We start from the raw sequence: 144,179 nt of genomic DNA on the forward strand, positions 1-144,179 counted from the left end.
GATTTACTGTTTAGCAGGTATAGGAAAGTGGCTATTAGGGCATTCTTGAAGCACAACTACCACAAACATATAAAATAGTTTCTTTTTTTTTTTCTTATTTTCATTGTGGTACATGAATTTTATCTTCAGCATATTTGAATGAATCATCCTCATCTATGTCCATATAAGAACAGAATGTGGCTTTCTGCAAGTTAATGTAGTGAGAAGTAAAAAGGAAAGTCACGATAAGAAAAGGAAATGAATAGATGTTATTTTGCATAATGTCTGCACTAAGTTAAAAGCTAAACCAGGAAGGAAGTTACCACCACTATGCTAGGTGGAAGTGCTTCAGTGACATGTGCTTGCTTTTGAGAAAACCAATAGTCTTCAGATTAGCACTAGGAATAATTACCGTGTTTATTTTGTGTTTGCCTGAATTTTTCAAAATCCATGAAGGTGAGTGATCAGCTTTTAAAATAACATTTTATTCATTCTGGAGTCTGCAATTGAAAAGTTGGCACTGGCAACCAGTGCTTTCCTAAAAGCAGTGGTTAGGATGCTGCACTCATTTGGACTTTGCAAAGGATATAGACTCTTTTTGCTAGACTTTTAACCAACAGAGTTAACTATATGTGGTAATCTCAAAGCAGTTTTTCATTCATTTATGTACACTGCAAAATATTTGGTAACTATTTCCATGCAACTGTATTTTTACTGCCTTCATCATGAAGAAAGTAGTTAAAGTGCTTATGTTCTTTTATAGCAGGTGCTCATGTCTTCAAAAATACATTTTTAGAAGTTTCTTTACTTAAATGTTGTAAAACACTATTTGGTGATGAGATGCTGTCTGTGAAAGAGATGTGCAGTGGTAACCTGACGAAAAGTGGAGCAGAACAGATGTAACTGAGTAAAGAAAATCTTGTAGCATAAATACCAAATACTTCTTTGTAATCCTAAAGGCTGAAACTGGATTTAGGATAAATGCAAAGTATGTAAGTGTGCAAGTTATTAATTCAGTGCTTTTTTAAAAGGCCATGAGTAAATTAATTTTAAAATAGTTTCATCACATCCATTCCTAAGAAAGCTTTTGAATAAATAAATATTATAAGAAAAACCATCCCTTTGACAAAGAGTATATTCTTAGGCATCATAACAGAATTTCTTTATGAAGCACATAATTTTCTGAAAAAATTTAGTATCAAAAGATCTGGTTTGGGTTACTTATACATTTTTTTTATTAACCATAAAGAATGGACATATCAGTAATTAGAACATAATGTAGAGATTTTTATAGTTTATAAATGAACAAACTTGGTAAGCTGTCATAAGTTTTGAATATCATAACATTGATAATTCAGTTTAAGATGTTGGAATAATTAATGTTTTACCTCCATGAAGAAGTAAACAAAGTATTTGTAGCACAGATTATGCAAATAAACAATTACATGACTATTACCAGAAGAAAACATTAACCTTAGTGTCAAACATCAAAGAATAATTACATTTTTCCATTATAATTTTTCTAGATTGCTCTTATTTGCCATGCTTTAGGCTGCAATAGTGTGATCACTGCAATTCTGTCTTAATCGCAGCATGTCTAAAATAAGATTGTGAAGTATATGAGCAGAATAGAATTATAGTTGGAGCAGCACAGATTTATATTTGGAAGATTAGAATTATTGATGCATTTTGGATGTTTTAGAAACTAAATGACTATGTAACAGTCTGTGTAATGATGTCTGAATTACATTAGAAAGCAAATACGTTGAACAATTTATTCAAAATCTCTCAGGATTTTGGGTCTCTGGTTCATCAAAAACCCTCTGTTGAAAACTGGTTTTATTTCAGATTTTGTGACAAACCTAAAATGTACAGAATTTTTTGTAGATGTTTCAAATCACTGGTTACAGTATGAGGCTTCAGCAGACAGAGTTGTTGGAAATCTTTGAGATGTGAAATATAATCACTGGCTCTTCCCCTGTGAGCAGTTCCTAAATGAATGGCAGAAAGCTCCTCATTCCTGGATGTCTTATCCCAGGGGAAATTCCAGCATTTACTTTCATTCTGGAGAGGGAATAAAAATGGAAATTTCTCATTAAACAGAAATTTAGGGGGAAATCAATTTGCAAAAAACTAGCCTTTAAAATTTTTTTCAAAAGAATACAGTTCAGCATTACCAGAAGTGAAAGGTTTCCTTTATATTTCTAAAGCAACCCCCTTGTTCGGTTACGAGCCATTGAACCTTTAAATTACACTGATTTAGAGTAGGAGGTTGTCCTTTTGGAGTCTGATGCTTTCAATCCCAGTCCTATCCCTTGGGTCCTGCTACTTGATGGAGTGTATCTCCTTTAATCTATCATTTGTGTATTCCCCAACTTGTACTATCAGTCTTGTATCTCTATAATATTATGTGGTGACTACAGCTTCCTTAAGGAAGTGATAAAAACTGCAACTGTATACACTGCTGCTCTGATTCAAAACAGAATCCCGCAGATCAAATCCAAAAGAGTCAAGCCCATGCAAAGTGAAATATTTGTGATTTTCTTAGTGGGAAGCAAGTTTTTTACAAAATTTGATCTTCCCTGTGAATAATTTCATTTTAATGGATTTTATATGGAAGAACCACCCTGTAAATAGAGGTTTAATAGAAGAATTTAATAATCACAGAACTTGTTAACATTAAGCATGTGGTTGCAGGTCTTTGAATATAAAAGTTTCCTAGGGTTACTTTGCACAGTTTCATCTCAGAATCTTCTTTACTATTCAGGCTGCCTGTGTTAAAAACCTTTCCACATTTCTAGAGTGATGTTTACGTTTGGAAGGGTGCTTCTCAGTCCTGAAGTAAGGAGCAAGCCTCTTATGGGTATGGCATGGCTCTCTGTCTACCATGCAATCCACTGGGAAAGTGTAGTGTTGTTGCAGCCCTTCTTCAAGTGTTCAACAATCTATATTCCTCCTTAGAAAGGCCACAGTCCTGTGACGTGGAAAAAAAGAAAGATCTTGTTTATGCTAGATTGTAATTTGATTTGCTTTCTCAGTAGAGATCTTCCAAGAGGATGGTAAGAACCACCCCTACCTCGACAACATTCACACCTTTTTCACTCAGATAACATGCCTTTTACGCACCTACAACATGGCTCACAGACAGCTCTGGAGCTGTTCAGACATTTGTGAAGTTCAGAATGGACTTCACAGTGCTGAACATAGATGGCTGTCACAGTCCAGTCATCGGATGCCCAAGTCCACGTACAGATTCCTTGGTGAAAAGGATATGTTAGGGAATTATGATTAGTTGCTCTTGAAAGCTGTAGCAGTGGTTTTAGCCTGGTTGCCCAGATGCCCTGGCTTGCCATGAGAGCAGAGTAAGCATCCAATTTTTGCTCCTGGCTCATCTCCACAGACAAGTGCCTCTTTCAGGTGGAAGAATTTGATCTCAGAAGCCTGCTCCATGACCTGCTGTGTGGGCCAGATTGTAAGCATTTTGAGGAAAATACTTTTTCTTGACTCAGGGAAAGATCAAGGCCTAAATTTTGTCTGATATTTTTTCTTTTTGTATCAAAATGAACTTTTTCTCACCTGTGTGTTTTACATTTCAATTTATTATGTTTTTTAAGGAGTTTATGACTCTCTGATGTAGTGTTAGTAAAGGGAAGATAACTGACTTTGGCACTGGAGTTTGGATTTTATTTCTGTATCCTGTCAGGAATCCCTGACTGAACTGTTTCTGAGGTCAGCCTGCTGCTCTGTGAGCACAGGTGGTCTGTTGAAGTGGTCAGATGGCAGCTGAGCACCGGAGCAACTAAAGGCTGTGTTTTGCTCTCTATACGTAAGGATTTATGAACACATTGCTCCAGTTGCTCATAATGGGAGTTAGATACGAAATTTTCCCTTTATAGAGATGCAAGGGTACTACTAGAATTGGAAACACAGCCACAACACTATAGGTTAGTGCTGCATCAACTCTGGGAAGTGGTTATTCGTAAAGACATATTTAATGTTGGGGTCACACAAATTTTTTATTCTTTATTTTTTTTATGCTGAAAAAGTAGTTCAAAGTTAACACAAGTGAAAATTTGCATGATAAAGCCCTACTATAATGTGGAAGACAGAATCACACTCATTTATATCTCTGTGGTTTTTGCTGCTCTCCAGAACTGCGTTCATGTACTCTAGCTACAGTACTTTGATACTGAAGTTTGGCTATGAATAGCAAACCCAATGGTCATAATTAAAATCCATGTTTGTTGACTGAATATAAGAGAATTTGAGGGGTGTGGCTGGAGGATTCAGCAGCATTTCTGTGTATTTTCACTCTGTGGTTTCAATGTAATTTATAAAGAAAGCTTTCATTTTGGTTATAGCTACTTTACAATATAAGTGCACTAGAGTGTTGCAACTGCACAGTTCCAGGGCTACGCTCCCTCTCTAAACATGCTCTCTCTTCTTTTGAAGAAGTACAAATGTGCTTTCTCTTCTTTGGTCAAACTGGAGCAGCTTTGAAACAGGAGTGTGACTAGATACCATCATAAATTCCAGTTACTATTACAAGAGTTTTAACATAATTCAGCAAATAAAATCCAGCATCTAGACTGCTTTCTCTTACATATGATGCATTCAACATCCTGTCATAACCCTCAAGAAAAAAAAAGTGCATTTCATCGTAAGATGGTTGGGATATCCACTACATAATGCTTCTATGCACATACTTGTCCATGACTATCTGGCTAATACAGTACTCTTTCTTTTACAGTTAACAGTGTAATTGTGTTGTGCATGGATACCTGTTCGTCCAATAACACCACATTTCCACTTTGTACTTTTAACAATTCTTACAAAAGATCAGTGCAACAAAGAAGAGAAAACCAGACTATTTTGCTGAAGGTCATTGTAAATAATTCCAATTTCCAAAATATTCCATATATTTGTCAGTCATCCTGGAGGGAACAACAGTCCCATCCTAAACAGACAGAGTGTGAATCCAAGAGGGATGTGAACATTGATCATCAAGGATCAGGGTCAGTAGCTAAAAAAAGTAAGTAGGATAAGACAAGTACTTAATTTTGAAGCAGCTAATTACAAAATAAAAGACAAGTTTTTTATTTGGTATTTTAAAAAATTTGTATGCTTCTGGTTCTCTATGGTCTTTGCAAGTCTGTGAATAATAGCTTTTCTTTGAATGGCTAGAAAATACAGATTTTTGTGCCAGATTCTCAGTGGCATTCATTCCTGGCTGTCAGTGAAACACGTCAGTAGCAAGTACTTTCTAAAGTACTTAATTTATTTCTAAGGAGTTGTACTTTCTGACAGTTTTTCAAGCTGAATTTGCTTTTAAATGTCATTTTGGAACTCTACATGTAGATTACTGGTATTACGGAGATAGGTTGTGAGCAAGTATCTGGAGAACTAATTTGCTTTTAAATGTCATTTTAGAACTCTACATGTAGATTACTGGTATTATGGCGGTAGGTTGTGAGCAAGTATCTGAAGAACTAATCCAGTAGGTAACTATTCCAATGGCAACTATGTAAGAAATAACCATTTTTGTGTTTGTAGTCTACATTATTCACAACTGTGTAGTACCAGAAATGGCCTTACATGTTTTATAGAAGGCAGCACTGACTAAGGAATGGCACAGCAATACAGAGCAGAGGTAGCAACACCCACATCTTTTCAGAGCAGTAGCAGCACATCTCTTCTGTGCCATATACACTTGCAAATATCTGGAAATCTTTGAGGAAGAAGTAACGTTGTCAGCAACAGGGGCAATAGGCCAAGTCCTGAATATAAGAAATTCAGTTATTTTCCATCTGAGTATTTTTCTTGTTACAAAATAGCTGTCTTAACAAGTATGAAAAATAAAAAGTTATATGTGGACAACCTCTAATCTCAGTTATGCCTGTACAACTCTAACACTTTTGACAATGTCTCACCTGCTTTTTGTAAACATAGCACGAATCTCACAGCTCGTGTGGTTTGAAGTGAAGCAAGGACCTCCTGCAACTGATAGCAGATAGACAATGTGACACTTCAAATCTCTGTCATCATATGGCTTTTACTTGGGTTCTATCTTTTTTCATAGCCTAATTTTTGCCTGTTGCCTTTGACAACTCACAACAAAAACAACAACAACAAAAAAGTGATAGTAAAGCAAAAAGGGGCTATCATTTGCAGGGGAAAATGTATCTTGTACATCCTTGTTCTTAGGATCTGTTCAAAATAACTTTACACAGTATACATTTATCCATCTTTTTTCATAGTCAGTGATGTAGAAACCTGCATGGTTTTGCAAATGAGACAGAGAACTCACTGTTCTCTTTGAGAGTTGTCTCTTGGTCTACCACTTGTATAACAGTTTTTTTTAAATTTTTCTTTCCAAAAGCAAAAGGCTCACTTGAAGTGAAAACAGAAGATGTTACTTATTTTTATAAATATTTTAATTTCACTACGGTTTCCAAGAAAGAAGTGGAGCATAATACTAACTACCTGATGGAAATCCACATCAACAATTCCATAGTTGGAGGAGGAAATTCAGCCGAAGAACAGCTAAATCATTCTTGTCTAGTGGCAATGATGGAAGACCAAAATGACTGTATGAATATTTCACTGCAACTGAAGTCTTATATGGAATGTAAGTTACAAAGCTGAGTCAGAATGGAAATCAAATCTTGCAAAAAATCTCCAGTAGGCAGTTCTCTGCTTTCAGCAACCATCTGAAAATATTTAAATATTTCACAAGAAGATAATACAATTTTGAAAATCCCTTAGTAAAAAACAATCTTTAGTAGAAAACTGATGATTTTTATACTGATTTAAAGCATATTTAGCTGTGGCTTTTTTTTCCCCCCCTAGAAGAAATACAGCAAAGGAAATATCTGTACACTGTTTTTTGCTTAGCAGCAACAGACTCACAAATTGCATGTGACAAAACCTGGAAATATAATTTTCCCTTTCCAATAATGGAATAACCCTGTTGTCTTGGAGGTAAATTTTAAAATGCCTGTTAACTGCAGTGGTAGAAGAACCAGGAGATAGGTTTGACCATTCTTAATGTTGTACTGCAATATCCTACTATATAGCCTTACTATGGTATGCTAAAAAGCTAAATCTTCCACTGAACTAAGCTTAGTTTTCCCAGAGGACAAAGGTCAGCTTTTTGTGTTTCTCTTTGTGCTGCAGGAGGTTTTGTCTGATTGCCTGACCATGGTCAGGGCTTCCATTCTGTCTATATTCAACACTTGTCATTTGGAAATTGCTGAATTATTACATTCATTTGGTTTTGCACAGCACATGCATTTTATGCTGTACCTTTGCTGGAAAAAAAAAAGGGTTTTTAGAGTTGGCTTAATCTATGTTAAACAAGTCCAGGGAAAATCCTAGAGAAGAAAGCGCAGCTTAGGATTGTTTGGGTTTTTTTGCTTTGTTTTCTTTGTTTTTTTTTTTTTAAGTAAGTGTGTCTAGCCATGAGAGGAGCATAATTTGTACCGTACCCTGCTAACTTGTGTCAATACTAGGTGCTAACCACGCTTTGCTAATACTGATTTACCCGGGTAGTAGTTACCTCATATTTGCAACAAAAATCAACAACATGCCTTTTTTTTCTCTTTACTTCAAAACATAGCTAAAGAGGTGCTCAGGGCTGATACTCAAGTCATTACAAGCTGCTACAAGATGGGGTAGAGTGCTCTGTTTAAAAGGAGCCTAGATTACTGTATAAAAGATATTTTTAGTTCTAAATTAGGAGGGAAGAGCCATGGGGTTGTTGGCATTTGCCTCATGAGTTCTCGATGGAGAAGATACAAGGGAAGTCAGAGTAGATTTAATTATACTGTCCTAAGTCAAGGAAAGGGAAACAGTGGTTTGGCTACAGTCTGTAATTTGGATTTTTATGAGTCATAGTAATATAGCTGTTTTTTAAAACAGTTACTTGACAGTGCAAAAGTGTGCATTAACATGCAGCTGCCAAAGAAGTTTGAAGGGCCATTCAAACATCCAGAGAGGAAAGTTCTCCTCATCCTTTCTTTGTCATATATAGTCCTGATTTGTACTAGTTACTGAACTAATTCCCTGTGGAATATGGGTGCATTTCTGCAGCAGCTGCTGTCTGAAAGAGTAGCCTACCTCCTGCATCCAGTCCCATCTGATTCTCCCTCAAGGCAACTTTCATTAAAGGAATTCCCCAGAGGGCTCCTGTTGGGGGAATTTCCTCACTTTTTTATAAGAAAATTTCTATATGTAGAATCTTGCCTTCTCTCATATATGGAGATGAACCAAGAGGTTAAGAATGCCAGTACAGGCCAATGTTGGACCATGGACCAATTCCTTCCATGCTCTATCCAGACAGAGGGCACATGTATTACCCTTGTTCTACCTGAAATATAAATGTTGATCTTTGAAGCATTTTCACTGGCTGAGTTGAAAAGTTTGCATTCATTTAGTCATCTGTATCTATTTCAGCTGTGGGGAGATACATACAGGTGAAAATTAAGCTAAATTCTAGACAGGAAACCTAATATCAAAAAAGAGAGAAGGCTGAAAGAAAAAGGCAAAATCTCTTTTTTCTTGTTGTTTTGTTTTGTTTTGTTTTTATCTGTGGGGATAGGCATAATCCAAAAAGCTACCAAGGTGGAATGTTCTGCTTTTCTCTGCCAGTGATTTGATGCTTAATTTTCTCTCTTGTACATTTTATGGACAGATCCAATGTGTACGACGAAGATCATTTGGCTCACTATGATTTCAGTAGTTTTTGTATTTACTATTTCAATTGTCATCTACAAAATAGTTCAAGAAAGTAAACAAAACTGTAAGTAACGAAATGTTCATCTGCATTGATTTAAATTTCTATGCAAGTAAAAGTATATTAATTTATAATAGCAAAAGTGTTGATTATTACTGTAGCTCAGACATTGATATTTTGATTGTCAAATGGTAAAAGCTTCTTAGAGACTGACTGAAGTACTCAGATGATTGATAGTATCACCTCTCACCTCTTTGGTGGATGCAAAAATTGTGGATGCAAATCCAAGCTTGTTGATGGCAAATTAAATGCGGATTTTTTGATAGATGCTTGGTGGCTCAGTGATATGAACTTCTGGTTTCACACTGATTTCAGTAGATGAAACAACTACTGTTAAACTTTGTGGAAGGTTTTAAGCAGAAATGCCAATGACCAGTATAAGTGAATTGAAATACCCTTTCCTCCCTTAAGATGCTTTATTTAGGTGACAGTCACGAAAAATTACAGGATAGATGTGAGGAGATATACACTCATCTGTCTGTCCTAAAAACTGGCTATTCAAATTAATTGGTGGTGTAATCCCATGCAGGGCAACCAGGGTGTGCCTTTGTAAGCCCAGAGCTGAATTAAGCTCAGATAACATTTCATCGCTTTGCTATTATTTCAGCAAAGAAAACATTGGTGTGATTTCTGAACCATCACTATTGACTATTCCAAGTGATTAGAAATTTGCTATGAGAGAACTTGCCATTAGTTCCCAGACTGAAACAATTGTTTCTACAATATTCCTTCAGCCAAGGCAGACTCTTCCTATGCAATTCTCTTGGGATACAGGCTGAAATCAGTTTTACAGTATTTTTTCTAGCAATATACAATGAACAAAACAAGAATAAAATTGTAGGAGTACCCTGAGCTTGAGACCTTTGAGCAATCAAGGTAAATTCTTCTGCACAAAAACAGCGCAGAAGATTGACCGCTTGTCAGCTGCTGGTCCTTGTTTCTCTTCCCCAGTCAGAGGCAGGTGGTACTGGGAGCATACTCCCTTTCATCACTGTGAAAAGAGTATTACTTAAGCTGTTACCTGAGGGAATAGCTCTTAGGTGCTTTTCACAGCAGATTCCAGAGACTTTCTGCGTGTGTCAGCCCTGAGAGGGCAGAACGCCTCCAGACAGCCAGCATTTACTTGCTATTCCCAGGCAGGTGTCCATTCCCACTGTAGGTCAGAGGTGGTGAAAGGAGACCCTGGGCACAGGGGTTATAGAATGAATAGTAAACCAAATCCATTCCCCTGATCATCCTTGCTGTATGCACAGGCAGTTTTGTAATGAAAGAGCAATTGGAGTCTAGCTTTAATCATAACTGAACAGAAGGAAGAAGAGTACCCATACCCAAAATGTTCCTGTGATTTTTTGCATAATGTAAATATGTTATGCCTTTATTTTTAAAGAATAAGCAAAATAGTTGCTTGAGATGTCAAGTTTGTACCCCTCCGCCCCAAAGAAAGAAACTGCTTGTCAGATAATACATGATATTTTGCTTATTGCTAGAACCAAATTCTGAGACCTACTTTATGTATATAAAAACCCCACAAAGTGTAAATTAGAACTTATAAGTGGGCTATTAAGTGTTCTAATCTAAAGGACTTTTATTTGTAATTTGAAAACTACTTATAAATGTCATGTCTGATTTTCTATGCTTTGTCATAGCATCCTATTTTTAAAGCAGAACTGTAATTAGTGAGGATTAATGATTTACTACTTTTATTCTTAAACATCACATTTTTATTAAATTCAGGGTTTTCAGAATCATCGTGAACACAAGCAGGGAGGAAAAGATGCCCTTTTGAGGCTTCTAATTACTTATTTGCTTTGAGGATACATTTTCTGTTAATTGAGGAAAAGTGGGTTTATGAGTTAAATTTATAATATATAACATCATAACCAACATCATTATGTTATTCATAAAAAGGCAAGCACATAAAAAAGAAAATTTAAGGTTTGTATGTATATATTAAGATGCCGCCTTTCATTGCAAGTCTAGGCACTCTTTTTTTTCAGTGGTGATCAGAGAAGAGAGCAGAACATTACTATGTTCCTAAAACAGCTGTTATGAATTTTTCCAGCCATAATTCAATTAGTAGTTTTTCTCTTAATTTCTGAGCACCACTGAAAGCTGTCAAGAAATGTGGAATTATTAATTTCCTCTTGAGACCTTGCAAGATATTCTGCCAGGTAGACTCTGAGACTCTCCAACTCATTAAGCTATTTTCATGAGTGCCTAAAATAAAATATCCAAATAAACTTGGTGGAGGTTACAATCGATCCATTGCAAAGGCCCTAAACTAGAAATTCATTGTTTTGCCTTTTCCCTTCCAATCTTGTCTCACAAACACTTCCAGAACTTCCATTGACGTTAACTGTTACAGTGTACACTTGGGGCTTCAGCATTTTAGATCTCCACTGGCTATTCGTGAAAAAAATCATGACCTAAATAATTTTAACTGAATGAATTTCTTAGTGTTCTCAAAGGAAAAAGATAAAAATTAATTCTGTTACAGAGAGCTGGAGTGAGCCTGTCACCAGAAGCTGGCTGAGCCCTGGACTGCAGTCACAGCTGAACAGGGCTAACCATAACAGCTGCACAACTGTCTGCAATAAACCCACTGAGAGCACAGTATTTAGAGAGCAGCAGAAGGATGGAAAGACTGAGAGTTTATGAACTGGGTGCTGAGGAACAGCCAGAGGTGCCCTATCCAGCTCTATCTTTTGTCAGTGGTGTGGAGCTTGCTCTCAGGCTGTGCTTTCCAAGATGAACACCCCACACTAGCAAGGAATCTGTCAGCTTCCTAGGATGCCAGTACACTCCATCCTTGATACTCCATTGTCAGCAGTGTGAGTCCAAACCTGTACTGAAACATGTACTTTTTTTGATATCCTTCCAAAATTTGTTCAAGGTACACAGTACCAGATAAAGGCAAGGAATAATTTGAAAGGGATAAACCTGAATGGATTGTCTAGAAAATTCCATTCAGGAAAATACAAATTATCTGGCCCTTGGTTTTCCTCATCACCTTATTCCAACACCTTCCTGATTTTTTTAACACTTTCTAAGGTGTTGAACAGGTGTTAATAATAACAAGCTTTCCTTCTAATCAGGGCTGATGCTAACACCTTTTGTTTAAAGCAGATTATAAACACAGAGTAGCAAGATCAGTTTCTACTATCCTAAGAAGAAAGGGTTCCAGACATGCAAGAAGAACTGTATCTGCTACTAAAATTCATCATTTTCCTGGTAAGTAATATAAAAGTAAAATAAATTTTAATAAATCTTGAGATGTGCAGAGGTCAAAAAAGACATTTTAAGACTCTCTTATCAAGAGATGCTTCAGGTTTGTTTCAAAGCTACCACAAATTTTATCTGGCTTATATTAAGGAAATGCTTTTTTATTATAAAGAAATAATTCTGACAACAGAACTATAAGAAGATTTACATATACCATGTGGGAATTCTTCTGCCAGTCTTCCCAGTGTATTGCATTAATGACAGAATTTTTAAATTTTTGGTCATGTTGTGTGCCAGTTTTGAGGTTTGGCAGCTGAGTGCTTTGTGTGTGTATGAAAAGTATACAGAGATGTACACACGTGTATATATGCTCTATGTGTTTGTGACTCTTGATAAAATTTCCTACCAAAGCATGGAATGAATAGGAATGAGTCCTGTAGCAGGACTCCATAAATGGTTTTGCTGGCATTTCATAGCCTTTTTCTAGGGTGAAATTCCCACAACATGCAATTTTTGAGTTTCAGATAGGTAAAAAATTGTGGTCTTCTGAGAGTGTAGTATGTTTAGCACAGAAAAATTAAATGGTATGGCTCAACTCAAAGTTTGGATTCTAGAAAATTGGATTTGGCAACAACTCTCTGTCTGAGGGGCAATTACCAGCTGTAGCTGTGAGTGTTACTGACATTGCTTAAAGAGTGAAATGCTTTAATAAATGTCATGGATTCTGGTTTTGTGAAGGGAGCTATACCTTTAAAAAAATTAATGTGAACATACAGAATAATAGCTCCAGATGGCAAACTAACCTCCCTTCAAAACAAGAAAAATACAAAACCAGCAAATGAAAAAAATGGTTTTAAATTTAATTAGGCTTAAGTACTTTTCCTTTTGTCTTGTTAGCTCTTTGGGAGTAAGAGGAGACTCAATAATTTATGTCTACAACTCAGTATTTCATGGCATTTCAATTTTACCTAGAAAAGAGTGAATAGCTCCTTGTCTGTCTGAACTCTCCTATGAGTACAATTTAGCTCCTTGCTCTTAAAGCACTGACTACCTCTGAGATACATTTGTGAGCTCGTTATTTTCATTCTGCAGGAAAGGAATTACTTTTCTGACATCTCTTGTCTTGCATAGCTTTACTAATATCGTACCTGTTTTATCACATGTTCACAATGGCATTTTTAATGTATATCCTAGGCATTTTTGATGATGGAGTCTTATGGAAATTCAAATCTAGTTTTACTAGATTTTACTGAAGAGAATAGGAAACCCTTACTGGTCTGTCATTCTCACTTCTAAGTGCCTCCCACGACAATCGATCCATGTAATCCAGAAAGATGCTTAGTTGCATGAACTGCTATAATAGGGTTTGTTTATATAAAATTCTTTGGTTTCACACACTGTAATTTCAGTCAATCCAATCAATTTCACAGTTTATACCAATATAAAGTGGAGTCAAATCCATATGAAGAGTTTATTCTTTCCACAGTTGCTAAGCTTAGGATTTGCTACCATGATAATGGATTATAAATAGCTACAGATGACTTTGTTGACAGCCCTTGACAATATTTTCACTGTAATTAGAGCATAGCTTGCAATCTTTGCAACCATTGAGATCCACTGAAGACAATACAATCACCCTGGAAACACAGTAATGAGTACTTGAGAGAATATGACAGTATATCATATAGATGAAAAGATGTATAGGCACTACTAAAAGGTTATTTGAAGTTAAGAAATTATAAGGGAAGAAAAAGAGGGAAGCCTATACTTTGAGAATGGGAGTGAATTCTTAGGAAGCTCAGTAAATTACTGGCTTAATGTTACTGTGGTGCTACAAAAAGGTAATTTACAGCATGAATGTTAGTTTTGTAAAACTGTTAGTGGCTTTATATCCATGAATCACTGTCATTAAGTCCAGTGACCAGAGGAAAAGGGGGAAAATGTGTAGCACGTTCTCTAGGGAAGGATTAAATTTATGATCTTTCAAATTCACAGTACTGCAAAGGATTAAGCACATATAGTGAGGAGAGGGGAGCTTTATAGCATTCTGGTCATAAATGTTAACTAAACATTGTGAGGCCAAAAAAGAATGCACTAGACTGTGGGTTGTACAAAGCACATTTTCTAGACTTTGGAGCTGGTCCTGCCATTGTATTTATGTATAATAGTCCCTTGAATTGTATGAACTGACAACAAAGAGTTGCCCTTAAATGCATCCACAAGACAAGGGAAAAAAGAGAGGGTACTTTTTTTTTTTGGTGCAAGAAGTAAGTATTCTTTAAGTGGCTGATCTCTATTTTCAGATACAGAGCATTTTCATCAAATAGAACTTGATGGTAATAATGCATAGAAAATAACCCATTGAAGTCACTTCCTTGCTCTACATTTACTACAGAGAATCTTAGTGAGATTCCCACTTAAGAGAATTTTATTGCAAGAATTTCTTTGAAGAGCTTTCTTAAATTGAAGAGGCTTTAGAACAGCTTAATAAATTAATAATGGCAATTAGAAAGCCTGGAATGTATTCCCCACAGAGTTTTAAAAGAATTCATATAGAAACTGCTGAACTGTCATTTGCAGCTTACTGCTTAAAGCAGTCTCAGATGCAGATAAAAGGAAGAAGGTTATACTTACCCTCTTCCTTAGCCCATTTTCCTTAAACCACTTTGGTAACTCTTCCATTACTAGTAACCGACTAAGTGTAGTTATTCTCACATAGCTGCATCCTAAAAAAAGATAAGCCTGGGGACATGGCACAAAATTACTTGTTGGGAGCAGGCCAGTGCGTGTGAACTGTATGCTACATTATATAAAAAAAAAAGAAAAAGGAAGAAGTTGTAGAGGAATCAGATTGCATAAATCAGGACATTTAACACCTGAATCTGCCTAGTAAGGTCTGGAAGATTCATTAATATGGTTAGATGGGTTATACTTAAGTGGGAATTTATATTACTAGAATCCTATCACTAGGAAAAGAAAGACTAAATGGGAATTTATAGAGTAAGAATGACATTCCTTGTTTATTTTTATTCTGTTTTGAAAGTGGCCTAAGATGTGTTGGAAAAAAAGGCGTGCCCTCATTCCTGTGCTAGAACTGGACTATGCAGACAGGGAATCATATTGTTAAAATCATCATGTTATTACTCTACAGTCTTTGTGGGCAGCCTTAGTTCAAGCATAATGCCTTTGATGCCTTAAGAGGCCTCCTAGAAACAGAGACTAGACAGGAGTCAGGGAATAAAAGTAGGTGTTTATTTGAAAGGCCTTCTAAGGTACACCCTGGGGAGCCTGAAGCTATTCTTAAGATGGACCCCAAGATGGACCCCAGGTCACGAGTTCTTCACCCTTTTACAGGTTTGGTTCATTTGCATAGCAGGGTTAATTCTCCAATTAAATCTTCAGTTTTCCCCTCAACTTGCCCCCCCCTTAGCAGCTCTTTGGTTTATACTTTTGGCCTTGGACAGTCTTGGTGTCCTTGGAAAGCAGGGGTGGAGAGGCTTTGTTATGTCTGCCTAGCATGAGAGAGCAGAAATTAACAGGCTACAAGAAACTTCAGAGTCACACACCAAGCAGTACAGAATTTGAAAAATATTAAAGTTAAAACCTAAGGCATCACCTTGATCTACATTGCTCAAGCAGTATACTCATTTTCAGTGATACTCTATTGGCTCATGGAGTCAAAGTTTAGTTCATGACATTTTAGGATACAAATCCAAGATTCCTGGACTCACTTGTCTTGCTCACAGTAACGCAAAGTTAATTCTGGTGGATGTTAATTCTATAACTCTTCCTGAAAGAAGAACATTGCAGGGTCATAGTGACAACCAGGATTCAGAGAGTAAAACCTCAGGCTTCCTGGCCTGCAGTTGTTTCCTGGACTGTTTAGGGTTTGTGACATTCATAGCATTTGATATGAGTGGGCTTGACAGCTGTAATTTGCACAGAAGAAATAACAAGACAAATTTCCTCTCATTTGAATTCCTGTATTGTTTTCTGTGCTATCCTATTAAAATAATAGATCCTTTCCAACAAGAATGGAGGAAATAGGGGAAATTCTACTATCTCTCTGATGTGTTCCTTCAGGTTTGTTGACATGTTGGAAATAGAAGCAAATGCTGGCTCACTAGTGTCAGGGCTGGCATCCCAGTGAGTTCAGACTCACTCCTCCTTGTATTCTGCAATACATTTTCTTTTCAGCAAAGAGAACAGACAAGACACACCTTCTACAGCAGCAAAGCCAAGAAAAGAGAAATTTGTTTAATCTTGGCCAACTGAAACATCACCTGTTTGATTCTGGTCCCTCTCAGTTCCTGACATAGCTGAATAGTTATCTTTGCCTCTGTGACTTTCATGAATAATGCTGGGAAAAGCAAAGCTTCTCATAGTATTCAATATTTAACACAGACTTAAATGTTTCTGAAATGCAACACTTCCAAGAAAATTGTGATGTCGTATTACCACTTTGGGGCTTAAATTTTTTTTTTTCAGATAAAAAGGAGGATAAAATCTGTAGGATGCAGCTAACTTTAGGGAGCTTTTTATAGCCCCTGTATGCTTTCCATAGAGCACTGATGCACAAAGGACTTTTTCTCTGCTGAGTTTGGATGCATACAGAACACTGTTACACAGAGGCACTGAAGGGTATATCAGCATATAGTCCCTTTCTCTCCAGGTTCATCCTGAGGATGAAAAAAGACCCATTGTTATTTTTTTAAAACTACCCCAGTAAAAATAAGACTTTGCTTTTCAGCTGCCAAGATGCAAACTCTACTTTTTACTTGCATTTGTAATGAAAGAAGCCCAAATGATGTAGTCAGTGGAGAATGCACATAGCTAGATATAAGTGGCACAGTTTCTCCTCTTGTTGTCAGCTCAGTAGAAACCCATGTGTAGGTTTACAGAAGTAATGGATAGTCAGGGACAGGAGTTAAAATATTATTTCTGTTCTACAGTAGTTCTTTGAAAAATGCATTGGATAAACAACTCTGCATGTGTTTGCCTGACAATGCTATCTCTGCATTTCCTTATCTGTATTCCACTGAGATACTGTATCAGGATCCGTGTGCTAAAGACATCACCTCACCCCTTTCTGCTTCTGAGGTATGCTGTCTTCTTTGTTGACAGCTGGGTGATACCCAGTAGCTCTCCCTGTGTGTATGACAAGTGAGCTGAGGCCACACCACGTGTGCCTGAGTGGCAATCTGTGCTGCCCTTACATGAAAATGCGTCAGGAAGTTCACACTCTAAATTTCAGTTGTTTCTGCTTAACTGGTCAAAAGTAGGGGTTTGTATATTTTGGGAGACTCTCACATAACCTCAAATTTGCATGCTTTTGGATTTCCACTACAATTTATTCACAAATTTATTTCACACAAATTTATTGGTCTACCTTCAAGCTGCTTCCCAGGTAGACTTAGAATCAACATGTTGTAGTCCTACTGGTATTAAGAGGAAGTTAAACACAAAATGTGGTTAGTACTTTCAGGAGTTCCTGACAAGTATCTGCATCTCTGGGCACTGAAAACCCACTTAAAATTTGTTTGTCTGTCTCTGTTTTGTATTTAGATAGGTCTCAATTATTTTCAAACTTGCATATGCAAGTTCAACAATTTGCAGATATACTTGCTGTTAACAATATGGATAAAAATTATTTTAACTTTCAATAGTGAAAACCAGTAACCAACAGATTCCACGTCCTGCACAGACCACAAAGATACTGCCCGTAATTCCTGAACAAGAGCACTGTCACGGGGACCAGCTGTAGAAGGTAAGTAGACATCTTACAACCCTGATTATTCTGGTTTGCCTCATATATTTAGAATTAATAGTATGCAATATCTGTGCAAAATAAATTACTGCTTCTTCTAGCCAAGTATATGAGACAAAAAGCTGGATAATGTGTTTTGTGAGAGCTAGGTGGCAGAAAAAGAGAATAAATTTTCTTTCTGCTACCAAAAGTAATCTATAATATTATGTGTAGTCTATTAAACCCTGTGTGTCCCTGCAGACCTTGGTGCAAATTCTGACACTTTTTCTGGTGTAAAATATTGTGTCCTAGACTCAGCATTGTGCTGACATTTGTTTCTGACAAGGGCAGAGGAGAAAAGGAATTTGCAAATGATCTCTGAAGAAAATTCCGTCTTTGAAATAAATATCTTGCTTATGAAATTCCCCAAGATAAAAAAATTGATTGCTCTCTTGTACTTACAGCAGTCAGAATGAATGACAAGAAGCTGGTTTCTGTTCAGAACTAAAACTATTCTCCCACTCCTAACTTTCTGCAGCCACTGTGCTGCAGTAATTGTTTCAGGAAGTCCAGATGCAAGGAAACAAATCTGCATAGAAATGTGCAGTAAGTGGTATCTCTTCCTGAAAATACCAGTAATGTCTAGAAACAGAACAGATGCTACTTGAACAAGTAATACAGACTAATATTTCAAGTGCGTAGACAAGGCGATGGCTACTTGCACGTATGGTACTATGGTGTGGTGAATTTTTTAGGTTAAAAGCTTAAGGAGATCGTTCTTTTATATTTCTATTTAAATTGGGTGGAGTTTTATTGGAAACTCAATATCACGTCATGCTATCTTTTTATTGTGTTAAAGAATTGATGTACTGAAGAGCAGTTTGATTTTTGTTCTTCATGTGGAACCATGAAGATGAAATTGTACATTGAGAACAGAGCTAAAGAAAAAAATTTGAACAGCTTTGCAGACAGAAGATGAGGTAATTCCACAATAAATTAATAACTGAGCTAGATAATTTTTTGGTGTTTGAATGAGACTAGCTGGGTTATAGGATAGTATATTATAGTTATTAAAAATACTGACCCCTATTTAAGTGATTGTCATCCATAGACCTTGTGAAGACTTACAAAGATGAGAAGTTGTTGTTACTGTTATTATTTTAAAATGAGGACATCAGGAGACACAAAGAGATAACATCATTTGGGAACTCTGTAACATAACTGAGAGCAGTTCTTAGATCATCTGAGTTCAGCTGTTTGCCATTTGGACTCCATTTCTGACTGAGCAGGTGCTGTCCAGGCCCCACTGGCCCTTCGTTAGGGCAGCTTCTTCCTTTTCTGCAGGGGTTCCTCCCAGCCACTTCAGTACTACACCATTTATTTTTCTGATATCTGTCAGCTGTCTCTCAGGCAAACCTTTATCTTCCCATACCCATGTCTGCCAGGTACCTGCCCACCTTAATTTGATTTTTTACTCTTGGGTTAAAAATAAGACATTTCTAAGATTGTAACAAGATGTGCTGCTAAGCAGGTGCTCTCCTGTATTCAGTGCCTTCACTTACACAGTACTATGGCTGATCATTAGCATGCTTTGTTAATTCTGTTCTTCTTTCCAGGATGTTGCATTCACCTAAAACTCATCTTTTAGAAGCAAGAGGAAAAAGGTCATTGCTCATTCCCATACAAATTTAACTTTTGTGTTGCTAGTGGTGGGGAGTAACTGTTGCGGTGACCTTTTGCTTTTATTACCTTAACTGTTATGACCTAAAGGATAGAAAGAAGAGATGGAACAGCTTTTCAGATTTTTGGTTGTTCTGTGAGATAATATACAAGACCCAGGACATTTTGGGATTAATTAATGCCTTTCCTCAATCTCTGTGTGAGTGACAAAGAAAAAGATTAGGTATCTTGAGAAACCCCAAAAGCCTTGTTCAGTGCTGTGCAGAAGCAGGCTTGCTTTTCCAGATAGTCTTCCTGTCAGAGGGACAGCTGGCAGTGAGGTGAAATCCAGATGTGATATGTGGGAATAATACTGAATACTCTGTAAATTGTAATGGTAAATGACATTGTGTGGAAATATTACTAAAGGATGTGGCTGCAGAGGCAGAAAGTTAGATTTAGATCTTGCCTTTCATCATGTTATGTTTTGAATACATTTCTTAAAGGAATACTGTCTCAGAGCTAAACACTGTGAAAATAATAAAAAGTACTTTCTGCTTTAGTTTTGCTTCACTTCCTGCAAAAACCCCCCTTCTTCTCCCTTCATCTGATAAGGTCAGATCCAGCTCGTTACTGCTTGTGTCTGTGGGTGGCTCAGTTCCAGGAAAGCTTGCTAGCTATGAGTACTCGTGGTTATTGCGGCTAGGGAAGGAGATTGTGATCTGCTTTTTGCATGAATGCTGGGTTTGTCTTTGTGAAGTCTCTAGAATGCTGCTAAAGGGAGCAGCATTCTCAGTGGGGCTTCTCTCAACCGGGAGAAGCTGTGTTACATGTACTGCACATGAAGGCTGAGTACTGAGGCTGAACTAATGCCAAAATGATTGAATTCCCAGAATTGCCAAAGACAGTTCTAGACTACATCAGCTTGATAAAGTGTGGGTTTTTCTCGGAAGGAGGAGGTGGGGTGGATAAGAGAAGTATGTACCAGGGAGCTTCTTGATCATAACCCGTCATCTTTGTATCGCTGACAGCTGCTCCCCTGAAGCCCATGAATTTTAGAGCACTGATACAAGAGCCTCAGATAAGGAAGGGTTCTAGGCAGAGCTAGAAACCTGAGAGAGCTCCACTAGGGATGCTGTTAATGGCTGCCCTTCCCTGCCTCAAACCTGGCTTCTGTCTGGTTTGGTAAGAGTTACCTCAATGCCTGCCCTGAATCAGACAGGCAAAATGAGTTATACTTGTCCTCATCTCCAGCCAGCTGGAGCTGCACTTAGAGAAATCATTAACCACAGCACAGAGTGTTTGATTTCTCTGTCAGGAGACTACCTACACAGCAGCTGTGGTAGGTGTAACAGCAGTTGAAAGGAGGAGGAAAGGTAAAAGTGAGGATCACTCTGATCACGATCATTATTGCTAATGAGCTGGAGAAGGTGTTGACGGCCTCAGCAGTGGCCCTTAACACAACGCATTGAAAGATGAAAGGCTGAAAACCAGTTTTTAGCCACAGTAATGGTCAGGAGAGACCTATTTGCCTATTCTGTGCTTGTTGCTCAAGTCTGCAACAGTGAAATAGACTACTAGTAGATTGAGAGAGATATCAATAATCAATTACACATTGCACTTTTCTTCTGTTTTTCTTTTTATGTCAGAAAAAGACATTTCTTTCTATAAATGTATTTTTAAAGTCCTTTGATTTAAGGCAATACTGTTGATTATAAAATGCAAATATATTGATAAACGTATGACCATACATGTGTTGCCATGTTTATCAATATACTTAGATCCCGTTGTGTGGTGTATCTATCTGTGTGCGCACACAGAAATGCATTGTTATTCACTATCACATTGATAGCTAATTCAGCTAATAAGAAATGCAGCAACTTCTGCACTTGTGCCTTTGCCAAAGGTGATTCTCTTCAGCATAGATCACTTAATGTCTCTGTGTATTTTCACGGTAACTACTACAACTTGAGTACCAAAGGTAAGAATCTTCTGTTTCTGCCATTTTTCATTAAACTACCGTATTAGCAACTGCCCTGGAAAAAAATGAATGAGCCGTGTCCCTCAAGTGTTTTAAGACAGTCGTCTCTTTACCTATGTTGTGGTTTAGGAATGGCATTTTCCAGTTTAGTAGACCCACTAAAACTAGCTGCCCTCCCTTCCAATTGGAAGCGCAAAAGGCAAAGATCATGGTTTGAGATACAAACAATTTAGTGGAAACAGCAATGAGATAAGAAAACAATAACCAAAGGTGTAGACAAGGAAACAATTTACAAGGAAAGCCTGGGACAATACTAACTGGCTTTTCCCCACTGGAAGGAACACCCTTCTCCTTGGAAGCATGAGTCCCTTATCCCCGCTCCTGACAATGATTTGAGGTGGTACGGAATAAGCTGCTAGCCACACCCACACAGCTCCAGGCTCATCCCCTCACAGCTGCTGCGAAATATTAACTCTGTCCTGGCCAGAACCAGGACAACATACGACAGCTGTCAATGTATTTCCTTAGTGCTGTCAGAAGGCTGTAACATTAATTACCCTAATTTTATTTAGATTGGAAACATGAACATTTTATTCAGGGCTAATATTTGCATTCAGAGGCAATGCTGTTCAGGTTAGAGCATGCTAGAATAAGGCTCTGGAGACACAACTTTTCTGTCTCTCCTAATGACACCTCCTTACTAATTTGCAGTGTGGTAAGAAAGAACTGTTTGTCCTCAGCTAAAACAGAGATTGTGCAGTGCTTTTAACAAAGCTCTGCTTGCATCAACTGGTACTTTTAACTTTAAGAACGCTTCTTGCATAAACTATTCTTTTCAGCAGCTGTAAAATGCCATGAGGATTAACACTTCTGAATGTGCTTGATTCAATGGTCATTGCCTAAACAAAGAATAGTGGGGGCAAAGAATAGCTGAAGTAAGAAATGAAACTGGGCAAGTAAGAGCCAAATCACCATACCCATACATAAGATAAAGGTGCTGGAGCATTCAGAAATATGGTTATCTCTGAATGTTGATGGTTATCTCTGAAATCATTTTTGAATAGGGAAGGTTTTGGCTAAACTTCCCCTTGGAGGCTTAAAGAAACCTGCCTCAAGGAGTGACTCTCCCTCAGCGTCCTGCCCTTGTGACAAACCGTCTTTCGCCCGGGTGGGGCCACGTGGAGTCTGGGCAGACTGACTGTGCAGGCCTCTCGCACACCAAAGCTGCACTTCGATCTTATAGTGATTAGGGCAGAATAAAAGCCACGTGTTTATAGCATGAAGAGAAACTTCATGAACCCTTCGTGAACCCTTTCCTGCAGTACCACTGTTCTCTGCCTGTTTAAGGGGAAGCAGCACGGTATTCTCTGAATCAAAGTCAGCATTAATAGATTTCATGAATGACTAGGGTGAGAACTAGTGAGAATTCTGTTTGGAGAAATTAGAGGCAGATACCTGACAGCTCCTGGATGAAATGCTGCCATTTTATGAGGAAAGAAAGAAGAAAAACTCAAGTGTCTTAAAGCCAACTGTTGTGGATGTTTGGTTTTTTTCCTTGAAAGTGCCCAGTGTTATGCTCTGAGCTGATGCTAGACCAAATTCACACAAACTGGTCACTATTACTCAAACATTTTATTTACTGCATCAATCTCTTTGATAATCAATGCCATAAGGACAAGATAAAAGAATCTTTGTATCCTACATCCCATTAATTTTTAAAATAAAACTGGTAGACTTGTCAAAGGCTGCATAAAAGCTAATAAAAGTTCCACATCAGCAACTGCATATGGTTTTTAGTACACTGACTTTTGCCATCTGTCTTTATAAAGAGCTTTGAGATCCGTGAACACATAAGGTGCTTCACATCTCTGTATTTCTTTCTGAGTGACAGTGCAGCTGTACAGTCAAACAAGACAAGTTGGTCTCCAGTGAATATAGAATTTAAGGCATGATCTTATCTTCAGGTGAAGTGGATTATAAAACTGGAACATAAGGTAGATGATAGGTTACTGGAAGGGACAACACATGGTTAGTATGGCTAAAAAGATCAAAACCTCTGTCAAAGAAATTGTAAAATAGAAGAATTTGATGGGTTGCTTTCCACCCCTACAATCTGAGAAATGTGTGGACATGAAACCCTCTTATGAGTACCCTAAGAGTGGCACAAGAGATCAGTAAGTAAGTGTATGAGAAGCTGACTCTTATCCAACAACATTCAGATTATCATCATCATCGTTTTCTAATGAAACACTCCCCTAGGAAATTAGAAATTTGATTGTGCATATTCCAGTCTAACGCCAGGAAATTTCAGTGCAGGCCCACCTAGGGTATTACCTGGGCTTTGGCTCATGCCCCTGCTGCCTTCCTGAAGAGGTCTTTAAATGCCATCATTGCTGAACTTAGCACAAACAGAAAGTGCAACTAAAAATATTCTTTGCCTGTTTTGCTTACATGATTGTGGCTTTACAAAAATGTTTTCATATTTAAAAGAATCTCTCATCTGTCTTCAAGCAAGACACCCACACAAACAACAGAAGATAGAAATTATGCAGAGAAAACAGTGAAACTCATAAGACATGCTAGCAAAGGCATGTAACAAGTGTGCTCAAGAGTGAGAGGAAGATTACAGTTAAGCTGTTTTCATGCAGGTATTTGTGAAGAACAGTAGGTGTGATTTTAAATTGCTGGATCCTTCCAGTTATCCTTTTGACAGTTTTTCTGAAAAGCATAATTTCAGTGCTCTGAAGTGATAGTACTGTGGTTGAAGTTATCATAAAATTTGGTGTGAACCTGCTGAAGGGAGAAGTTCCTACTGGTACTGACCTACTGGCTTTGCCGGTTGGCTGTTTTTGTATGACTTCATTTTTTATACCATAATTCCTGTTGATGACTGTGATTCTATGATTTATGCCCTCATGCAGCTTGAAATTGTTTTCAGAACTGTATGCACTCTATTTTGTATTTATTTTTTAACTATCATGAAAGGTAATTCCCTTTGTTTCTGCTCCCATAAGAGATTCTGGTCTTAATGGTACATTAGAATGACAACTCCTCTCAGCACGGAAGAGCTCACAGAATCAGATTGCTGAGCACATTCCAGGGTACTTTGGCACAATTACTGGGTTCTGCACTAAATGCATGCCAGGATGTGTTTCTCTCCAAAAGAGACACGAAGGGTTTCCAAGGGAAGCACTCCTGTTTGCTGGCAGAACTGGATTGTAAGGGGCACTGTGCAGGCTGTTTAAACCCACCACTCCATTAGCCAGCATCAATTTTTGATGCAGTGTATCCTGCCTACACTTGCCATTTTCTAGCTCACTTCAGCAGCAGCTGCTGCCTCCAGTACGATTTCACAGCCAAGGAACACTTCTGAACCCAGTTCCTATCATGTAAAAGAAAATGTAGACCGATGTTGTAATCGGGCCTGCAGCTATGGGAGCTACCAGAATGGGTGACAAGCTATATTTGCTTTTTCACTCAGTGTGCAAGTTAGAAGTTCAGAAATCCTGTACTTCCACTCCACCTTCCTCTTCCCCTCCCTCATCATTGTATAGCTCCCTAAAAAGTTAAGCTGGAACCTGTGAGCTCTGGGAGCTGCAATCCAAATTCCAAAGTGTCACTGATGATTAGAGAGAAGCATTTCACTTGAGAATGTGGAAAAAGCTGCTTTTATGACATTATTTCCAAATTTGTCCTGCTGTATAGCAGTATAGAATGGGAAACATGGTAGGGCAGAGAAGAGCACGTAAGCCAGGTGGATGTGGTGAATGTTTCTGGCTCTGCCCACCCTTGCTTTACCCCCTTCCCTGGAAGTGGTAAAGACCTGGTGTGCCTCACTCAAGTTCCTGTATCACGCTCTCACAGGGCAGGTACCTGAGCCGCTACTCAGCTGTCGGGCATCAGTCTCAGGTCTTTTTGCTCCAATCTGATGTGCATCATCTATTTTGCCTGCCTTTTAGTTACAATGGTTTTTTCTTTAGTAATAAAGAGGAGAATTCATTAGTGTGAAAGTCAAAATTATGACATTTGAGATAAATTAGGGAAGACCTAATTAACCTACTCTTTTTTTTTTTTTTTTTCTGATATTATTTGCTTTTGTTTCAGGTATCACCATTTGAAATACCAGCATTACTGGATGAAAGAAGACACATCATACACCACAGAAGAAAGCATCCCCATCTGTTGCAGCGGGGATTACTGCAACAAGTATATTTCAAACCAGGAGTCCCGTGGAAACCGAAGTATATATGGGCAGATTCGTGGTAGATGTTTCAGAGATGTTTATTTCTCCAGCCGCATGGCCGGGGCTCTGCTCAGGAACTCCCCGGTCACGGGACCCCAGGGTCCTTGGCCACCCCGGGGAACACAAAACAACCAATGGGGAATGAGACTGACCAGGGGCAGGGAGACCCCGTGTCTGCCCCCCAGGGCCCCTCTCCCAGGGCTCCATGGCAGGGGAGGGACCCCAACACCCATCTCCAGCTTGGGGAGCCATGTTATCCATCTTTTCATGGGAATGCCAATTATGCATTTTAGTTGACAAGCTCCATTTTGTCCATCATATGAATGATAGACAAACATGTTTTGCTGTAGAAACAACTTCGATAGGCGAGTATAGATTTCACATCTATTTTCTCTTCATTCAGGATTCATACATGGTTGTGAGACAATCCTTGTGATAATTACATTTCTTTATCAGGGCAGAAATTTATTTTATATATTCCATAGGATAAGAAGTTTGTATAAAGCCAGGAATTATCCTCTACTTTCATGAAATGAGCACAATTTTCAACCTACTTAATGCTCTAGATGACTAAGATACCTGAAAGATACAGTTTCTGGCTGTTGAGAAGGGTAGCCAAAGTATTACAGAAGGAAAGAATTCTGCAGCAAGCATCTTTGTTTCTGCAGTAAACCAGGAAGACCGTCATAATTTGGGCAGTATCTTAGTGGATAAAGAAAAAAATGTGGAAAAATACTAATTTGGCTTCAAATCACAAAATCGTTATTATGGTTTTTAAAAACTCATTAAGACATTAAATGGGTTTGTACTTTTTGAGAAATTGCATTTCCATCTTTTGTACTAGCTTGGGTCATTAGCATTCAGACTCATTATCTCTTGGAACTTTTCTTTACTTTCCATTTACTACGGCTCCTCTGAGTGCAATGGAGCTGTTTGGGCTGAGCAGGGTCCCAAACTCCTTTGGTGCTAACACATGATTTGTAGGTACAGCTCAGCCATCAACTACTAGGCAGACACAGAAATTGCCAGGACTTCAGGCTCCCTTGTGCTAAATCCATCAGGATGAACAGATTGTAAACTGCCCATTGCAAACATGACAGGCAGCAATTTAGCATCCAGTTAATACTTCATTACCTCCATTCCTTTAATACATTTATACAGCCTTTCCCCCTCCTGAAGCTTTCTGAAATTGCATTTTCCAGTCTACACCGAGCAGTTCAGATTTAATAGGAATAGTTGTGAACATTAGTTTCCGAATGATTTGAGGGCATATGGAATTTTTTATCATTAGTTGGATAAGTCTGAAGCATTTGTTTCTATTGTTTGTTACCACCTTATTAAAAAAATAAGAGAAAAATACTTTCTTGATTTGGCGGCTTTTTATTGTTTGTCTGTGGTAATAATGCTTTTCAGAAGTGGAGTTTTTAATACAGCGTATGAAGTAAACCTCTCACAATTCGTTTCTGGGTGTTTTTTTCTTATTATAGAGAGCAACTTACATATGAAGAGATGTATTTGTCTCAAATCACTACAGAGTTGCTAAGGCCATTTTGGTCACTGTTTAAATGCTTCAAGTGATTCAAGCTATCTATCACTTTTCCCCTTCAGTAATCCAGAGATCTTGATAGGAATAGCCCTGCTTCTTGTGACCCCAACTTAATTTTCTTTCTCCTACAATTTAATTCTATTATTATTCTTGCTGCCTATAACCTGCCTCTTTTCCTTTGAGAACTAAACTGTGATTTGCTGTTTTATTACCCACAGTTATACCACAGCTCTCCAGGTGTTTGGTTTTACTACTCTGGAAGGTTCCATCTTCCAAGTTACCTTTAAAAACACCATAAACCAGAAAACCCAAAAGGCTTTTACAAGCTTTTAATGTCTGCTGAGTAAAGCTTACCTTGTCTTCTAAGTGTGATCCAAACTACAGGAAATAGTGGAAGAATGGGGGGACATTGGTAAGGACGGTAAGAAAAAATGTGATCCTCAAGTAATTCAGGTTGAAAAGGATCTCAGGCAGTCTCTGGTCCAGCCTCCTTACACTGGAGAAAGAATGGACTGAAAACAACTGGTTTAGTGTCTTGCCATTTTCTCCTGAGGTTTTGTTTCTCCCCTCCCACATCCTCGTAACTCCTGGTCTTCATCTCTGGCTTTGTCAGAACCGAACATGTGAAGAGAGAAAGGATGTCCTGGTGCAGCCTCTCAAGTGCAAGATGCTGGGCAGGAGAGAAGAGCCTCAGAAACCAGCAAGGGGAAGGAGACATGAAGGTCAAGGAGGGGCGGGATGTGAACAAAACTGGTGGTGAAGGTGGAACTGATGGAGCAGAGAATGTGCAAAATGGACACGGGGCTGAACTGGCAAAGGGAACTGGAGGGAAGGCAAAGACTATCTTAAATGCCAGCATCAGATGAGCTGCTGATAGCGTCTCTGAGATCACAAAGGGCAGGAAAAGCAGGGCTGCATTTTTCCAAATCTACTAAATGGGTTGAGAGATTTCTGAAGGTGTTTAAAAATTATTTGAATTACCTGGTGTTCTGAGTACATCCTCAAAAGGCTGTAAAGGGAGGCTGTGAAGAGGAGATCAAAGCAGGAGACTACTAAGCAGTTCTTAGCAAATGTGTGCCCAGGGACTTTTGCCGTGCAGGTAATAGAGGGAGAATGAGCACTGCACATCCAGAGTGACCAAATTAACTGTCTTCTTTCCTTTGAGCTCTTCCTCTTTTAATGTCCTCATCTCTGACTTCCTTTGAGTTCATGCAGATTTTCATTTTACTTCAGAAGTGCATTATTCCTGTTCTGCTGAGCTACTTAGATGTCATCTCTTGTTTATTCTGAGAAATGCTGAAAAATTTTTTTACAGAGGCTTTTCTCTAATCCAACCTTGAAAACTCTTCATATTTCCAGAGAGCACATTCTTTTGTTTTTAATTTTGAAAATAATTTGTCTCCCATCTTTTTAATACAGCTGCATTTTTGACATTTTATTTTCAAATTTTAATTCTAAAACTCCACACCATCATCAGTATGAATGCTGAAGTAGGAGACAGCACGGAAAATGTACAAATTGCACAATAAAAGCAGCTTCAGCAACGAAGGTTGACCTGAGACAGAACAAAGTGTTTAAAGTCCAGAGGGCTTTCCAGTCCAACTGTAAGAACTTCAAAGTAGGTCAGTCGGGCTGATGGTATCGCATTAAGCCTTGCTCTGAGATGGTTTTAAAAAGAACTCGGGAAAGTCCTTTTCCACGCTCTACATTCTACTGAGACTAACGGAGAGGATGGGGCTGTCATCTGAAATAGAACTGGAATGTCTCAAAGATAATCCTATGAGCTGCGTGAATGCTTGTATGATAAAAACACTTCTGTGAATCAGAAAAAAAAGGGCAAAATCTGTATTTGTCATTCAAAATACTGCAGCGTTTCAGACTCCTTGAAATTGTTATGAATCCTGACTGGCGAGTGACACTGGACATCATTAAAAAGCATCCCAAGTGGTAATGACTGATTTTGTATGATATGACTGAGGCACATTTTGGAGGAAGATATTAACAGCTTCAGTGGGTGATTTAAGCAGCATGATCAAAAGCAGAAGAGACAATTCTTTTGTTCAGCTGTCTCTAGCAATGGAAGCTGGAATGTAGGAGGAACTCATGGGGAAGAGATGTTTACACATGAATAGACTATACCCTAAAAGCAGTAAACAACTTACAGCTTGCTTTGGTTTGTTTACCTAAAAGAAACGCAAACCCACATCCAAGAAAAGAAAAAAGAAGTCAATATCCTTAATATACAGTAAATTATTTCTTTAATTTACTGTCTAATTCGAGCTCATCCTTCAGTGATGACCTGTAACTGTGGATCATCTGAAGGCTGCAGGTATGCAGACATTGTTTTAAGTCTTCTCTTGATAAATTTCTAACTTAGCACACAAGCTTGCCTCCTTTGTTTCTGCATAACAGGGTGTGTGTCCTCAAAAGTGAATGGAATGCCATGGAAAACACAACTGTTCAAGAGAACAGGTAATTTTCACAAGTATTTAAAACCCAGTAGTTTTCCAAGTGCCAAGGCATACTCAGTGTACCGACCTGAAAAGGGTGGTGATGAAAGAAAGAACACTCTCCATTAAAAGTTTAAGGCAGCATCTGTTTTTGCCAGTCTCCCAGTAAAATCACATTCATCATTCCAAAAGTAAATCACAAAATTAGAAAGTAAATTACTTCACTGAGAATATACTCCCATCACATTATTATTCAAACCACTCCCTTTTAGTGTACTGTCTCAGTTCAGTATCTCAAATGATTTATTTGACTGGTGGAAAAATACAGATCAGTGTAAACAAAATATTCTGGCTACATCCAGAAAGTACTTCTCTACTGAAATATTATTTACCTAAAATTGATTTAAAGATAAAACCTTCTGTTTTCCTAGGACAAGATGCTCCTAAGATCAGATGGGAGTATCCCTATGCTCATATCCTGCCCTGTTTCCCTTCCTACATTGTATGGATGTAAATACTTTAAGTCTCCATGTTACATTTTATAGCTTCTTTTACTTCAGGGTAAGCTACTTTATTCATAAATGCATAATTTAAGCAAGACAGTGAAACCTCTAGTAAGGAGTATCTCAGACAAGCAATCTTTATCTTAAGAATGCCCCTCAATAATTTCAAACATTATTCCCTGAGGTTTCTGAGATTATATTCAGCCTGTGCAAATGAATTCAAAGACTGTACTTCTACTTACCCAGAAAGGTATCTCACGTCTGTTAAATTACAGGGTGCCAGAAAATAGATTTTGCATAATAAACCTTATTTCAGGAATAGAGAAAATTTCATCTCTAAATAACAAAAAATGGAAAAGTCACAGTGAGTGTGACAGCAGAACAGGGACCACAGTAGTGTAAAACACAAACAGACCTTTCTGTCTTCTTATTTGTACTCAAAGAAGTTACCATGTAAAAAGCAGATACATGGTTTCTCTTTTCCATCAAACACAGAAACTTCCTCACGCTCTATTTCATTATTTTTATGATGTATGAACTATGCTTAAATGTATTAAAATGTTAGCTGTAAAAATTAGCATTTAAATACAATTCATGAGTATATAAAGAGAAAAAAATACAAAATAGTTCAAACAAATATAATAACAAAAATCCAAGAGAACAGGCTATGTAAAATATTGAAAGGTTCTTCCTGTCTAAGAAGGAAACTAGCCTAAACAAATTCTTAGGTCCACAAATCAAGATTTTAAACTAAAGATATGGACAAATTACATGGTTGCTAGTGTTGTTATGAAATGTCATTCCCGTTGCTTGTTTATGCCCTAACTATTGCCTCGGAAAAAAAGGTGATTGCTCTGACAGATGATCTCCACACCCAAAGCAATCCCCTCCTAACTTCTTACTACAACTTCTGTTTCTGAACTGTAGGTATCAGTAAACCTCAAAGAGTTAACCCTGTAACACATCTGAGAGAAGGTTGTTTAGCAGGTGTTTCAATTGCCAAACAAAAAGGAAATTTTCTATTCCTTGCATATTAAAAAGATTACTTTTGTCTGCTGTGTTGTTCAACCATTGAAATGAAGAAATAGACCTAAATTAATATAAACTTATGGGTCAGCAAATACAGGGCTATACCCATAATTGTAACTGGCTCAAAAAATTTCTTTTCAGTATAATTCTTTATGCATATCCTCCATAATTTTCATTTAGTAAAGTTAATACCTATTGCTATGCAACTCCTTCAATACAAAGTGTTATGCTAATGGTACATATTAATATGATGTTATTATTTGCTACTGGAAATAATCTTTAACAAGCTCAACACTATGATAATTTGTTCATGTTGGCGAAAATTAAATACTGAAACCAGCTTCTGAAATACACTTTTTTAACTGACAGTTATACAAACAATAGAAATGCTAATTTGAAGTAAAGTGTTTTAAGAAACTTTACATTCCAATTTGTTGCATACATTGTTTACAAATGAAAGGGTCAGCATTTAGAATCCATATTTAAGTCAACGCTAATATCAATAAACTTCCATTTAAATTAATGCAAAGCATGAACTGTACTGAAAAAGAAACTACTCACTTTACTAACTACTTCTAAAGTCTGAAAGTCTGAAAGAGTTTTAAAATTTTGTTCAGTATTGTATGTGCAAAACTGCATTTAGTGTCTTCAAAGAACTCTAGTGGCCAGACATCTCTTGTACCAGCTCTTCTCTTGGCACAGCTGAAGACATTGGGTCTGTGGTTGCTGTCAAGGTGACAGCTCCTGGGAAACTGTCACTCATGGGCTTTCAAACAACTGGTCTGGATATGGGAAATTTGCAGAACTGGAAGCAGTAACTGGAAAGCATCCTGAATATAAGTAGTACTGTTGCAGCCCTAATGGGGAGAGAAAACGTCGTACATCAGTACAGCTGCCATGTACTTCAAAAATTACACTGTAGTTTTTTCTATATTAGCATATGTCTTCACACAAGATTTTAGAATCTGTAGATAAGAAAAATGATAAAATACACCAGTTTACAGCTAACAAGCATAACCTGAATCAGTATACAAAAATCTGGCTTCCCCTAAGTTTGAACTCTTGGGCAGTTTTGTTGGTAATATGAGTAGAATAAAATGCCACAGTGTTCAGAAGTAGATTTGATTTTTTAAAAACAAACCAGCTAGTCATTCCATCAACTGAACTAATTTTGAATTTGCTGTAGGTGGAAGAAGTGTCACTGAAATTAACAGTTTGAATTATAATGGTTTTAACACGTAGTACTATTTTTGGAATTTCTAATACTGAACAGTATAGCGGCTTGTAATTCTCCATGATCCTAGGCTGTATTAATACATATTTGTATACAACGATGGGATTTATGAAGTACAAAACATTGTATTCCACAATTCTAAATACTCCTAGATTTTGCAGTTCCTGGAGCACATGAAGATAAATCAGCAGCAACAGCAAAATTACCCTATAACAAAAGGAACGGCATGGTAGTCTTCGCTACAGCTCTATTCAACTTTCCATAATTTTCCATAAGGGTATTGTTAACTCAGTGCAAAATTGCTTATTGTAAAGCAATCTTCTCCTTATTTTTAAGAGAACACAGCTATTAAATACAGAATGACAATTTATGGTCACTACTTTATTTATGTTTTAAGAGAAGTGTGTTCTAACTAACAGAGCTAAAAATTTGAGCTGCAGATACTCTGAGTTTTAGGACTTTATGAGGCTATTACTTCATCTCAACCTCTTCTTAGTAAAACTGAGGTATGTTTTACTCACTGTGCTTTCCTGAAGAAAAATAGACCATGGTGTCAAATAAAAGAAATTGCCCATGAACATTTTGGTGGTCTGACACATGGTTATCCATGTGCTGACCAAGGCTGTTGCTAGACTGTGAATCTTAGTAGAAAACTAAATGCCTGCAGATGGGAAACACTGTAGCATATACCTACAGTGCAAATTTTAAAGGATATAGTCTGAAACTGCAACTTGTTGCTGCACTCTGACCAATACACCAGCAGAGCTTCAGAGCTGGCCAGCCTCACTTCAGTCATACAGCTCTTAAGAATCCTCAGTAAATGCAACCTCACTACTACAGTGTTTGTGGGAGAGGTTGAACACAAAATTAGGACATTTATGAGCTGGCACTGAACAGCCAGAATGATATTGTCACTAATTTTAAAATAACTTTTCTTTTAGAAATAAATGTGCCTGTCTCATTTCAAACAATTGTATTAGAACATCTTCTAATGTGAAGAGATGGAGCTTACCTCTAATAGCACACTGTTGATGATGGGGTTAAGAACCTCTGCCTTCATATTGCTCTGTAAACCAGGAAACAGAATGAAATGCCACATCAAGAAATACATTTAACACATATATACTGATATCTGAGATGAATATGATGGTTTTATGAATTCTATAAAGGTCTTCTTTCACCTTGATTCTTATTCACACTGTTGATCTCAGTACTCCTGGTAACTGTGTCCACATTCCAAACACACCTCAGTACACCCTATGTATTTCTATCACAGAGCTGAAGTAAGAGAGGTCCAAGGTTTTACTTCTTCATTAATTCATGTGCCAGAGTTTCCAACTGCCTACTTTCCTAGAGGTGTGAGGTTTATGTAACAACATTGTTTGTCCATCTGTCTATCAGTGACCTTTTAACATCCCACAAAATTTTTAACCCTTTTTTTTTTCCCAAGGACACAAAAAGGAAAAACACACATCAGAAGAAAAACAAAGTTTTTAGAAGTTACACAAATATCTGTGGTTAGGATGAAATGAAAGGTCCAGAGTAGCCCCCCTGCAGAAGGAAAACCAGCTGAAACTCAGATCCCCAAACTGGAGGCAGCATATGTTGCTCTGGACAGTGCAGGCTGGCCAGTGAAACAGCACAGCATGCATGACATTGTTCTCAACAACCAGATAGGAAGAAAGATGGATACAATTACTAGTGACACTACTAGAGGCCAAAAGATAAAGATTCATTAGTTCCACTGCTTTTTAAAATGGCCAAAGTTCCTCCCTTTTTTATTCTCACTGTTCTTTGCATTGTGGTTCTTCAGAATAACAGTAACCTCCACCAAAAGTTGTTTTCTTTCAATACTGAACACAATACTGATTAATTTAACTGAAGGATTTTCACTTACAACCTTGTAGCTCTCATACTACAGATTTACAGAAACATGAAACTCCTTAATTTTAGATTTGAGAAAGATGGCAGAACCCAGGAGAGATGGTTAGAGAAAAGAAGTACATTTTTACTCTCAGTTACTAGAAAATCCATTACAGAATGCACCGTTTAGTGGGCTAGTTTAATATTTTGTGTGCAATTTATTTTTATATATTTGTGCATTATTTATTGCAAGTGTCCCACAGATATATGCTAAAAAACAATCCCAAAATGCAAAATAAGCATTTTTTTCCTAGACTAATTGGAAGTTGTGTAAATCACTCAGAATAAAAGCAAAGAAATAAATCATGTTCTGTACAAATAACTATGAAAAACCATGTTCAGAGATGTGCTGGAAGAACTAATGGGAGAACTGGAAGAATTTCCTTTGAAGTACATTCATGTTTTCATGGAGCCATCAGGAGAACCAGAATTTGTTCTTCTCTGATGTTTACAGAACAATTTCAGTAACAGCACAATTTTTACCTCCAAATCCTGCTGTAATACTTAGATGTCAGTCATCCTTGAAGCATCTTGAAAGACAGGATTCTATTTCTAGCAAAGATGTTCACAGATAAATGGATGTTCTCAAACAGAATATCTCATGATAGAAGACAGAGTGATTTTTTTTCAGACGGACCAAACGGGTTTTCTAACCTCTTAAACCTTTTGAAAACATTGCAGTGCTAAGGCAGGGGATCTAGTAAAGGCTAAGATGACAACTCGTGAAGCCATCTTAAGGTACTGCAATACAATCTGCTAATGACTTTTACACAAATGTGTTCAAAAGGGATACGCTGAGTTGGAGAAGAAATTATCATCAAGCTGTGTAACTTCAAATGTGGGGCCCTTCAATGTGAGAAGATAAGAAGTGTTGAGTGGTGATCAGGAAAAACAGGAAATGGTTTCTAGAAAGAGAGAAGGCAGGGGACACAGCGTCATCTATCAAGGCTTTTATCAAAGACCTTTTCTGCTGTAAAAATGCTCTGTGTTCTTGATCTGAGGAAAGAAGTAGCCTCTTTGCTGATATAAAGCCACTGGACTCATGTAAGAATTTCTGTTTCAAGAGGTGAACTATGTTAAAAAAAGCCCAAATGCTACACAAAATTCTTACCCCAGCTGCTGTTATAGAATCAGAAAACTTCTTTGATAAAGATGAAACTTCATTGCACATGGCACTTGTTAAACTGGTTTAAAAAAACAAGAGAGACAATATAAAAATACATCCTTGACCTATCAATAGATAAAAACCCTGTGACAAACTTTATCTTGGAAGCCAAGATGTTCTTAAAGCAATTTTGCTTCTAAATATTTTTAAAATATTTAGGCATAGACTGTTCATGATAAAGTTTTTATATTCTTTCACTGAAAAATCCACTGCTGACTACAGCAACAAAACGATATCTTGTTCCACACACCAGTCTTTTCGATAGTGCAGTGTTTCACTTGTTTAAATTCTAAACTTCTAGTTCAACTATTGTTTTTCTGACGATTGCAGCAACACAACTCCTGGGAATACTGCTGGAAATAAATCAAACTTGAATGAGAACAGTGAGAATTTTCCTATGTGACCAGTAAAACATCTACTCTGTGCTAGAAGTGAAAGCACACTTGTGGTTAAAACACGAGAGAACAAGATCCAGTTCTGTTCTGAGATCTTTCATTGTTTTCCTAGAATTCACAAGTGCATCCCATAGGACCTCATTCTTCAAGGTGTACCACACCTTAGCTCTGATTCTGAAAAAAACGTAAGTGCTTTGTTTTAGTCTGAAGTGTTCCCTATGGACTTTGCTATTCTTTGTAGCATTCTTAAGGATAAGCACTTGGTTAAATATTTTACTTATTTAGGAGTCAACTGTTTAAAATATCTTAACATTAAAACTTACTGAAATCAGTACACTTGATGACTACAGAGAGCTCGAGATCTGAATGTGGAGTCCCACTAGACGGACTGGCTTCTTGAATTTTTGGGTATTTCATTATGGTTGAGTACAAAGTTGCTGACAAATGTGGTCTATTGTTTAGAACTACAGATTGATTTTTGTATATTTTTGGCAGATAAACACTAGATAATGAAACTATTAGATAATAAGACTGCATTACACACTAAGAGCAGATTCCATATATGCAGGCACAGTATCTTCTGCAGAGGGAACAGGAAATGCTACCCAAGTTGGCATGTACATTTGCTTGCTGGAGCAGAAACAACTTTTAGCTTGTGTATAGGTCATGTTTTTGTAAACATGTATATGTCAGCCATGTCAAAAAATGACAGGTAGCCTACAGAACCTGATTGCATGGGAAAATACAGCACCAGGACCCCTGAAACCAATGCTGTTTGTTGATCCATGAACATGCTGTGCCTTCAAGCTGAATGGAACTTGACAAGTTCTATGCAAATGTCAAATGTTCATATATGAAGTACATAATACTCACTTTGTCAGTACTTTTGCTTGATCTTGAGCTGTTTTTTCTACTTCCTGCCCATGTAGAATTAATTCTGCTACTTTATGAAGCTGTTCAATACAACGAGCAGTTACCTCAGCCAGACTCTCAATGGACAGCATGTAGATTTCCTTAAATTAAAAATGGGAATAATACAATCAATAATAACAACACTGATGAATGTATTTATAGATATATACATATGTAAGAATTTCAAACATAGGAACCCTTCCTACCCCAACTGGAAAAACCAACACATACATAGTGAAGTAATGTCAGCCATAATGTCATCCTCACAACCAATACTGGAAAATGAAATATCCACAGGCTATAAAACACAGACCTTCTACTTGTTCTGAAAAATTAGGAAGATCAAGTCTACCATTTACTTGGCTGGGAACTAGGTCAGGCTCTTGGATTTTCTCACATACCACTTTTAAATCTAGTCCTAACAAATAGAAAGATACCTAAACTCTAGAGTAAGTCATAATCATAATTATTTTCATATGGAGCCAAAAGTACTGAGTCATCCCTTAGCTGAATCTCCAGAGCAGAAATGGATAATGTGCCCAATAAATAAGTGGTTTTTATCAACAGTGACAGAAATCTCTACGTAGCACTATCGGGTTACAGCTTTCACAAGGTGATGCCAGTTGGAAATCTGCAATCACATAAAAATCTGTAATAAATACAGAGTATACACTCTGTCTGCTTCTTTAGACTTTTTTGTAAGGAAACATGACAGATAACTTCTTATCAGAAATAATAATCTTGACAAAGATAGCAACCACATTTAATATTGCCATTAACTTGACAGAAAATATTCAATCACAATTAACCTTATCAGGACTTTCTAAATGAACTTTTAGCCTTAGAACTATCTTTCATAAAGAGAATGAACAGTTGTTAGTTGCCTAAATAATATTTCTGTTTTGTCTGTTTATGATTCAAACTGTTTACATAGTTTGACCATTTTTCCCATGTATTGTCACTGAGAGAAGGAGATACTGAGAAACGTTGAGATACAACTTTCAGTGTGCATGCAATGTTTGACATTACACCACAGAATCTCTCCGCTCACTGTGTGTTGAGTATAAACATGCATACACAAAAAACCACAGATATAAAACAATAAAAACAATGTGACAGAGAACCTGCTACTTTGATATTTACTTATGGAAACAGAATAACAGTAAGAATATTTATGTAATTTACTCTCCTATTGGGTCTGCAGTGAATAGTTGTGTATTATTATTTCTTACTACTTCCATGAATTTAAAAAATAAGGATGACATATGAAGCCAACACATGAAGAAACAATCTTATCAAACAAAGTATGTCCATCCACTTAATGAAACTCATCCTTCAAAAGTTATTTTACCTCCACAGTTTTGCTTTTGTCTACTTCTGTTTTATCACTGTCAATTTTATCATCTTTTTGAGTCTTTTCTTCACCAGGTTCTCCAGGTTTTTCATTTACCTCCTCTTCTGTGTCTACTGGGGTGGACAAACTGGCTTCTTCCAGCCACTCATGAGCTTTTTTCCTAGCCTGCCAAACAAAGAACCCAACCGCGAAGTTCAGTTTGAAAAGAGAGTATCAGATGACATTCCTGAACATCAATTAACAATACATTTAGTTACTTCCTTTTTACACACAGAAATTTGACTATATCAAGACTCTAAGTAGCATTTAGTTACGTGTATATTTAAGAAACTGTAAGGAGAAGCATTTCAGATTGCATAAAGATGGATCATCCAGGGATAATTCCTCTAAAGGTACAATATTCCTAACAAACACATACAGCTGGCATTAATTCCAAAGGTAATATTTCAGCTTTATTTTATCATTCAAATCAATTTACACAGAAATTTTTCTTATACAGTTTCCCAAATAAGAAAATAAGAAGTGTGTATAAAGAAGGAAAAAAAAAAAATTGGAGAGGTAAGAGAAAAGTACTAAATTCTTAAAGGAAAAAGAAATATAAAATCACTGTATCTTGAGCTGCCTTCCCAGGCATGAAAATAGATCAAAGCTGAAGTCTTGAAGCTTTATACAACATCAGACTACTGTTATGCTTAGTAGGAAATTAATGACATCTCTTTTTTTAACATCAAGTCAAATTAAAATACATTAAGACCTAAGCCTAAGCTAGTTATCCATCCTCTATCTATGTAGCTAGAGAGATAAACATTTGTTTGAGCCTAAGATTGGCAGGTTAACCAGCTTTAAAGGGACCTGATAGTACAAATGTGACTAGTCATGTGACTAGATCATAAACACCTAACTTCTAGAGCAAGAAAAATTATTATGAACCTGACTTTTGTTCCCAATACATAAGACCAAATCTGCTGTGCTCATTAGCCCTGTTCTGCTGAGACACCCTAGTTCAAGCTTTCTAACACTGGAAAGGGCTCGTCCAACTACACTGCCTTACTCATCTCACTTCTTCTGTGAAAGCTTTTCTATATTCAGCATTTTAATCTCAGCCTCCTGTACTTTGCTTTCTGAGCTGTCTGAAGTGAACTGGGTACTGCTCTGTGTCAGATTTCAGAATAAAGCCCTCTTTCTTTGCCCACAAAACTGAAGGCAGCTCACTAACAGGTGCTAACCTTATTTAGTTTGTCAGGAGTAGCAGCAACGTGCAATTCAAACAGCAGTTCCGTGAGCATGCTGACAAACTCTTCTCCCATATCTGCTGCAAGAAAAAACAAGACAGCTTTTGTTAGCGTGTTACTGCTATAGTATTTTATATGATCAAATACATCCAGTGAAATAGTTTCACCAAGCATTCCAGCACTTGAAAAACAGTGACAGCAACACAAGAAAGGAATGTATGGGGGTGTGCACGTATACGCTCAAATAAAGAAGAGAACAAGCAACAGGGATCCCTGCACAACCTGATACACCAGCTTGACACTTTAACTGCTCTTTCTATCCCATCCTAAATTCCATTGAGTTTCACAAAAACAGTCAAGAGGGCAAGAAACTGCATAAACCCATGTTATCTGACAAAAAATACATGACCCACAAAATAACCAAAGAAGCAACACTACCTGTTCTCTCAAACCAAGGAATAAAAACGGCCAGATACAAACAAGTTTCAGAAGCAACATACTGTTCTCTCATACTGCTCATACATGTTCTCTACTGCTCTGCCTGCAAACCACAGGTAAGAGGTGTGTTTTCTTTCTATTTTAAGGTCGAGATTTGCTTAAATGAAGAATGTTTTCTGGTTTGCTTTGAAGTAATGAACCTCAAATCTTATTTCACAAGATTTTTGAGCAAAGGTAAGTATCACTCGTATTTGAACTTCATCTTTATTACATATACTCCTTTGACAACTATCAGATGACATATTCTAACATGCTTCAAGTTCCTGAAAGTCAGTATTTTGGTTGGTTTAGTTCATCTGCATTTACTGAGCTCGCAAAAGATTTCCTGATGGAACACACAAAATCCAGTTCTTTAGCCTGATGTCACTAGAAGGTCAGAGTCCCCATACTGATAAAAGTCCAGCTACTTCAAAAATCAATTTTGTGTCTTGCTATATTCTCACTTTTTTTGTTCACTAATTAGGTAGGGCCAGATCTTCCATTTTTATGCAAGTCTTCAGTATTGGGCTTAAAAGCAGAGGGCCATTACTCTCCAGTGAGTTTGGGGACCTTGGTAGAACTGTTTACCATGCAACATGTGGAAAGGTGGTAAAATCTGAGACTTGGATTATACTCTCCTAGGGAAAAGGACATCTCACCCTTGCTTGTACAGAGTGTCCATCTTTGGTGCTATAAAATAAGTTAGCGTGTAGCACAAAGAATTCTTCACCTACAACAAACAAGAGACTGAGATTTTGTCTTAATAGCAAAGGAACATGTCAAGAAGTTTGTATTCTGGCAGGCCAAAGAGATGCATGGAGTTCATTTCACTGCTGCCCTTATGAGGAAATTTTGACAATAGGATTTTCAGGCTTTGGAATACAGTACACTGGATACACTGCACTCACTTGTTCTTAAATCAACGACAAATAGTTTTATGAATGGCAGCAGGCTGAAAAGTGAGCAGCAGTTTACCACATCAATACAAAATTACCAAAACTGTTGATAACTGGGATATTCAATTCAATATTCACTTTGGCTACTGCCTCGCTTAACCTCACGTATGAGCTTTTGGGTGTTAATGGCTTTCAAAATGTAGGTAAAGCCACTTTTACAGATGTTCTCCCCTTATTATTTCACAAACCGTTGATGTGAAGCTGCAGTGAAAAATACATGGAAGGGCTGCACAATCAAAGTGAGAGGAAACATTAGAGAGAAGGGTATGCATGTGGCTTTCTGCTACTTGTGTCAGAAAACATATGTTCTTTCTCTTTTTTTATCAACTTTGCGCCTGACTGTTAAGCCAAGACACAAAAAATACTACAGTTCCAATTTCAAAGTTGCCAAGAACAAAGCCTAGCCCAAGTCCTTTCCTGAAACAGTCCTCCAAAGATCACTGCAGTATTACCTCCTTCTGTAGGACTGAAAGCATTTATGGTAGCAAATAAAACAGCACCAACATCAGAAACTTGTTCAGATTCTGAGATCCAAGGATAAGAGATCCTGAGAATTTACATAAAACAAATGGTCACCTTTTTCAAACACTTGAACGCAAAGTACTGTTTTTTCTCCCATCTATTCTTTTCTTTAAATATATATATACAGTAATATAAATTTTTATAATTTTTATATACATATACAGTAATAAAACCCACGTGTTTTATTGAGTTAGGAAATACAAATCAAAATCTTATGGAAATCAACTTAGTTGCAGTTTTAAACTGTTTAGCAAGCAAAATTAAAATCAAAGTTCCTCCACAGAATTTAACAAAGCCTACTAGCTCTTGCTATATGAGTTAGTTTAAGTAAAAATATACAATTCTATGTAAAAAATACACTATTAAAAGACCATATGGCTTACTGACTTGATTTTGTAAGCATAGAAGCTATTAATGCATGTCCAGAATTGTAGACTCAGCCCTAACAGAAAGCTACTTTTGAGAAGCAATTTACCTTTCTATTCTTTTGGTTCCTCTAGTGGAACTAAAATGCATCTTACGTAACACCAATAAATGAAATATATCTGCAGTTCAAATGCTAACAAATCTTGAGCCTGATTACACCAAAGGATGTGCGTAATTTTGCGCTGCTGCCTGAAGTAACACCCATTCAGCTGTAAGGTGGAGAGAACACGTGTGTGGTTTTTATTTCCACAGTCACAGGAGGAACGGATGTGTTTCACCGATGAGTGGTTTGCTTTTGCAGGGGCAAACCTGCAGCACACTTTGATTTGGTCTCTTTTTTTTTTTAAGGTGCTCATTGCCTTGGTTGCAGCCCATTCAAAATGCCTGTAAATGTTTCAAGGAGCATGATAAGCAGTTGTGCTTTACTGAAAAAACCAGAACTTCTGACCTTCAGAGAAAAAATCACTTTGTGCAAGAAACAGAGCTTCTCCTGGGAGATGGTTTCAAAACAAGGTACTATTTTCCATAGAAATTAAGGAACAACAGACATCTCATGAGTCCTCATTCCTAAGCAGGCTATACACTTTCTTCACTTCTATTTCTCACAACTCCATAGAAGAATGTGGGGTTTTAAAGAGTAACTAAGAGGGGAACAAAACAGCATAAAACTTTACCATACTAAGACTTTACGCTGAGCACTTGCTGTTCCCCACAATGAGAAACAATGAGGTCCCTGTGAGAAAGATCAGGCAAGCGAGTAAGCACTGCCAGAAAGAGATGTCTGAGCAGAATTACTTTCCTGTTAGAACATGTGGATGTTAACAGAGTTTTTCTAACTTTTCTGAAGGCTAAAGAAATCGTATCTCACCATCGAGCAAAATGCAAGTTTTATGGGCAAAGTTCCCTGAGAAGATCAAGAGGATGTGGAAGAAATATCCTTCGATGTTTCTTTGTTTCCGAAACACAACAATATGGTGTTCAGTGGCATGAGCCAGTCTTCAGTCAGGTCAAGGGGACTGCTGCTGTTAGCTCTAAGAGGTTTGGTATGGATGTGCATAGGACAAAGGCCTGGAGACATGAACCGTGCTGGCTTTAAGCTGACTTCTTATCATTCTGTTCTAACCTGTTTGGGGGAATGCTAACATTTTTGACCTGTTTAAGACACCTATTTTGCACCTAACCACCCATTTTATTGTAACTTTCGTGAGCTCGGCCCATTGTCTTCAATGCTGTGCTGTGTTACAGTTACGGAACGCTGCTCTAACTTCCTTCTTGCACTCCACACGCCACATCTTGCCAAGCAATAACTCGAAAGCACCTTTGTTACTATGTTTCAAAGTGACTTTCATTCAAAAAATTCAGAGTTCTTAAATTTCTTGGACACTCTAATCTTTTCCCCCATCTAGCAAGGGAGGGTGCAGAGTGAGGACGAAGTTGCTGAACAGAAAACCTTTTTTAAGTACTTCAAAACTTTCAGACTATACAATTTCCTAAACAGATTCTGTAAGAAAAGTTGAGTTATCCAAAAAGTTATTTTCCTTTCTTATACATTCATTGATGATAGAGCAAAGCAATTTAATATTTATGTTTGATTTTCTATATCTCGCACTTCAGTTACAATATAAATTCAATTAAGCATTGATCAGCTTCCAGAACTTTTAGAGTATTAATTTTATTAACTACCTTATGAAGACTATTAGGATATCAGAAATTACAGTTTGGACTGGAATTTTTTTAATTGCTAGATAAAGAAGTAGCAATTATTTATATGGTTACATCTCTGTATTTCTAATTACCTTTTTGTGCCTGCACCACTTCATCATCTAATTCCTTTGGAACAAAGATCTCTTTTATAGCAATTAAATCATTTTTCACAGTCTCCAACTGTTCTCCATCAAGTCTTGCTAAATGTGACTGAATCTGTAAAAGAAAGGACAGTAAGTGTTATTAAATGCTAATTTAGAGCCTGAATCCAAAATAGACTAAGAAATGGAAACATCCATTAAGTTCAAACCTTTTCTCTAACCTCCCAGCTTAGACATATTTTTAGTTCTTGTCAACAGAATTTGTTGAGTATCACAAAAACTACACCAGCCTTGCCAGATCATCAGGTCCCTTCCTTCCTCCAGAACATGAGTTTTGGACTACAAATCTGTGGTTTAACTGCAAACTCTAATAGGCATTTTGGGATTGCATGGATGAAGACAGCAGGCAAAAAGAGCACAGGCAGAATGGTTAGTCTGAGCACTCACAGGAAAAGTTGGAAAAAGTTGCCTTCAAAATGCAGCCAAAATTATTGCCAGTCTACCTGTTCTGAAGAATGTATTGGCGGGTCTTTGCATGTCTCAGGTATCTGCAAGTCCCTGCATATCTAATAGGATGGCAAACTTAAGAGGGCTGCAAACAGATTCTTTGAATCACTGCTTGTACTACAGTTATATGTTGTTAATCCCATGAGCAGAGCGCTCCTTCTGCCTACGGAAGCCAAGAGAAAACGCCCTTACTGTCCTTGATGCAAAATTTTTCCTTTATGTTTGTTTCAAGGGGCTTTTCAAAGTTTGGTTGACAGATGCACAGACTACCTCAGTGCAAGGCTGGAGACAGCTGTTACTTTCTTACTGGCGTGTCCTCGTGTCCAGCTCCTGTGCTCAGGGCTAAACACAAGATAAAGCCGTGAGACTCAAGTCAGGTTGTGAAGGACTACATAGGGCTTTTTTCCTCCCCTACTATAGCACTATCCATAGGGCTAACTGGGAACTTCTTTTAATGGAAACTTTCAAAATAAAAGCGTAAACATGTATGTGTTCAGTACCTCTTACAGTCCTCCTGTGGCTTTCGGGCTGCTAGGAGAGGTCTCAAGTTTACGGTACTCTTTCTGCCCTCTGTGCCTGTGTGCGTATGTGTGTGGTAACTGCAACATTTATCTGGGCATTGGACTTGTTGACCCACACAGTTACCATCAATCCTGCTGGACTGAGTAGGACTATGTGCATGTCTAGGACATAAATGAAGTGCATCAGAAACCTCATGGTAACAACCTGCACATGTCTTGCTTACCCAGTGGTATCTCACATTAAAATAAAATAGTGTTGACACATGCAATTAACCTGAACTTTCTGGCCATTTTTGGTTTTGTTTTTTTTTTCCAAAAGCAGACCCTTGAACCTTACATGTGGGGTCTGAATGTATAGTTTTTCATCTAGACACAATAAAAAAAATAAAAACAACATTGACAGTATGTACCTAACTGTTATTCATATAAGCTTCTTTTATTTGTGAGAGCAACTAAAATATTTTAAAATATAAGTTGGTTATATTTTCACAGAATCACAGAATCACTGCATTGGAAGAGACCTTCAAGATCACCAAGTCCAACCCATGCCCTAACACCACCTCAACTAAACCATGGCACAGAGTGCCAGATCCAATCTTTTTTTGAACACCCCCAGGGATGGTGACACCCCCACCTCCCTGGGCAGATGATTCCGAAACTTTATCACTCTCTCAGTAAAAAACCTCTTCCTAACATCCAACCTATTTTATTAAGAAGTACCCCGCAGGGCAAAGAATGCTAATTACAAAAAGAAAAACAAAAAAGAAAACTTGTTTTTAAGAAATTTATTTAGAAAACTGTTTCAGTACAAAAAATCACTGCTAGGAATCTACAAAATTCTGTTAGTCTACTGTCAGAGATCTACTGATGTACTAGCAGAATAAATAAATTGAGAGTTGAAATTAAAATATATTTTTATCAGATAGGCCTTATTAACATTACCATCTTCAGAGAGACATTTGTATACTTCCAGTAATAGTATCTTGGTGTATTTTTATGTAACTTTAAAAACTAACAAAACAAGAAGTGAACAAGTAATAATCTGGACCTAATTTTAATTCATCAGCCTCCACATGTAGTAGGTCTGGAATTCCTGAACATAATTATTTGTACCTGATACAAAACCAAAAAGATTTCAACCTCTTTGCAAATTCTGCAAGGAATTTGCAAGACATCTGCATAGTGTCACAATCTGAGAAATACACACTACATATGATCCTAACAAAAATATCTGTCAGTTATGAACTTTGTTTTGAGTTGATCTTGTAGTTAAATTTTAGGTGTATTGAGTTAGAGTTCCTAAAACCCAGGACAGGCCCATAGGATCAATTCAGCTTTCTCTGAACTTGATGGAAAACTTACTGTTCATTCTACATGTGTCTGCAGAATAAAATTAATGTAAAGATAATTTTTTTTTACCAACCATATTGATTTATGCTGTCTGCATACTGTACCTGAGCTTCACCTTCATTTGACAGGATTTCCAGAGCTTCGAGATGAGACAAACCTTGGAACTCATCAAAAAGCAGTCCATAATGTGCTGTTCTTTCAACTGTAACTTGCTGGGCCCGCCTCTGTTTCTCTTTTTCTTTAGCTTCTCGCAACAGCTGTACAAATATACATCATTCCATGTTTTATTGATAGTGCTGGAAGTGTGACAGATTTTATTACCATCTGCTTCAGTGTGTCTAGAAGTAGTAGTAAAATTTGGGACTATATCACACCTGCAGAGCTAAAATTTTAGAGATGAAATAGCTAACTTCTTTTTTGATAACTTTCTCTGATAAAATATTTATGTAGTATTCTAAGCAGGGTTTTCCCAATGGTAATTGCTAACCAACTTTCTTTAAAAAACAATGAACAAAAAAAATCTTGCTTATATTTTCAAAAGCAATGTCAACTACAGATACCATATAATAAATTTCACCACCAATTATAATGAAAGAAAAAGGACTATTTAATGTGCAGCCTTAAAGAGCCATGCAATCCATTCTATAGACCACAAAATGGGAAGACTATAATTTTCAGGACCTACCCACCAACTTGCAAAAATAATGTACCTACATAAATATTTCCTATAAAATATTCTTAGCAAATACTAAAGTCAGTTTTATGTGACAGCAGGACTGACAAAAGAGATTAATGACTTATACCAAAGGTGGGGCAGACCTACCCTCTATACACTTAGGTATATTTTGGAGTGCTTTTAATACACTTCTAGCAGTGTATAAAAAAGAATAGTGTATCCAACAGGATCTTCTACTTCTTCCTTCTATTCCCAGGATGAAATGGCTTCTCATGAATTTGTTACAGCAAAGGTGGTAAATACATGTGAACTGCATGTTAGGTCACATATAAGTGTCTGAATGCAGGTGAACTCCCGCCACTTACGTTATTCCATCATTCAAAATTTCTACACTATTGTCTTCAGTGATTCATTTGTTACAAAAGACTTTAAATGGTACATTTTCCCTCTGAAGTCTCCTTCTTCAAAAGTTAACTCACAAAGTTTTATGAACAAATCACTGGAAAGTGATAGTGCAACCCATGAGAACTGATTTATGTTGCATTCTGCCTCAGATTCTACATGCAAATTCATGCATGCTGTTAAAGGAGACATTCTCAAAAGCTCATCTTAACCCTGTGGGCCTTAACAAGAGTTAATTGCTTTTGATCTACTGTAACAGTGTAAGTCTGTTAACTCCTACAATGATGAACACTAAAGATGAAACATCTCATTAAAAGAAAAGTACCTCACTCTTCTCTACAAGGAAGTAAACATGCAGTAAACTTAGTTTCTTTTCAACATCTGTCGTTTTCCACAGCCTCCCTCCTCTCAGTGTTTGGAGAAATAAAAACATTTTGTACTTAAAGCACTTTCACTTCTGTTTTTATCACTTCTCTGAGCTTTAAAACATATGAGTCACAACTGTGTAAGGTTACCATTAAGTTAGATGGACATTGAGACACAATTTTTTACAGGCTTAGCTCCTAATGACATATATGTCATATTCCAGTATTACTGATTTCCAAGGAAAAGAGTATAGTAATGTTTATGCTGGAAGATACCTATCTACAGCTGTTACCAAAACATCAATAATTTGATTCGGCTTCCAGAGTGTAATGATTTATTACCACATATACTATCTTATTTAAAACAACTATTGCATATGTGATTATGCAGAAAAGATGATTTTACATTATCTTTTGTGGTTCTGTGAAGAAAAATAAAGTAGAGCAAATATAAAGCATAATATTTATTTCCCCAAGCCCAACCAGTACCTACTGCAACAAAGGCCTCCCCCTGAGGCACGTGAAATTCTGGAAAAATAATCTGAAATTGCATTGACAGAGCAGTATTTAAATAAATCCAACCTGAGATAGTGAGACTGTTCTTGCCATCAGTGTTTTGGTTCTCTTAAATCCAGGATCACTTTCTGCAAGGACATTCATGGTTGTCTTCCCAATAAATTCCAAAGCATCTAAGCCTCCAGATAACACACTTTTCCCCTGTATAAAATAATGCAATATGGTTATTTTCTTCCCAGTTTAGGCTAGTACAAACTGTAAAGAGGAGTGCTTTTATAGACACCATCTTTGAGCATTCAGGTCCCTAAATTTCCTACACTTTAACTAACAATAGGATTCATGCATTTACTTTGTTCTGAATACTTTTTCCAAAAGAAAAAAAAAAGAGCTATACAAATATTTCCATTTAATTAAATGACTTACACAGGATGAAATGTAACAATTGTTGTAATTTAATTAAAAAAATAAAAAAATCATAGAAGGGCTGGAGTACATCTCCTGTGAAGACAGAAAATCAGTGCTGTTCCCTGAGGAGACCTTCCAGCAGCCTTCTAGTACCTAAATGGGGCCTATAGGAAGGCTTGAGAGGGACGTTTTGCAAGGGCAAGCAGTGTTAGGACAAAAGGAAAAGGCTTTAAGTTGAAAGAGGATAGATTTAGATTGGGTATCAGGAAGAAATTCTTCACTATAAGGATGCTGAAAGCACTGGAACAGGCTGCCCAGAAAGGTGGTGGATTCTACACCCCTGGAAGTATTAAAGGCCAGGCTGGATCAGGCTTTGAGCAACCTGGTTCAGTGGAAGGTGTCCATGTCCAAGGCAGGGGCATTGGAACTAGATGATCTTTAAGTTCCCTTCCAATCCTAACTATTCTGTCGCTCTATCATTCTATGAATACCACTTTAATTTCATCCGATGGCATCTGGTTTGTAGGAACATGTTTTAGATATGAAAAATGTGGAGTCAAGTCCATCATGAACAGAAGACTCTGCCTCACCTGATTTTTAAAATTTCAACACTTGTGATGACTCTGGAACTGTCTATTTAAATACACGTTTTTCCTGTGTCTTCATATCTTTTACGTACATTGAAGAAGAATTTTCACTGGCTAAAGATTTCCATTTCAATCTGGATTACGTGTGTGTCAGATACTCAAATGCTGATGTAACCCGATATATAATGGAAAACCCTACCAAAGTCTCAAATGGGATTATAGGTGACTTACTGAGACCTTAAGTGATTCTTTTTGTACCACATTGATCACTACGGCATAGTAGCATCTCCAGGGTGCCTACAAGCACATTTCTCTTATTTGCAAATCTTATAACATGCTCAAGTAATCTTACTGGTTGCCAGCTCTCACAAGTCGTATGATGCTCCAGGTTCTGTAGAAACAGTCTTAGGAATAATCTGCAGGAATCTCCTTCTGCTCCCCAAACCTTTGATATTAGATTGATGAGGCAGTCAGAGTGAACTGGATATACAATAAAAAAGAACTGCCACTTCATAAAACTTGCTCAGTGGGGAGTTAATCTTACATGCTTTTACAGCCAATGTTTAAAGTCTCTTTTAATTTCAAGTGAAACACCATACTGAAAGGTGTAAAAAATGTTGGGGAAGATGATGACACAAAAATTGATTTGGAAACGGTATGGTACAGGATTTTGCAAAAGCTGAAACCCAAAAAAAGAGAAAAGGATGAAGTTCAACACACAAAATATAAGGACAGTGTAATAGGAAAGAACTGTGAACAAAAGATTTTGCCTCACTGAGTTTTCAAACAGGCCCCCTTCTGGGACGATTAACACAAAATGAGAGACTAGACAGAGGGGTGAAGGTAAAGGCCAGGAACTAAAAATAGAGAGCTTAGTAAAAGCCTTAAAATAAGCAAATGGAGTATTTTCTTATTTTCTCTGCCTTCAAAAATGGTAACAAATCCTATCACACTTTCTCTATGTGTAAAAATAAAAAATCAGACAATTGTACAATTATAAAAAAGATTTTCCAAGAATTTGCAAAATTCTACATAGTTTAGGAGAAGACCGCATTTTTTTCACTGAAATTGGTGACAATGTAGTAACTGAGTTAGTTCTGTTTGACTTTTTTTTTTTTTTTTAAATTTGACAGTTTTATTTAAAAGTTATTTTGTCATGGAAAAGACTCTAAACAGACCTACAAAAGAACTGTTTCTACAAAGAATTGTAACTTAAAAAATGTGACCTACAGTGAAGTTGAACCTAAAAATAATGAAAAATAACTAGACCAGAGAGACCAGCTAAAATGACTCACTGTGTTTTGTACAGCATTAGTGATAGCTGACAGCATGCCACGAGATCCAGATGAAGGGGAAGAAGGAATATTCTCAGAAGAGCTTTGGTCCAGAGAATCCTCTGCTTCTAACAAAAGAAAAAAAGCAGGTTACAGTATAATTTCAACTCTGCAAGTCACAAATTACAGTAAACTGGTTTCTGTGACCAAAATCTTAAAATTTTGTAAATCAAACTAATTTGGCAGTGTCAAAGAGTTCTGTCCACAATTTCAGTGGACTTGAACTTACGAGTAACTGGTGTTTCAGCTGCAGGAGGCTCTGCTGTTTCCAAAGATGCTGAACTTCCACTATGAATTCTTAGGGTAGTTCCTGCTTTTTCCTTTACTGCTGTTATCCCATGACCTGTAGCAGAGGCATATTTTAGACTAAATGATTTGAAAACTTATTACTAACAGTGCGTAGTATTCTTATACTTAATGAATTATGACAAACAAAATATCTACTAAACTTACCTCAATTGCTTAATTTGTCTAGGTTAACAATTCACTTCTTCTAGTATATTTATATTAACTGAATAGAAATGATAAAGCTGGACTATAACACAAATTATGCTGGATTTGAAAAATAAAAGTTATTTCAGTGGCACACGTAAGTTTATTTCCCTGCTTTTCAAAACACTAAATATTCTATTGCAATCAGTTTAAATGGAAACTGACAGTCCTCGTAAGGCCATAGAGTTGGACCTCACATAATTTTCAGAATTTTAGAACAATTAACCCAAAGTTAATGGATTTTGTGTGACTGCAGGATGGAGGTAAGGAATTTGTTCTTCAGTCTTCTGCATAGGTGCTATGTTTTTAGGAATACTGACTCAGGTCCTCAAAGTTATTTCAGGATTTAAGCTCCTTAGTTGCTCATTTGAAGTAAGATTCTGAAGTGTCTCTCCTCAAAGCTACTATTTAAACATACTTTGTAAAGTCTGCTGATGTCAACTGACACAGGCAGAACTATTGCTCCAATGGCAGCTGATCTCCTAGAGAGATTTTACCACCTCTACCTGATTCATACGCAGTGACTCCCTAGCCCTCTATTAAAGTGGTCTAGTTTAAAATAAAGTATAAGTGTTGCTACCATTTTTATCTGAATATTTTTGACAGAACAGGATTGCCTTGCTGGTTTTCTACTCAGAGTTTATTTACACTAGCAAATCACAGGGACTGGTAATATCCTGCTATAGGATAGGGTAGACTGACTGACAGTCAGCAAGGCAAAGCAACATCTTCCCAATCTGCATCAACTGTAGTTGAAAAATGCTGCCCTTAAAGAAGACTACTCTAAAATTGCCTATTTTACTACTGGATATGTGCACAAGTATGTCCATGATATACTTCTCTCATTACAAGCAATCCAGCTAGTAATCTTCCTTAGCTGGAAGATTCTGGCTATCAGCTGAGGTGCAACAGGTTAACAACAAACCAGGTGAGCAATATTTCTTTCCAACACAAAATTAAATAGCTTCAGTGACAGGATTTGGTTTTTATCTTGTACAGTACACTGTTAGTGCATCTTGCATGAAACCAATCACTTCTAGCAGCCGGACAATCCAGAGTGTTTCAACTATCTGCCTAACTACTTAGGAGAAATGTTAATGACAATTTCATACTTCTTTGGTTAAACTGAACTGTAAATAGATGAATTATTTCAGAAAAGGCATTAATACAGATGGTCAGGCAGATATCTAAACATCTAAGGCACAAAATTAGACATAATGATTCATTAAGTGTTGTCCACACTATCCCACAACTGTGTGCATTCTATTAGAGTAGTTCAAAGCACCTTTTTTGAGTTACATTAACTACAGCAAAATAGCCTATCACTTGCCAGTGCCCTGCAGCAGTCTGAAAAAACATATACATATATGTGTGTGTGTAATCATACAAAAATGCTTTTGAATATCTGATTAAAGAAAGATGCAGCAAATATATTTGAAATGGAGTAGGAAAAAGGAAAGCTTAGATTTATGATTCTGTGATTTGCAGATGGAGCACACATCAGGTGCTCCGTGACTTCAGTAATAAATGTATTCTAGAAAATATATGTGAAGCAGCACTACTGAAAGATCACATACAAGAAAACTGGAGTATCTGGAGGTAAACACAAAGAGCAGACATCTCCTAAGGAATAGACCTGCAGAAAGAGGGAATTTCATAAGCTGCACAAGGTCCTAATGCTTTACACTGAAACAACCGACACAGATAAATACTAAAGAAAATATGACCTTTATCTCTTTTATCTTGTGTCTTACAAAAAACAGTAGTGTGTTCAACTGTGTGGGTCATACCAGGTAATGCACCACAATGTTTAAGTCATTGTTGAACAATTTCTTGACGTTTGCAAAGTCTGTTCCAATGCAGATACTGGAGAGCAGTATCCTGCATGGTCTAATCCAATCTCCCACATATTTTAATGAGCTAGATGAAAATATTAGTGTGGATAGATTCTGGAGTCATTTATTTAACCCCAAATTCCTGGGGCTCACTTAAACCACTATTAATTGTCCTTCTAAACTAATATAATAGATACTGCATGTCACATTCCTTTCCATTTCTTCCGCCCACAACTTTTTAAAAGAGCAAGAATTTTATTCTTTCCATTGACTTAATTGACTTGACAACAAAAAATACTATGGTCTTGTAGTCATATAAAAAGTCCTACAAATATTGAGCAAAAATTTCAGTTGTCTGCAAAAGCTACACATCTTCAGATTAATTTCCCACTTTTTTTTCTGGGATTTTTTTATAGCCTTGAATTGGTTCTTGTCATTTTGCAGACAAGCTAATACATTTATGAAGAGAAAGCACACAGTTGCTGTATTGGTATTTACTGACTTACAAAAGGTAGCATTTTCAGGGCTGTGGTTACATGCACTAGAGTAATAAGAAAATACTCCAGGTCAGCTAGGGCTGGCTTTGCTGAACTAAGCTATATGGCATGTATGTTTGACTGCAGCAGCAAAACCACTTGAGATCAGAAGACTACAACTGAAGCAACCCTTAGATAGGCATATGTGCACAAACACGGCAGAAATGCATGTTGCCTTGGAAATGAAAATGACTATTTGTAATTTCAAAAGACACAGAAATAAAAGAGGTCATGAGAGAAAAGGCTCCAATTTAAAGATGCACTCATTTTGTAACACTGGGTATGGCAATGCAACTGAACTGACACCTCTGACATCTCCATTTACTCTTCTGTAACAGCAGACTGAAGAGCTATGCAACGGGTATGGTTCACTGTGAGCTTTTGGAAGAAAGCATTGCTCTGTTGTTGCTTTTGTTTCTCTACCTCCATGATTCCTTGCCTTTCTATTGGCTGGCAATTTCCACTGAGCATTATTGTTCACGTTCCTAGCTGGGATCTTTCATTTGAAAAGGAAGGTTTTGCAAACAATGCCTAACAACATGACCTGCCTTTTGGTTTGCCTGATCTGGCAAAGGCCAGATTACAGCACTCACAAATGCTGTAGTCAGATAGACTCCACTTCACTGTAGGCTGTCTTATCCTCCACCTCCCAGCTTAGTAGCTCTAGATTCCCTGCAGAAGAGGCAAACAGACACCTCTGGAGGGCAGTTCGCTATGTCTGAAACCTAAACCACTCTATATAGGAATCACTGAACCCTTGTCCATCTCACTGGCAATTGGACTCCCTGCTTCAGTGGTACAGATGGGGAGGAGTTTGAGATTTTGTTCCTGGCTACCACACAGCCTTTGTAACCTGTGTCCTACCATGGGGGCACTTCTAATGAACAACCAATCAAAATTTAGTCTAGTAACATGAGTGAATCTTCATCTGGCTCAAGCTAAAGATGAAGACTGATGCCTTAAATGAACTTCTTTCACCAGCTGAGAAACTGAGGAACCTGAAACTGGCTGAAAGAGAATCACTCCACTACATGAAGTATAGAGATGTGGAAAATCCAGCTGTGCTCTGGTTTTGTACACTAAGAAGTAGGACCCACTGTGCTCCCTTTTACGCTTTCCTATTGGCACTCCATTCACTTAAAGCCTTTAAAAAATTTCTCTTCCTTGCAGCTAAAACAAAAAACCCCAGGCTAGATTCTGATAATATCTATGCTATCTAGTCCGCAAATCAGGAATCACTCCAATTAAGCTAGTAAATGAGACTAGATTCAGATCTCATTGCAAGCATAAAAGGTTTCAATAATAGCAATAAGCATAAAGGCTGTTATACCATTTTATTGGCTCTCAGTGTCTTCTAGACTAAAAGCCAATGTTAAAAGATATAAAGCAAAACGGACTGCTGACCCTAAATACACGCTCACATTTCCTCCTTAAAAAGGAAGAATTGTAAAAAAGGTCTTTGTGTAAACAACAAAGTGTTATTTACAAAACAGTTGTGACCACCATGTGATGTCAAGCCAAAGCAGTTTTCCCTTCATCAGCTGAATTTGTGAAATAAAAAAAGTCTTCTGAAGAGATTAACTATCCTTTTTATGATCACGTAAAGTACAAGCATAACACCCAGCCTTCCTTTTTTAATATTGTACTTTATTTTGCAACAGGGGAATAGTAGCTATAGAGAATAGAAGAGACATTTGCAATGTTTGAATACTTTAATTTCACATTATCTGCAGCATTTGCATTTCTGTTCCACACAGAAGTCAACTTAAGCTATGCAATACTGATTATTACACATACCCATGTGTAATGAGATCCAAGCTCATGAACACAGTGACATCTAAAGTGACATTTCGTTCTGTCATAGTGAGTGACAAAAAGTGCTTTTCATACCAGGGAGAACTATTGGTATCTGATATTTTCATGTGCCATTCTGATAGCTGAGGAAATAGATGAGAATATACCCAAGAACAAAATAATCAAGATAGTAGAATATTAATTACGAACAATGCATTACACAGCCTTATAGTATGAATTTCAGGGATCATGTGAATCAAACAACTGGGTCATTTTTTTAATTACTTTTACTGTGTGAAGATATTGACAAGTGCTAGCAACGGCCCTAAAGGTAAAACACCTTAAACTTACATGGAGTGAAGCACTTGTATACAGTATGATAGAGAACAGACTTCGTTTGGAAATACAGCTCATCGAGCACCATAACTTCAGCACCTTCTGAATGCCATACCTCATTGAAAACACCACAGCATATGGAAGGAAAGGCTTACAGAAGGTAGTCACTTTCATTAAGCTAGTAGATAGATTAGTTGGAAGAAAAAACTGAAGAGCCAAGCTTTCAAGCATAGAAGCTGTTTTAAAAATGCAAGTCACAAGCCACCAGTACAAACTGAAAATGTATTTTGCCTCACACAAGCCCTGGAGATAAAGAGTTTGCTGTTACAGCTAAGCTAGCCTAATGGCTTCTTGGTGCAGTTATGGGAGGTTCTACTCCTCCCCATGTTCTATACTTGTCCCTTCTGCTGGCCCTGACTGGCCTCAAAGAGTCAGTTCAAGGAACTGAAGAGGCAGAAAATGGATTTTTCCTTCCGCTAGATTTATTTTTATGTCAATTTAGCCTCCTGAACTGGATTAGAGGGAGCTCAGAGGAACATGAGTGCTGGTACAGGGAGAAGGAAGAAATATGCAAGGTGTGGGACTACACATTTCAGTGGCTACTCACCATTAATTGATTTAGCTGCAATAGCACCCTCTCTAGGAGGATAGCTTTATCAATACTGTTACTAAAGGACTGGATTGTGTAATGGCTGATTTGCTAAAAAGTACAATTGAAAAGAAAGAGACATGGATTAGGTTTCAGACATAGAATGTATTTCTCCCATCTCATCATTCCAGCAACTATTTCAGTGGTTCTGCTCCACTGTCGTTCCACAAGGAGGAACCAAATTTCTTGCACCTTTTAAAAACAAAAGAAATCTCTTCACCTCATTGATGAAGCTGATTCAATAGTTTGCTTAGTGTGACATCTAGTGTCAAGACCCCAAACATGGTTCAGGCAGTGACTGAAACTAATCCAAAGGCATTACAGATTCTGTTGTGTAGAGGAGTATCACATTTGTCTTGTCATGGGGACCTCAATCCAAAGAATGTCAAAATCAGTTCAAAGACAACAGACATTTTCTTTGGAATAAAAAACTACCACCAAAACAATCCCTGGCTGTATGTTCAGAGTTACTTAAAACAGGATGAGATACAAATTATATGGAAACTGTGTTAATTATCAGGAATGAAAATCAGCTGTGCTAAACAAATGATAGCCGTGCACTAAAAATGCTCATGGTAGACTTTCCATGGCTGGAGGTTTTCAAGATGCGACTAGACAACATGCAAGAGAATCTCATCTAGATGCATAAAACCTTTCCCACAAAACCCTCAACTAGATGACTTTTCAAGGTACCGTCCAACCTGGGCTGTTCTATGACGCTATTTGTTAAAAGCAGAACGTATTTGGTTAAACTTTTAAAATGTTATTTAGTCCACCTCAAACTGTTTCTGCTATTTTTACAAAGTACAATTTTGAAGAAAAATATAAGGAATAGTAAATATTTGTCATATTTCGCCAGACAAGCAGCTAGGTTGTACAAATATGATGACAGAGCAACAGAAAAATACAGACCAAAGGTGTTGCTGCTAAGTCTTTCCTCCAAGAAAGCAGTTTTACTTACAGCATTTGCTACACTGAAGGAATAGCAACTTTACAATGGACTGGACCACAGCAAAACTATTTTCTAGTGTGGAATAAGAGATGAAGTGTTGGTTGAACTGCTCAGATATTAAATGGAACAACTTGAAGTGGAATAATAAATATTTAATAATAAGAAGAAAGCTTATAGAAATTCCCAATAGCTTTAATTTTTTTCCATATATCTCACTAGGAATTATCATACTGAAGCAGATATGTGGTCTACACAGTACCATATGCTGTCCATGACACCGAGAGATAGTAAATATTTCACAGGATCAAGCACGAGTTTTCATAATAAACAACTAGGAAATAAGCCCACTATATCAGGAATATAAAATATTACCTGGTACATTGATTAACTGGAACAAATCTAAGATAATCTATGTGGTCTTCCAAGTTACGTTGGGTTCAGAAAACATGGAAGAATGAACATTTAAATTCTGGTCAATTCAAAGTTTATTTTGTTTAAAAAATTCGCGAAGTTAGATTCAAAATTATTAGGCAGTAACATGGAAACTCAACCTACCCTGATCCCAGGGTCAGGAAGTCTGTTTATGCTGCAGGTTCCAGGAAATAGGAAAACAGGGGCAACTGCTGCTTTACATAGATCTGGTTTTAGGTGCTTTCCTAGTTGTTCTTGGTCACTGCCAGAACCTAAATAGTAGATGGGTCTTCAGTGTGAAACCGTGCAACCATTCTGATGTTGAATTAAAATTATTTTAAAATTTTGTTTTTCATTTTTTGCATGTGGAAGCTCCTTTTCCAAGCCGACTTGTCTAGTTCCAACTGTGCTCATTTTTAGACAATAATAATCCTAAAGATAAATTTTCATGGTGATGATATGCCTATTCAAAATAGACATCACACGACCTTATCAAGTCAAGCTGCCTACACAACAAACTCATTTACATACTTACACGCTGTGAAGGTAGTTATGATGCTGATACAGTCAGATGGCTAAGAAGCCAGTATCAATTACGCATCAATTTTTAATGTATATGAACCAAGATGCTATAAGGCCTCTAAAAAAAGGACATCACATCATTAAAAAGTCCATGGAAATCCACAGAGCTACAATGCTGGCAGCAGGTTTTATAGACAAAAGCAATGAACAGCTGTAAAAAGATAAGTCTTGTTTACTTATTAGAAAATAAGAAGGGCTACAACACACATTCTTGTTTGTCTCCTAAACTTTTTCCAACCGCATTCCTCATTTTCATGTAAGCTCATGTCAATAGGGCAAGGAAATACCTATGGCCATACTGTCCCACAGAAAATATATACATCTGGGGACACTAACCTGGTTGGTCAGAGAGGCTAAGACCTTTGTAACATTTAGGTAACAAACAATCTTATTACTCACAAACAGCTAATGGCTATTGTATAGAATGCTCTTTATTACAAAAGCTAAACAGAATGTAAATATGGTTATCTCACAGGCAAAAACTGAATGGCCTGAGAGAGGTCTGTTCCAAGCAATCCACAGTTGCAACCATAAAAATGAACTGCAAAATCCAGTAGCATTACAATTCCAAATGATCAACAGCTGGTTATAACACAAAACCAAACTCTTTTCAGAATGCTGATGTTATGATAATTTGATAATGAAAGAGACAAAGATCTTTGGAAGTCTGTGAAAGCAGTAGCCTTTATTTGACCTAATGGTGTTGGGAAAAAATCGAGCAAAAGTGTTGACACAGAGATCCTTCTTTCAGAGTCTAAAAGAGAAGCACTAAACTTTGAGGTTAACTACAAGTTGAGAAGACTTGTGCAGCTCCACAGAAGGCTAAGTGCCCTTGCCCATATCAGTTTGTTCTGTGCATTCCCATCTTCTCCCACTTGGTAGCATTTGAATGATCAAATGATGAGCCATATTAGGGACTTTACAACTGATCCAGCTGAAGATCTAGCTCTTACTTCAGCTGCACTTTCCAAAATCAGTCCCATAAACCAGCTCTGCCACCACTACATCAGGGCTACCGTGAGCATAAGAGAAGGAAGAAATACATTACTGGGGCAAGGCAGGCCTGCTGCTTTCAGCAGCAGCCTTCATTTATGTAAATTTAAATGCATCTTAGAAACCCATTCCAAATGTAACTAGAAATGTTAATTGGTTGGACTGCCTGAAAGAAAATGTAGTTATGTACTCTTGACTGTGGATGTTACTGAAAAAAAGAGAGGACAAAAAAAATCCCCTCCTCTGAGAAATAGAGAAAAATAATTTACTGTCCATGGAACAGAGGAGATAAGGAGGAGAATTATTTAGCATTATATGGGATCATAAAACCAGTATCTGTTGAACTCATTATTTTTAGTAACTAGCAATTAATTTTAATTCCTAGGTTCATCTTTTAAAGGTATTCTGTGGATCCTTTATGAGAACTGATTAGCTAACAGCTTTTTTTGTTACAAAACACTTCTGGTTTGTAAGAAATTATTTCCCACTGGTAACTACATATTTGTATACTTTGCTTTTTGTCTGTGAGTTTTTGATGAGCAATAATTAAGTTTTATCTAAAGTCTTCACAATGACATTTTGTACTGACATACTGTTGAAAATGAGAGTATAGGGAGAGGGAGTATAGGGCCCATGCTTCAATATGTTAGTCTGAAATCTAGTGTGATAATTGGACAGTTTCACTGGGCAGCAATGAAAGCTGGAATAATTTACAAGAAGTGAATTCATGTTGTGTAGGCAGGAGTCACGGCATACAAACCACTAACATGCATGAGCACGGATCTGGGTTGCTTTGACTTGAGAAACCGTAAGTCTATGGCTGATAGAAATTGTATTGGATTATGGATCCTTTCTGTGAAGAAGCCACAATCAGGTAATTCATTAACTTTACAAGCAAGCCTAACATCTTGTCCATAATGAATAATTAGGAAGGTCCATCTTCCTCTTTAAAAAAATCATGCTTCCCAAGTTTATCAGGACAAAACTGTCTACAAATCCTTAATTTGCAACACTAATCTCTCTAATGACACATGAAAATTATAAATTATTTCCACACGCTTTACTGACTGAACACTTACCCACTGTGGCAGAAGCTGATGACAGAAGAGACTTTCCCCAGGTACCCCAAGCTCCCCATCTACTTGCTTTAGATGAGGAGTCGGTATCCTATAAGAACAAAAATGTTACTCCACTGTCTAAAAATCTTGTTCTCAAAAGGCAGGAAGAAACACAAAGAACCCATCAGGCAACAAAGTCTGGCATTTAATAGATGATAAATCAGGTATTATGTGGAGTTCAGACTTCTGTGCAAGAAAGCAGAACAGGACGCGTAGTTCACATCACCTGTTCTTGGAAGAGCATTAAACTCCAGAGATGTCTCTACAGACATCCTAATATTTCTTCAGGCACCAAATCCTATAAAGCCATACAAGTCTATTAGGGAGAGTATTAGGGAGAGGCAGGAACCTGTCTCATTCCTGGGTTTTACCAGGAGCCAGAGTTGGAAGCTTCTCTTCCAAAGTCTCCTCACATGTGTAATTCAGTAGATGTGTGTCCTAGGTTACAAAGTAAGATGTAACCAATAGTATGTATTCTATGATCATCTTCACAAGCTGTTAAAGCAGGTGGGGCAGTGTTTGTTATCTCCCACCATGACTCATCCCTGATAACTCCCTCCAGGGGGGCTATCTCTGTTTAATGGACAATCAAGGCCCCACTGCAGGATTCATAGAACTGCATCAGCCCATTGTGGGATGCTCTGCCCAGGGGGAGCAGCCAAGCATTCCCAGCTGGATATAATCCGGGTTTTGGAACAGCACAAGTAGCCCTTACCTGCTGCATTCCTACAGGGCAAGAGCTACCACTGGACCTTCAGGTGAAGACCAGAGCCTTCTACAGGATCACTGCTTCAACAGAACCACTTCATCTGCACTGCTACCACCACCTTGACTAACGGGGTGTCAGCTTTTATCCTGATTCTGTCAGTGTTCTTGAACTATTGCATTTATTTTAATTTTCCTATTAAATTATAATTCTAATTTGCGATCTCCCATTGGTTTGTTTTCAAATTAGTACAATGTGCACAGGGAACTCCTAACAACTGAGTTTAATAAAAACACAGCCAGAGGATGTGCTGCACACCTTTCACAGTAATGTGTAGTGTTAAGCAGTTAGCAGTATTCCATATTTAAATCATATTAAGAAACTGTTGTCTCAAGAAAGTCTCCAGTAACATATCATCTCTACACAATGCAAGTTTTATTGCAGCTAGGCTTCAAAGACCACATTAATATCATACTGGCAAAGCGAAATTAAACTATTCCTAGTTTTCAAAAGCTTGGTGTTGCAATTTAATTTACCCTTATGCAAGTTTTCTGCGTAACACCCTAGGTTTTTGTGAAAAACAGTATGTACATTATACAAAAGTCTGTCTGTATAATGCAGGGAGGGGAGGGCTTTTACAGAAAAGAAAGTATTACTTACTGGACTGTTTTGTTCATGCAGCGTTTCTTCCAATTCAGGTTCCGCATCAAGGCTTACAGTTTCAATGCACTCGGTGGGCATGTCTTCAATTGTCTCTTCCCTGGAAGGCAGGCTTTCCACTAGTTTTTCAGTCAAAGGGTTTTCATTAATTAATATGTCTCTTTCCTTTCTATCACTGACATTCTGAGTGACCTGTCCATGTTGATCTTGTGAAGACTCATACAAGATCCCAGCTTCTACAAGGTGTGGTTCTGATTCATGAGGCAATACCTCATTGCTGGGCATTTCCATTACTTCATGTTTTTCTTCAGATGGGGTGCCATCAGATACGTCTTCAGACATCTTCAGTTCTGAATATAGAAAGTAAAGTCTTTTAGGTACCATAAACATTTGAGTACCTATAAAATACACAGTGTTTACCATATGCTACTGCTAAAAAACAACACAGCCTCGATGTACGACCTCCTAAAGCATGGACCCCTATGGCACATGCATCATGCTGGCACTGGTATCAGGATAAAACTATAAATACCCTACTCACTCTGCAGGATCCCACTCAAATACGAAGAGCAGCATTTGTTTTCCAAAATACGGTTTGGTGAGGGTAAAAGGATATTCATTTGTTTGGAGAAGTCAAATATAAGAGTTTCCACATGGTTAATTTCTATATTCACTATGAGGTGTGTATGAAAGACCACTGTAGAACAGAGTAATCTGAGTTGCAACAGCCAAGCAGCTCTTGCTCTCCCTTTCATCACTGTGACATACACAGGTTCCTATAGGCTGCTGACTGATGGAGGGAAGGATAGCACTCTGTGACTGAAGCTGTGGTGATATTCATGTGCTTGAGAAGGGGTATAATTTGTGAACATGACATGCCATGGTCCCTACAGCCATTTCATAGACACAGCCATAGCTCACACTGTTTCTGTAACACTTGTCTCAAAGTCCTGCGCTTTGGGGAGTCGAACACTTCTCACCGTCTCCCAAAATTCCAGCTGTGTGATTAAACATCAATTTTGAAGCCAAGGTAAGCTTGTCTGAGGTAGTTATTGATTTTTTTTTTTTGGTAAGTTATGAACCAGTTTTCTCTTATTTATTCCGTATCTTCCAATGTAATTTTGGAGGTATTTTCCACCATTGTGCAGTCATCAGGCAAAGATAAAACCATAGAGCAAGCTCTGCAGCTGATTAAGGAGTGGCAGTGCCAGAGTCCAAAAGGACCACTGTTCTGTGGTTACTAACACTTATTTGTTGGTAACAACAGTATACTTGGCACTCAGAAGACAATCCTTGACAGAGAGCTTGCAATATGTTGAGCTGCATGGCGTAAAAAGACTTGTAAAGTCCTCTCTGTAGGTGCGGCATTTTCATTGACTCTCATATTAATTAAATATGGCTCAAAGGTTTGCACCTGTCAGGAAGAATAGAGGTTCTACGAGAGACTGAAAAACAGGTGGAAAAAACACAAAAAACGAAATATAACTGGGAGTTAGGTGAAATTTGCCTGAGAAGCATGTATTTAAATGAGTATATTTTATTAAAGTCTATAGAACTGTACACATATATAGCTTTAGCAGCCTGTTTATCTAATGTGAAAGATCACTTGCTTAAACAGTTCCAAGAGTAGCATTTAGGATCAGTGAACAAGAAACATAAATAAATAAGTAAGCAGTTGCTACAACTTGTATTACTTCAGCTTACACTGTACATTAATTATCTTCAGAAAACATGAATTCACAAGTCAGCATCTTTGCATTTGCCAGTTTTCCATTAAAAATACAGCAAATATTATAAAATGCTTTAGTGTAGGGAAGTACTGCTATTGTTTTAACAGTACTCACCATGTGATGGGTAGCATCACCTAAAGAAAGTTTTTGTATTTGTAAACCAAATTCCATCATGAGATACGAGGATCCTCTATCAAAACCTGTAAAAGCTTTACACACATACGTCATAATTTTGTATGGGCATTAGCTCTGACTAAGCTTTTAATGGATCACACAGACGTGTGCACATGGATTTTTGCAGTACTGGGTCATCTTTGGGTACCACTCGGGCCACGGTCCCTGCAGCTGTCTGCGGAACCTTCCTTTCAGGAGCACGGCACGTAACAGCAAATTACCGCGTCTGTCGGAACACACGAGCCGTGCTGCAGCTGGGCTCACTGTCACTCAACCTCTCATCCGTGACACTGTCCTGATCCAAATCAATTCGGACAGCTCCGCCCCAAGGCAATTACTCTGCGGGAAGTTCGTGAGGGAGATGCTGAGGCCAGCCCCGGACCGTTGGCAGAGAAGTGCCCGGTCGGCACCGACCAGCCACACTGAGGGGCCGGCGGTAGCGGCATCTGCTGACCCTCCAACTGAGGAGTTTCATCTCGCCTCGAAAGCAAAGCCCAGCCGCCGCCGGGCGCCTTTGGGCACGAATCGCCGTCCCCAAGCCGGAGGGAGGAATAACTTTCTTGGCGACGGCACCGCGCTCCCCTCTCGCTCGATGCCCGCTGTCGCTCCTCCTCCGCGAGACGCTGCGGGCACGGCAAGAGCAGGCGAACCTACCCTGGCGCCCGCCGCCGGCAGCTCCCCCTGCCCCGCTGCCCTCTGCCCCCTGCCACAGCCAGGGCAGGAGCAGCCGGGGCGCCGCTCCTCCAAGCCCGCAGCGGCCACAACTTCCCCCTTCTCTTTTTTCCCCCCCTTTTCGAAATTCCTCTCTGGGACAGAGCTGTGTAGCGCAGCCCGTGTCAAAAGCGGCAGAAAAAAGCAGAAATCGCCGTGTTCCTTACCGCTCAGCAGTGCCCCGACCGGCGCGCCCCCAGCTCCTTCCCTTCCCCGCCCCGCCACGTCGGCAGCAGCGGGGGGAGGAGGCAGAGCGGGCCAGGCAGCCGGGCCGGCCCCAGGGAGGAGGGAGGGGTGGCTTTTGTCCCTTGCTCTCCTTCCGGCTGTCTGAGGCGGTCGCCTGTTGCAAAGCGGCAGCGCCGCGCCGCTGCCAAGCCGTGTCCGGGCTCCAGGTTGCGCTGACCCAGCGCGGGGAGCTGCCCAGGCCGCCATTCCCGGCCCTCACTGCCCCTGGCGCGGGCCGCTGGGCTCCCCGCTGGACGCGCCTGCAGCAGCGCTTTCTTCAGGGCCGGCGGCAGCCCCACTTCCGCGCTGAGACGGGAAAGGGGTGAATTTCATAGAATCATAGAATACGATGAGTTGGAAGGGACCCATCAGGATCAACGAGTCCCAACTCCTGGTTCTGTGCAGGACACCCCAAGAATCACACCACGTGCCTGAGAGCGTGGTCTCCAAAAGCTTCTTGGACTCGGATAGGCTTGGTGCTGTGGCTACTTCCCTGGGAAGCCGGTTCAGTGCTCAACCACCATCTGAGAGAAAAAGTTTAATTAATCTAGTTGCTGAGGTAGCATAAAAATTTATTATTTTCTTTTTAGAAACTGTAATCCTTCCTCAGAGTGAGCACTTACTGACCCGTGGGGTTACAGAATTAAACAACCGAAATGTAGTTTTTCAGATGCTGCTTGGCACCTTCCTTATCGCTGTGTTTGTTTACAGGAAATGCCCCCGACAGAAGCCGGCGGGTGCGTGCACACATTTCCCGTCAGTTGGTGAAACATTTGGTTGAGCAAAGGGGTTTCAAGCTCTTCCCAACAGCCTGTAGTTCTTGTTTCTGTGTAATTCCTCATACCCATTCCTCTTTTTGCCACTTCATTTTAAGGCGAAGCATGCCCTTCACAGTGGTAAAAGGCAATTCCACGGTTCATCATAGCATTATTTCTTTGACTAGTCTGCCAACGAGAGAAATTACTTTTGCCAGAGGAGGCAAATCAACACACTGTGACTCCAAGAGGTGACAAAATAAAGCCCCAGTTCTCAGAAGTGTGCTTCACAAATACCGATCATGCAATGTGACTTAAACAGTAACCAGGCAAAAGACTCTGAAGGTTCTCATTAAGGTAGTTGGCAGCAGAACAAGTGTTTGTATCCCTCCATAATAAGGTTCTTTTGAAGGTCTTTCAGTGAGAATTTAAGTGTCAGGGAATGCTGTTTAATTTATTAATATTGGATATATTTATTGAAAATTAAATCTGGAGTAGCCCTAGGGATTTCCCTTTGCTTTTCATTGGAGCTTGGGAAGAGTAAGAGCAGTGTTTTAGGAGGAATCACGGTAGCTGAAGATTGTTTAACCTATGACAGATGATAATTTTGACTGTAACATTGATCTTGCACTGTCAATTTTGCAGATTCTGTACATAACCATGCATGCTACAGAACTGCAAGACATAGTTAGTCACTGTTGTAACACAAAGGTATCACTTCAGGGTGAAATTAACATTGTGTGTACACAAATGTGGATGTCTGTCTGTTTGGATAGAAGGCTGTATAAATTTTGTAACTTCCTAAACTACTTTTTTGAATTTAACACTTGCATTTTCTAATTTTTTTTTCTCTTTCAAATTTCAGTACTTAATTTCACTTGTATTGTTTCACTGTGGTAATATTGCAAATGGTTTTGGAATAAATAAGCATTAGAGATTGAACACTTCTAGTCATCTCAGATTTCACTGACATTTGCTATTACTCTGTCGTCATCTTTCTAATGGGTTTCAGGAAAATTACCTGCCTTTTAATAAGTAGATAAGTATAAATATAAATATAAATATATGTTTAAATATATATTTAAATATAAATATAGGTGGAAAGACATTTGGCTACTTTTAACAGAACATGGAAGTATGCATGACATTCACGGATTGTATTAATCTACTTCCAGTGATTGCACTGGTAAATCTGAGCAGTAAATCTGAAGGGCTAATGGCATGCAATTAATGGTAACATGCTTATTTTGCTGTTTAACATATGGTTCATCTGTCTTTATAGTATGTAGGCATACAAACAATGCCAGTGGCATTTCATTTCATGAGAAATTAAATATAATCTACAGAATAAGCCTTAAAGTAAAGAAGTATTTTTTTTAGATTATTTCCTCTGCTTCCTGAATCATTGAAATATTAAATCATGAATGTGTTATGGTATGCAAACCCAGAAAGGTAGGTTGTAGTGTGGCAGTTCTGTATTTAGATCTCAGCTATGGTGGAATTTCTGACCAACATTATACAGAAATAAAGAGAGACTGGTTTATGTCTTTGCCAGGACAATAACCCTGTGTTTGGGCATTCAGTACCAAAGTCACTGCTCTGTTTTAATTTTAAAAAAAACCAAACCAAACCCAACTCAGTGTTTCCATGTTCACTGTTTAACCCAATCACAACACTGCTGGAGCAGGAGAGAGATTATTTTTCCATTCCCATTAAAGGGACATTAAACTAAGACAAGTAGTACTTTTATAAACCAGCCTTGATAAGAGCCTGACAGCTAAATTGATATAGCAAAATGGACAAAAAATTACAATAATGCATATAGACTTAGATCATTATTAAGTTCAGATAGGAAGGTGTTTGAATTTCTTGTTCAAAAGAAGTACTTATTTTCATGTTAATTTAATGAAGATAGAAAGTCAGTGAAAAGATTAATTTTTCTCCTGTATTTCAAAGCATAAAACCACAAAGTTCAATAATAATAGAGTAGTAGGGCTATCACAGTAATGTTGTATGTGGAAAATACATTTGGAGAAAAGCAAATGCCATTTCACAAGCTGTCAGTAGATGGCACAAACATTTATATAAAAATTTGGGCGTTCCTAAGTGTTGTTACTCAACAGGATAGAGTTACGGGAAGTTTTCTTTTTGTGTTCTCCTGAGAACATTTTCTGCTTTTTTGGAGAGCAGGGATTTCTGGTGAGAAAGTTTTCATTTTCTTGACCTTATGCTGTTGCTAGTTAGCTAGAATTGTCTTATATTCTGCATCTTATTTGAAAATGAGCCTTGTTTTCCATAGCAGGGGTATGATGTTCTTTCGAGTGTATGGGTAAGCAATGATGTTGCTTGTGTTGTTGTTCTGTTGTAAGTTGCTTGTGTTCAGAACATTTATCCAAAGAAACTGTCAAAATAGCAGTCTCTTTTTATTAGCCCTACACCCATAGTTAAGGGGGGCAGAGTGATGGCAATAGTTTTTTACAGTTCATGAATGGGTCTAACTTAATCATATGTTTCATCCTTGTGAAAGGCATGTTTGTAACACTAGGTTTTTTTGCTATTCTGGTAACTTGTGAAGTGCATGCCTTAATACTGAACTGTCTTAGCTAAATATATTCTGTATATTTCTTGTGTGGAAGTTTCGTCAGATAATACCAATTTTATATTGGAAAAACTCTTAAAACCTCAATTTTTGTCTCTCCCCTCACTCTTTAAACAACAAGACACTTTCTAGCTATGCTCTTGGCTTGCCTACCCTCCTCAAGAATTGCTTTTCTTGATTAAGCTTTTTTTATCAAGTTTGAAGACATGAGGATACTTCTGAACTAAAAGCAATATGACTATAAAGAATAACTTCTACAGTATTAGCCCCCAAATCACAGGTTATGTGTTATAAAAGTTTTACTTGTGTTGCTTCATAGGATATTCTAAAGAAAGTTTGAAGGCATTCATAAATAATTTGACTGAATGCTAGGATATATGAATGGGAAAGAAAACAAAACACATGGAGAAGAATCATACCCTTTTTGCATCCAGTCCATGGATACTGCTGAAATTTTATCCCATGAAGGAATAATGATTTAAAGGTAGTTTTTTTTCAGATTCCTCTTGAAGCTACATAAACACATTAGTAGAGTTGCCCAAACAATCAGAAGAACGGGAGTGAGGATGCCCAAATGCCTTTTGAGGGCGGTGATGCATATAATTTTTCCAAATGAAAAGCTGGAAAAGTTTTGCCATATTACCCCACTAGTTCTAGTTGATTGCCAACCTTAGTTTCACGCATTCTTTACAAAAGTACTCAGTGGACTTTTTTTTTTTTTTTTTTTTTGTATTATTAGATCAAGTGGAACGTGTATTTTGCACCCAGTAATTCTGAGAAAGCTTGTGGAATGGTTGATGGTGCAGAGAATGTAGTCCTTGAAGCTGTAAATCAGTCCCACAGGTAATAGCTACTGTCTCATTGTGGAGTCATTAGAAATATAAACTCACAGTTTAGCCACTTCAATAGCAAAGGAAACTTGAAGGCCAGTGCAATCATTGGTAAGTACTATGGGAAGCTTCAAACAACACTATGATTTAAAATCAATGGGAGGGAAGGGGAAAGAAGAGGAAATAAAAAGATACTAGAAATCTGGAAAACAACTTTAAATAAGATTTACACATGTAAAAGTGTTAACCAAGTTCTTACCAGTTCCTGTTTTAGAGGGGCGGTCCAATGGATTTATGCAATACCTGAAAGGAGATTTAAGACAGTGTTCGCAATGGCTGACTTAAGCAAAGGGAGGCTGGCTACCCTAAACTCCTACATTCAGAAAGAAAAAGTGACCTCTAATAAGGAAAACAGAAGCAAACACAGAGTTATGATTTTTTTTCCTCTAAACTGTTTAAATAAAACTCTCTTTCACAACAGAGATGTTTGAAGTCAATGTACTTAGATCAGGGCTGGATTTTCTGTAAAGAGGTTCTACAACTGATATATTTTTGTGTAGCCTGCACATATTCCCAGTGTGTGTCTGGTGTTCTCTGTGTACACCTGACAAACCAGACATGTGACCACCCCACTTTCAGAGTCTTAAATTCAGGAAATGCTCAAGCTCAGACAAGAAGTAAACTCTTCTGTGGACTTCCCCAAGGCATAAATAGAGATCGTTCTACCCTTACCCCAGTTTCCCCAGTTAAAAGAAGCACTGGTGATCCAATCTCAGGTGCTTAAAGACATTCAGCTTTTGATTCAGGCTCTTGAACCTCCATCCTGTGTTTCAGACCAAGTGTTACAGTCAAAAGTCCATTTTTAAATAAAGTCTCCGAGTCCAGTTCACATCCCGCAAGAGAGAATCTGAGGAGAGGATGACTGTGCTGACCGCAATTATTGTACTTTCTAATCAAAGTGTATTACACAGTTTAGGAAGCCTTCATAATACACTGAATCACAGCAGTAATTCTGTAAGCAGCAAATTTTAGACACCTATGAAATCAGACATGTTTTGTAAAAAACCAACTCATTATATATTATAATATTATATATTAAATACACCATATTTACCAAATAAAAATTTCAGTGGTGTTCTGTTAATAAAGAATGTCTCTTCTGAATGATTGTAGGTACCTTCATTTCTTTTTGAATCAAAAGGAGAAATGAGACATTGGAACCTTAAAAAAATCTCTCTCTCTGATGGTTCCTGCACAGATACTTAATGATACAATCTGCTTTTTGCTTGTGTTTCTTTGTTTTCCAGCAGGATTAGAACAAAGATGGACTGTTAAGAAAAGTATTGAGCATCTTCAAGGAAACAGAAAGCAGTGTGACACAAAATATGAGCTTTCTCAGAAACTTTTTTCTTTACAAGTGTCTGTTTGCATTAACTTTTTGGAACCACATCAGCCTGTCTGTGGAAGAGGAACTCTTCACATCTGCTTCTAACAATTTTCCAGAAGATGGTTCTAACCAAGAAGTCAAGTGCCTGGCACTCCCGTGTACAAATAGTCCTCAGTCCAAAGCTAGTTCTGATTGGGTTGTGATACAAAATACTACAGAAAGCCTGTCATTGTCAGAAATCACAAACCACAATGTAGAAAAATTGGTAACTTTATTATCTAATTTCAGACAAGGATCCAGGTTACAAAATCTGACACTGACAAATGTGTCAGTGGATTGGAATTCTCTTATGAAAATTTTTCAGACTGTATGGCACTCATCCATTGAATACTTCAATATTAACAGTGTAACACAACTGTCAGAAATTGAAAGTTATGACTTTGACTATTCAGGTACCTCTATGAAAGCACTGACAGCGAAGAAAATTCTAATCACAGACTTATACTTCATACAGGATGACCTATACAGAATATTTGCAGATATGAATATTGCAGACATGTCAATAATTGATTCAGATATGATTCATATGCTTTGTCCTTCATCTGAGAGTCACTTTAGATACCTAAATTTTTTAAAGAATGATTTAACAGATTTACTTTTTCAAAACTGTGACAACCTGCTTCAGCTGGAGACATTAATCTTGCAGAAGAACAAATTTGAGAGCCTTTCCAAGGTAAGTTTCATGACCAGCCGTATGAAATCACTGAAATATCTGGACATGAGCAACAACCTGCTGCGCCACAGTGGTGCTGCCATGCAGTGCCAGTGGGCTGAGTCTCTGACAGAGTTGGACCTGTCCTCCAATCAGTTGGCGGATGCTGTGTTTGAGTGCTTGCCAGTCAACGTCAGAAAACTCGGCCTACAAAACAATCAGATCAGCAGTGTCCCCAGGGGGATGGCGGAGCTGAAATCCTTGGAAGAGCTGAACCTGGCATCGAACAGGCTGGCTGACCTGCCAGGGTGCAGTGACTTTCCGTCCCTGCAGTTCCTGAACATCGAGATGAATTCGATCCTCACCCCGTCTGCTGACTTCTTCCGGAGCTGCCCAAGGGTCAGGGAGCTGCAGGCCGGGCACAACCCATTCAAGTGTTCGTGTGAGCTGCAAGCCTTTATCCGCCTGGAGAGGCAGTCAGGGGGGAAGCTGTTTGGCTGGCCGGCGGCATACGTGTGCGAGTACCCCGAAGGCTTGCGAGGAACGGAGCTCAAGGACTTCCACCTGAGCCGGCTGGCTTGCAACACGACGCTCCTGCTTGTGACAGCGCTGCTGCTGACGCTGGTGCTGGTGGCTGCGGTGGCCTTTCTGTGCATCTACCTGGATGTGCCGTGGTACGCGCGGATGACGTGGCAGTGGACGCAGACGAAGCGCAGAGCTTGGCACAACCCCACCAGAGATCCGGGAACGGTTCTGCAGTTCCACGCGTTCATTTCCTACAGCGAGCGCGATTCGCTGTGGGTGAAGAACGAGCTGATCCCGAACCTGGAGAAGGGGGAGGGCTGCGTACAACTGTGCCAGCACGAGAGAAACTTTATCCCCGGCAAGAGCATTGTGGAGAACATCATTAACTGCATTGAGAAGAGCTACAAGTCGATCTTTGTGTTGTCTCCCAACTTTGTGCAGAGTGAGTGGTGTCACTATGAGCTGTACTTTGCCCATCACAAGTTATTCAGTGAGAATTCCAACAGCTTAATCCTCATTTTACTGGAGCCAATCCCTCCGTACCTTATCCCTGCCAGGTATCACAAGCTGAAAGCTCTCATGGCAAAGCGCACCTACCTGGAGTGGCCGAAGGAGAGGAGCAAGCGTGCCCTTTTCTGGGCTAACCTGAGGGCAGCTATTAGCGTTAATCTGCCAACAGCTGATGAAAACTAGTGTGGGGAAACAAATTAAGAATCTTTCCAATGGAGTTTCGTTTGTTTTTTCTTAATGATGCAATAAATATGATTTCCATTCACTGCCAATGTAGTTAACTTTTTGTTACACATTCTTGTTTCTAACTAGTTGTCTGTGTTGCCTCCTTTCTTGGGGTGACTTGAAGTTGTATTCCCTATCGCTGCACTATGCCCAGAAATTAGTATATATACACCTTTCTATGCTTTTAAACTGAGCATGAGCGGAGAGAGAAAAAGAAACCTCAAGGACACAGACAGAGATAACACACTCTCGTTCTCTGCATTTTTTTTTGGCTTCTGCATTCTGCTGCTGGGGGAGAGGAGCAGAGATGCACCCTGCTTGCTTGTTCAGCCATTTTTCAGGTTCTTTTCCCCTCCAGAGAGTTGAACTTTGTTTTTTTCCTGGAATTTTGGATTTTTCCCTTTCTCTGCTGGATTGTTTTTAACATCATAACACACGTCGGGACTGTTCTCCACCAAGGGCCCTGGCCCCTGGCGGAGAGGGCCCACCCCATCCCAGCTCGAAGGAGGAGGACCAAAGGGAGGACTCTAACATTTTCCCAGGTTTTTTCTCCACAGCGAGAGATTTTATTATTTAGCATTATTATCCTTTTCCTGTGTGTTTCTTAAATAAATAGTTTTTATCTCTTTCACTTTCCTTCGAGGAAAAAGTTTTTTTTTCCCGAACCGGGGTGGGGGGGGGGGGATTTGTAACCTGCCCTCTCTCAGAGGCTATATTTCTAAATTTGGCCAAACTGGCACACCTCCTAACTGTAGTCAAAATTCAGTTCACCTTATTGCAATTCTCTTGAGATAGCAAATTGTAAATTAATTTCAATATGGATTTTGAAATACGACTTGAAATACTGTAGTGAGTTTTTCTCAGCAGAACAAAATCTGGAACAGTTGGTATAGTCACATGGAAGAATGCTTGAGCTGCTGGATAGTTTGCAGACCTGCTTTAATCACAAAGTGTAGACAGCTTTGTCAAAGGAGATCTTTTGCTAAAATTGGAAGAAAATTAAGGATCCTGGGAAGATGCCTGAAGTCCAGAGCTCAAAATGGTTTGCAAATAGTCTTTGCTCAGATTCAGTGAAGATTTAAAGGATAGGACCCAGATACAGAACTTTGTGAACTTGCCAAAAACAAGGACTAAGCAAGCAAGAAAGGTTTTGGGTTTTTTCCTTAAAAAAAAAAAAAAAAAGGTGAGCTACTTCACTTTTTGGGGCTCATAGCTTGGCATTGCAGGAAGGGAGAAGCAGTGAACTGACAGAGCTCTAATACCCATAGAGCCCTGGTACCATTTTGATCCTCAGAGATACCTTGACCAGAGGGAGTGGGAGGGCATCTGCAGTAACAGAACTGCCTTTGTCATATTGTTTATGTTTTGAGAAACTCCTGACATGTCTAAATTATGCTTCCCCCCCAGCTTTCTGCTTTTTTCTTCTCATCCATACATCTTACTTTATGCTTATTATTAAAAGAATCTGTCCTTTTCAGCTGAAGCAGTATCTCGTAGCACAGCTATGGCTTGTGATCAGAAAGTCAATAATGAGTCAGAGCCTGAAAAAATTTTCCAGGTCTTGGGACAGCAGGTAAGACTTACTCGCTGAGTTAGAAAAACAAACTACATTTACAATATTTCCTTTCCTTTATAGAAATATAGCAGGCTCCTCTGTCTGTACTTATATTGTTTTGGCTTCAAAAAAGTATGGCTAAGCTCAGATAAACATTAACAACTGCTAAAGATGATGACAGCAAACTTCCTCTTTGCCCCAACAAGGGAAGATTGTTTGAAATACCAGACCTAAATGACCATGAAGCAGGAAGTTTCCCTTCAAAAATGTGTTTCAACATGAATATGAGAGAAGGCATATTAAGATGAAATCCTCATGTAGTACAGAATGTTTACATTTTGTCTTATTTTTATCTTCCATTTTTAGCACAAAGTTTTAATTTTGATGCTTCTTTTTGCCTGAGGTCTTAGTAGGCTGAGATTTCTTGACCTGAAGCCTTAAACTGTTAGTGACTGTTTATGACCTGTAGAGGAAAGGTCAAATTTAACACCTTTAGCTCTCTCACCCCACTTAGCCTCAAAATTAATATAACACACCTATTACCAAATTTCAGACATTTCATTCAGGACTGTGGAAACTAATGTTTTCTCTGCTTCCTCCTTCCCCTCCAACTACTGCTTCAGTGTGTGACTCATTTAACCCTCAGAAAACTGAAGATCATCAGACTTAGCTTGGTTTGCCTATTCCTTTCTCACAACCAGGGACAACTGGATTATGTGGAGCCTTGCTTGAAAATTTTCTTCTAAAGCCTCCGAGTTTTAGGCCAGTGTCTTGGGGTGACCTTATGATGTGTATCCCATATCGCTGCCTATGCCCAGAAATTAATTACTGTGCCTTTCTATGCCTTTAAACTGAGCCTGAGAGGGGGAAGGAAAAAACTGAGCCAGTAGCCCTTGAAACCTCTGTAATACAGTTTAATAACCCCTTGTTGTGTAACCTTAAGAATTCATCTGGCTTCTGTTGGCTGGAGGACAGAGAAACCCTCTGAAAGTCAGAGAGTACACCAAGAATCCTTCCTGTTACTCCTGTGGGAGCCATAGCCATCACCAGAAATCAAGGAGTGGAAGGTTTTAGCAAAGCAAGCAAGGTTTCCTTGCCACTTTGGAAAGAACTTGGAACTATGAGACCTCAGGGAATGTAGCTGATGTTATGATAAGCAATAGTATATAATTACAGTTCTCTAGTATCACCGGTTTCTGGATTCCAAAATCCTTGAGTGAATAAATTGGAAAGGGTGGCTTTTGATGAGCATGGGCATCAATTAAAACTTGTACTTTGGAACCAGAAGCCCACACACTATTATCTTTTTTTCCATGATGTGTGCCAAATAATTGATAAAACAGCTAAACGTGCAATGAATTATTAGAGCTAGTTTTTCTGATTCCACAAGAAAGAATGAGTTTCTCAAGTGTTATTAGAATATTTCAAACAATTATTTCAGCCTCTGTCATAATCTCAACCTTTACTATAAAACCAGCTTTAATCCATGCAGAAATTTTTCCTGTTCTTGGGGCCAGGTGTAGTCTCACAGCACATCAGCCACTTTATCTGCGCATTTTGGAAAGGGACTACCCTTTTCTGTGCTGCCTGGGGATGTGTGCCTGCAACTGGTACTGCACTGAAATCTGTAACTGCTCCAGCACTCCAGTTATCAGGGAAAGGGAGTGTGTAAACGTTTTCTGATATCAGATACTGTATCAGAGCAGATTCCAGGCATTTGATTAGTCATCTCGGTGACTAGCAGGAATGCTATTTTTACATACATAAAAATATCAACATACAAAACTGATAACATGGGAGTTAAACACCCTCCAAAACCTAAAATATGTGCAGAATGAAATGAAAGTATAAAAGTGTAAAAGTTTTTATGTATATTTAAGTAGTGTGTACTATAAAAGAAACTGAACTATGGCAGACTGGGAGACTTGACACAATGTGGGTTACCCTGCTGAAAGCTCAGCTCTTCTTTAGCTTTAGAAATGTTACAAAGCATCTTCAGCTGCAGAGGGTTAGAGGAAGGAAAGGCCCTCAGGGGAAAATAATGGGACTCTGTGGGAGATGCTGCTGAGGGGAAGGTTCAAAACCTCTGTGAAACCATGTTTTTATTCAGGGCTTTGGTTAGTCTGTTTTTTCTTTCGGAAATATTTGCTAAGATTGACTATAATGCTCATTTGTAGTCACTGTTTCGTCAAGAGAAAGCAGTATTTATAACCAGTAAGTGAGAAAGTTGTGTGTTCTGCAAGGTGGCTCTGGGTTATCAGTTTGATTTCCATAGTTTTGATCCTTGTGTCTGTTTATACTGAAACAAAGTAGACTTGAGCATAAATGTGATACAGTCTCTGCTCACTTTGACTTGTGGTGGCATTTAGACTTTGTTTCACCTACTTGACGCACAGGTGACAACGAGAATTGCAGTTAAACATGAAGTCCTTGGTGTGACCAAACACCAGCTTTGCAAACCTTTAATAATTGTACATGTAAGTTCACTTCTGCAGTTCTCGTCAGAGAGATTCTTCACACTTTTGGCACGGTGCTGGTCCAGAATAGCTTTTGATACTCGGCCAAGTGTAGCTGTGGTTCCTCTCTGAGTAAGTAATGATGACATACAGGCAGAAGTGTGAAATGTCTTTTTGTGAACATTGGTAGAAAAAGCTGCAAAAAACCCCAGCAGTATAAAATTCAGAAATGGAACAAGGTATCTGCACGAATGTATGTGAGCTGACTGTGGAAAAGATGGTATGTAGTTGGTACAGTTCAAGATGCCTGAACAGAAATACATTGCTTCTAGTTTTTACCTATCATAAAAAATGACTGAAACCAGCCCCAAACAAAACTTTGTTGAATTGGTTAGTAAAAATAGATTATGAAAGGTTCCTAATGGTTTAATAGAGGTATTCAGGAGTATGAGTTTTATTTTAACAAATTGCAAATTTTTCTTTATGGCAAACTGTTTATTTGAATGTATTTTAAAGTTTCATAAAGAAGGGTGGTAAGAAAATTAAATGTACTACAACTAAAAAGTGCTTTTAATAGCTGTGTGTGCACTAGAGTCAGTTCTGATGAAAGTTGATGGTGTATTTGATTTTATCCATGCAGCAAAGGTTTTTTCGTGAATTATATTGGAAGTAAAGCTGCCACTGTTTTGTCTAATTGTGATTTCATTGTTTTGTCAACAAGTGCCTAACTCTATTCAGTATCATGGATTAGTGCCTAGCAATAGGAGGGTCTCTTTTAACTTGAAGTCTAGACAGTATCAGCTGGCAAACACTCTTGCTGCTTATTGAGAAACATTCATAATACTTGGTCTTGTCTTGGGTCACAGATGCCCCAGAATTTTCTGTAGCATATTAGTCAGTTCCCTGCACTAAGGAAAGCAGAATAGTTTCAATTCAGTTCAGTCGTCAATCTTAAAATGAAAAATGCTGATTTTCTTTCAGCAAAACAAAGGGTTCAATTTTTAAACAAAATTGGAAATGCAACTGCAAAACAAGAGTTTCAAGGGAATCTAATGCTAGTTTGAAATGTAGCTAGCACTGCTATCTAGAATAAAGTTTCATGCTTTTCAGCTTCTTTAGATGAATCTTTAGCTGTTGTATTAGTCTGGAGGCTTATAGGAGTGAAGTGTTGATTTTGGTTATTGTCATGGTTTAACCCCAGCCCACATCGGAGTACCACAGAGCTGCTTGCTCACTTCCCTGCCATCCCCCACCCCCACTGGGGAGAAGAGTCAGAAAAAAAGTAAAACTTGTAGGTTGAGATAAGTGCTGTTTAAGAACTGAAACAAAATAAAATATAATAATAATAGTAATAGTAATAATAATAATAGTGATGATGATGATGAAAATGAGAGAAAGAGGAATAAAATGCAAGAGAAACAAGTGATGAACAGTATGGTTGCTCATCCCCTGCTGGCTGATGCCCAGCCCATCGCTAAGCAGGGATCAGCCCTCCTGGCAAAAACACCCCCCCAGTTTCTATACTGATCATGACGTTCTGTGGGATGGAATATCACTTTGGCCAGTTCAGGTCAGCTGTCCTGGCCATGCACGCTCCTGGCTTCTTGTGCACCTCCTTGCTGGCAGAGCACAGGAAATTGGGAAGTCCTTAACTAAGCACTACCCAGGAACAACTACAACATCAGTGTGTTATCAACATTGTCCTCATCCTGAATGCAAAACACAGCCTTGTACCAGCTACTAGGAAGAAAATTTACTCTATCCCAGCCCAAAAAGGGACAGTTATTTACATCTGCCTTTACAACACACCCACTGTCTGCTCTGTTGATTTTCTCCCAGGCTCATGTCCCTGTTCACAATGCTAAGTGAATGGCTGCTTTATTGGATTCCTTCAGCCCCAGATTGCCCTATATTGTCATATTCTTTGTGGCTTCATTACAGCTGTCTTGTCACAGGGAATATTCTCTGTTAATTTTTTATAAAATTTTTTGGAGGAAGCCACAACGTGAGATATCCTTGATAACCATTCTAGTGTAAAGATGATTGACCTGTAAAGGTTTTTAACTGTGCCAGTTTGCCCCTGTTAGCTTTTGAGGTATAAACTTTTGTCATCTGTCAGGGTGCTATGTTAATTACTCTCCTTGATAAGCAAAAAATTTTGGCATGGTTGAGCTCTGCAAGAGATCTTGCTATGAGCAGAAGTTGGCAGTGAGTGTTCTGCTTCCTCTTTTCTGTGTGTGCAAAGAGGAGATGCAGTTGACGGATTTCTAGAACATCTGTGTAACATCAAAAGCAGACTTGAAATCAGCAATGCAGAATTATTTAAACAGTCCTTCCAAGGGAAATATTCTATACCGCAGGTAGGTTTATTTCCTCCTAAACTGCACAGTTATGTAAATATTACGGAAGTAAATGTACTTTTAGCCTGAACTGTTAAAAGTTTCCTTTCATTGTGCTTTTAACACCCACATGGTAAGGAAATTTCATTAGTTCTTAGAATTATATAGCCTGTTTTAAAAAGCCCCGTTTGTTTTTTTTTTTACTTCCTGAGGTAGGCAATTATTGAGGAATTAGCATCTTGTGAGATTTCCTACCTTGAAGGTTACATATGTTTGAAATTCTGTTTTGAGGATGCTAACCATCTATGCGGAAGACTTTTGCTGGTTCTTCAACTTGGAGATGAATTCCATGCACAACAGGTGGGTTATATTTGCTTCATTATTTACAATTTTTTTCTCTTTGTTATATATACATATATCTTTGACTTCATCAAATCTCAGGTGCTGGTGTTTCTTTGCTTCTGGAAGATACTCTTGCATTTTGAAGTTTCAGTGAAAATGCTCAACTGAATTTCAGCAAAGAGGAAAGGGAGAAAAATCATTTGGCATGGCAGTTTTAATTCTCAGCCAGCTCTAATTTAGTAAGATTCTAAAACAGCATTGGAGGCACAACCCTTGATCCTTAATATTGCTTTGCTAGATGTATTTGCTTTACTCGTTGTGGCACTCTTCAGGGCTATACAGTGTGGCTCATCCCTTGTTGCACTGCCCAGCATAGCATGTACAGTAAACTAAAACTCATCTGGTGCTGCACTATGGACAGAGAATATATTTCTAGTTTTTTCTCCCTTCAGAACAGTTCTTGCTTTATTCCTGACATCCCTTTTGCCCAGGAGGAAGTTCCTCCAGATAGTTCTAGGTCAAAGTTTATTTGATTCAAGAGTTAGATTGTTTATCAGCCTGGACTCTGAAGAACAGAGTCAACTGCACTTGGAAGGAACTGGGTCAGATTTCCTTGTCTTGTTTTGTCTTGCGGTTGACTCTGTACTTTGACCAACCATCACAGCTTCATTTCTTTTGTGTCCTCAGATACCCTAATATAACCTTCTGAAGGAATAATTTGACCTCTCTATTGGATTCAATTGAGGTAGAAATTTATACTTTAGTGATTTATTCTTTTATTGCTTTCGGTGATGTTAATTGGATATATTTTTGCTTTACTTAGTTAAGAGGAAACTTGATTATGTCTGATAGGAGACTTGGAGGGGAAGGGTTGAGTTTTGATATCAGTTAGTTAAATTATGAGGACCTAACACATATTACAACCTAGAACTGAAAAAATAGGTTTCTGGTTTCTATTTAACAAAAGATTACACAGGGACAGAATTTTAAAACTTTTAAAAAGTTTGGGTGTTTTTGTTTTTTTTTTTAACAGAAAAAATCAGAGCAGAAAATAAAACTGAGGATGTTTGTCTTCTGAAACTGTTTATGAGGTGTTTATGCTTCATGTTGTCTGTGTGTTTTGTTTAATTCTTGGCAACAGGAGAGTAATGCCCAAGTCATGGTTTTCCAGAATAGGACTGATGCCTCTCCAAATCCATGTAGGCTGTTGAAAGGATGACCAGATACTGTGGACCATATCCACAGAATCTTTTTTTCTCTGGGTTTTTTGATACTTAGAACTAGAATAATTGTCCCTCACTGTTTCTAGAGAGGTTCTTTGTCAAGTTCCAACCATAGGAAAATTCCTAGGACACCTAGGAAATTCTGGAGTCTTTGGTAGTGTCTAGTGTTTTCTTTCAGATTTTGGGTATCACTGCTTCATACATAGTCCAGTCATGGTGTGGTTTTACCACTGGTGTGCTTTTGGTCAGACTGGCATTACAATATTCATGATTGTGCTCAGCTTCACTTCTGAATGCTCTACCTCCTCTCCCAATGGCACAGGGGGTTAGGGAATGGGGGCTGTGGTCAATTCAGCACTTGTTATGTCGTGCTTCTTCCTCCTCACTCTCTGCCCCTGCTCCATCCTGAGGTCCCTTCCACTGGAGATAGTTCTCCACAAAGTTCTCCAGTGAGTCCTTCCCACTAGGTACAGTTGTTCAAGAACTCTTCAGCATGTTTCCCTTCTGTAAGGCACAGTCCTTCAGGCACAGGCTGCTCCAGCATGGGTCCTCCATGAGGTCACGGTCCTATCAGCAAACCTGCTCCAGAATGGGCTTCTTTCTCCATGGGGTCTACAGGTCCTGCCAGGAGCCTGCTCCAACATGGGCTTCCCATGAGGTCACAGCCTCCTTCAGGTGCCTACATGCTCCAGCATGGGGTCTTCCATGGCCTGCAGGTGGATCTCTGCTCCATTGTGGACCTCCATGGGCTGCAAGGGCACAGCCGCCTCACCAAGGGCTGCAGAGGAATCTCTGTTCCAGCACCCAGAACACCTCCTCCCCCTCCTTCTGCACTGACCTTGGTGTCTGCAGAGCTGTTTCTCCCATATATTCTCACTTCCCTCTCCCAGCTGCAGTTGCTGTTCCCCAAGGTTTTTTTCTCCCTTCTTCACTGTGTTATCCCAGAGACACTACTAATGTTGTGGATGAGCTTGGCCTTGAATCCAGCTGCTACTGGCTCTATGGAACACAGAGGAAGCTTCTGGCAGCTTCTCACAGAAACCACACCTGTAGTCCCCCCACTACCAAAACCTCACCATGCAAACCCAATACAATGGACCAGTATAATTCCTCTTCAGAATCCTTGGTTTACTGGAAAAATGGACCCTTATGTCTTTGTGCTAGGACAAATCGGATAATCTGGCCCTGAGAGGGTGCATGGCAGTGTCCAGGGTCTTTGGGGTGTGATGAAGAATATCATTTGAGTGACGAGGTTGTTTTTGCACCAGTTCCTGTGAGGGTGGTTTTATTGGAGTTTTGTCCCCAAATGTGTGTGAACTTGGGATGTACAGAAATGGCAGATGGAGAGGTTGTTTTGTTCTCCTTTATTGGTAAATTCATTGATGTCAGTTTGTACCAGTTTCGTATTTTTCCATAATTGTTGAGAAATTTGTCTTTCTTAACATCTTTGAGTTTTTAACATAGCACTGGCATCCCACCCATTTTAAGGGAATTAATTTATATTTGACCGACTCAATAATTAGAATTAAAGAATGGGAGAGAGGACAATTGATAAGAACTTAAAACAAGAATACGTAAAAGTAATATTTTATTACATAGATTTTATATTGAATTTTATTTTCACAACAAAAAAGCAACTTCAACCATTCAACAGCTTCATCAAATTCCATGTGTTTTCTTTTTGTAGGGCTGGACTCATCAGTGAGACATATTGAACAGAAAACAATCATATGCTTCTGTGTTTCTGTAAAAAAACAAGATAAAGCTGAAAAGCTGGATAGCATGAAATCCCTCACAAATATCTATGTCTTTACTTGTGTCTTTACATTCACACTATGGAATAATATCCAGCCAACTGTAGAAGATGAATTTATTGCAAATTATTCAAGCAGTTTGCTAACTAACATTCCAAAAATCATTCCAGTCCGTACTGAAGTATTAGATTTATCACATAATAGGATATCTGGACTTAGTATCTCAGAATTTATCTATCTTTCTGACCTTCAAGTACTAAATCTTTCTCATAATCTAATTACGGTGCTTGACTTTAGTGTCTTTATTTTTAATGAAAATTTAGAATACTTAGATTTATCTCATAATAACATTTTGAAAGTTTGCTGTCTAACTCTTGCATATCTTAGACATTTAGATCTTTCTTTCAATAAGTTTACTGCCCTGCCCATCTGTCAGGAATTTGGGAACATGTTTCATTTGGAGTACCTTGGATTAAGTGCTACGATGATACGAAGGTCAGACTTCAGGTATATCAAACATTTGCAGCTGCACACTGTCTTTCTGACCTTGGGAAACTTTTCTCTCTATGAGCCTCAGAGTCTGACAGTCTTGAATACAAGGAACCTCCACATTGCTTTTGCAGCAAACCAAAACTTCAGTTTTCCCCTCTTGTACGATGGAATGAGCACTTCAGAAAACTTAAAAATAGTTAACATAAGATATACCTTGAGCTACAAAGATTTCCCCTCTCCTCCCTTAATGCTTCTGAAGAAAATCAAGACAACAGCTCTCATGCTTGATGCTGTGGACTTACAATGGGCTATCATCCTGCAAATTTTCATGCTTATTTGGTATTCACCTGTGGAACATTTGACTGTGAGAAATTTGACTTTTCGGGGACCATTGGAGGAGTTGACTGAATATGCATTTCTGCCTGTATTAAGCTCTGTGGAACAATTAATCTCTTTGGATGGCTCCATGAAAGCATTAACTTTGGAGCATGTTCGTAATAAGGTTTATTATTTCAACCAGGAGATTCTATACAGACAGTTTTCAGAGATGAATATTGCCAGTTTGACAATATATGATGCATATATGCCACACATGCTTTGCCCCAATAGAACAAGCTCATTTGAGTATTTAAATTTTTCTCACAATGCCCTGACAGATGAGTTGTTCCAGAATTGTGGCACTCTCGTGGATCTGAAATCACTTATTTTGCAGAAGAACAAATTTGAGAGCCTTTCCAAGGTAAGTTTCATGACCAGCCGTATGAAATCACTGAAATATCTGGACATGAGCAACAACCTGCTGCGCCACAGTGGTGCTGCCATGCAGTGCCAGTGGGCTGAGTCTCTGACAGAGTTGGACCTGTCCTCCAATCAGTTGGCGGATGCTGTGTTTGAGTGCTTGCCAGTCAACGTCAGAAAACTCGGCCTACAAAACAATCAGATCAGCAGTGTCCCCAGGGGGATGGCGGAGCTGAAATCCTTGGAAGAGCTGAACCTGGCATCGAACAGGCTGGCTGACCTGCCAGGGTGCAGTGACTTTCCGTCCCTGCAGTTCCTGAACATCGAGATGAATTCGATCCTCACCCCGTCTGCTGACTTCTTCCGGAGCTGCCCAAGGGTCAGGGAGCTGCAGGCCGGGCACAACCCATTCAAGTGTTCGTGTGAGCTGCAAGCCTTTATCCGCCTGGAGAGGCAGTCAGGGGGGAAGCTGTTTGGCTGGCCGGCGGCATACGTGTGCGAGTACCCCGAAGGCTTGCGAGGAACGGAGCTCAAGGACTTCCACCTGAGCCGGCTGGCTTGCAACACGACGCTCCTGCTTGTGACAGCGCTGCTGCTGACGCTGGTGCTGGTGGCTGCGGTGGCCTTTCTGTGCATCTACCTGGATGTGCCGTGGTACGCGCGGATGACGTGGCAGTGGACGCAGACGAAGCGCAGAGCTTGGCACAACCCCACCAGAGATCCGGGAACGGTTCTGCAGTTCCACGCGTTCATTTCCTACAGCGAGCGCGATTCGCTGTGGGTGAAGAACGAGCTGATCCCGAACCTGGAGAAGGGGGAGGGCTGCGTACAACTGTGCCAGCACGAGAGAAACTTTATCCCCGGCAAGAGCATTGTGGAGAACATCATTAACTGCATTGAGAAGAGCTACAAGTCGATCTTTGTGTTGTCTCCCAACTTTGTGCAGAGTGAGTGGTGTCACTATGAGCTGTACTTTGCCCATCACAAGTTATTCAGTGAGAATTCCAACAGCTTAATCCTCATTTTACTGGAGCCAATCCCTCCGTACCTTATCCCTGCCAGGTATCACAAGCTGAAAGCTCTCATGGCAAAGCGCACCTACCTGGAGTGGCCGAAGGAGAGGAGCAAGCGTGCCCTTTTCTGGGCTAACCTGAGGGCAGCTATTAGCGTTAATCTGCCAGTATCCAGGGAAGCAATTGAGTAGGAGAGTGATGTTACACCTACTAGTAATATGAGTATAGGAATGACTAATTTGATGGGTTTGTATTAAACTCTGTTAATATTTTTTTCTTTTTTCTTACAATATTCCTAATTTGTTGCAAAATGTAATTGTGATACATACAGATATTGCTATTGCTTATTTGAGTCATCCAAGTAGTCAGAAGTCATCTGTAGTTGCCCAGATCATCAACAAAGAGAGAGAAATTTTTGTAGTGATTGACCTTATTTTTAGGTTGCATTTATTTTGGACTTTTCCCATTGGAAGCTATATTTGAAAGTAACAAGAATAGTGGTTGGTTGGGTGTCATCAGGCTGCCAAAGGTACACATTTAGTCTTTTATCTGACATGGATGTTGTGGGGTTAATATTTCAGGGATCAACTTTCTTGGATTTAATTAAAATAACACAAAGAAGAAAACTCTTGTTTGAATCCCATCCAGTACTTTGGTAGAGTAGATGTCAAGGGTAGAGTATCCGCACCCCTTTAGCCTGTTTTCCTTTCCTGGAAGTCTTTCCCTTCATCACAGAGAGATTTTTTTGGGTAAGTGCTGAAAAGTTGAATCCATTAGTCCTTGTTTAATGTTCTTCTTCCTTTGCTGTACTAACCATGACCAGTTGCCTAGAGATACCTGCCAAGTCATAATTTCGTAGGATTTGCTATTCATTGTCTTCAAATTCATAGTTAATACCTGTACTTTCTAATTTTTTTAAAATATTGTAACATTGCTGCTATGATCCTATCAAACTATACTGATTTGCATGTTTTTCCTGTTTCCTAATACTTAGAAACTTGATGTTTGGAGGTGAACCCCCTTTTATCTCCAGGCTTCCACTGAACCTGTTACCTTGCTCATTTAATTAGCTGAGGATCATCACACAGGGGGAAAAAGAGTCATTTTCCCTGGGAAATAACTTCTCTGCTAAAATCTTACTGATTAAACTAATGGTGTTTGTTGATAGGAGACATCTAGTAATTTGCTGTGCTTGGATTTGAAAGCCTAATAAACTTCTCATTCTTTCTGTGTTACTAAATTTCATGTGTCATTTCAATGGTGATGTGGAATTGTGTCATTATGGCTTAATGGAAATGCAATGTCCTGTGATGACAGCTGTGAGGTGATCAAACTGGTGAGAGGATGTGATCGTTAACGCTCACTGAGGTGGCTCACTGAGCACAAACCAGGTGTGGTAGCTAGATGAAACAGTGAAATTGAAGCTGTGGGAGAGCTTCCCGATGTCCAAAGATGCTGAGACACTGCTGGCTCCCACCTACCAGTTCAGATTAACTGGATAGGATTGCAGTAGGATGCCAGGTGCCTGGCTCCTGAGCTTTGGAAAGAAGAGATAAAAATCTCTACTAAATCTTAATTATCACTCAGTCATTTCCACACATTAGATCTGTATCTCTCCAGTTTAGAGAGGAGGATGTTGTGGGGGACCATGTCAAAGCCTTACCCAGAAATTAAGATTTAGTAGACATTAGGGATGCTGGTGGGTGAGAGGCTGGACATGGCCCAGCCATGGGCACTCACAGCCCAGAAAGCCAAACGTGTCCTGGGCTGCATCCAGAGCACCGTGGGCAGCAGGGCCAGGGAGGGGATTCTGCCCCTCTGCTCTGCTCTGGTGAGACCCCACCTGCAGTGCTGCACCCAGCTCTGGGCCCAATATAAGAAGGATGTGGACCTGTTGGAGCGAGTCCAGAGGAGGACACAAAGATGATCAGAAGGCTGGAGCACCTCTCCAATTAGGACAGACTTGGAGAGCTGGAGCTGTTCAGCCTGGAGAAGAGAAAGTTCCGTGGAGATCTTGTTGAGGCCTTTCACTATTTAAATAGGACTTGTAAGAAAGATGAGGACAGACTTTTTAGCAGGGTCTGTTGCGATGAGACAAGGGGTAATTGTTATAAACTAAAAGAGGGCTGATTTAGGTTGGATATAAGCAATATTTTTTTTATAATGAGGGTGGTGAAACACTGGAAGAGATTACTCAAAGAAGTTGTGGATGTCCCATCCCTGGAAACATTCAAGGTCAGGTTGGGCAGGGCTCTGAGTGATATGATCTAGTTGAAGATGTCCCTGCTCATTGCCAGGGAGTTGGACTAGATGACCTTTAAAAGTCCCTTCCAACCCAAGCCATTTTATGATTCTATGATTTTATGATTTTACCTCTCCAGGACTTCTTGACACTTTTAAAGTGGAGAATGCTGCCAAGAACACATGAGCCCCTTCTTCCTGAAAGACTTCTCCCCCTCCCAAGCATTACAGTCTAAGGACATGATTAGCAGTCACACTTAGTGCTAATGGGTTAAAGGGCACGTAGTCTGTTCTGTTCACTAGACAAGAAAAGAGGAAGTAAAATTTCTTAATTCAGCCTTTCCGGTCTCTGTAAATTTAATGCATCAGCAAACTGGGGGTTATGTCCTAAATAATGCACAGACTGGGCTGTGGAGGAGTCCCTCACCTTTAATAGTGTTCTGAAATGTAAGTTGTAGGCGGGTGTAAAAGAAATAGTTTCTCAAGTCTGCCATGTATATTGTTTTGGAATATTAATGCTGTTAAGCCTTTATCCTTCCCACCTCACAGATCTTTCATGCACATGCCAAGTATTTCAGTTATTTACATACCATACCATACCATACACTACAGCTTCTTAAAATACATTTCTGAGTTCCTTTGATAAAGCAGACTCCTTTTGTTGTGGTTTTACGTGTTGGTTGGTTTTCTTTATTAAGTTAGCACTTTATGGTATTTCTCTTCAAGCAACATTGTGTATTGGCTTAGTTAGTGTTCAGCCAGGCCAGAGTTTTAACTGTAATGGACACATTTAAAATGTTTTTATGGCTAAAAATTGCAGTAAAGACACAGAGATCAGTTTTGAATCCTTGAGCAGATTTCTGTGTATGACAGGATCGAACTCGGTGATAGCAGATAAGACAGAGGGAACATCTTAATTTCCCAAGTACAAGAAAATAAATGTTACCTTAAATTACATCTCATAAGCTTAAAGTTTGCCTTTTTCTCAGACTAAGGGGGACACCCAGTGGCCGATGAAATTATCACTGCTTCCTGAAAATGATTGCGCAATGAACGTGCGCAATGAACGTACGCTATGCTTTTTGACTCATAGGAAAACAGAGAGAAATAGTATCAGCCCAGCAACTGGAGTAGCCTCTTGCAGGTGTGCGGGCTCGAGAGGACAGGTCAGGACGAGCCCTTCCCCGTGACAGCTGCCACGCTGGGTCGGTGGCCGTGACTTTCCCCCGTGCCATTGGTCCCTCCTGCCTGAACCTTAGAAATCAACAGCATGGATAGAAGCTGCCTCTGGCTTTGCAAAGCGCAGTCCTTATTTTCAAGCAGGAGGCCAAGAAATACAAGCCAGTCTTTTTCTCATATTCTGATTGCTGTTTGTAGGGTTTTATTTTTATGCCTCATTTCTGCTGTACCTGCTTTCCCTTCTGTATGTCACCACGGCATAGCACAGGTGCTCACCAGGCTGATCTGCAGGATGCCAGGCAGCGAGAGACCAAAAGATCTTGATGCAAATACTTCAGCAGAAAGAGGAAGTGTTAGACAAGCGCAGTGAATTCAGCCGGGCTCCCTCTTCTTAGGCATCGGAAAAGGTGTGAAGAACTAAAACCCCATTCTTCATCACCTCTACCCATCATCACGATCATCATCTCTCAGCGCAGCCTGCAGGTGTGTCTGGAGGTGCGCAGCGCTCAGGTGCTGACTCTGGCACCCCGCTCTGGGAAAGGCTGTGGTGCAGAGCATGGCTACGGCAGCAGGCCCAGTCAGGCACCCTGCGAGTGATAAGAAGGGCAAACTCGCACGTGTGGTGCTCCACACCTGCCAATGGGCTATTAGAACGCCCTAATTAGAATGCCCCAATTAGAAATGAGTAAAACACTTTTGTGAGCTTGCCAGTCAGTGTGCTGCTGGACACAGCCCTCCCAACACGAATTCCCGCCCTCGGCCCCGTGTAGGGCAGGCACACACGGGAGGGGGCACGGCCGGGCAGAAGGGCCGCCCAGACCCTGCCCCGAGCCGCAGGGGTCTCCTCCAGGCCTGCCTCCGACCCTCACACACTGCGTCACTGCTCTTTGTCACCCAGCACGTGACAACATGACCACCACCAGCATTCTGAGGGGTTTATTAACAAGTATAATACATATGCACTGTATACTAAATATAGTATGAGGACTGTACAGTACAAATTTATGTTCACAGTTTGACATGACAAAATGTCATTACTGAATTCCCATTGGACTACCAAAGTAGAAACAGTGAAAGTACATTAAACATTCACATCTTTAGTAAGAAAAGATTACCAAAATGTCTCCATATTTGCAAGTTATAGTAATGCACGCTAGAAATCTTTAATTAGCCATTCTGTCTTATTAGCTTATAAAATATATTACATTTTATTAAAAAAATTCTGCATAGTTTATAGAAGTATTAAAGTAAATAAAACATCCTTGCTATATGTTCCGGTGAGAGATGCTAAGCAAAAAGATTATTTTGGCCCTCTAAAGTACATGAAGTGCTAATATCTGTAAAATATAATGAAAACTGGTGTAGCCCTCTTAAGAAATGTAAAATGCTTTGTAAATTTTTTTAGAAAGGATTTGTATTCAACTATATATTGCTAACCTTGGCAGAGACAACAACATACTTGAACAAGATGTGGCATTAGAAGTATCACTGCAGAATGCTGCGTGTGTGTTTAAAGAAACCCCACACATTAATACCTGCTTAGTTTCTTGCAACTGTATTAGAAACTAGTAATTTATTATAATCAAATGGCTTGAACGAGCACATTTTAGTAAAACAGTATTACCTGTTATACACGGCATAGTGCAATATTGTTAGGGAGAAAGGTGAGGGTTTTTAAATATACTCATTCTCCACGATTAGGATTTTCTATCTAAACTGGCTTTTCTTTAGGACATAGATGGAATGACTGGCTTTGGAAAGTATTTAATCGTGCATATTTCAAAATTACAAGGTATCCCTCAAATAAAATTGCTAAAATGAACCAATGAACCGGTTAAGATGTAAATTCACATTCAGCTGAAAGTGTATTTGTTTGTAACCTTTTGGACATCGCACAAAGACACCACAGACACAAGTGAAAAATCCTGTAAGGAAGGCATTACCATGAAATAATCTCAAATACTTATATTTAATATTTAAATTTTTGTTGTCCTAATTCACAAGACACTTGGATGAAGAAATTTTAAAGTTCTCCTCGATCTCCACTGTATTTGTCCCCACCATTAGCATAAATATTTTCAGGAAAAAGGTACACAAGCTAATGAATTAACATGGCAAATAACCTAGATTAAATATCTGAAGTAATTCTTAGTTCTAAAAGTTCTGTTTTTAGGGTAGATTTAAAAAAAAATTAAAAAGAACATGTTAATGAAAACATTTTATGTAAGCCTCAAAAGAGAAACAGAGCATTAGAAAGAAATGTTCTTAAACATCCTGAATTTTAAAAATCTGCATTTTTTTAAGGTAAAAATGGGACCAGTTGCTATTAAGGTGCTTATTTTTATAGTATCTGGTTTTTCCCCTCTACAACGGAACAGAGAATTGTTTTCCTCCCAGAGTAGTAAACGTCTGTAGACTTGTGACTGATGCCACAGGGTTCCCTCCACACAGCCTCTCAGCCAGTGATATGCCTGGATTTCCAAAATTGCCATTAAAACCTAGAGCCAATTCTGCTACCATGGACAATAAAAATATCCAACAAAAATCTCCATTCTGGAACAGTTGCTCATTAGTATCAGTCTCTTTCCTTTAAGTTCCTCAATGTCACCAACAATCTGGCCTACCAAGAAAGAAAAAAGACTGATTCATGTGCCAGGTGTGTCAGCACGACAGGTGAGCAGATGAGGGAGAGTTACATGTAGACATCAGATGTAGCCCTACCGAGGTGGTGAGGATGTATGGAGTTGGAACAGAGCAATTGCTGTCAGAGCATTTTTCTACAGGAAGTACAGACCTCTCCTCTAATTCCACGGGCATGTGGATGTCAGCAGAACAGCTGGTAAAGTCCTATCACAAAAAAAAGGCTCTTTGCACTCACACTCTTGCATCTCCAAGATTGTTTGGCATTGGACTCCACTGGATATAGAAGCACAGCCTACCTGCTCCACAAGCTCAAATATACCCACCTGCCGATGAACGCTCCACCTGCCTCCTGCAGAGTTCTATGAAACTCTTCCTCCCCTCACACCTCCATTGTTCACTGGGTTTTTCCAAAAGAAAGGAAAAGCTGACTTCAGTATGTTTAACTTGCAGGGAATGGTGTTTACCTTACATAGGGCAAAGAAGGAAAACGCACTTGTGAGTGTAGAGAAATACATCCTATTTCCTTCCAGGGCCATAAAGTCTGCCAGCTAATACAGACAGAAACCTTCCTTTCAGAGGGCTCCCAAACAGGAACATTTCTAGGGTCAACAGCAGGTTGCTTGAATTCAATTTATTTTACCTATGGAGTTCTGTTTGCTAACAGACATGGTTTTAATGCAATAGACACATCCACAGGGAAGCAGCTGTACCTACCATCGAGAGACTACCAGAGTCACAAATCAGTTAGGAACTAGATGATTTGGTATATGTTTTTATCCGAAACAGATACGACTCAATTTATCATCAGAAGTACTTCATATCTGCTGCCATCTTCTCATAAAAATACTCTGGATCAATACTTTTAAATACTGTAGTGTATTAAAGTGGTACTCAAAACAATCCAGTTTGGAGCATTTTTGACTTAATGATTGCTATTTTCTGCTATTTTCTGAAGTACAGCAAAGAGAAAAAAAAATATTTAGAAGAAATGCAGGGGGCATGATTGCAGGGGGATAGTCTATATCCCTGAAATGAGGTGCAGTAGGTTTCCATGAATATCATTTAATGCCAAATCACAGGAGAGTACCATAGGATCACAGAATAAACTGAATTGGAAGGGAGCCATTGGGATCATAGAGTCCAACTCCTGGTCCTGCACAGGACACCCCAAAAGTCACACCATATTCCTGAGAGAATTGTCCAGACGCTTAACTCAGGCAGGCTTGGTGCTGGGACCACTTCCCTGGGAAGCCTGTTCCAGTGCCCAGCCACCGTCTGGGTGAAAAACTTGCTCCTGATGGTAAACCCTGACTCAGCTGTGTGTCTTCCATCCATACACTTGCACAGAAACCAGACATACAGAGTCACACAAAGTCTTCCTTTCACAAATCCAGTGGGGCATTATGCAATAAAAACAAGGATATATACTACACTATAATTCAGATGACAGATGACATTGGTTTAGACGCACAGTATTATGTACGGACCAATTCCTGCCCATTTTTCTTCTTGACTGGGGTAAATGATACTATGACTCAATCTTTCTGTAAAGTAATTACACTGTTTAGATTTATTTCCTCAGCATTACTCACTGTTTGGGCAGAGGGGATTTCTAAATCAGGTGTATTTCTAAAACTGCTGTATTAACCACACTGCAGAAATCAACAGAGCTGGGAGAGTCCATTCATTGCATTGTTGAGCATAAAATGAGAGTGTATCCCTTACAGGGCACATAAATAATAGTCTCTGGCAAGGACTAGCATTTTGGATATTCAATAACATTTACTATTTTATCAGTATATGCTGGGTTGATTATACGAAGAAACCAACAAAAGCTGTTAGTTTACAAATTCCCTTATTGACAAATGAAATACAATAAACATACTGAATGCAGAAAGGGTTTGCTTAGCATCCCCAGGAGAAAAAAAAGAAGTGTTCACATTCTTTAGGTCTGACCCGTGGCAAGGACATAGAAGGGTTAGATAACATCTGTTACTGACCATATGTAAGCTTTTAATGGTATAAACTCAGAGATCCAGACCAGCTGAATCCAAATTAAAAGGCATGTGTAAAAAACAAAAGAAGTGTGACAAGAGTCAGGGACAGAAGACATTCAGACTAGCATGTGGCGTTTCCTGTGAAGAGCAAGATGGTCTGAACGTGAAAAGCTACGGTCACAGTCTGGGCACTGGAAGGGTTTGATTCCTGTGTGCTTGCGGAAATGCCGCGTTAGTTCATCAGAGCGAGCAAACTTCCACGTGCATCCCTCCCAAGTGCATTTGTACGGTTTTTCTCCTGGAAAAGGAAACACAGAAGTGGGGATTTAAGACACGAACACATCAGTTCTGATCACATCAGTTCGCACATAAATCTGACAGATTTATTTTATTGCCTTCCCAAATTTCAGCAAGTAGTTCAATGCTTACTCAAGCCTCCAAACAGCACAAGGCTGCAGAGTACTCTGCACTAGAAACTGTGTAGTCAAAGTTAACTGACCAAAAAATTGTTTCCTGACACAACTTATTTTTTATTGCCTCTCTGTTCCTCTCCCTGCCATATTAGCACTTGTTTTGTCTCATGACGTGCAGAAGCATGAAGGTTTAAGCATTTATTCAAGTATTTTCAAAACAGGGATCTCATATTCTAGATTTCTGGGGGAAAGGACTGTACAGCATGACAGGGAGAAATCTTGTGATTTCTGAGATCTAATGTAGTGTAAATGTCTGGCACCACTGTCTCAAGTACCTCAACTTAAACTCTCTCTCCATCATAAATCATCCTCCTCCTTTAACACCACTGTATTGCCCAACAGGTAATTGGCTGGCTTGATGCACAACAGACGTGAACTGGGCTCCTAAATGTGTCTCCTATCTTTGTAAAAACCTTGGATGTGTACATATTCATTCAGCATGCCAAGAGAAACATTTCTGTGGAGAACAGAGATGGGGATATGTTTACTGGAACACTCATTAAGAAAAAAAGCACCATTGCACCAGTGGTTAGCATCTCCTCAGTGCAGATGCGTTTGCATTTGGCATACAGTCCAGACTTCTGCAAATGGGCTACTCCCATGGAAATCACTGTCAAATTTAACAGCAATGTCATAGGTGAGCCAGTGCAATTTAAACTGATTTGGTGTTTACAGGGTGTGTGGATTGAGTAAACTGCAAGCAACTGGACACAAAATGAGTGAAGAGCCAGTGAATGTAAAACACGCCAGCACTGTGAACCCATTCTGGCTTACAGTCTCTTGTTGTAGGTTTTTCCTACTATGTCCTCTGTCTTTTGCTCAGCCTATAATTATTTCCACAACAATGCCAGATCTACCTTCAGTCATTTTGTTATTTACACCTGTGGTCACCTGGCCATTAGCAGAAATTACAAGCTTAGCCTACTATTTTACCATAGACTTGATGAAAGAGAAGCATAGCTATGCTCAAACCTGTATGAGTTCTTCGGTGAGCTTTCAGGTGGGAGCTTTTAGTGTAGACTTTGTTGCAGCCTTCATAATCACATCGATGTATTCTCCGTTTTCTTTGTGTGTCTGGAGATTCCACAGGTAAAGGTCTCTTTCCTGGCTGAACTATAACTGAAGGGTGATTCCTGCAAAGTCAGATTAATGTTAAAAATGAAGATTTAGCCCAGCAAATCTCAGCTAATATGATTCATAACAGAGCCTTTTATTCACTACCACTCTGTCTCTTGGCAGAAAGAACAACATTACATGCATGTCGAAAAATCCAACAGGGTTTAGCAAATTTTGTGTATTTTAGCAGTAATATTTTTAAATGTTTACTCACTTTGTGGCATGATGTAGCCATTTTTACTACTTCCTAGCTTTTTTTTAAAACTTACACAGGAAAAACCCCCTTCAACTTCTTGTTTTTCAGTCAAACCCAGATTTCTTAAACCCTGAGCAAACTTTTCTTATATTTGTTCACTATATTTTTTCCTTCAAATATAACTAATTTGCTTGTAATTGGAAACAGCTATTCCATATTATTAAAGAAATTGTGTCTTCAGGGTTTCAAAGCAGAACTCAGTCTTTATTGTTCCAGCCACTCCTTTAGAATGTAATTAAGAATTTCCTGTTTGGTGCTGGCAGGAGGGTGCGGCCTCCCTGTACCACTGACGTCAATTCCTAAAAGTAGAGCTTAGCCTGTGTGGCACACCCACAGGATGTCTGAAGTTGTCCCTCCACCTTCATAAACATAATTTTTCACTCTAGAAGCCCACAGGTATAGTGCAGGTAAGACATATATGAACTACGTATGGACTTCTGCAAGAAAAAAACCCATAATAATGCTCATGCACGCAAAAATATACAAGCTTCTTAAGAAGTGTCCTTGACTGTTGAATGACACCCCTACTGCAGAACTGGGGACAACCTTGATTCTTTCTTCCACATCAATGTTAGAAAAGGTATGTTTGTCAAAAAGGTATGTGTAGAGTGTAATGTTCAGATATTAGCATTCCTTGTGGCAAAACCAGCTCCTCCATGCAACAGAAAGGAGCCTTCTAGAACTCCCGTCTTTTGTAAGTTAATGTATTTCACATTTTTACCAATCACCTTATGTTTTGTAACACTGGGTTCTATTAGTTACTCCCAAGATCCTTTAGGGCCTGATTTTCAGCAACATTGAATACCTACTTCTCTCAGCAAAATAGAGGCCATATTCTAAAGACAGAAAATCCTGTGCATGGTTTAAGAAGAAAAGATTTTTCTATGACTCCACAGCAGCAGGATGGGGATTACCAATGTGGGTAAAGTTGAATTCTGTTATTGATTCTTTTATTAAGAATTACAAGCTTGAAATTGGGAGCCAAATTCTCTTTCTTGGGTGGTTCTGTGACTGTTGAATGATGTACTCTTCAAGTACACATCTAATCTAGCTAAAAATATTATAATGGCAGGACACCCCAGATGGTGATGTTACACAGAGATGGACACACTCTTAGTTAAGAAGGCAGGCTTCTAGCTTCCAAAGAAATGGCTCTCTAAAGCAATGCTCAGTTTTAATGCAGTTGCATACCAGTCTTTTTGGAGAAGCTCTGGCTTAGGACAGTGAACAAACATGGTTTAAATCATTATGTGTGGAGGCTAGTCCTGGACATGGTAGCATCTGGGAAGAGGGAGAAAAAGGGTATTGGCCATACACCATTTGTGATTTACATTTTCAATCTACAAGTGTCTGGAAAAAGCACTGAGAATGTCTCTTCTTCCCCTTAGGGGAGAGGTGGCTGGCAATACAACAGAATGTTATCAATTATCAGTTAGGGTGTGGCAGTTTAAAAAAATGGTTAGGGTGGTGTCAAATTCAGAGGTAAATATTAAGTAATTGCCAATAATAAAAGCACAGCCCTAATTCTTACATTCCCTCTTCTACAACCACATGTAAGTTCATGTAAGTCTACCAATTTAAGTGCTACTCTTCAATAGGTAAGAGTATTTTCCAAAAATGTTAAAACTTCAACAGCTTTTTCTTCTTTACCACAGACAACACTATGTTGGCAGCATGAATTAGACTTTGAAACTTGCATGAAAATACGTTAATGAGGCTCCTTACATTTTGCCAGGTTATTACCTCAAGTTTGATTTTAGAAGTAACTGCACAGTTACATTGATTATCAGACATACTAGAAAGTCCAGCCATCCCTACAGAAATGCCACCAACATTATTTATATATATATAGATATATATACAGCCAAAAGCTAACACTAAAGCAAAATAAGTCACTTAAAAGTCTTAAGTAAGTCATTTCAGTGAGACTAAAGGTTTCCTATGCCCCTTTAATATGCCCCTTTCAGCTTGTGTGTCTGCATAGCACACTCTGGGCACTTGGAACCAATGAAAAATGATAAAAACATCATTGCCCAACTATAGTTCATAAAGCTGTGAGAAAACATCATTTTTTTAAAATAAAGGTTTAAGTATCTCATCTTTTAACTTGTGTGAGTTGTCTACGTATTTTTTTTAATGATAAGAAATACAATTTATAAACTTCTTGTTTTGGATACAGCAGAACTTGAAAGGGCTGGCTCTAGGAACAAGAACTAGAGCTCCACAGGACAGCTACAAAGCAATTTAAGCTGTTATGATAAGAGAACGGAGTCTCCATGAACATAACACTCTGCATGGGCAAGCAGAGGAGATGCTTTGGAAACATGGACTATACAAATGTTTTCTGTAACAAAGCTATCTACACATTATACCAAATTTTATATTCTTTGCTCAGTGCATGGGTTTCCTGGGTAAACTAAACCCACTGGGAAATAAATAATGCAAATCACTAATGCAGGTGACAAGTCTGCAGAAGTCTCAGCCCTGGAGGAAGGGTGTGGTACCAGCCAGGAACAGCACTTACTGGTTTGCTCTTGTTAAAGAGACTTAACAAAGACAAAAAATAAACGGAACCATTTGATAGTCCTGACCTAGCAGTAGTTAGTTCCAGCTACATAAAGACCTGACTCCCTTGTGTGGCATGTCCATTACGGAAGGTGAGTTACCAGCTAGTAAACACACATGTTTACTATGTTTATTACAATAAAATGTGTAAGCTTATTTAAAATAAACAGCATATATTTTATAAAAGCTAACTGGCAACTAAGTGCAAAGAGCCTGCAGTCTAGAAGCTGCATCTGAGCTGTTTGAAGACAAGGAGGGGTGCCCACAAGAAGGCTGTTGTGGAATGTAGTCAGCCCGGGAGCTGTGGTGTGCCTTCGAACCCAATGGCCATGAGCAGGAGGAAGGCAGCTTTCTGGAGGAAATACAGGAGACCACCCATCCTATGCTTTTCTTTCTCTTTCTGAACCATACTCACGCTGGGTTTTGAGAGTCTGGTTTGAAGCCCTCTTTCCCTGCTCTATGAGGTGAGGTCAAACACAACCACCTCAAGGGTAACAGTGAGCAGGAGGAAAGTGCAGAAATGGATTCTGAGGTTCTGTGCTGTGAGCCCTGCTCAGCTCCCAACTTCAGCTCCTGCTAGAGCCATGCTGGCAGCCTGCATGCCTACCCAGAGCTGCTGAAAGATGAGCCAGGCTCTGGGTCATTTAGTAAGTTGACAGGATTTTCCCTAGGCAAAGAGGAAGTGGAAGGGTGGTCATGGCTTCTCAGGTACTTTCTTGAGAATTTTTTTTAATGTTTTCAATTAAAAGGTTTATGCCCCAGACCAAATTTCTTCTTCTAGCCCTTGTCCTGCCTTCTGCAAACAACACTGTTTTAAACCCATTAGATCTGTGATCCAGTTCATGCAGTGACCCCAGTAACAGCTATACCAGCACAATGAGTTAATACTGGGAAGGAAACAAGTGGCTGTGAGGAAAGGAAGCTTCAGAAACTACTTCAGCTGCCAAAAAAAATCACCCACAGAAACAGTGGCCTCAGGTAAAAATGCAATTTCACTGGATATACACAGAACTTGTAAACCTGAAGAGGTTCTTCCCACCAAACAGGCAAAATTTATGAAAAAAAAAAGGTCCTCCAAGAAGAGAAAGTCACAACACTCATTTTGAAGAAAGATATTTCAAGTAACATGAATAGAGAGATCAGTATGAACTGTCTTTTAAGTTTCTTTGAATTTTGCTGCTGGTTTTACATAAGTAAGTTATCACTGGCTTACTGGGAGTCCTACTTTCAGTAAATTTTAGAATTGGGACCTATCAACGCTTTAGAAATGCATTATATAAATGGCAGATCTATTGCAATGTATAAATATAGATCAAGTCCTGTATTGCTGAAGAAGGGTGAAAGGAAAGCTGAAATCACATTTCACAGTGGCAGTGGTGGGAGGGATGAACATTTTCCTGTATTTTATCACGTTCTAAAGCATAGCAACAATCCTTCCCACTCCTCAAAACTGCTAACTGCTGTAGTGAACTGCTTTCCCATCTTCTGCGATCTTGGGATTACTGTTAGCTACTTACTCTTGCAACATTACTTGCTGAGGAGACAACGAGGTGATTATTGGAGGGGACATTTGTTCAGGATAGAAGTCAGTCTTCGATGGTTCACTTCCTGGCTCTACTTTGATTGTTTTCTTCACTGTGGGCTTCTCATAAGACTCAATGACAGGCACTGTACAGGAGAGGGTAGGAGAGGTAAGACAACACATAAAAAATATGAAGAGTTATGGAAATAAAAAATATACATAAAAATCTCTAGTTAAAAAGAGAAACTCATCAGTTCTATATTCACCGTGACAATTTATACTAAATAAAAAATCTTTCAGTTTTAGTTATCTCCTGATGAACTATGATTCAAAACATTTCTATTAATTTTCATCAGTCTCATGCTTTTATCAGTCCAAATCTCGGTAAATAAATAGTTTATGTAGATACAAAAGAGCAATGAAGCTGGTTAAGGGTCTGGAGCACAAGTCTTGTGAGTAGCAGCTGAGGGAGCTGGGGTTGTTTATCCTGGAGAAAAGGAGGCTCAGAGGAGACCGTATCACTCTCTACAATTGCCTGAAAGGAGGCTGTAGCCAGGTAGGGGTCAGTCTCTTCTCACAGACAACTAGAGAGAAGATAAGAGGAAATGGCTTTAAGGTGCACCAGGGGAGGTTTAGTTTGGACATTGGAAAGAATTTCTTCCCAGAAAGGGTGATTAGACATTGGAATGGGCTTCCCAAGGAGGTGATGGAGTCACCATCCCTGGAGGTGCTCAAGAAAAGACTGGATGGGGCACTCAGTGCCATGGTCTGGCTGACAGGGTGGTGCTCGGTCACAGGCTGGACTAAATGATCTCAGAGGCCTTTTCAACCGAATTGATTCTGTGATCCTATGACCTTGGAAGTCTGGTAAAATACTTACACAACAAATTCTATGCCTGTTTATTTCAGAAGAACAGGAATTATGTTCCATTTCCTAAAATGCAAACAACCCACAGAAACCAAGTGCTTGGGTATTGTGCTATTTTGTCAGGATGAGACAGCATAAAAAGAAATTCTGACAACACCAACCTTGCATGCTACTTGGAGTTTCCATCTCATCTGCAAGAACTGTGGACACCATGATGGGCTGCTGGAGATGGGGAGCATACATGAAAGGAACTGGCTGGACCACAACAGGCTGTATAACTGGAAGTATCCCAGGGCTTCTCAGTCCATGGCGTGAAAGAGCAGCGGCCATTACAGGTGGGATTGTTATTGGCATAGAAAGAGGCTGTACTCCTGGAGGTGACGGTGTGAATTTACTGAGAGGTGAGCTGGGTGAGGACAGAGTCAATCCAGGTGAACTTCTCCTATGCACAGTCTGAAATTTTAGTGGGGAAGGAGAACTTCCAGTTGAAGGTGGTGAACTCCGTTTATTTACCGTAAGGTCTACTGGCTCCATCTGGATTCCATTTGATAGTCCTTCAGGGTTTGAGTAGAATTTATTGTGCAACATACTTGGTGTAGAATAAATGACGCCGTATTTGTTTGGCTTCATTTGGTCCATGTAATTGGATGGGTATGACTGTCAGAAGGAGTGGAAAAGAAATACAGAAAATCAAATAATAAATCAACCCATACACACAGTTACTGCTGAAAAAGAAAGGCGGCCAATAAAACTGAGGCAAAATGAAAAAGTTTCAAGAAAGCACTTTAATGTACTTTCTAAATAAAAGTGAGTTAAATAAAGCCTCAGATTCCACACAAAGGAAGTTATCCAAGTTCTGACTCACTAACTGTTTCAGAAGCAATGTAAAACAGATTATGAAAACAAATCTTCAAGGCTTATTCAACTACTTTCCTCCCTTTAAAATTGCTGTCACATATTAAGCTGTACATTTCTTAACTGACCCGGGAGATACATCTGCTGTGCCAAGCATGTAACTATATACTGAGAATCATCAATTCTGGCAAGAGGGGAGTTCAACTGGGCTTACAACTGCAAGTAATGGGTCCCAATCAACTGCTAAAGTAATTGAAAAACGATCATCACTAAAGCAAGAAATTAAGTATCCGAACCGTACAATCAATACAAAATACACAGCTGAACTATATAAGTAATGGGCAAGAAACTCAAAAGTGCAAAAGGTAAAATCTAAACCTTTCTAAACAATTTTTTGAGATATAAAGCAGCTAACTAGCCAGTCTATAGTTTTGGAAGATGAGTACAGGGATAAACTTCTGGTGTGTTGGAAGAATATTCCTGTTAGCGGTAGCTAGCAGCTCCCATTAAAATATAAACCCCAAAGCTAATCTTGACCACATTTTAGTAACAATTTTTACATATATATATATATGTATTATGTAAGTAACACACATATATATGGTGATTTTTGTAAACCACGAAGTATTAACATTCACTGCAGAGTGCAGTATCATTAAACAAATATCCAGATCGATACTGCATTTAAAAACTGTTGAAAACTAAGGTTGTTTACCAACAGCTATCTCACAGTGGAGACTGATGTGCTGTTCCAACACAGCAGAGAGACACAGAAAATGCAAAGCACACAAATTTTTAGTCCTGTTGTCAACCTTTTGAAATAAAGTGGTATCTTTGGATTTTAGGTAAGTAAACTAATATTAAGAAACTAATTAATTCGTTGGCACCAAAATATTTTGATGAGTGGGATTTGAAAAATGCTCAAAATGGTAGAAAGTAAACCAGATGAGAAATATAAAACTACTGTATTTTTATAAAATTATTTCCATAACATTTCAATTATTTTTCTTCCTGGGGTGAACACTTCTGTCAATGTATCTTCCTGGTTTCTTACCTCTGTCTTCCCTGTGAGGGAACACTTAGTTCATTTTAAATGTCAATGTTAATTGGAGGTATTTTTGCAAATTACACAAATGTAATTTTCTTCTTTTCAGTTACAGTTTGAAACACTGAGTTTAGAAAATATTACATCTTCCTCCCGCATTCATAGCACTGTGATAAAACAACAATGCTGAGTCACTCGGTTTATGGAACATTCAAATAAAGCAGCACACACAATGGTGATTAATCTTCAAACATTTAAATCTCTGAAAGCTATATATTTACTTTATGACTATTCTTACTAATTCCATCTACAGAAATATTCATCTTGATGGTAATTGGTTCATAGGAATTTTATGAAATGCCATTATTGCAAGAAGTGCTGTCTGTAGACTTGCCAGCACTGCTGAGCCAAGCAATGAAATTATTAGCATTCTAAGTGAAGTAGACCACTAAATATTGATATAACTTAGTATTTAACAGCATTTAGTGTCAATTAAATCTGATCAAATTATGGGCATAGCCCAAAAATCTAAATTTTAACAGGTAAGAACCATTAAATACCTCTGTTAAAACTCCTGTTACTGGTTTACAGTACAAAGTTCACCCAGCTTCAACAAGCTGTAAACATTCCACCATTAAGCATCAGTGCGTTTACAGTGCTGCAGACTTGTCAGGGATGATCACAATGTCATTGCCTATGAACTTTTCTTCCACTGCAAGAATGTTAAAAAGGAAAAAGCCTGTGCAATTTACATCTCTAGGAATTAATCTATTTAAGAACGAAGCATCTCTACCTGTAACCTTTCTATATAAAGTTATCCTCGTTCAACTCTTCAAAGGTGTGTGTCTGTGTTGAAAAAAATACCCCACTATTAAAATGTTGTACACTAAACTCTAAAGTAGAAATATTAAGTAACATATATTTAGATAAGCAAATAATACTTTCCACGAATTAGGAAGAAAATAATGATGTTTTTAAGAAGTGATTATTTTAGGAACTTGGTATTTTACCCCATATGCCTCACATTATCTTCCATAGAAGATTTTCATTGTTGTAATTAAGCCAGCACAGACTTAATATCAGCTGTTTTTTCTGTCAGTTTTTGAATAATTTTCCTAAACTTTTCTTTCTTCTGTGGTTTTAACTGCTACTCTATCTGAACTGCAGATGAAGTTGCCATAGAAAAATGTGGTGTGACAAATTATTATGTGTTTGGGGAAAAAAAAGAATGAAAAAGTTGAGAAGGATGCTAGGACAATGAAAAGGAGAGTATCTGCTGTGAATCAGACACTGGTGAAAAACAGTTTTGCTTCCCTACAAATGAAGTCTTGTGGAAACCCTGTTCATTTGGAGTAAGTCACACTCAGATCTATCCTGGCACTGCAGTTAAGCTTCCTGTATCTTTTAGCATAGCAGAGTTTCAGTTTCTAGCTCCCTGGGATACAGCAATTGCCATTAGGTTGATGTGAAACACTGCTTTCAAATTTGGTGTCTATTTTCCTTCCTTTGCCAGGGAAACAGACAGTACCCCTTGGGGAATATGGGATGGGAGAGTAAGGATGACTTCACAATCACTAAATAGGAAGCATTAACTACAGCAAAGAAACAAACAAAAAAAAGCCCAACTTTTACTTCTGTTTAGTTTTCTAAATGCCACCAAGTGCAGGAAGCAGGAGCATGGCTCACGGCTGACAAAGGCAGTCTTTTCTCACCTGTTCTACAGTTTATGCAACGTATTCTAGTGGAACAATGGAAAATTAGATATCATTGCTCTGTTTGCCTAAAATATTTAAGGTGATACATTTTCCTTGAATTTCTTCTGTGGGAATTAACAGCATATGCATGAGTTTGGTCTGACTTGGACTGAAAAAACCCCAACAAATTCCCACTTTCCTGTAACTTCTGCTTTCCTAGACATCCCTATGCAGAACAGTATGTCACGACAGCAGATCATTATAATGATGCGAGATTGTATTTCAACATATATCCCCTTACAGTCCCCATCTAGCTCTTTCTATGTTTGATATCATCACTTTCCCTCTTCAGGCCTTACCAAGCAATTAATTTCCCTTTCCTTGCTGTTTGTCCATAATAAAACCCGGAGTACTGAAGCTAAAAAGAAACTAGAAAATAAATCAAAGGAACTAATTTTGAGTCATATCCATGTGGCTCATCCAATTAAAACAAAAAAATCCCAAAGAAGAATCACCATGCTTTTCCTCTTGTCAATCTGTCAAGCATATAGACAGCCCAAACATTTCACGTGCACTCCTATCACCTCCAAAAAGACTGCAGCTTTCACAAGGAGACATTATCAAGCACCACTCTGAAATAATCTGCCAAATTCTGCTACACCAAACATCTTAAAAGCTACACAACTGTATGAATTTAACTTTAAAATTTAGCCTGCCTCTTGAAAAAACAGGTAAGAAATATTAAGTACTTCTGTTAAAACTCCTGTTATTGGTTTACAGTACAAAGTTCACCCAGCTTCAACAAACTGTAAACATTCCACCACTAAGCATCAGTGCGTTTACAGTGCTGCAGACTTGTCAGGGGTGATCACAATGTCATTGCCTATGAACTTTTCTTCCATTGCAAGAATGCTAAAAAGGAAAAGCCTGTGCAATTTACATCTCTGAGAATGCTTCTGGCCAACAAGTCTATTTTAAAGAACAAGCATCCATCGGTGTAACCTAATCCTAAGAATACCAGGTGGAAACTGGAGGAGTAACTGTCTGCATGCTCATATAGTTTATGCATTCTTTGATAGGGGATCAATTACCATTGTGATTGATTTTGGTGCACACCAGCCTGCAAAAGGGTAGAAATGCTGCTGGAGACTGGGACAACTGGTCTCCTGAGACTGTGAGAAGCTTCCAGGTAGATTCCCCCTTCCCAGGAGGGAGGCCAGCAGAGTATGCCCACAGCAAACACTGGAACACTCACTTTTGGATGGATGAGTAAAAATGCCAAGATTCAGTCACATACAAAGTTAAAACCCTGAAGTACTTCCACAGGTGCTTTGTTCCTTTGTAGTTGTGCATTCTTCAAGGCCAAAGACTGTAAACATTTCTAGCTGAACCTGCTTATAAATATATATTATAACCCTTTAGACCTGATTATATTATATGCTGTATTGGCAATATTTAGGTACTGTATTATCAATAAATCTAATCATAATGACCCACATAATCAGCATCATACTTCTTGTGCCTGACCAAGTCTTCTCTCTACTATTCTGCTACACAGATTAAAAACTCTTTATTCCAATTCAAACAAAAAAGCAACTTGTTTCACCAAATGCTAACTGGTATTTGTCCAAATGTTTAAAAAGTCCTCACAGCAAATAGGTAGTCTTTTAGGTAGGACTCAGATGACTTTGTCAGTGTCCATTAAGAACTATCATAATATATGTTCAATAATCCATTTCAATAAATGGCATGAGCTGTTGGTAGTGATGAAATAGTGTGGGTGCGAGCTTCAGTCACCTGAGAAGTATAGTTAATCCTTTCAGCCACACACCCTGAAACACAGTGGTGTCAAAACTACTAGTTTCCTTCTCCCCCTCCAACTACCATGATGTTTTAAAGAGAGACAGACTTTACACCTACAGTGTATGTTCAAATAGAAGAGTGAGTTATTCCTAAGGGGCTTAATTTAATTTGGCCTCTAACAATACTATCAGAATGAAAGATGCAATACAAATAATCCAGATTTTGGATTTTTGGGTTCTGTCAGCCTGTACTGCTATGCCTAGCACCTCACAACATCACACTAACATTTTCTCTCCCATTCCACCTCCTCAAAAGGTGGTCAAGAAAACTAACTTACTCAGTGGCTGCTATCCTATCCTATGTTCTCTTCATATCACAATATCTCCCCTTAGAGGTGTCTCCAGAGCAGTTTTGGTTGTGGAATCAGGGCTCCAAGGAAGCCACAAGACCAAGAAGAGCGGGAGAGCTCGAGGGCTTGGGGCTAAGCAGCCTATGTGTGTACAGAAGCTGAAACACATGTGCTCCTCAGCCTGAGGGAAAACAAAGTAGTCCCCAGTGAGGGAAACCTCACTCAGAAACCATACTTTCCTCTGGACTTTCTGCTTTTTCTTTTCTGCTTTTTTTTTCCCTTATGCAGTGGTGAAAAGAAAAACATACAGATGTGGTAAAATGCTCCAAGTAGTCTTTAACAGCTGGTCAGAGTGACTACACTTGCCTTACGAGAAGACTGCAGAGGTCCAACCATGGAAGGCACCGCATCACTAGGAGAAGGATATGGTACAGAATAACCAATATTTGGAACCCCAGTCTTGAAATGCACTTGCCTCAGAAATGCTCCCTTGTTCTTCCCACTGCAGTTTTTCCTTCATCTGCTGGTCTGGGAAAGACTGCTTGCTCCTCTCCTGGTGGAGGGACTGACTCTGCCCATCTGGCAGAAGCACACAACTGTTTGGGGCATTTGTGTGTCTTGTGCAGAACCTCAAACCATTGCAGAACCTTCTTTGGGAGATGAAGGCAGACGTGCACAAAAGGCGGCCCAAAAGACAGCAATGACACTTCTTTTGTAAAACCAGCCTATTTTCTGCTTTCAATGGACACCATTAGATAATCTTAGATTACAGCAGATAATCACCACTAATCTTAATATGGTTACACAATAACCATGATTAAAGTGACAGACAGGCTGGCCAACACAAAGGTTCCTTTTTGACCCAAATATTGGAATTAATCACACTCATACCTTCAGTGACAGTTAGTTTTCTATCATTACTCTCCAGCAAATAAACCCCAGGAAAGTCAAACTGTAATTTTAAAATGCATATAAACTTAGCTCCCAGAAGTGTTACTAATAGCACTGAAGAAATCTGACTGCTTACAGATGCATTTAAGTTTATGAAAATTACTCTTTATTTTAAATAAAACAGGAAGCAAACTTTCCATTGAAAGATGCCATTCAGAGCAAGTTTAATATACTCTGAGTTATGTACACTGACTTCACCCTTTTAATGGATCAGCCTTTCTAGGGGTGTGGTTTCATATTAATCTGTTATTGCAGGCTACTGCTGAAAGTGGAGGTCCTATTCTCTCATCCTCCCCCTCCCCTTGCTCTAATATTGAGCAGCTGCGCAGTATGAGTCAGATCAGATTCATGATCTAACAAAAAAATTAGTATTTTTGGTGGGTTAGCAATTCTGACCATTCAGTGAGCTGATCCAAAGGTTCCAAATCATTCTAGGACCACACAGTTCTTCAGTCACACAAAGGAGACACAAAGCTGGCAAGGAGAGAGCAAAGTCAAAACCTTTCCTTTCAGCAGCAGCCTGTATCATCACAACTGTCATTGTACTGCTCTCACCTACATGTTCCTGCTGCTGTGGCTTAGCAGACTCTTCTCTGAGATGACCCTATACTCTAAGTTCATGGAAAACTAACCCAATTTTAAAGAAGTGTCTTCCCCTTTTTCCCCACATTCCTTTTCCACTGCCCTAGTTCTCATTTGTTCACATGGTAAAGTAGTGCAACCAGTTTACCCAGCAAAAAGCCATTGGTGGGTTGGGTTTTTGCAGGATTAATTTTCTGCTGTTTAGAGCATGGGCACCTGTTACCACAACCAAGAGAAAAAGAGAAAAAGGCACAGCAAGAAGTTGTCCACCTAGTTCAAGGGTGTAACATTGAAACCACAAGCTACTGACACTTCCCCATGAAGCATGGCAACTTAATTTCAACCCACCTCCATCAGCAGCATGAGCTACAGAGATGATATTTACAAAGCAGTGGCTCAGGAATACTCAGACACTCTCTCCTCTGATAAGCAATGGGTCAGGTCATTTAAGGCAATAAATTAATAAAGTACAGAAAGTTTTCCTAGAATGTGAATCTGATTGCACTAAGAACAAAATATAGCTTCACATGCTTTCCTAAGCTAGTCCACAGCTTAATTACATCTCATTATGAATTTAAAGGAGGAAAAACTAAAAAGTCATCTTTAGGGCCAATGTATTTTAAAAGTCTTACCACTGAAACAGGCTCCATGGCTTCTTGCTTGATAGGGACTGGGTCAAACATTAGCATCTTTTTTATTCACCTGTTCTGATACCTCTGATGTTCTGTCCTGCTGGGGAAAGACAAGGTGTGAGAAAGCCACAGGAAACACCAGTATCAATTTTCTGAATTGTAGAGAACTTACTATTTTGTCAGATTAATGTGAATATTTATCCATCTCTAACATAGATTTTTTAATCTTCGACTGAATTTATTGCAATTTTTTTCCTTGTAAATTGCTATTCAAACAAAGGGGCATCTGCTCACTTTAATGCAAGTTAATTTGAATTTTTGTTGTGCATGTCAGGACACTAAGACCACAGAATTTTCACTTTCATTAGCTGTCAAATGTTTTAACACATCACAGTTTAGACCAGGCATTTCTCATCAGCATTAAAACCTCAGAATAATCTTGTTTATACAAGTGAACTGATTCTGGAGAGGATCTCTCTTTCCTAAGAATACTAACAGAAACACTCAATAGATATCGCATACAGTGACACTGATATCATTGCAAAAAAAAAAAAGATTTAAATTCAAAACTAACTTGGACTACATTCAACATGCTGCAATGACTTAACAGAAAAAATGAGTCAGTAATTATGACATAATAGATTTACTGAGAATTCAACAACTATTTGTGCTAACTGTGCAAAATAAAAGCACTTTAAAAAATCTGTTTGCATTCTGTGCAGCTTCAGGGCTTTTTTTTTTCAGTGTTAAACCTTACTTGTCCAATCTCTAAAAGCCTGAAATAAAAGTATTTAGTGTAAAGCATGTCATAACTATCATACTACACATTTGCCATGGTCACCTTGGAAAGATACTGTGAAGGAAAAGAGATACCTCTTCTGGGTAAAGCCATAAGGGTACACAGAGAAACTGCAGGGAAGCAAAGGGAAGTTGTTCGCAATGACATTTAGAAGGTGCCAAGCTGTTCACAAATCACTCGAGGTTATACATTATATGACTGATGTCAAAGGGGCAAGTTCTGACCGGACACCGTATATTTCACAGCCCTGCCTGGAAGTGGTACGACCTCTTTTAAGATGCGAGGACAGAAGTAAATGACACAAATTCAATTTGGCCAGTAGATGGCACTGGAAAGAAGCGAATACAGCCAGACTCCACCATCTGCAATTCACCCCACAGGACAGGCTGGAGGCTCACCAACAGGTTTGTAGCTGTGGCCGGCAAATTCTCCCAGAAATGTAAATGAACATTTTAAGATGCACCTGCTCAAATTAAAACAGTTCTAATAAGCCTGCACTAATGAGCAATCTTGCAGTTAACGTGTTTATAGATCAAAATTTGTTAAGAGCTTCCAGAGAAAGATGGCATGAGTTACAAGCCAACCATTAGTTATTCAGGTACATAAACAAAGTTTAAAGACTTTTGGAAATCTGTTACAACAGTGTGCATTTTGAATAATGGAAACAAGCAAGCAGCAGAAGTAAATTATAGTATCTTCATAATTCACTTAGAAAAGGTGAAGGCCTGACAAAAACAAATCACAAAACTAAAGTGAAACAAGTAACGCAGCTTAATGTAATTTCCAGTTTAAACATAGTATATAGTTTTCATTTGGGAGCAGTCGTGTAAGATGGCACTATTTGCTAAAAGTTGTGATAATTCCGTAAATACCATAAGTATGTTTGTGAGAAGGTTATTAATTATACTACTTTCTTTGGATGGTTATCTTTTACATAACCATTATCTAAGTTATCTTTTTCAGGTTTTCAACATTTCACATAGCTAGAACTAACATTTCAGAATACTGACTTCCCAGAAATATATCCACATATCTATGCATCATTCATATTCTCACACATTCATCCACATTGTGAAAACAGAAAAGTTGTACTTTTAGACATGAAAAATGTTTACAGTAAAATGTAGCCACTCAGAGCTCCTACATAAGAATTTGGAACTAATTCCTTTCAGGTTTCCAGAAACTTTTGATTTTTAGTTTGTATGTGCATAGATAAAGTGACACACCAATGTGTACTTTAGTGAAGGAATAAAGGAAGGAAGAAAGGAGAAAAGATAGGAAAGAAAGAAGAGGAAGGGGAGGAGAGGGGAGGGGAGGGGAGGGGAGGGGAGGGGAGGGGAGGGGAGGGGAGGGGAGGGGAGGGGAGGGGAAGGGAAGGGAAGTTTTGTTCTAAGTAACTGCAATGATGCTCATCCTTTCTGTAATTTTTTTAAACTGTATTTTCTTCAGTTTAAGAGTCACTCCTTCTCACCTTTTACTCCAAGAAAGTGTGTGAAGAGACACTTGATACACTTTTCACATGTCACGCTACACATTTCAGTGTTTCCTGAGATAGCCCTAAATTACTGTACAGGAATTAAGCTGACATAGACAACAGGAAGTGTACTACTCTGAACAGAAGTGAAAAGTAATTCTCAATCTTTCCCAAGTGCAGTCATCTAAGAACAGCAAAGGAAAACTTTACTTTTATGTAAGTTACTATCCTTCATCAGAGTACAGGAATCAATCAATCTTCATCACCTTACTCTTAAGCAGAAGGTTTCTTTTCCCCTTTTGATAGTGACTGGAAACCAATTTTCAAGAAAGGAATATTAATTAAGATGTAACACTTGGTCCTGTAGGATTGCTACAAAGTCAGTGTAAGTCAGCTTTGGATCTGGCATTTAAAATTTAGCTCAAAAGGATGTTTTTCTGAGGCTGCAAATAAACTCACCAAAACCTGCTCTTTGTATTTGAAAATAATGCTCCAAATTGAAAGCCTGGACCACACTCATGAGCAAATATGTGCATGTACACTCACACACGAATAAAGCATGGTACTTCCATTAAAAAGCAGATAGTTTTTCCCAGTATATTTGTAAAATCATGCCTACTAACTCAAAACTTTTCAGTCTTTCTCTCCTAAACATTTGAGAAGGGGGCAATAGGGAAGGTAAACAGTCTTGCCTGTTTCTATTACAGAGGAATGAAAAAACAGTTGGGTTCTACTTTACAGAGTGATTTCAGAATGTACTTGTTTGAAGGCCTGCAAATTGTTTAGTACTTACAAATAATTTCTGGAAAATCAAAATACCATCTCTCATTCTTGAGGTGCCCTGGAAAACCCGGTGAGGTGACAACAATATATTAACGTTAAATGTATTAAAAAATAAGAACCTTTGCCTTTCACTGTATTAGGTAAGCTATTTTGCATTAAAGGGTTTTCTCATGTGAGGTAAAAGAATTTAAAATGAATGTAATCTGAAACTAAATAATTAACTACAATCCAGTAAGCAAACATTCCACCCTCTCCTTTTTTTGCTCTCCCTCTTTTTTTCTGCTAACAAGCCACCCAGTTTTACTTTCTTGCCTCCTCCCATTCACTCCACCCTGTGGATCTCTGCCAAGTCAGTCCAACTTGTCCAAACAGGACACAGCTTTTGATAAGATTTTGCTCACACCCCGCACTTCAGAAAGACGAATGAAGCAACTGGGTTTTGCATGCAAATAAGGACAGGTGCAATGTAAAGTCCAGGCAAAGTCCCTCAGTATTCCCCTATCAGAAGTCCAGCGAAGACAGCAAGCCAGAAACACCACAAACTCTGCCCTTATGATCCAATATACAGCAAGGTATCCATTCCAGAAGGGAAATTCATTATTGTTAGAGCTCATCGCCTTGTCAGAATTAAAGACTTCTCAATATTAACTTCCTGAAAGGTGTATGGTTTATTGTTTCAGAGACATAATTAAGATTAAATGAAAGCTTAAAGGTACTTAAATGTGTATTCTGACAATAAGGGCTTGTATGGATTATTTACCCTGGATGAAATGTGCAAAGTGGTTAAAAAATGTCCTCAGACTACACATCTGCACTGCAGAGCAGTTGGAAAAGGGCAACCACAGTGCAGCTACTCCCAGCAGCTCTGCACATCTACCTTCAAGGTCCACCAACTCCGCAGGCCTGTTATGAAATGAAAGGGTGGGGTGGAGGGCCAGTTTTGACTGTGCACATCCAACAACAAAGGTTTATTCTAACATAAAGCCTGTGCTCTCAATAAATACCTGGAAAAGCAGTCAGTGACTGACTTTTGTTGCAGACAGGGGAGTGGTGACCATACATTCTGCCCCTCTTTACTCTGCCTGAGAACATATATAGGGTTTATTTCCTCAGTCTTTGTGCTGGAAGAAGCAAATGAATGCTGCCCCATGTACAGCAAGTCTTTGTCCTAGAAGCTTCAAGGTATGATTGTTATTGTCAGTATAATTACAGAATAATGTAATGGTATCTGCTAAATTAGCACTGCATGAGTGCCCTCTGCAAAGAACTGCAGCTCTTGCAGCACTGTCTGAATCCAGCAGCCAACATTAAGTCCCATTGCAAAAGCTCTTCAGTCCAAGCACTTTGGGACTCTTTGGGTTGCTCTGAATCTATGGCTTCTGCGAGCCTCAAGTCAAACTTCCTCTGATACAAGGGAGAAACAATAGTATCAGAAGATTCTCCACTGATGAAATCCAAAAGGGAAAGGAGGTTTTCCAAACCCAAGTGAGTAGTCTTCAATGGAACCTCTAAAGAGTTTGACAGAGAGGAACCAGTTTCTGAGACCAACATTCCCTGCAGAAGGTACAGAAACTGTTTTCCAGAGCTCATAACGTGTTTGCACTTTACTGTACCAGTTGCTCATCAAGACCTGAGTCAGCAAAAAAGTGTTTCTGAAGTTCCATTAACTTTAATGGGAAGTAAGCAAGTGCTTAACTGCACTTGACCCCAAAATAGCAGCAGGCAAAGAAGCTCTCCAGCTCAGCACAGCAGACTCGGCCAAATCAAGCAAGAGCAGTGGAAGGAACAAAGGTCTAGACACCGTGCTGTGGGAAGAGACCAGAGCAGCCAGACCATAAGGAACAGAGCAGAAGGAAAATCATTAAGAAGCAGCACACCAAGAAACTATTCTACTGATCAACAGCTTTCTGTGTTTATTTGCTGGATTTCCACTGGATAACAATAATAATTGTTGAAACAGTTAGAATATTTTGTAAAAGAAAACAGTACCTAGGCAAAAATTTTCTCCTTGAAGTTTTATTGATAGGTATTAAGAAAAAGAGCATTTCTACACAATTCTGGTATTTAGTATTTCAACTACTTTTGCTTCTTAGCAAAGACTTGAAAATCTTTTATCTTTATCCTTTCAGGACTGCAAGCAGGCTGAAAAACTTGTGTTTTGCACTTGTGCATCATAACTTTGTTGATGCCACCTTGTTTGACCTAGAACTTCTTTGACATAATCATTTATCACCTGTGTAGCAGACTAATCAGTATTTCCATTAAAATTCTGATAATACTATTGCAGGATCTTTGAAGCCATACGCCTGGAAATGGCTTTCTTGTACGCAAAAATCTTGGGAAAAAATATTTTCAAAGTGCTTGTTAAGAAAATATCTTTACCAAGGAAAAACCGAGCCCATGTAAACCTTGTTCAACCTTCAGCTCTATAATTACTGAACCTAAGAGGAGAAAGAAAAGCTCTTGAGGCACCTCCATTAGACAATATTCTCCCTTATCAGGGCAGACTGCTGTCTGGTTTCCTGTCTCAAGCTACTTCTTAGAAGGAGAAACAGTCTAGTAAGGATAGAAGATCAGACTTTTGAAAACAAGTGAAGTATGTGGAATGGTATGATAATCTTTCTGTTCCAAACTGAACTTCATTTTTTTTGTTGTGTTTTTCTTAAGAGATTAATTTTTAAGATAATTTAAAAGGAGAAAGAGTAAACCTTTTTATTATGAGGGAAAAATGACAGAAAATACTGTTCTCCTATGTGAAGGGTTCTGCTATTTCAGGAAATGTGAGAAAGAGATTAAACATTTTTTATAGCATGGGAAAGAAGAAAGAAAATCTAATCCTAGAGAAAGGATGTATACATTTATGAATAATAGCCTAAATGATTAATTTGAACATGGATCGGAATACAGGGCAAATGTTGATGAACTTCTATGTACCTATGGAAATGAAAAAAAAAAAACTACCAGGGAGAAGAGGTGGACAGTGTAGTGGATAGAAATGTTACAGTGATCAGAGCAGCTTACTCTTTAAAAGTGGAAACTCCGTCATGTCTTCATGGATCAAGTTAGTTTGTTGGTAACACACACGGACTGCATGACAGGCAGACCATGCGTTTGGTTGGAGGTTTTTTCCCTTCTGAGTTAGTTTACTATTTAAAACCTGTTGGAGCTTTGTCTTTCCATTTGGCTGATCTACACTTACACTTCCTTCCCCTGGGAGATATCACCTACGGCTACAAAACCCTCAAAGGAAGCTTTGGCATCAAGTGAATGCTTCATGGGAAAGAGTTAAATCTCTCCTAAAACCAGCTCTGCCAAACTTCATATTCTGGATTGGAAGCAACTAGCCTCAGAATGAAAACACAAAGATTTAATGCTGACAGCATAAGAGAACTCTAAAAGACCTCCTGTTAATGGTGTTAATTAATATTTAAAGGTTGGTTTACAAAAATTATTATAATTTTAACCTCAGTTCCCTATTTTATAGAACTTCTGGCTACATAAAGGTGTGAACCACAAAATTTACTGCATTTATTATACAGCAGTTTCCAATATTAAACACAGTTAAATGCCACTCTTTTCCTCTGTCTTTGGAAAAAAAAAAGATTAACTGTTTGAAATCTTGGGAAAATTAACAGTACAAGAATTAAAATATGTAATCGTGTTCTAACGGATAAACTCATCCACTGTGTTCTAAAACGAACAGAAAACCAACAAAACAAAAACAACTGAGAGCAACAAATTGAAATAATCAATAAACAACTTACCAAAACTGTGTAGTCAAATACTTCTTTTTATCTGGATTTCTGAACAGACAAAAAACAGTTTGCTGTAAGTATGTGCACATAATCCAATAAAAATTATTTTTTCACATATAATTAAGCTCTGAAAGAAGTTTAAAGTGTGTGTTTCAGATACTTCCTAAAGATACCTGCAATGATCTCACACAGCTAACCTGCAGCAACCAGAAAAGCAAGAGCAGGAGCTAAAAGACTACTTTAAAAATTATTGGGGGGAAGAGAGTAAAATGAAAAGGTGGAAGTATTTCTGTGTGTACAGAAGCCATACATATTCCAGCCCATAAGAGACAGAGAAGAATAAACACTCCATCTCGCATTTTCATCCAGGGCACACAGAGGTTAATGCAAGTCTTTCTCGATTTCAATGAACTTTGGCTTGGGTCCCTTAGCTCTTCTTCTGTCAGATCCAAAGCAATAGAAAGATTCGTGTTTTTCTCAATTTCCTCTCAATTTTCACTATATCTGCCTGCAACAGGGTGAGGGGGAAAGATAAATATAAAAACAGGAGTAAAACAATTACTGTTATGCCTACAGAAATGCAAAATGTGAGAGTACTTATTAATGCCAAAGATAAGTTAGACAGCGGTGCCTCATTTTCTTTATTACATCTGGAAGACAATGAATCTTTTAGTCTGTATAAGGAGAAAATACCTACTCCTTTTGAGATTTGGAAATACGAAGTGCTTATAGTGGGCCATTCAGGTTGAGTAACGGCCAAAGCCAAAACCCTCTCACAACTATGAGCCTACAGATGTGGACTTTTTTCTCACTTATACTCTTTATATATCAGTGCAACTCTGTGACTTTAATGGAGCTATTCCAGATCAGCTGATGAGCAAGCGAGAGCAGAAAACTGGCTCACAACTTTCTGGAGACTTGAGCTCAAGTTTTCAGTGAACAGAGTGAAGCCCTCCAGTTCACCCCCTTACTATACTGGAGTCGAGGGCGCGCATTAAAGGTTAACTTGGAAACCTCGTTATGACATAACACAGGCATCTTAAGCAATCCCGAGTGTGTAGAGACACGATAACTCATCGGGTGGGGATTGGGAGTTGAGGGGCAGTGACAAGGGGCCTGGACGAGGCTACCGAACTGCCAGAAAACAGCCTGAAACAGGAAAGAGCACCACATATGCCACTTGGAATGTGTGACGCAAACCCCAGCCTTGAAACAAAGAACAGGAAACAGCTCTGCTGGCTGCGCTGGGGAGAAAGCACAGAGAAACATTTAGGCGGCCCTCCCTGACCCTATATTCATGAGCAGCTGGAGTCTTTTAAAACAACAACAGTGGGTGGAGGTGTTTGTTCATTGGGTGTGAATAAAAACACTGTCCTTATGCAGGGGACCTGCCCTATTTACAAACAGGCTCCCTTAAAATGAGGGAGCAGGAGATTTTAAGACACCACAGGTCAGGAGGATTCACTGAAACCTTCCCTTAGACCAGTTGGTTTATTACTGTATTTACACAATGCCAGTAGCTAAACAGAGCTCCGGCTTCATGACATCAACGAGGCAGCACCCAGCCTGGCAGCAAGCACCTTCTTCGCAGGCAGAGCTGGGGGATGAGACCGTGACAGGAAGGATTTGTAAAGCTTGGGTCTGCTCCTGGACAGTGGCTCACTCACGCTCAATACTGTTCCATAGCTGAGGACCAACGTCACTCAGTACACCCAAGAATATTTTTCTAAGCCATCACATGCTTAGCCTTTCACATCCCTGTTTTCATACACACTCAAGACTTCATTTCAGAATTTGATTTCCCATGAATTTACTACTTTTATTTTTGATGCACCCAAATATACAGCTGAATAAATGAAATGAGCTGAAGCCGAGGAATAGCACAACTTGTCTAGATTTCATGCAGTAGAATAACTTCAACACTTGTTTTCCTTCAAAGCTGTGGTTTCAAGTACTCTCTCTTCTCTTAGGTACCTTGCATCAGTTATTTATATACCACGGGTGGGACCTCTAATATTATCAAATGTGAGAAAGTGTTACAGCAAATTACGTGGATGAGTACCACAGCAACACCAATGAGTGCTGTGGGGTTTCAAGGTTGGACTTTAATAACGAACACAGGGTAAAAATTGGCTAATACAGCATCTACACAGCAACGTGTGGGTGTAGGTTTTTTGCCAATAGTATCAGTTCCTTACTTCTTCATACTGAATAACTGGAAATATAGGTAATTTGGTGATTGTATAACATCTCTATTACTGCTGAATCTTCAACTCATCTCACTCACATTTACATCACTATTTATCTGAAAGCTTTTGCTTTTGGCTAAACAGGTGTTACCTCGGTCAAATGCTCACAGTACCTAAGGGCTCCCTTGCAGCTCTGCAAATTGGAGGAAATTTTGCTTGGATTCTCAGGGAAGGGATAGACCATTTAGCATTCTTTCCTGCCCCCACCCCTTGCCCTGACCCCTAGTCTCTCTTGTGATCTGTACCATAACTAAAACAAGGTGCATAGAGAAAAACCACAGGAATATTTGCCTGCTTGTGAAAAAAAAGCTAGTCAAGTCAGCTTCAGGTTTTTTATATTTTGATGCTAGACAATAACAATTTATTCTTAAAAATACAAGGTGAAAGCTAATTTGAAATAAGTATCTTCTGGGTCAGGTGGGATTATCAAATCCAGATGTAATTCCTTTCACACAAGTACCAGTTGCTCATGTGATTATCATGCCAGTGTCTCTTAAAAGTATTCGATGGAAAAGTCATTAGTCAGCAGCCATATAACTCTTTGTTTTCAATACAGGTAATGTATATTTATGAATATTAGTTTAAATGAAGTCTTCAGAGCTCTCCTATCAGACACCCAAATTCAGCTTTTCCCAACAATTAAACCTTCAGAGTTCAGTTCCACAACCAGTGACACCTCCTGAATTTTCAAAGGTGAGGAAGTGAATAAAACACAGCAGACAGTGCAGGTACAGTACCTGAACCAAAAGGGAAGTGCACAAAACAACTTTAATGTATTTCTGTATGTAACTCGGGAACGACCACTTGAGCTACTCTGAACTAGGTCTTTCTCCCAAGCTCCGGTTAAGGTGCTGTGATCTCCCAGCGCAGGCTCGCGTTGCTGAGCCTTCTTTTGCCAGGGCTCCCCTAGCTGTGCCAGGCACTCACCTCACAGCAGTCCAAAGCAAGTAACTCCTATTCCCCTTTCGGTTAAAGACAAATAAACAGAGATCCAGGGGAAAAAAAAAACAACAAACAAAAACTCACCAACAAATGGCATCTAGCAAAGGCAAGGTTATTTCTAACTCCACACTTCACTGCTGTGCTGTCCCACGTTTTACCTTCGCCTGCATGACGGCCAAGCGGTGCTAAGGTGACCTGACAATACGAGGGGCAGACTTTTGAGAACCGATTTCATCCTAGACTTCACCAGGAGTTAAACGGGGGATATGGCGCCTGCCGATCCGCTCCGCGCTACGGGTGGGACACGGCCCGGACGCGAGCTCCTGCCCTGCCATCTCGCCCGTCGCCCGCGGAACCGAGCGAACCCGCTGTACTTTCCACCTCGGTTTGGTCGGGCACTGTATCCCGCCCGGGATCCGATGGCACTTCAGTCTCTGCCCGAAGATGCGCCTGTCCGGCCCCGGCGAGAGGCCGGGGGCTGCGGCCGCGTTGGGAGGGAGAGCGGCCCCGAGGGGCGGGCGGCCCGCGGACCCTCCCGCCGAGGACAGGCGGGCGGGGAAGGGCGCCGGGGGAAGGCGCCCCCCCCGAGCGGCCCCGCCGGCCACACAGGTGCGCTGCTTGCCCGGCGGGCGCGGCGACAGGGCGGCCCTGCGCCCCCGGCTCCCGCCGGCCGCACAGCGAGTTTCCCAGGCGCCGCGGAGGGAGTCCCGCTCTGAGCCCCCGCGGCAAGTCCTGCTCCCCCTTCCCAGCAACTGCGGCCTGACGGAGACCCAGTTCCCGCCACCCCCGGGGCGGCTGTGGCTCCCGCGGCGTCACCTTGCCGCCTCGGGCTCCGCACTGCTCGCAGCGCCTGGAAACTTTCCTTGTCCGGCACCTCATCCCGCAGCCGGCACAGCCCGGCCCCCGCATTACCCCCGCCCTCACACTTACGCTCGGCGGGCGGTGCGGGGCGCGCCGCGATTCCGTCGGCTCCCGCAGCGCCGGGGGTCGCGGTAGGTGGCGGGGCTGGGGGCGCTCCCGTGGGACCGAGGCGCGAGGCCGGCGTGTCCCGCGTCCCCGCGGCTGAGGCGCCTCGGCGGTGTCTCCGGGTCTGTGTGCGAGGAGGAGCAGCCCGCTCCCGCCCTCCGCCCGCTCGCCTTCCCCCCGGGCTCCTGGCACCGGGCCGCGCTGTCACATGACGCCGGCGCCGCTCGCCCTGCCAGGCTCCCCGGGCCGGCGGGGTGAGTGGCGGTGGGAGGGTCACAGCAGGGAGCGCGGCCGGGCGGGTCCCCGCCCGCGGGGTGGAGGCTCCGCCGAGGGGCCGGGGCAAGTCACCGCTCACAAACAAGCGGGCACGCACTGACTACGCGCCCACCCTGCCTCCCGGGGACAGACAGCCTCTCACAGACACTTAATTATCCCCAGCAGCCTGGGGAGGAGAGGGGAGGGGAGGAGGGCCGCCCCACCGACAAACCTGCCCGTCCAGCTCCTCCTCCCCGCCCGTGTGTCAGGCAGAGGCGTGCACCTGGCAGCAGCCCTGCGGCAGGGCGCACCCCTCCCTGCTTCCCTCCCTCCGCGTCCACCCCGGCCGACCTGCGGCGGCAGCAAAACAACAGCAACACCCAGCGCCCGGGGGGAAGGAAGGGAGGTGCTCACGTTGGGCCGCTGCCGCCGAGCTGGCTTCGCCAGCGGGGGCTGGGAAAGGGCGCGGGGCGGCCGCTCCCCGGCCCTGCCGCCGCGGGCTGCCTGCGCCGCGCCCCGTCGCGCCGAGGGAGGTGGCGGGGCCGGGCGGGGCGAGGGCCGGAGCGCGGCAGGCGTGGGGCAGAGGTGTCGGCGCGGCTCCGCCCCGGCTTGGCGGCTCGCCCGCCGGGACCGCCGGCTGCTGAGGCCCGTGCCGGGGTGGCTTTTATGGCTGCGCTCAGCCCGTCGTGCCCCGGGTGCGCTCCCGCCGGAGGAAAGGGGCTGGCTGGGAGAGGCGCTGCCAGCTTCCCTCGACTCGGCCCCCGTCGCCAGAGGCGGCGATCCCCTCCCTCCCCCACCCGTGCCGCCCCTGCCTGCCCAGCCGTGCGTCTGGCACCCGCCCGGGGCAGGTGTGTGTGCGTGACCCAGCCCGCCCCTTCTCCGGGCTCCGCTCGCAGCGGGAGGGGCAGGAGTGGGGAGCGGCGCGGGGCCGCGCTGCACGGGGGGGGCCGCGCTGCGGGGCCGCTCCCGGCACGGGGGATGCGGGGTGCGGCGGGGCGCTGGCTGTTCCCCAGGACCGCGCTTGCTGCTCGAGACAGTTTTCAGCGGAGTGCACTGTACGCGCCCTCTATAAAATGGGAGGCACAGCCACAGATAACCGAGGGACTTCACTGGGAGCAATACTCTAAAAAAAAAAATTAAAAAAATTTAAAAAATGTATCCTGGCTGACTGTATCAATTCCACTGGTTAGGGAAAAGTGCTGCTGCCAGTCCACTGTAGTGTGCTTACAATGGTTATAGTGTGCCATATAAAATCATGTTCTCTCCTTACTGATGTATGGTACCTAACCATGAAACCAAGGAAGAGGCAAATGCTGTGCTTGGCAAGGCCCTGTCCGGTGCTAATTGCATGGACAGATGAAAAGCCAGCGATACTTCTTGTGGACGGACAGGTCATCCTGCAGGTCTCCATTTACATGCTTTGTTTCGTAGGTAAAGTCAGTGGAAGGGGCTGAGTATTTCTGGCTCTGCAGGACCAGTCTATGTATATAACTGTCTTAATAGGACCCTAATGTAACATACCTGTTTCTTTGTATGTTTGGGTTGAAATTTCTGTTCACTTTGGTTTTTACTGACCCAGTCAATAAGGCAGTAAAAGCAAAGCAAAGAAGGATGGGGGAAGTATTTTCAAACACACAGCTGTGCACACATGTTCAGTCTATGTCTTTATTCCTAGGATGTTTTAATAAATCCCCTGACTTAACTTGCTAGTCTGTATGGCTTTAAAAAAGCAAATTAAGACACCAATCTGAAGCCCTGAAGGGTATGACTCAGTGACATAACAATAAATTTTAGTATCTCCTGCTAAGTAATTACACCATATCATGTCACAACAAGGTATTGTTGAAATACTATCATGTAGCTCATATAGTGTCATTTTTTTTTATTATAAGCCTGTAAAATAAACAGAATGCTGTGTTACACGCATGGGCATAAAATACTTCATTAAGGCTGTGAAAAGGAGTTGCTGTAGTTTTCTTGCATGAACATGCTCAAGATAAAGTAGGTACGTCCCAGTTTGCGTTCTTTTATTCTGGGAATTAGCAGAGGTTAAACAGCTAACTGGAACCCTTAGGTCAGAGGCAGAACTGTTTTGATGTCAAATCATGAGAAATGCCAAAATATTTAGTAGTAGCCAGCATGCTGCTCCTGGTGAAGTCACTGGTTTTCTTGCTATTATCTAGCTCTGGCATCAGATGAACCTGTTTTAATCTGGTATAATTTTACTGTCTTCTTGTGAAGTGGCAGAGGAGAGGGAGGATTGAGAATGATGCTTTTGCACTGATTGTACACCTCTCAGCATTTTGTTGCCTTCCTGTGTTCTTTTTTGGCAAGTTCAAATTCTGACGGGAGTAGAATCTTACTGATTTTAGTGGAAATTGAAAAACCAGAAGGGAGAAGCTGGGAGAAGAGAGAGTCCTTGCCATCTGGTTAGCAGACCCAGCAGTTTTAACCAGGTCTGGAAGTGTTTCTAGATCAAAGGACTGGTTGATGGCAGCCCTTAACATCTTCCAGCACAACACCTCTTCCATCTCTGCTCTAACCATCATCCCCACAGAATGCTTCTGTCTCAAAATGGAAGGAAGAAAAATGGTACGTAAGTCCTTGGTATTGAAAAAAAAAAGGAATAATGCTGCTCGGGTGTCCTTTGGTTTGTAGCACCTGCCATGAGCCCTTGCAACAAGGTGCAGCATTTAACATGATGGGGCCTTGAGGATCCATAATCCCAAGCATTAGGAAGAGTGTTGGCACGTGCGACTTTCTGATATAAGCAGACAGGAGGTGTTATGTAGAGTGGGTTGAGGGGAACGTATGGATCTCTGGTGTGAACAAATCAGTATTAAAATGTTAAATGAAAGGGTATAATATGTTCAGATGTCTGTTAAAAGACCAAATCCAGCCATTTGTCAAAATGAACTCTTGCTACATTCAGCTAAATTGCCACTGTGATAAATGTGACTGTTCTGTCACATTTCTGACATATTCTGCTTCCCAAAAATCAGTTTAAAAAAATAAAAGAAATACTTAAGAATTCTGTGTACTTTTTCATTCCTTAATTCAACTTCAGGTTATGAGGTGAATTGGAAGTAGTTTGCTGGATCCAAGCAATACAATTGTTAAGCTGGCATTTCTTCCAAGTTGTTCTGTGTTATAAAATGTAATAGATGTATAGTCAGTGAGTGGTATTTATGCAGGGAAAATATCTACTGCAATCAGTATAAACTTACTGTGTTCTGCAGAGTTTCAGGTCAGATAGTCACCTCACACATCTAGTACTCACTGAACAGCTTCTGGAAGGAAGGAGTGAGAGGTCATCACATAGCCAGGAATATTCATTATTTTTGTTAAACACCGTTCACATTTTGGAAGAACCATAAATTTCACACTTAAAATGCTATTAATTTATTGCACCCCAAATGTTTAATCTCCACAGTATGGTGAGGATACATGCTCTAAGTCCAAGTTGTTAGAAATGTAGACGTTGAGGCAGTATGAATTTGAATAGAAGCTTAAATGACTTAAAAGCTTAGGTATGTTTGTGCTGCAGTCACAGACATACCTGAGCTGGTTTAAAACTAGTCAGCTGGGGAACTGGTAGCAATCTAGCTGTGGCAGTGTGGACCTTGTAGCTGTCTGGAAAACATGCCCAAAAAGCTAGGTAAATACTTGAGTGGTTAGGCTGGCCTGAGCTCAATGGCCAGACTACTACCAGTGCCCAAGACAGGTAATTTAAAGCTTGCCTGGCTGTGTGTACACAGTATTGCAGTCACATCACTTGTGACTATAGCATAGACATCTCCTGTGAATCCTGTGACTCAGCCTTGTCTTCTGGCAGATGGTTCCCATGCTGTTCTGGGAGTTTTGTGGCTAGTGTCAATTCAGTGGTCCATGGGAAAGGACTTCGAAGGTATTTAAAAGCTCTCAGCACAACATAAGATGCGCCTTCATTGCACTCAAACTTGCCATGTTGTAACGGTGGGCTCTCATCTTGTAGCCACTTGAGCACGTGAGCAACCTGTGAGTCAATCTGCATGTCTGCATAATTGGGACCTTCTTGTTTGCTTGGAGGAAGGGCAAGGCAAGGGTGAGTAGCCAGGCTTCCTGGCTCTGTCATCCAGGTGTGGACAAGAGGAAACCACTGGAGGAGCTTGGGCAGAACTGGTATTGAGGTGCATGGGGCCTAGGGCTGTGGCTACTGTATGAACCCCTCCCTGCCCCCCTCCTGCCCACACGTGGATGATGAGTCTTGCTGCCTGACCTGGCCCAGGTTCCTCCTCCTCCACCCTGTCCCTTCCTGTGGCCCTTGGACCAAGACAACTACTGTAGTTCCTCACCCCTGAAATGAATTCACATTTTGTGAAGAAACAAATTTGAAACACCACAAAACAAGGTTCTTTTGTGTTCACCGCCTCACACAAGGAAAGGATGGATGACTGCTCTTTCTAGTTAAAACCACCAAGTTACACATGACTGCTTTTAACAAAAATCAGCCCTCTGAAGGCCAGCCCTCAAGCCCACTGCAGCAATCAAAATTACAGAGAAAACATGTGGGGACTGGGATGTTGTGTGTGTTCAATTTCTTGTTATATGTTGATGTTTTTAAGAACAGGCATGATTTTGTTTCAGGTGCAATGACTACTGAAGGCTGCTGAGCTTGAATTTCATTATTTGAAGTGTAGGAAGATGGTTGAATTTAGTAGTGATGTCCAAGATGTAGTTGAGAGACACTTGAAGTTTTCATAGCAGAAAGAATAACAACAATTTTGGATGCAGGAGCAGATATGTATGTATGAAGATTGATGGGTTTGGAGACCAAATCTTCATCAAGCTTATGATGATGGATGATGTTATAATTGAGAATGATCTTGTCTAGGTGCCCTGTCTCTTAATACTGTTCTTGAGCTTTATTTCTCTAATGATGTTTTTCCTCAGTAGTGGGGCTGGAATCTCTCCTCAGAGTATATAACAGGAAACAGAAGATGATGTGGTTCTTCTCTCGTGCAAAAATATATGCAGTCAGTGGTTTGGTTATAAAAGGTCTGTTGCTTTTAGTCTATGTTCAGTGTTCCTTCCCAACAGAAAGCAATGGAAAACACATGGATAAGAAGTGAGTTACTCTGTTGACTTTTACTGTATAATGATTTGTTCTATGTTCCAATATATGCTCTGGAAGTCTTGAAATGATGGTGTATTGTGTTTGCATGGCCAGGTTTTGGTAGTGGGGGACTACAGAGGTGGCTTCTGTGAGAAGCTGCCAGAAGCTTCCCCCATGTCCAGCAGAGCCAATGCCAAATGGCTCCAGGACAGCCGTGCTGCTGGCCAAGCCTGGGCCAATTAGAAATGGCGGTAACGACTCTGTGATAACATATCTAAGAAGGAAGAAAGTTATTGTGCAGATGTAATTGCAGCCAGAGAAGAGTGGGGAAAGAATATGTGAAAGGAACAACTCTGCAGACACCCAGGTCAGTGCAGCAGGAGGAGCAGGAGGTGCTCCAGGCACTGGAGCTGAGATTCCCCTGCAGCCCGTGGTGCAGACCATGGTGAAGCAGCTGTGCCCCTGCAGCCCATGGAGGACCACGGGGATGCTGAGATCCACCTGCAGCCCGTGGAAGAGTCCCACACTGGAGCAGGTGGATGCCTGAGACAAGACTGTGACCCCCATAGGAGACTTGTCCTGGAGCAGGGTCCTGGCAGGGACCTGCAGACCCACGAAGAAAGGAGCCCATGCTGGGTCAGGTTTGCTGGTAGGACTTGCAGCCCCTTGGGGGACCCACGCTAGAACAGCCTGTCCTAGAAGGACTGCACCCCGTGGAAGAGTGACCTGTGTTGCAGCAGCCTGTGGAGAACTGTTGCCTGTGAGATGGACTCAACACTGGAGAACTGTCTCCTGTGGGAGGGAGCAGGGGAAGGACTGCTTTCCCTGAGCAGTTGCAGAAGCAACGTGTGATGAACTCGTAGTCCTCATTGCCTGTCTCTCTGCGCTGCTGGGAGAGGAGGTAGAGCTGGGAAGGAGGGAGGGGTAAGAGAATGTGTTTTTAAGGTCTTATGTTACTTCTCATTATCCTGCTCTGATTTTGTTAACAATAAATTCAGTTAACATCTAAAATTCAAGCCTGTTTTGCCCATGACAGTATTTGGTGAGTGGTCTCTCTCTGTCCTTAACTCATGAGCCCTGTGTGGTATTTTCTCTCCCTTGTCCAGCTGTGGAAGGGAACGATAGAGCAGCTTTGGTGGGTGCCTGGCCTCCAGCCAGGATCAACCCATGGTAGATGGGAAATTGAGGGAAGTAATTCTGCTCTTTGCTATTCTCAGAAAATCTTATAAGGCATCAGTTAGATAGAAAGTAGAATTGTTAACAGATCAAAGTTGACTTTGCTGTGCAAAAAGTAACTTAGATGTGTCTGTTTATGTCTACTAAGGGTCCATATCATGTAAAAGTCATTTGACTTTGCTCAGTTAAGCAGCTCAGTGGAGTAGTGCCAGGTTACTCCTAGGGGAAAACCAGGTCTTGGATCTTCCAGGAGATAGTTAAGGCTATCTAAGTGCAGTAGCCTATAGTTAAAGCTGCTAGACCTTCAGTTATTACTTATTTGCTTGACTGATGGGAAAATAATATAAATTTTAAGCTATTTTCTTGAGGAGGTTTTTTTGTTTAATTTAAGAATTTATTTCCCTGTTTCGTTGTGTTTTATTATGCATGGCTTTATATAACTTGAGTAGGAGACAGATTGATCTTTGGCAGTTTCATATATCCAGAGATCACAGGTTTTTATGTGTCCTGCAAGAATAGAGGAACAATTTTGGGTTTAATTTGGCTGATTGAGAGCTGTCTTAAAATATGGAGGATGTTAACACTCCTTTCACATTTGGGGACTTGGTTTGCCTGTGTAGTTTAGGATATACTGTCAGGAATTAGAGTCCAATTCAGGTCTGATGTAACTCTATTGACTTACTGGAATTTCCACAGTCACAAATGACTCATAATGCTCAATATTTAAAAACAAACTCCAAAAGCATGCAATTTTGGGAAACAATGTTTGGTTTGGTTTGTTGTTTTGGGGTTTTTTTTTCCTTGCAAAGCTGGTATTGTGTGAAAAAGATATACTAGAAGAATTTGAAAAGTTAATGTAGAACTAAAAATGTTGTATCTCTTTTATGCTAATGTTATTGAATGCTTACTGAAAAGTTAGCACATTTCTTTGCTGAATTGTGAGGCCATGAAATGACTTATCAGACAAAATGTAGAATTTAATGCATTTGACTGAAGAATGTACTGAAATTGGTAAAATATTGTTTCCTTCTCTTGCTGTTTGAAAGACCTTTGCAGACTCTGACCAGTTTGAACTAGCTACCATCTTTAGTTGATTTGTGTAAGTTAAAAATATCACTGTATAAAAAAAGTATTTCAGTAAAGGCTGTGACATCCTGGAGAAGAAATGTTGTCAGGAGACCTAAGAGCAGCCTCCTGAGCACTGGACATTACTGAGGAGCAGCACACTGTGGAAATGGGAGACAGTGGTTTCCTAAAAATGAGGGAGTGGGGGAGGGGAATTCTAGCCAAAATGAGAATAAACATTGTTTTGTTGTGAAGTTTTGGAACAAGTTGCCCAGAGAGGCTCTGAAATGTTTTCGAAAGGTTTTCAGGATCTGACTGGAAAAAGTCTAGAGAAATCCGTTCTAAACTCAGAACCTGTTCTGAACAGGAGTTTGGACTAAACCACCTCCTGAGGTCCTTTCCAGTCTGACCAACCGTGTGATTCTTTGCTTCTGCATTAAGTACCACTGTTTGGGGAAGATAAGGATCATTATGTATACTTTAAAATCAGGCTGTTCATGGCAACTTCTAGCTATAAAATGTTGTGCTTGTTAAAAAGAAAACCTGAATGAGAACAAATTGCAAGTTAAAATTATCATAATGCAGGCATTAACAACAAAGTAAAGGAATAGCCAGTGGCTACTGTCTTACATACCTGTATGTAGTACTATATGCTCCAGCAAGAATGGCATCTGTTGGTTAAAAGCTGAGAACAAGTGCTGTTCCCTATTTTAACCAGCAATAATATTATTTTTTATTTTACTGCATGTTCTAAGTATTAAAAGCAAAAAAAAAAAAAAAATTCTAGGAAAATACATAATTTCAAAAGTTTTAAAAAATTTTATCAGCATGTCTATTTTTTTTAATGTAACTTCTGTTTTCATGATATTCGAAATTACTTTTGTAAGGCAATGATATTTAGAATTTCAGTGTATATAAAAAAAGATTAAGGGGTGATATCAACTATAGTGTGAAATATATACCTCTTCTATGAAATTTAATTTCTTTGCCTTCTACACAGATAGCTAATAATGCCATTATTGATCCATCTATTTTAATGAAAAATTATTTGACAGAAAATTTTTAATTACGTACTTAGAAATACAGTTTCTGCAGTAAGGAAAATATATGTCTCTATCTGCAGAGCAAAATTCTATACTCATAAATTAATGGGAGAAAATGCCTGTTTGATGACTATTGCTTTGACCACCTGTACCTCACACGTCCAACTACAGTATGAAGGCTAGATGAAATTTCACTTATACAGTATGGATATATTGAGGCAGTACAGCCAGCAGAAACTTGAGGTGAGGATTATCTTGTAGGTCTGGTTTTTCATCCTAGCTAGGGTGTGTAACCTTAATAAGTAAGCCAAATAATTACTTATTTACAGATTCAGCAAATAGTAAGGTCACACTGGCATTTCTGAGCAAAGAACGACACTGAACTGATTGGTTAAAGTGGCCTGAATTTGTTTGAAATACTCCAGCAGTAGTTATATTTCAAGCAAAATCCTATGGGATTGTAAAAGAAAAGGTAGTCGGATAGAAGGGGATGTGGCATTCAGAACATCCAAAGTCATGGAGGGGGGGTTACTACATAGGTATCCTGTCCACAGCTCAGTTTATGGTTCAGGATTTCATTAAGAAAGTGAGTGACATTAAAATGATGTGAAAGTAAAGAAACTATTTCACAATATGTGCAAGTCTTTCAGTTGTTCTCATAGCTTCTCCACTGCAACAGGAAAAGCATTTGTACAAAATGTTTTGCCAAACACTTTCAAAATTTTTCATTAATCAGATAAAGCAATCACCAGAAAAACATCTTCCAGTCTAAGCTTTGAGGGAAAACTCACCATTTCTGTTCCTTAATCTACATCACTTCATGCTAGTATTACGTTTTCAAAAAAGACCAGGTTCTTTTTAAGTCATCGGGTTTTCAGTGTGCATCTCGAAACAGTTTTGAAGGAATCAGTTTGTCAAAAATTGGGAGCCATGGTTCAACTGCAGCTGGTAACTAGGTACGACACAGCTGCTTGCTGCGCCTGGCCCCCAGCGTGATGGGGAGAAGAATTGGGGGAAAAAGGTAAAACCTGTGGGTTGAGATAGGAGCAGCCTAATCATAGGAATAAAATATAATAATAATAATATTATAGTAATTGTAATGAAAAGGGAGGCAACAAAAAGAAGAGACAGCAAAATAAAACCTAAGAAACACAAATGATGAAGACTATAATTGTTCATCACCTGCTGACGAATGCCAGGCCTATCCCTGAGCAGCAAGTCACCCCTCCCCCACACAGTTTGTATACTGAGTGTGGCACTCTGAGGTATGGAATATCTCTTTGGCCACTTTGGGCCAACTGTCCTGGCCATGCTCCCTCTGTTCTTCTTGTGTACCACCTTGCTGGCAGAGGATGGGCAGCTGAAAACTCCTTGACTTAGAGTAAGAACTGCTCAGCAACAACTAAAACATCAATGTGTTATCAACATTATTCTCATACTAAATCCAAACCCCAGCCCTGTACCAGCTATTAGGAAAAAAAATTAACTCTATCCCAGCCAAAACCAACTCCCAGGACAGTAGGGGAGGCAATACATCATAGAAATTGTTCTCTGTTGGCATTTCTCGAGGCAAACTGGGCTTTTTAAAATTTGGTTGGTTGGTTTGTGGGGTTTTTTTTTAAGGATTTTATTTTATTTTATTTTATTTTATTTTATTTTATTTTTGGTAACAGAAGGAGGAAATAGAATTGAAATGTCTGTATATATATATATATATATCTATGCACTACAAGCACTGGAGTCAGGACCTCCTACTTGCCTTCACAGTGGTGGATCATTTACTATCCCTCTTTGTGTTTACATGAACCCTGTTTTTTAAATGCAGTGGACCTGTATCTGACCTGTTCTACATGCTTTGGGAAAAATCTACAAACTTAAGTGTATACTTATTTCAAATGGTGTTGGAGACTTTTTCAGGTACAGCACTATACTCATAGGTTGTGAAGTGTATCTAAATGGCCTTTATTTAATTAAAAGCTCCATATGGGTTAAAAGCTCTGGTATCAGTATAATTGGCAGTGACATAGAGCTGTGAGATATAAAACTGGGGGAGCAGGTATATGCGGGAAAGCTGAAACAAGGCTTCTGTTCACAAAATCTGCTAGCCTATATTACCACGTGATGTTGATTAATTCTTACTTCTGGTCCTAAATGGCTGTGCCTGATGTCTCTGTCTCATTGGGCTCTCTCCCTGTTTCACTAAAGAAGCAGCAGCATCTGCACTGGTTGTAAAGCGAGCATTTGTAGCAGTTTACAAGAAAGGCAAGATTACAATGGACACTAATTTGGGCATTTGGGCTTTTTATATGCCTGGGATGCAGGGAATTTCCATTTCAGCTCTTCTTCAGTCCTTTTCTTTAGACTTTGATGACAAGCATCAGATACTCACTAAGGGAATTTCTCTTTGCTGCAGCTCTGTGAAATAGGGAAGCATGATCACAATTTTCAGGAAACTGGTAGTGTGGGTCGGGAAGGGTGAAAATCACAGTGTCTGAATCAGTAGATACTCTGTTAAATGTTCAAATGCCTATCTCAGTTTGGAAGTGCGGACTTAGGCTTCAATGTTTCAAGAGGTCAAGAGCTGAACCTCGCTTAGTTGAAAACATTGGGAAAGCAGTGCACCATCCTTCCCCTCTTACATGCAGGTGTCCATTTGGAGTTCAGTTGTATTTGGTGGAGCAATAGAGAATTTCTGGGCTTTGAGGATAGTGGACTTTTCCTAAGTAATTTCCTAAATTATGAACATGATGGTGAAAAAGCCAAATTAATTTATGAGTTGGTTTAGAAACTTCTTTTTTCCTACCATATGATAAAGAAATATTCATGAGTAATAGAAAAATGCCTCGGGCCATGAGCATACTACCGTGGTTAGGTAACATTGCTCAGAGTTTGCTCTGAGGAAACTGGTGATTTTTGAACTGTGCTTATCCAGCCACCACCAGAGATCTTGGGCACAGAGACGACAGTGACACAACAACTGACTAGCTCTGCTATTTGGGCTAGTTAGCTGGTGTGCTAACTACACCACCGACACCCTGGGCCTGGGCTTAGCTTCTTCCAAAGTTGTTGGTTTCTGTGCACATCACTGTCCTGAATAGTCCAGACAAATGCAATGTACCTTCATTCCTGTTTCCAAGCTGTGGAACGTCTGCTAGTACATGTCACTGTCTCTCTCTGAAAAAAATCTGCTGTTAGCCTTTCAATTTTCTTATGACTGTCCTATGACTAGTTTCACCCAGTCGTTCCCAGATGGTTCAGCCATGTTTTGTCCCTTATGGGCCTCAGGGCAGGCACACAGCCCCCCAGACCTGGAGAGAGGTGTGAAGGGTACCTTTCCCTCCCAGCATTTTTGCACCAAATGTTCTCTGCGTCAGATTTGCGCAGGAGGGTGTTATGTCCCTCCAGACACCCTTACCCTCGCCTCTGCAGAGGCTGGTTATGTAACTTTGCAAGGCTAAATTCCAGTATCTATAGTAACATTTAAACAGAAATAAACCAGTTCCCAAACCAGGAAAAAGTTACTGAAAACTATTCAGAAATTAGATTTTACCTCTCCTGGGTCACATCAAAACATGGGTTGTTGGATCTATATAAACTGTTGATGAAATCCTTTTCCCTACTATGTCCTTTCACAGTATGCAAGAGAGAGGGAAGAGAGGAAGAGATATTTAGAGAGGAGACAGTTGACCTGGAAGAGGAACAGGCATAGCCATGTGGCACTTTCCAAAGATCCAAAGATGCTTTCAGAAGCTTGGTAAGAGGGTTTTAGTAGGGATGGGTGTGGGAAGAGTCGTGGGAATGTTAATAATGGCTGCCTTTTAAAGGGTGTTGGTGCTGGGAGAACACTGCTGCTCATGTGCATGTTGAAGAGTTTGTCTGGGATGTCTGAATCACATGGGACTAAGAAGAACAAGATTAGGAGAATATGAGGATGGCTTTTCAGTTTACTCTCCTCTGTCTACAATAAAGGCATGCTCTCCTCAGGCTTCTTTGGATCCCTTATGAACAGCAAAATTATTCCTGTAGTGAGCACCTCTCAAAGGAACAGCATGCTTCAGCAAAACCTCACCAGTAAGGCATGGCAAAAGCAGATTCACATCAGTGAAGAAATTCCACCTTTGGTAGAAGTTATTTAGAAATACCATCATAAAAATCTGCTGTAAAAATTCTGAACCATAATTTCTTAAATAAAGTTTTATTTACAAATAAAATATTTTCTACATAAACATGCTGTATTTATTTCTGCAGTTATCAAATCTGTTCTGTCATCTCTTTGGGGCAAAAAGTATCCAAAGTCTTCCTTTGGCCTCTTCCATTGTGCCTGCTGCCATGTCTCCTCTTTATGAAGCAGTGGCAGAGTACATCTGGAGAGGGCAATATATTGTGCATAATTCTAATGAAAGGCCTGGACAAACTGCTACTGGTCAAGTGTGTATTCAATGAATAGCTGAAAATTTAGAATCTGGGATTTGTGGAGTCTCCAGTTTTGTACAGAATATATGTATTTTTCTCGGATAACACTAATGGCTCTTACTTTTAATGCAATTTTCAGCTTTTTGGTTTTTTGTTCTTCTATGCTTGAGTACTTGACTTTTTCAAAAGAAACATTATATAATTGTAGCATTATAATCTGCCACAAAGTTTCATCTCTTTTGGAGTCTTCTTATGGCAAGTAAGAACTATAAACTCATAATATAGAAGTCTCAAATCAGAGCTTGACTTATTGGGTTTCAGAGATGATCATAAAATATGTCAGTTATTTAAGATGTAATGTGAAAATAGAGAAGGTGTTTTAATTTAAGAGTCAAGCTATCAAGCTTTAAGGAAATACTATTTTGAAAAATAGGACAGGTAAAATAACATTAATTTTCAAAACAGTTGAATTTTATTATCATAGGGAAATAATTATAGAACTCAAAATACAAATGATTGTTTCTCTCAAAAAGGTCTATTAACTTGATTTTAAATTTGCCACTAAGTCTGAAATGTTTAAGCTCGCAAATCTTCCAAAGAAAATTGTTGCAAACACCAGTCCTTTGGAGCTGAAAGTTCTCAGAAATAAGCACTTGAGAAAGTTAGAACCTCTTATATGGCCACCATCAACATAGAGAAGTCCTCAGTGACATGCTCTTTCTCCAGTACTCCAGAAACCAAGACCTACTCAGTTAATAAACTAGCTTTTAGTTACATGAATAATTAATAAAAACATCATCAATCCATTTAAACTTTTTTAAGCAGTTATGAACAGGGCTGGGGAAGAGAGTTAAAGGCAAATAGAAAAAGGATCAGATGTGGAATACTTTGACCACAAAGGTTATAAATCTTTCTTCAGGTGTACAAAAAACCAAACCTAACAATAGCAATCTTGGCAGGTAGCAGTGAAGAACTGGGAGGATCAGAAATTCTAGAGTGAAAAATCAACATACACACCCACTGGACCAAATTCACCCATGTGCTAACAGCCAGCAACAGCCCATTTCATGCATAAATCCTATTTGCGTCCTTAAGTTGCAATAAAAGTTTAGGAGTAATTTCAAAGACACTTGAGGAGAGAGAAATTTAGTTTTGTGAAGTCTCCTACATTCTACAAGGACTTGTGTATGTGTCTAACCTAATATACTGCATATATTTCTGGTATAATAATTAATAATGTGTAAACTTAAAATGCTGGCTGTAAAGGTTAGGAAGAATTGGAACCTAAGCAAAGGAATGTAAGATATTAAGAATAAATCATAAAGTCTGTCTCTTTAAGTATGTCAGCAGTAATGGAGTAGTTAGTGTAGGCACAGGGCTTTATATATCAAAACCACCGTATGAACAATGGCCCAGATTCTAAATGCCAGTATGTCAATGGCTCCAAGGAAATGCAAGGGCCTGCTTTGATAGGGTTTCTCTTCACTCAGCTTTGTGTGTAAGAGAGTCAACTCTTTTATTACCTCCTATAGTTTACAGATGAAGTAGCATGAGGGGGTAAGACCAGCAAAATATTCAGTTCTTAGTTCTGAAGTAATTAGACACAAATCTTGTAAAAACAGTGATTCTGTGAATACAGTCACTTCAGCTGTGCTGCACCAAGAAGTTATTTGTCCCTGCATATTTAGCAGAAGATATCCTTGGGTGTGCCCAGTGATAACTGTAATTGAGAGAGAGCAAAGCACCGCAGGTCCCTTTTTATGCCAGTGGCTCTCACACTGAGGAACCTTGAAAACTCTCTTGTTTCACACAGGCTATCTGTGGAATTCCTGCCATCTATGTGCAATGAATTCAGACTGAGGTCTTAGTACTGGCTTCCTTCAATCGAGTTTTGTTATGCACTTGGCATGTTTTCACACCCAAACCTCCCATCTGCAGCCTGCACCTGCATTGCTCAATATTTAACTCAAAGATCTCTGAACTTCCTGGACCATTAAGGTGTCTCTCTGTTTGCGGCTTGCTGGTGCGGCTGTTGCTTACCATAAGAAGGGAGTTTAAATGCAGTACACCAATGTCGTTTTCCAGTTTCCTCAGTTTTGTTTCTGCTCACTGAAAAGAGCTCCTGTCTGGCATGCTGCAGCTTTTCTTCAGCATGAAGCATGGGGCATGAAGAGCAGAGTGTAGCATTCACAACCTGAAATTAAAATGCTATTGCTTTGCATTCTTACATTTTCTCTTTCTGCACAGTAGCAGAGTGAGTGCAGGGTGTACTGCTGTCTTTACCACAAACAAACCCACTATTTTCTGCTCTCAGCTACTGAACTATTTGAAAAAGGGCAATTCCTTTGTCTTATGACTCTTTCTGATAAGCTGGCAATAAGAATTCTGGACTCCCATGCAGCCTCTTGTATGACACATCTGAGCTTCTCCACGACAGGCACTCCACATTCAGCAGCTCAATGGATTAGAGATACAGTAGGTATTTGCCCAGTGATTTTACAACTACATTGCACCACAAATTATTCACTCTGGCTTTATATCCATACCTCTCCCTTCCTGATCTTGTCAGTCTTTTCAGAAGGCTAAGTCCAGCATGATAAAGTGAGAGATATCTCTTTGGAGTTCCCCTGTAGGTGCATACAAATTTCTGGGGAGCTGTATACTTAGTAAGACCAAATATTTCAAAATCAAGAGTCACTCCTAAAAATGATAAAATTGTGTGTGTGCACATGCAAACACTTCTGGGTACACTCAAATATGTGTGAATGTGTATATTATTACAGATCCACACATAGTGGCTTGCATAACCTAAGAACTTGAAGGTTCACAGGTCTGACTTTTATGTATGGAAGGTGACATAATACTTGTGAAGGCTCGAGGTCTGCTCTACACTAGAAAGTATGTTTGGAGCTGGCAAGCCTTCTACAGTTATGATCAGAGGAAAGATTGCTTTTATTCATATCCCTTCTTTCCTGGGAAAAATACCCAAAAATCAAACCAACACTTTCCTGGTACAACTGTGTCTCCATTGGAATTTTACTGAATCCAGAGCAGTAAAGTATCACTTAGAACTGCTCTGGATGTGGAACCTGACTGCTCTCTTCCAGCTGGCTTGAAGGGGTTAGGGGGTATGGACTGGACACCCAGTGACAGAATACCCTTTGTGTGTGACCACTTTTTTCTAGGCAAGGCACTACAAGCAATTAATAATCCGTGTAAAACTGCTGTTGATAAGTTTGTAGGCAACAAGAAGAAAGTTGTTTGTTGAAAGAGGCAGGGTTTAATGCTCTTAGCACAGGATTGTGATTGAAGATCTCCTGTCTTCATCTTGTGACTTTGACAGTGATTGTCTGTCTTTTGATAGATATTCTCTATGTGCTTCTATTTACCTTCTCTGAAACGGGCTACAAAGTTTTACTTAGCTTTTAAGAGCCAGAAATAATTAGTTTCTTTTACAAATACTGTCAAGACATAAACCATCAATCTTCAGACTCATCTACCTTTTGTTTCTGAGTATTAGGTGTCCTAGACATGCAGTCAGAGGAGAGAGACCTCTCCAGAGGGTAAGACCTTCCCACGTGTCAGTGTAGGTGAAGGTTTTTCTTCTAAAAGAAATCTCCCTTTTCCAGCCATTATACAGATAATCTAAATTATTGACTTAGGCTGACTTTTTAATGGCTGAGGTGAAGTGAAATGGACTCCATCCTAGACAGTTAATTGTTGTTTATAGACTGTGAAAAGAAGGCAGAGTTTGTGCTTCACATCTCTGGCCTCTGAAATGAAAAGACCTGCATAAATGAGACTGATGAGTGTTTCACAAGGGAACCGAAAAAGAAGCATTCTAACCCAAATTTGAAACAATTTAAGTAAAATCTTCCATCAAAGCTGAGTTGTTTCCATGAATTAGGTGGAATGGTCTGCAGGGCTGCTTGGAGCTTTCAAGTGGAATTGGAACCCAGGATCACGAAGTATTTCAACAGCTCAGGTGGCTGGCTAGGGAAGAGAAGCTACGAGGCAAGAAAAATAGCTGTTATAGATATTATCAGTGCTAGGGAGCAAGGCCAGTGCAATAGTCCAAGTGCAAGCCTGCTACGTCACTGGGAAGCTAAACAGAGGGAGAGAGTTTTAGACCATCCCTCCGAGTGGACCAGCAGAGACTCAGAAGTGCTCAGAAGTGACCTCAGCTCCAGGAGGCAGAATGCCAGCCACATTACTAACACAGACTCCTTCGCCAGCTGAGCTTTTTGGCAACGCTGGTGTCAGCAAAGCAAAACACGGCTTAATGAGATTGCAGAAGGAATGACAGGCGATGGCTGGAGGTGGGCAAAACTTCAGTAGACAATAGCTGCAGTTTCACCATGTGGTGACAAGGTTGCAGATAGACCAGAAAGTGACCCCTGGGTGGGACCACCTCATTCAACAGAAAGGTGGTCTTTGATGAAAACAGGCTGAAGTCAAAAACCAGGCTTGTAACACTCCAGGATTCACAGTTCATGTTAACAAACTGGCCTCTTCCTGAAAGCCAAAATTTCCAAATCCTGGCTGCTTCAACACTGCTAGTCTCTCCCACAGTCCTCTAGGTTTACTGTGTGTTCCATGCTCTCTGAGTGCTTGTGCTCAATGTGAGGCAGTTTGCAGCAGGGCTGTGTCACTGGGCACCACTCGGCAGAGGAGCCTGGGCAGAGATGAGACCCCACACAGCACAGTCTGGGTAACCAATGTACTGGAAGCTGCTTTTAGCGGGGACAACTACTGGCAGCATGTCTGTAGCCATAGCAAGCCAGGGTGATTTCAGGAAAAGAGTAAACATGAGTAACACTTGCCTGACAACTCTTGATTTAAATTAAAAAGTGATTTTGAGGTGGTAGTACCTGTCAGCTATTGCAATCCTTGAAACATTGGTGATGCCTAGTGTTCTATGGATGGGTGAACCCCATTAAACTTATAGGTTATACCATACCTATAGGATTAGTACCTATTAGGTAGGATGATACAATTCAAAAAGACATTTTGGATCATCAAGTCTGTGTCTCTCCTGTTGCAGACAACTGTGTCATACAGTCCCTCTCACTAGTTAGTTGTGTCTCTCTGTAAAGCAGTTAAGTTTCTATTTCCGCTAACTGTCTGTTTCAGAAACGAGGTTTTTTGCTGGTTAAGAATCTACATTATCGTACAAATATCAGAATTCCAATTTCCATCAAGTGTCAGCATTATCCAATAGCTGAAAAAGTTATTTTAGCTTTCTGATGTTATGCTTGATTCCATTTTCACTAATGACCTTCACTTCATTAGGTTAAACAAATGAGCCTTTTGTATTTTCATGTATGGTAGCCTATACGTTCTTTGGCTCATGCCAGTCATCTGCACTGCTTTTGCATCCTGAATTCATCCCTTCTGAACGAGTGACCAGAATTGTATACAAAATACCTCAGATTTAGGTGAAGCAATGCACATTTCCATGAATATTGTTCCATTTTTAGTGGAAACATTTTGTCTGAAATATCCCAGGACCACATTACTTAGTTCATAATTACACTTGGGTCTAATGGGTTTCCTGTGGTCTTGGTATCCTCTGTTTTCTCTTCTGTGGTTTCATTTGATAACCTCCACCGTGCTGCAGGAATCCTTGATTCTAATCCCTAAACACAGGAATTAATATTACATTTCATTTATTTTTAACCTATAGGAACATTTTGTTCAATGGTGAATTTATAAACTACTTAATTAACTGTCCCTGACTGATTTCAATGCAGACAGTTAATGAATTCATTATTATTTTTATTTCACATAAACAAAAAAAAAAAAAAAATTTGGATGTACTCAGAGTGTGTGTTGCGTAATTTATGAGACCATTAACATTTGGGTGGGTTAAAAAAAAAGATAGTAGTAGTAATATTGAGTACTAAAGGGAAATCTTTAATTTAGATTTCTAAATCCTTATACCAATGGTGTACAATTTTACTAAATTTAATTGAGTTTCATAGTTTGTCCCTTTGCAGGAGGGAGAATGTATCTACTGCATTTTTCATTCCAAACACATTAAATAATTTTCCCCTGATAAAACCACACCTTCCTTGTGCAAGGATAACTAAGCAATAAGACACTGACCAAAGTTAGCTTAATACACTTTTGCAATTCAACTATGAGAGGCTTGCAGAAAACTAGCTGGTGAAGTTCTCCAGCCTACAGATGTGCAAGGGCCAAACATTACTTTTGGTGAAGGACAGTATGCTGAGTTGTACAAAAACTGGTTTTATGGTTTTTGTGCTGTTGGAATCACCAATATTTCTCTTGTTTATTTCTATAACAAATCCTATATTTTAGAATAAATATAGGAGGGTAAAGCTCAGGGATAGCATTTTATTTTAAGACTGTTTCCCTGGCTTTGAATGCTTGTTTTCTCAACTCTGTGGTTGTACTGATGGTATTATTTTTCTTGCCATCTCTGTGTATGCTTTATATACATAACATTCATGAAGATGCAAAAATATTACATGCGGTGCAAGAAAGGCTTATCCATTGTCTTTTTATTACGGGCAGTTCTTGAGAAATGGAAAACAGTGCTTGCTTTCTTTTTCATTCTTTTTAATTTTTTGCTCTATTTCAAGCCCAGAGATGGGGCCTTTGGGAACTATGACATTGTTTTTCCTACTTTGAGGAAAATGTAACTGTCATCCAGAAGTGCCTTATCTGCCACATTTCTCTCCCTGAAGCAATGTTTTATAGAAGTACTTGTTTATAACTGTAGAGGATCTTTGGCTACCACATACCCTCTGGCTTAAATAGTTATTCCTAGGAATCTGACCAGTCATACTTCTTTAAAAATAAAAGCTGGCAGGTCACTTCGGTGCTAGCACTGTTTGAAAAACAAGATAAAAAGCTTTACAAAAAGAAATATTAACCAGACCAAAACAATGCCATACTCTCCAGAAACATTTCATGCTCCAGGTGAGTTTGATGTTCACAAGAGAAGGACAAGTCTGTGGGTAAATAAGGAACTTTATTTTTTTTTTCCCAGCTTTCAGTGTAGCAGATGACCAAAACCATGATCTTGATGTCCCTAGTGTCATACATTGTCTTTGCTCTGCCTCCAGTGGACTTTGTATTTTGGTTTTCTTTATCATCTTGGGTCTTTGGGATCTGTTATATACAAATACAAATTGTCTTCTTTTGGCTATTAAAAAGGTTGCTAGAAAAACTGTTAGATATTAACACTGGTTTGGATTTTCAAAGGCAGGAAAATGAGGTAGGTCCCCATAGGTAGCTAGGTCCACTAAATGCCATGGGAAATTTAACTGTTAAAAACAGCAATCCTTGCCACTGTAGGCAGGGTGCCCAGGTAAGTTAAGATATATCATGTATAGCATGCTAATAGTTAAATCCATAAATGTCAGCTGGTTCAGCTCTCAGGAGGATAAGGAAATTGTGGGTAAAATATAGCTACAACATTTGATAAGAATTAAAGTCTTTCTTTGGTTCGTAAATGTTTGATATGCCTTGCTGAAGAGTATCACAGATAGTCTTTTAAAAGAGGAATTATGATCAGAGGCAGGGAAAAAGGAAGAGCTGACTTGCTAGCTAACGCTCTGCTGCTCTAAAGATATGCATTTTTAAGTCAAAAATCAGAAATAGATTCGGAATTTATATTGTAGCTTGAAAAGAAAGAATGAAGAATGGATTTTTTTTTCCTACAGTAGTGACACATCCAGTTTCTCAGACTTTGAGCTAACCTGTACTGTTTTTGCAGATATAGTGTCCATATCTGAAAATATCACTCCACACTTTTGGGTAAGCTATAAGCAACCGACAGTCCTGGAGGCCAGTCTGTGGGGATGAACTCTGGTGGCCCTGTGAAGCCTTAAGCTCAGAGGCTAAGAAAAAGAGTAATGACAGAAGTGCCTACAGGACAAGAACATAATTTTGCCAAGAGTAGCAAAAGAAATTGTAATGTTTAAACCAAAAATTAAATCTGAATAGCAGACATTTTTATTGAGCAATTGTACAGAGTTGAAAACAAAGGGATCTGTGTTTGCCCTCCCCTTTTTATGATTCTCTTTGAAGTTTATTTTCTGTTTAAATGAACTTGGTTACTTCCCAGAAATTCATTCCTCTTTCTATAAGTAGATTCATGAAGCAGAAATTATGTCTTCATGTTACACAAACTCCACACCCTTTGTGTTTTATTGCACTACCGGTAGTTTGGTCTTGTTCAGATGTTTGCTTGCGAAGGAGATACGGGGCTCTGGTTGTGATAGTAATTTATTACCTGTTTTATAGTTGCCATTTGGCCTCTAATTTTAAAGGTAACCTGAAATGTTTTCTTAGGAAATGTTTAGCCTTGGACTTGTGTACCCAGCCCTCTGGGATGCTCAACCGCCTCAAACTCTTCTGTGAGCACCAAGTACACTTAAATAACATTGGGGGCTGAACCAAATGCTGAATGTCTCACAAAAAGGAAAAGAAAACCGAGAAAGCTTCACCTTAATTTAACTTCTTCCACATCTTTCAAAAATTGTTAATGTTTTAACTTGGAAGATATTTCCCAGCATTTGCAGAGTGGGTAACTGTGCAGTTCACTATGTGAGCAGTCATCAACAAATCGCTGTGTCTGAGGCAGGAAGTAAAAATGCACTGAAGGTCCCAGTGCAATGCTCCAGAGATGAGATTTCATTTCCCAGACTATGCCATCAATTTTGGGAAAACATACTTTAAAAGTTGAGTATACTTTGAGCATAGGCCATGCCAAAAGTCTGTATGTGCCCACACTCACAAGTGCAAGAGCCCGGGTCAGATTTGTCATTATAGCTCCTTGCCCCACAGCAATGATGTCATGTAGGTAGATCTGATAATCAAAACATCTTAAAAACACACTCCAGAATGGTTAAAGAGGGATATAATCAGTCAAGCAGCTGTCTGGATAAAATGGTGGTGCTGTGCAAGCTACAGGCACTCTGTGGCTGGTAATAGTGGTGTGTGGGATGAGAAGCAGGGAATATACCTCTGCTGGAGGCTGATCTCTGGCTGCACGCTTCCCATCTCTACTCTCTTCAGCTTGCCACTTTCATTTCTTTTTGTTCTGGGATTTTTTGCTGTATAACGCAAGCAAGTTTTTGGCTTTTCCACCTTAAAAAAATCTCCATCTTTGATCTCAATTTCTTCTGTAGCTACTGCTTCTGCTTTCTCCTTTTCATGAAATTTTTAAACACCACTAGGATTTCCTCTCTTTTTTATGAGAGAACCCATTCAGTCTGCTGTTCAAGTCTTAGCTGAGTTTTAAAACCATCCTGCAATTTCAAACTTCTTTATCCTATCAGGCTTCTCTGGCACATAGTCTGGGCTCCCTTTCCACACATGGCCCTGCTCTTAGCTCTGAGTGTTTCTGCAGCACAATCATCACTGCTCTGTGTGGGTCTTATGGAATCTGCACTTGGTCCATGTGTGCCAAAGCTTTGCACAGAGTGTGCAAAACAGTACAGCAACAACTGCACCTGAGGCTGGGTCCACAGTTTCACACATGCACATGATAAATCAGTAAACAAAAATGCAGATATTGAAAAGGACAAAACCCACAATAACATGTTGAGCTTCACATGATAATTTTGTTGAGTTTCTGCAATGTCACTGCCCTTATAAAGGCAGTTGCAAGATGCTTTTTGCATGTCACTTTGAGTGTTCCTTCTCCTATGAATGCCTGTCTAAATAATGAACTCTGGTTCTGTGCAGCACCTGTGGGAGTTACTTTCAATGGTGAGCACGAGAGAGAGAGTGAGCACGAACACAGAGCACTTTCTGCCAAGTTCAACAGCCCATGCAGATCTTGCTGACCAAGGAGACACTGTGTGTGAGGAAATTTATACCTTTGGTCTCACTGAGAATGAAAAAAGGGGTTTATTTCTTACATATATTGTACATATATCTCAGGCTGTGCTTGCACAACAGGTGGTCACTTAGTGTTTTTCATTCTGTCTTTCTGAGTACAGAGCAAGCAAGGATTTGTGGTTTCCTTCTTTATCAAGAACAGCAAAATCAAAACAGTAATATTCCACATGTCTCCGTTCATGGAAATGATCTTCTCAGGACTGGAGAAAAGATTTAACCATTTCAGTTTAGAAGAAACCACTCTTAAAATGAGAGTTTAATTTTAAAATAAGGGTCTTTAACCAGTGAAGTGATGTCACTGGTACTAAGTTACTTCTGCTTGGATCTGTTACCCCAGATTCATGTCATGTCTACACCATCATGTCAGTGTGTCAGCTATCTAAAATACTAAATACCTGCTCACAAGGTGAAAGCAGTCAGGTGCCATCATTTCCAAGAGAGATACAAGTCAGTTCCAGTCCCAGATCTACATCACTGGTTAGAATGGGAATGTTCTCATTCCAGAAAATCTACCTGAAAACCAAGATTTATTATAATATAGACATTTCATGCTGATCTATCCCCATAGCTTCCACACTAGAACTGGTTCTCTATGTCCTATCTGACAGAAGCGTGAACAGAGCCATGCAGTAGTGTCCTCTTCTTTCCCCTCTCTTGGCAGCTGGTCTTCTCAGTATTTTCCTTCTGATTTTCACCCTTGTGTTTTCCTCTTCCTCTGCATTTCTCCAAATGTTTCTGGTATATGAACCTGAACTTCACCATAGAACTTCAAAACCAGTTTAAGTGACATTGAACTTCCTAGAAATTAGGACAAATTTGGATTTAAATGGCACAAATTGGATAACTCATTTTCAGTAGAGTTGAATCTGAATTGAGATTTTGGGTCTGGGCCTGAATTTGTGTTAGATCAAATCTGAACATAGTTTTGAAAAACCTACAAAGATGGAAAAATTAGACTCAAGTCCAAAGCCCTAAGCCCTGGATTTAAGTGCTCTTGTATCCAAGGTTCCATTTTCCCACAGCAGATAGATACAAAACTCAAATCTGTAGTTCTGGCTGTGGCTTATCTCATAGTTCTGTTTCACAGCTCAAATTTACATCCTTGTAATACACATTAATAGTCCTCTCTGTCCTTCTGCAAAGACATCAGATCAGATTTCAGCTCTTTCAGCATTGATGCTGGGTGTGCCACCTTGTTCTGTAAGTCACTGTGCTTGTCATGCTCGCTGCACTCTCACTGGATCGTGTGCTCAGTGTTGAGCTCCCGGGTACAGCAGCTGTAGGTGCAGGTCTGATTTTTCATATGCCACACTCCCAAACAGCCAGCAGTAAACACAAGCTCACCTGTAAGCATCATTCATGAGGTTTGGGGGCTGATTTGATTCCCACCAAAATCAGGGCAAGAAGCTCCTCTGATTGATGTAGGATCCAAACTATCAGTCTGAGGGTCTCTTAGAAATTATGATCTTTCACACAGTGTTTGTCCAATTATAATAAGGAGCAAAATGCCTCATTATATTTTCTATAAATAAAAAAGTCAGACCTTTGGGAAAATACTGTGTCTAGGACAGGAAACCATGGTAGAAGAATAAGGGTTTTTCATGTCACTGCAGTCTTAGGACACAATGTTTAACAGGCAAATTCCTGTCATGGACTATACTCCTGGGTCTGCAGTGGTTAGAAATGCCAGATTGCGGTCATAGCTTGTCTCTGGTGTGGAACTGACAGCAGTGACCTCTGAAGGGAAAAGAGATCAGGTGCTGGAGAGATGGTAAAGGGGAGAAGTGAGGAATTAAAACTAAAAGTATGTCCTGACATCTTGGTAAGTTTGGCTCAGCCATTAGGTCTAAGCTTCATTATGTGAATAAAACTCAAATCCTGAATTTTAGGACTCACACAGAAAAAATCTCTGTGGAGCACCAGACACTGATGAAGAGCATCACAGTCTTGCTGTATGCATAGCAGCCTCTGCTGAAATGTAAACCCTGGAGATCTTTAAACATTGTTATTTGTTCATGATTGAAACTACACTCAGGATTAATTAACCTTTTTGCTTTCCAGCAAGATATCTGGAATTTTGCGACATCGTCCTCATTTAACATTTATCTACAGAAATGGAAGAATTATGAGACTGTATTCTGTTTAAAAGTGCCAATTTGTCATGGGATAGTTTGATTCAACAACTAAGAAATTCACTGGAGTTACTAGAGACATATTTTGTAGGATTTTCCAATGTAAAAACTGATGGCTTGACCTCATTTGAGGGCTAGGGAAACAGGTTTCTCTTTAGCTGAGACTGAGGGAGCTAGATTTTACCCTTGACTGAGTTGGGAAAGCCCAGGGATCAACAGCTCTAGACAGTATTTATAAAGAAAGAACTTGGGCAGCCAGCACAGCTTACTCAAAGGCTACATGAAAATTCATGGCTACTACCGTGAAAACAGGCCTAAGAAAAACATTAGTGTATCCTGTTTGATAATTTGAATTATGATTAGCAAAACGAAAGAATGCTTTTCATTCCCTTTCCTCACGAAGGACTCTCCCATCAGGAGTAATTGGCACAGTTATCAGTGAACCAACCAGCTAAGGCATGGTACCCAGGGCACTTTGGGCAGTCAGGCACTGACAGAGGTCCCTGATTTTGGGAGAGGTGCTGATTAGGGAGGGAGTGAAAGTGGAGTTCTAAACATAGAGAGGCAGTAGGAATAGATGGTGAAGTAATAATTTTTGTGTGCCATATAGTTAGAAAATATGTGATACTATCACAAAAGGATTTCACAATTTTCCTGTGGAAAATATTTATCTTTTCCTGGATGTAGGTGTCTTCTGCAGGTTCTTCTCACAGAAGTGGGGCTTTCTGTTACAAGTGCCTTAGTTGCTCTAACACCAAAGCTGGCCCTGGGCCCTGATACTATAAGTACAAATTTTTGGAGAGGTTCCCCTGTTTAGCTGAGCTCAGAAGCACACATAGCCTCTCTGAATGTCCATTCTCAAGTTACTCATCAGCTGAACAAGTACAATGCAGAGCTAAAACAGCGTTTGTGTGTGTATCTACTGTGTAGTTCATATAGTATAGTTGCCTATAGAAAAAGACAGGAAAAGGAGCCCCTGTGAGTGTTGTGCATGGGAATTAGAGGCAGAATACATGCTTGAAAGTGGCATATCCAGTGGGCTAGCACAGCACTGAAATTAGGTGGCTTGAAATAGGTGACCATCTGCTACGTCTCCCTTGCAAGAACTGGAGGGATCCGTCTGCAAGAATAGTTTGGCTGGGGATTTTCTTTCTCAGCTGGGGAATTTTCTTCCACAGTTCTGCTGTAGTTTTTGTATGTGTTCAGAAATTAATGAATTAATGAGATTTCCTTCCTTGAAAATGATGAAAACATAGCCAGCCATGCCACTAGCAGTGCCTCTTTGCCACACCAGTGTGCAGCTCCAGCTTTGCAATCTGATTCGTGTATGTAGACACAAGCTAAATTAACATCTGCATGCACACACAGCCAAGACCTACAGAAAAGACTGAGATTTCAAAATTCCATGTAATTTCCTAAAAATATGGCACCCTCACATAAATGTGTTTTTCCACATTTCCACATTATCATTCAAGTTATGATAACCAAAATTTTGTTTTCCTGATGGTTTGTTTACCTAATAAAGGGTGTTTATGTTATTGCGCAGATTTTTATAGAAATCCTCAGAACATAACCCCCTTATTGGTATAACTGTGTGAAAGTATGAAACTGACTGGAAGTGCAGTAACAAGTAAGTTACTGATGTCCCAGAGCCACAGACTATGAACAGAACTACAACACCTCCTGGAGAAATGGGTCTGCTGCTGAAAAAGTTTTAGTTCATAGAAATGGCACATTTGTACATCCACAGTCTCGCAGACGAGTGTTCAGGCATTTGCAAAAGGATACAGGACTTAAGACATTTAAC

The 144,179-nt window shown here is 39.5% G+C and overlaps 5 protein-coding genes across 14 annotated transcripts; 3 read left to right on the plus strand and 2 right to left on the minus strand.

Moving 5' to 3' along the window:
* Nucleotides 1-335: 335 nt before the first annotated feature.
* Nucleotides 336-42,284, plus strand: TMEM156 (transmembrane protein 156; the record flags this gene model as incomplete). The annotated part of the gene is given in 8 exon segments (XM_082282396.1): nt 336-435; nt 4,730-5,011; nt 6,332-6,607; nt 8,672-8,779; nt 11,900-12,004; nt 17,662-17,745; nt 17,748-17,762; nt 42,097-42,284. Coding segments are annotated over 8 exon segments (1,158 nt in total).
* FAM114A1 (family with sequence similarity 114 member A1) lies at nt 29,651-64,159 on the minus strand. Of its 3 annotated transcripts, none has more exons than XM_082282394.1 (14): nt 64,063-64,159; nt 61,281-61,630; nt 59,876-59,963; nt 50,446-50,559; nt 50,178-50,284; nt 47,957-48,091; nt 46,036-46,188; nt 43,545-43,668; nt 39,362-39,444; nt 38,133-38,300; nt 36,743-36,882; nt 35,421-35,493; nt 33,399-33,452; nt 29,651-32,009 (listed from the first exon to the last, which is right to left on the minus strand). In XM_082282394.1, exons 2-14 carry the CDS (start codon nt 61,620-61,622, stop codon nt 31,908-31,910), a joined length of 1,683 nt encoding a protein of 560 aa, XP_082138520.1. In that variant the 5' UTR covers nt 61,623-61,630; nt 64,063-64,159; the 3' UTR covers nt 29,651-31,907. The 3 variants fall into 3 exon arrangements, with proteins under 3 accessions (XP_082138520.1, XP_082138519.1, XP_082138521.1); XM_082282393.1 differs by having other exon boundaries at nt 39,362-39,447; XM_082282395.1 differs by lacking the exon at nt 35,421-35,493 and having other exon boundaries at nt 31,961-32,009; nt 39,362-39,447.
* Nucleotides 64,160-69,626: 5,467 nt separating this feature from the next.
* Nucleotides 69,627-71,621, plus strand: LOC309572919 (toll-like receptor 1; the record flags this gene model as incomplete). The annotated part of the gene is made up of 1 exon (XM_082281463.1): nt 69,627-71,621. Exon 1 carries the CDS (start codon nt 69,690-69,692, stop codon nt 71,619-71,621), a length of 1,932 nt encoding a protein of 643 aa, XP_082137589.1. The 5' UTR covers nt 69,627-69,689.
* Nucleotides 71,622-81,360: 9,739 nt separating this feature from the next.
* Nucleotides 81,361-83,766, plus strand: LOC309573013 (toll-like receptor 1; the record flags this gene model as incomplete). The annotated part of the gene is made up of 1 exon (XM_082281634.1): nt 81,361-83,766. One exon carries the CDS (start codon nt 81,361-81,363, stop codon nt 83,764-83,766), a length of 2,406 nt encoding a protein of 801 aa, XP_082137760.1.
* Nucleotides 83,767-87,932: 4,166 nt separating this feature from the next.
* Nucleotides 87,933-118,087, minus strand: KLF3 (KLF transcription factor 3). Of its 8 annotated transcripts, XM_082282363.1 has the most exons (8): nt 117,279-117,543; nt 116,433-116,543; nt 113,167-113,205; nt 106,347-106,443; nt 98,597-99,092; nt 97,563-97,713; nt 93,081-93,241; nt 87,933-91,933 (listed from the first exon to the last, which is right to left on the minus strand). In XM_082282363.1, the coding sequence occupies exons 4-8, from the start codon at nt 106,401-106,403 to the stop codon at nt 91,752-91,754; spliced, it is 1,047 nt and encodes a 348-aa protein (XP_082138489.1). In that variant the 5' UTR covers nt 106,404-106,443; nt 113,167-113,205; nt 116,433-116,543; nt 117,279-117,543; the 3' UTR covers nt 87,933-91,751. The 8 variants fall into 8 exon arrangements, with proteins under 8 accessions (XP_082138489.1, XP_082138491.1, XP_082138494.1 ...); XM_082282365.1 differs by lacking the exons at nt 116,433-116,543; nt 117,279-117,543 and adding an exon at nt 117,984-118,087; XM_082282368.1 differs by lacking the exons at nt 116,433-116,543; nt 117,279-117,543 and adding an exon at nt 117,984-118,064 and having other exon boundaries at nt 106,347-106,446.
* Nucleotides 118,088-144,179: the final 26,092 nt, after the last annotated feature.

This window comes from Coloeus monedula, assembly GCF_965178545.1.
Source record: "Coloeus monedula genome assembly, chromosome: 5".
NCBI lineage: Eukaryota > Metazoa > Chordata > Aves > Passeriformes > Corvidae > Coloeus > Coloeus monedula.

What these genes read in the sequence shown, in the direction of transcription:
- FAM114A1 (XM_082282393.1), bottom strand. Translation starts at nt 61,622, where the DNA reads ATGTCTGAAGACGTATCTGATGGCACCCCATCTGAAGAAAAACATGAA. An exon ending in CTCCTGACAAACTAAATAAG is followed by an intron (nt 38,301 to 39,361) that starts GTTAGCACCTGT and finishes TTTGTTTGGCAG; the next exon opens with GCTAGGAAAAAAGCTCATGA. An exon ending in TCAACAGTGTGCTATTAGAG is followed by an intron (nt 32,010 to 33,398) that starts GTAAGCTCCATC and finishes TCTCCCCATTAG; the next exon opens with GGCTGCAACAGTACTACTTA.
- KLF3 (XM_082282365.1), bottom strand. Translation starts at nt 106,403, where the DNA reads ATGCTAATGTTTGACCCAGTCCCTATCAAGCAAGAAGCCATGGAGCCT. An exon ending in CAGCAAGTAATGTTGCAAGA is followed by an intron (nt 93,242 to 97,562) that starts GTAAGTAGCTAA and finishes CTGACTTTGCAG; the next exon opens with GAATCACCCTTCAGTTATAG. An exon ending in TCACCGAAGAACTCATACAG is followed by an intron (nt 91,934 to 93,080) that starts GTTTGAGCATAG and finishes TTCCTTTTCCAG; the next exon opens with GAGAAAAACCGTACAAATGC.